We start from the raw sequence: 144,179 nt of genomic DNA, 5'->3' as shown, positions 1-144,179 counted from the left end.
TCCAAATACTGAAGCACCTTCGTCCTTCACCTTCTTCTTTCTTAGAATCTCCGTGATCTCTGTATAAGGCCCATGTGACAAGTCCCAGATGCTACAGGCCAGTTCTTAGTGTTCTGATTATTAAATTCACTTGAAATTTATCTCACTCATATAATATCCTGAAAAATGTGGAACTTGCTGATACCTAAAGGACTTCACTACTGGTGCACACAAATTACATGTCTCTTTTCCTCCTGATTAGTCTTAAATCCATTTTAATTTGGAAAGGTTCTGTATTATCATCCTGCAATGTTAGTTCGTATCATCCATCATAATGGTCAAATTATGCAGGTAATAATCCTTGACTTGTTGGCATCTCTATTTAACAAGTTACATTTTTGTATGTACAATTTGTTTTTACCAGGGGAAAAAAGTGGCTCTGTCTGTGGTAGACTATCAGGTGCTATTAAAATATTAAAACAACAGTACAGAACTGGAAGTCTGGCAGCTGACTCAGAGGGCTAAGGCTGTGAGCTAAAGTTCCTGTGGGACGGGGTTTGATCCCATCAGCCCTCATTTGTCAACTGTATGACCTGGAGCAAATTATTTATCCAGATTGTGCTTGCGGGCACCTGAGAATTTGGCCTAGGCTCTTCAGTGGGCCCCTAGACTGCAAGCCTAGTAACTACTTTTGAATCTAAGTGCATCAGTAGGCTAAAAGATGGAATCCTGTACTGAATGTTGTTCCATTTGGCATAAATTAATTATGAAAAAGCACTGAATGACTAGAAGAAACTTGGATTAAAGTATCAAAACTTCCTACTGGTACCATATTTATTAACTTTTAACATTCCAGCTTATCCTTTAGAAATGGCATTTCAGGCAATAGATTAGCTACACTAGAGCCACTACAGAAAGGCAGAGTGAGGCACTCACTGGGAAGCAACAGATCAGTTGGCCTCATATCAGAAATGTATGGTACAATGGAGAGAATCTTGAAAAGTATACTTACCAAATTCCTGGAAGATTATATCCATAAGGGCAAATGTCAGTGTAGATTCATGCCCATGAGATTGTGCCATGCCAACCTTATCCAGTGCTATTATGTAGGTAATTGAGAAAATAGAGTGAAGTATGATATTTCAGTAATTCTAATTTTCTTGTAATTTAGTAAGGACCTTCATTTACTCGATCCCACATGGGGAGGGGGCTATTAAAATATGTCAATATTGGGAATATAGTTGTGGTTGCTAAAATTTTCAGACAGGTGGAAGACTGCTTCAGAAGGAGACTCCAGATGATGGAAGGTAGGGGGAGAGAAGCCAAAAGAAGGAAGTTTTATTTTTTATTTTTTTTATTGTAATTATTTATTTATATTACATTTTTCATTCCCCCATAACTGCCAGTCATCTGAACCCCCATTGCAGCTATGCCCCTTCATTGCCACTAAAGGTCAAGAGCTCTTCCTTACCATGACTGTTATCCAAATAGCCATAAAGCAGGCTTTGCCTTAATCCTCTGCCTTAATCATGTGTCTCCTTCCACACCTCCCAGTGTTCAAAGGGGTGGGCATGTACTGAGAATAGCATGGAGAATTCAGTTACTTTCATGGAAGACAAGGTGTATATAAAGTGAAGACAGCCTAGGGAAATCACATCTGTGGATGGCATAGTAAACATGCAGTGAAGATAGCATAGGCAGGTTACTCATTCCCATGGATGACAGAGTGGGCATGCATAGAGGAAAGCATAGGAAAGTTGCTCACTTTCATGGGTGACAAGGTGAAGTCACTTGTTTCCATAGGTAACAATGTGGGCATGTGGTTGCACAACATGGAGAAGTCACTCACTTCCAAAGGTGGCATAGCCTCCCAAGCAGCCCTCCCCTCCATTCACATTCACATTCCATTGTCATGAAGTAATATGATTCGTAATGTCTGGAATTTCCACAACATACTTCTATTCCTCCTGTTACATCTGCTTTGGAGGATATTTTTTTGTCACAGCCTGTAATTTCCCTGACAGTCAGTCTGTTGCCCCTCCAAAAAATGAATAGATTGTTAAAGTGCCTCAGTCTTTTATACACAAATCCCACATCTGGCCCAGCAACTATTGCTTTAGTAAATTCAGCTGAAGCTAGACATTTGCTTAATGCTAATCCATCTCCTTCTGACAAGGGTGGGAAACCTTTTAAGTTTGTGAAGAAAATGTTTCTACTGCAACACTTGAACTTATATATACTAACTCCGAGATCACCATACCTCAGAGAAAAGGGAATATTGTGAGAAATGGTCATCTTGGATTTAATATATGTAAATCTGTTTTTCAGCCATTCAGTGTCTGTGTTTCAGGACTCAGTCTAGTGGGTTCTGACATTTCAGATGGTTACCCACAAGATGAGATGTGCTTGATACATCCTGACCTCCAAAAATTAGAAGTGACTGCCTAAATTATAGAATTTTAGTACCTTTAGGGACTTTTTTTTTGCTAAGAATGTGCAGCAGGTATAAATTTAGGCTAGAAAGCCTTCTACAAGAAAATCATATAAAAGCAAATGTTTAAGGTTTTGTACTCGGTGCCAAAAAGAGAACAAGTACCCATTTAGCGCTATTGTTTCTCTGGTCCTACAGTATTTGTGTGAGTTACTATTCTATGATCTGTCTTACTCCTCAGTCAAGATTCATTTGTCAGCCATTTTAGCTTGTCTGTCTACGGATCCCCCTCTTTCAATACAGTCTCGTGTGAAAATGTTTTTGTAAGGGGTGTTACATAAGAAGTCTCCTGTGAAGCAGATGTGTCCTCCTTAGGAGTTTAACTTTCTGCTAGAAAAGCTAACAGTTGCTTCATTTAAACCAGCTGATCATGCTGATTTGTGGTTCTTAACATGGAAAACAGTATTACTAATTAATCTGACATCTGCAAGAAGAGTATCCGAGTTCCAAGCTCTCATGGTGGGTCAACCTTATCTTATTTTCCACAAAGACAGGGTTTCTTTAAGAACTAATGCTTCACTTATGACTTAAGTGGTATCAGAGTTTACTTTAGGCCAAGCTATTTATCTCCTTGTCTTCTTTCCAGTACCTAACAATGATGAAGTAATGATACTCTGTACCTTGGATGTCCACAGACAACTCAGGTACTATCTTGACAGAACAAAATATTTCAGAACTGCTGATCAGTTGTTCATTTCTTGTGAATGTAAGAAAAATGATGACCTGTGTTTAAACAAACTATTTCAAAATGGTTGTCTCGTGCTATTAATTTTGTTTTACTCACCATGGCAAAATTAACATTTTTGTATTTATTGCTTTTTCAAAGTTACATGCTTCTATACCATGGTTTACTATCATCTCTAGTTTAATGAACAGCATATAGTTAGTCAGTTTTTGCCTAGTCTATGTGGAATTATAATCTCTGGTAAATTAGCATTGCACTTATATTATAGTATGTTGTTACAGGCTTACTCCTATTACTTTAACATTCATGTGTATCACATTTCTTTCATTCTTTCATGAAGAATTATTTGTGTTTTGTAACTTTGTGTGTTTTGTACTTACATGTATTTGTTTTGTACTGATGCAGTTTTTATTGCCTTGTGGCTTGGGTCATGGTAGAAAAGGGCCAAGTACTAGCCCACTTACCTGGTTAATAAAAGCTAGATAGATAGATAGATAGATAGATAGATAGATAGATAGATAGATAGATAGATAGAAGGATAGAGTTTATCTCTAACAAGGCATCCTATGCAGGAGAGTTGAATGATCAGCAGTGTCAAAGGTCAAAAGTCTGAATAAGTCTTGCAAGATGGTCTCTGTTTTTCCATTGTTCAGTTCATGCTACATGTGTTTGGTCTGTAAGAATGATGTCAACACCATAAGTGCTTAAACAATGTTGAGAAGAATTCATTATCAGGCGACTGGTGCTAGAACAATTCTGTAGTGGTACTTTCACAGTACCTTTCAGTATTTATCTTAACCATTGATGTTAGCAAACCTATGGCGTGAAACTGGTCAGCATCATCAATTTAGAGCTACCGTTCTGGTTATTTCCAAACATTAGGATGTATTCCTCATAGTTACTTCAGATGATGATTAACGGTGTCATCAATTTAGCAGCAATCACAGACAACTTTGGTAGGATGCCATCAGCAAAAGGTAAACCAGACTTTTTTTTGAGATATTGTACCTTCCAGTAAAACATCTCTTGCAGTTTGAATTTAGTATTTATTAATGCATCATAAGTGTAAACGATCCCTGAGTTTATACAAATGAGGAACATATTGGTGCAACTCTTAAGTTTATGAAAGATTCCGTATCTACTTTTTATAGGGTAATGAAAAAATAATCAAGTCTGTGGCATGTGTAGCTAACTTATGAATAGACACCAGAAAACACTGGAGTCACTTCAACCTGAAGATTGTAGAAAAATTGTTTTTGCTTACCCTTATAGATGTTTTATACTTATTTCTGAGGTTTCATTATTAAAACAGATATTATTTCTAGGGATATCTCAATGAGATATAATTTGTAACGGGTATCTACTTCCATCGCATAAAATTGTATATGTTAATTTATCCATGACTGGAAGGCTTGTTTTATTCTGTGCCTTCTTAGTGAAGCTGACTACGTGCATATTGTTAAACAGTTTCATCAGGATAGGGAATGGTTGCCAAATTCTGCCTGTAAATGCACATAATCATTTGTTCATTATACATCCAGGATTAATGTGTTCATGTTTCTTACCTCTAAGAAGTCATGTGCTTTAGACACCCCAATGGTCACTGTAAGGTAAAAACAAAATTCCTTTTCCTGCAACGTTTGTATTACTAAGTGGGTGAAGAAACTCCAGTCTAATATTTTGGCTACAAGAGACATAAGCAGTCCTGTGGAATGTGTAATAATCTGAGCCATGCCGTGCTGAAAGGAAGGTACTGGAAAAAGTCTTCAAAGAATATCAGTTTATATTATGTTTGTTGAAATTATATTACAGGAAAATTACTTTAATACTTTAATATTTCATCTTTTCATATTAGACACAAACAATGGGGAAATATGGATGTATAAAACATTTAGCACTTCAGTATTCCCGATAGTGATATTAAAAGTAATTGTCTCTCTTACTTTAAAAATATTAATGTATTCTGTACAACAATAGACTAGGATATTTGTATCATTGCAAATTAAATTACTTATCAAATGTATTATTTGGGGAAAAAATCCTGAAATGTGTATGCACTTACCTTCTTAAATACACTTCTGCATGCTATTAATTAGATTTTTATAACTGGTAGTGCTCTGATAACAATCTATTTATTCTGATAACTTGTGAATGCACAAGACACAACTAATCATTTTCAGCTGCACTACAGTTCAGGCAAATGGCATAAAAATAAATAAGTGAGGATGTAAACATATGTGCTTCAAGATATTAAATTACACAAATGCCTGCAGGTTCAATGATAGAAAAACAGCTGTACATCTGATAGAATAGAAATTACAGTTCTGTCACATCTAGGTAGAACCCATAATCATTGTGTCATGGATGATATTGCTCAATCAATCAGTAGAAGTGTCACTGTGGAAATATTTCTTATAACCCTACAATAATGAGACTCAGCCAGTTGTCATAAAGCCATGTAGGTATTTTTGCTTTTGGGGTGAACTTAACAGGATGAATAATCTTGTAGTATTGACCTCCTGCAAGCACCAGACACTGGGCAAATGCAAGAAATATCAAACTCTTTGAAGTTCATGATGTAAAGTTCCCAAAAATTATCTTCAAATTTCTAACACAAGAAATAATGGAATATTAACTTAAAGGGTTTTGTGTTCTTTTTCCCCCTAGTATGCTTGTCTCTCAACCATCTAGCAGCTACCATGATCCTATGAGCCTATACCATGATCACCTATTCATTCCCCATCACCTGGGTGAGGAACATTCAGGGCATGATCAATATACAGGCTGCCTTGAATTTCCATTGTCCCCCCACATGGAAGCTAACATGAAGGACTGGTATGCCTTCCCCATGACTATGTATGTCTATATTCATGACCTATAAAGAATGCCACATAAAGAAAAGTATGCCCCTGCCCCTAGTCCATGTCAAAAATCACTTTGTCCAGTAGGTGTGATATTAAAGTGGACAAGACTGCCTCCTTTCCCTCAGAATGGGTGAGCTGATGTTCATAGATTCATAGGTGTGTACTAGGCTAATGGCCCTGGGGCCTTTACAAGCCTAGCCATAGGATTTCCCTGACATAGTGTAACCCAACCTTAGTTCCCAGTGCCTCTGTCGAGTAGAGCCACTGGAGTTATCCCCGGGGTGAACTTTCTGTTTCCCATCCACTCATCAAGATTTCTCTTGAAGAGGGTCAGCGAGGTGCTCTGCTTGACATGTATGGGAAGTCTATTCCATAGCATGGGCAGTCTCTGGGTTATGAAGCTGTCCCTCCAGCATGTTCTGTTAATTGTGGTAATGAGGTTGAGGCCTCTGGAGCATGTGGTGTGGAGGGATTGGGATTTCTTTAGATGTAGCATTTCTAACGGAGCTGGGTCAGACATGGCTTTGTAAGTCAAGCAGAGATCACCTCTAAGTAGGCGATATGAGACAGAGAATAGTTGGAGTTTTTTTAGTCTGTCCATATAGGACAAGTGTTTAAGGCCTAGGATCCTCTTTGTGAGGTACTTTTGTGACCTCTCCAGTTGTTGCAGGTGTCTAGTGAGGTACATGCCAAATGGGGCATTGTACTTGATGATTGGCCTAATAAGGGAAGAGTAGAAGGAGGCAATGACCTCTTTCTTCCTGGATACAAAACACTTAGTAATGAGATGTGCCACATAGAAGGACTTTCTGACCACAGTGACAATGTAGCGATCAAAAGAGAGGTCGCTGTCAACCTGTGTTCCCAGATCACTTACAATGCCTTCTGTGTTCAGTGGACTACCATCAATGTGGTAATTCATGGGAACCGGGTTTTTCCCAAAGGGGATGAAGACACATTTTTGGGCATTGAGCTTACGGCCATGGTTCTGATACCAGTCATTGGTCTCAGTGAGGCCATTCTGTAGGATGTCAACATCACTTGGAGAGTTAATAATAGCTCCCAACCTATAATCGTTTGCAAACTTTGTCAGCCAGAGTCCCTTCATGTTGGCCTGGACTTCAGAGAAGTAGATACCAAACAGGAGAGGACCCAGGACCAAACCCTGTGGAACTCCACTCGTGACTAGTCAGCAGTCTGACTTGGAGTCAGCTACTTTCACACTGTCGGTTCTATCTGTGAGCCAGTTTGCAACCTACCTAGTGATATAGGGGTTGATGCCTAGCTTATTGAGTTTTTCTATGATTCCTGAGTGTGGAATGGTATCAGAAGCCTTGGCCAGATCAAGATAGACTGTAAGAACCACCTTGCCTTCATCCACAGCTCTGATGACTGACCCAGAGAAGTCGACCAAGTTGAGCAGGCAAGATCTACCCTTCACAAAACCAAACTGTGTAGGATCCAGAGTTTGGAGATTCCCTATATCCTTGTTTATTAGGTCCATGATGATGCATTCCACAGCTTTGCATATCAGGCTCATCAGGCTAATGGAGTGATAGTTCCCAGGGTCTGTAATCACTCCTCCTTTGTGGAAAGGGATGACTGTAGCAGTGCGCCATTCAGTAGGGACAAAGCCTGAGGTGAGGTTGTGATTCAACAGGGCACACAGGTGACGTGCCAGTTCACTCTGTAGTTCATGTAGAACACAGCCAGGGATATTGTTAGGTCCCATAGAAGCTGTATTCTTGGCCTTGGACAGTGCTGTTTCAACCTGTGCAGCAGTAATACTGGGTGCCTGGCAATCTACTGGTATTGTGATTGGTCCTTTGGGAGGGGTAAAGTTGGCAACGAATCTGTCGGCCAGTTTACAATATCTGTTGGCTCGGTATAGGAAGTACCATTTTGCAGTAGCACAGAGCAAATCTGGGTATTGCCATGGAGATTCTTTACATAACTATAGAAGGTTGTGTGGTTGTGTTTAGTATCTGCTGCAATTCTGTTTTCATAGCTAGCTTTAGAGGATTTTATGGGGGATCTCAACTTTTTGTTTAGGCTGTTAAGGGAGTTTTTCCAGTCTTGGAACTTCACCTTATTCTGCATCAGTTTCTCCTTCTGTTGTAGAGTTTGTTTATGGCAGGGGACAACCAGATTGCCTTCCTTTTTTGGAGGAGATCGTCTTGGTTCTATTGGGTATGGCGAGATCCATGCATTTGTGTACATGTTCATACAATGCATTAGTGTATGATTCGGCAGTTATACAACTATTCTCCTTTTGCATGGGTGCCATGAAGTTAGCCACCTCTGTTTTTAGGAGCCCAAAGTTAGCTTTGGAGAAGTTTTTCATGGTGGCTACCTTTGCGGGGGGAGGGGGTGGGTGGGAGGGATGTGCATTTCCAAGGTGATTAGTTTGTGGTCGGATCTAACCAGGGAGGAGCTGACAATCGTCGTGGAGCAATGGTCACCCATTTTAGTAATGACCAGGTCAAGGATGTTGATACCTCTAGTGGGGGTAAGAACGAGCTGGTCCAGGGCATTGGAATTAATGAATTCCAGGAAACATTGGGCAAGTGTATTGGTACATGAGTAGTTTTCCCAGTTAATGGAGGGGTAGTTGAAGTTGCCTAGTAAGAGAGTGTTAGGTTGGACCCTAATATTCTCCAGGGTGCTTAGGAACATGGAGTGTGAATCTTGGGACATGGTTCGGGACCTATAGCAGGCTACAACCTGAATCGCTGTCTTACCCAATGTTAGCTGCACCTGAAATATTTCTGATGCGTTATGTTGAGCTACCAGTCTGGAGGTGTGTGCATCCTTTATGAATATAGAAACACCACCACCTTTGGACCTTCGGTCCACGTTCTTGGGCCGAAAGGTGTGGAATGAGTTACAGCCTGGTAGTGCAGGGGTGCTTTCTGCTGCCTTGAACCAGGTCTCTGTTACAGCACAAATGTCAATGTTCTCCACTTTAAGGAGTGCTTTGAGCGAGTGCATTTTGAGATTTAGACTTCTAGCATTGAACAGCATGACCCTCAGATTGCATTTGTTTGTAGCTGTTACAGTGCTAATTTGGTCCTTGGAACACTGCCTAAAAAAGTCACTATAGGGGTGGCAAGTGCCTTGGCCAGTATCCAGAAGCCCAGGGGTGACAGATGCAGGCCATCTCTGGCAAAGCATTGAGGTCTGTCAATCATGTCATCCCAGGCAGACAGATACTGGATCCCCTTAGAATGACACCAGAAACTTAGCCAATTATTGAAATCAATCATTTTCTGCTTGTACTGTGGTATCATTCTGGGTGGTGGTAGGATGCTGCTCAGGACTAGGGTCATACCTGCCTGGGCTACATAATCCAAGAGCTCCTCCATGTCTCTTTGCATGCAGTCCAGGGAGGTACGGCTCAGATCATTCACACCCACATGTACAATGACAGAGTCATATTTGTACCTGTTGTTGAGGGACCTGAATGTGTGCGTTATGTGATGGATCCTGGCACCTGACAGGCAGCTGACTGTTACTTTCTCCTTATTCATCATAGTGAGCGGGACATCAGTGTGCCTCACTATAGAGTCACCTATGACTAGTGTGTTGGGCATGCTGTTTTGCCTTAGGGGCTTTGGTTGAGTGGCACACTGTTTAGGAGAGTTATGTGTCTTGTGATTAGTGTTGTGTTGTGGTGGTTGAGTGCATTTCTGCCTTGGAGGTCTCTGCTGCTTGGGTAGATTTTTACTGAGATCCTCAGCGAAGGTGGGTGTGTGGTTTGTGTTTTTATGTGAAGGCGGTGCTGGTGTGTGTTCTGGAGGGCTATGTGTGCCATGTGGTGTGGTGCAAGTGTTGACCTTCTCCTCCTGACCAGTTATTCCAGTCTTGGCTGAAGAGTGCATAGCTTCCAATTTGGATAGATATCGTAATGGCATCTCTTGCAAGTCTGAGTATTGGGAGGTAAGAGGAGAGGGCTGTCGGTGTACATGAGGCAGTTGCTACATTGCCTCAGGATGCCCAAGTTCACCAAGTTAATAGGAGAAAGCACAGGGAACTGACCTTTAGACATGCCTGGAGGGATGGGCATTGATAATAAGTACTGGATCTGTTTCCCTGTAGAACATTTAGTGCTGGTAGCACTTTTGTGTGCTACAATAATTGCTACAAGAAGTTTTGTAAAGTGCTAGACTAATAAGCTAGTATAAGTGCAGGAGAGGAGAGAACTAGTAGATCTAAAGGACAAATTGAAGAGCAGACTTTAGCACTGCTCAGGAGCTTACAAACAGTCATGGATACAGCAAGTCTGTATCTGGACTAGACTAGTTACAGGAAAGGTGGGAAACAAGTGCAAACATGGGCTTTTAAACCAGAAAGTTGAAAGAGATGGAAAAAAATGCCCAAACGGCCAATAAACCACAATTTCTGGGCCAGACACCACTCCTCTTGTGGTAGATAGGCTACCTAGTGCTTACCACTTCCACTGATAAACTAGAAGGCTTCCCTCCAACACAGAAAGGCTTGGGGGGCTCAGAAGCTTACAAACAGTCCTGGATACAGCGAAGCTGTATCTGGACTAGACTAGTTACAGGAAAGGGAGGAAACAAGAGCAAACGCGGGCTTTTAAAACCAGAAAGTTGAAACAGATGGAACAAAAACTGCCCAAACGGCCAATAAACTGCAATTTCTGGGCCAGAAACCACTCCTCTAGTGGTAGATAGGCTACCTAGTGTTTACTACTCCCATTGATAAGCTAAAAGGCTTCCCTCTAACACAGAAAGGCTTGTGGGGCTCAGAAGATTACAAACAGTCCTGGATACATCAAATCTGTATCAGGACTAGACTAGTTACAGGAAAAGGGGGAAACAAGTGCAAATGTGGGCTTTTAAATCAGAAAGTTGAGAGAGATGGAAAAACTGCCCAAACGTCCAACAACTATAATTTCTGGGCCAAAAACCACTCCTTATGTGGCAGATAGGCTACCTAGTGCTTACCTCTCCCATTGATAAGCTAGAAGGCTTCCCTCCAATACAAAAAGGCTTGGGGGGCTTAGGACCCTACAAACAGTCCTAGATACAGCAAAACTGTATTTGGACTAGACTAGTTACAGGAAAAGCAGGAAACAAGCTTAGAATTTTTTTTTTTTTTTTTTTCAGTAAAGTGGAAATGGAGAAAGCAGAAACAAAAGATAATTCAAGGTTAAGAATCTAAGTGGGTTGGCCTTCTCAAATGTTCTCTCTGTATTAGGTCTTGGCTTCTTATTTTAACCATCCTCTGTGAGGCTCTCCCTACACCTATCTGTATTGCAGTCAAGTCTTTACCTCTGTACACCATGGAGCCAAGCAAAAACTTTGCTTCTTGGCACTTAACTTGGTATGTACAATACTAGTCAAACTGTGTTTTGATTCACACTTGCAGTACTGGTTTTGTGAGCTGCTTTATCTTATGAAATTCTACTCTACTTTAAAGTCAGACCATATACACTGCTATTGCCGCAATATAGCTTAATCATGGTATTGAATCTGCAGCATTCAATGCCATGATTAAACACTTAAATGTGATAAAATTATTTAACGTAAACAAGTAAGACAAAAGCTGCATTATTTGTTTAATTTAAAGTATTTTCTCACATTTGAATGTTACCACAATTTACACTTCAAGGCTACAGGCCTGACAGCCTTCAGGAAAGCAACATCTCATTAACTGAGAGCTGTCAGGTATTAACAAGTTAAACATGATACAAACATACTGCTATCCTGCATTGTGGTGTCAGTCATAAAACCAGCCTCCACACACACACAAACTCACTCACCAAAAATGAGCAGATAGTACATAAACCCCAATGTTTTAAATAGTAACACAAAACACCACTGCCATTAAACATAAGGAAAGAAAAGATAATATACACATTAATATAAATGTAGTTGCCAATAACACTCAAAAGGAAGAAATACAATTATGCAGACTAAGACCACCTTTCCCCCATTTAGCAGGTATACACATAGCTAAGACTAGACCAAGCATCATAGTGGGAAGTCATTAAAATAACACAATGACTATGTTAACTTGCATACAGCAAAACAACTTTTCAGAATCACAGAGGCATCCACTTTTATAACTTGCAGCTGTGCTGAAGTGGGATTTGAAGGTGAGCTCCTGTAAGTCCACAGACCAATTCACTAAAAGTGTGCATGTAAAGAATCAATTTACAATTGATTCAATCAACCACCATTAATTTTATTAATTAAGAAAGAGATAGAGATTGAGCACTGCAGCAGTAGTAGTAGCAGTTAAATTTTTTTTTCAATACAATCTGTTGACTGCATTGACTGACTACTAAGTATTGCAACAAATAATACAAACGTAATAACTGTGTCTTTAGTATAGTGTTTAAGTATAGTGTTAATAACATAATATACTTACATGCATTGCTGTTATACAATAAATAAAAAAAACACAATAAAGATATAATATTTTTTAAATGTAATTACATAAAAAATAAAATACAAATACTACAATACTTACTGTACTGTGTTTTTTTTTTGAGGGGGAAACAGGGTTTTGTTAAGAACGCTAAGAATTTTTAATTAATAAGCATAATAATGACTGATTGGATGGAACTTAATTTATACTACTGCCATACCTACTTTCATGGTTGTTTTATTGCTGTAATATCTCTTTTGGTGATTTTGCCATAATCGTTTCATGGTTTGTACCCCCTTTCCTTTTTATTTATTTTTATTTTATGTTGATGCCCACCTTCATATAATTCTGTGTGGAATGTTCTTTGACCTTTAAATTCATGTAGGGGATTCTACTAAGGTAGTTGGTTCAGTGCATGAAACTGATTCTGAGAAATGTGGTGTTTGTTTCTAGTGATAGCAGTGTTGTTCAAATTGTTGGTTTAACTTGTGGTATTGAAGTTCTAAAGTCTTACAAGGATGACCCTTATTTGAGTTCAGCAGGAGGTTCATATGACAGCGATGTTGATAAGGCTGTGTGGCCTCCTCCATGCCTTAGTGAAAGGCATTTGGCAAATCATGAATAAAATGAGCTCTGCTAGGATACAATGAATTTCTTTTGCTACTGATGACTAAATGAGATATGTATATATTTTTTAATCCGGAGACTGCATTACTTTCATTTTGTGGTTGCACTTACTGTTATCATTGTTGGTTCACAGTGGTGACTGTTGTTTTTGTTAATGGTTTGAGTAGCAGTGGTTTTTCTTTGCACATAAGGGAGGAAGTTCGGAAACTGTATGGAACTGCTTGAAAATTAGCATTAAATTTGATATTAGGAATGAGCCCTGTTTAGATTCTCACAGAAGCTCTGTCTTACACATTGTTACACACAGAAGCAGACATGTGCATGCATGCATAGACACACACACACACACACACACACACACACACACACACACACACACATATACCCACACACAGACACACACACACACACACACACACACACACACACACACACACACACACACACACACACACACACACACCGTTGCTCTTGGGCAAGGGAGTGAAATTTTGCCCATTATTTAATTCTTCTGTATGTAATGTGAACTTTTTTTTATTTATGAAGAAAATGTAATGCAGATAACCACTGAACAAAGGCTTATTCCTGAAACTATCTGAAAGGTGATGAAGAAAGGGTAGAATGATAATAGTGTTGGGAGTAGTTCACAGAGATAGATTGTGATACGCACCGAGGAGTCCTATATGAAGTGCGCAGTGGTACTGCTTGTGTGTATGGAAACCCATTCAGTTACATTCTGCAATATTTTGGAGAGTTGAGAGGTATGCAAACAGAACTAAAATAATATCTTGGCTTAGATGCCTGAAGATAATATATAAATGATTAAAAGACCAAAAAATCCAAGTAAGGGTATCAAACAAAAACTTAAAAATTATAAAAATACAAACCCCCCCCCAGCATGTACCATCAGCTGCATTTATTAAATAACAAAACTATTACAACTAAGTGCTTTTGTCCATAAAATCAACAGGATTTCACCATAACAGTATAATTAAAAACTACTTGGCTTTTCGGTAGTTGGTGTATTTAAGTGGTGGTTATTTTTAATTGAACTGATCTGATGAAGTCCTGTTGATTTTATGGATGAAAGTGCTTAACAGTTTTAATAGATTTCTTATTTAATAAATGCGGCTGGTGGTACGTGCCAGGGGTTTACATAAATTAATAACTATTTCCATGGAAACAAAACATACCATTCATGCCATTTTTAAAAACAAACTGCAACAAGCATGAGGCTGTTGGCAGGACAACACACAGATATAACATGTTTCACCATTGCACAACTTACCTGTAGTATCTCCTTGAAAAGTAGTGCCATCTAAATTGTAAAACACCCAGTACAGTACTGGTTAGATTGCAAAACTGAATGTAAGTGCATTTACATTGTTTTTATCTTGTTACAGTTGAAGCCCAGGAAAAATAAGAGCAAGTCTCTGAAAAAAGCCTGCCACACGTCAATATTTCCAGCTTTACTTTAGTACTCTTTATTTAACATGACATCATGCTGGGGGGACGCATACCCCCTGAATTGAGTATTGTTTAAATATATTATGCCCCCTGTTCACAGCAGGTATCCCTTTATAAGCATGATGCATAATCCTTAACTGCTGGCTTCAACTTTAAGTTTTAAAGTTTTAAGTGCAGCAAGGCTTGTGACATGAAAAAAAACAATGTAAGCAGACACCCCGAGAAGTAATAACAATATGCTATGAGGAATATAGTCTTAAAGAAAGTGACCATTGTTATAAAATCTGAATAACAGTGAGACATGGATGACTTGCACGTTAAGTCAAATAAACAAACCCATAAAGGTAGGTTTCCCTACATAAATCATAAAATAGTATAAAATCTTGAATCGTCTTGCATAATCATGGACATATATATTAGTGTGTTCATGCACAGATAAATAGCATCAGACATGCTGTTACTTGCAAGAAGGTTAGACTGTATTTAAGTTTCTTAGAATTAATTTATGAGACCGTTCATGTTTCAGATTACACTAAAAGCCATTGTGTATTACATACATGGTTTTCTGTTCTTAGCACAGTTCATTCACAAAGACAAACAGCAAGTGAAAGAAAATGTGGTTACTCAGGATTCTCATGTAGAGGAATTTCTTAAAATGACATTCAGGATAAGAAGTATTTTGGTATGGTAAAGGGTATACTACCACAAATTGCAGGAAAAATGGTAATCTTTTCACATGATGTTCCAGGGAACAGATAATATCTAAGTTATGTTCACTTATGCTTTCTTCCCTTAGTTAAAATTTATTTTCTGTAAGAAATGGTTGTGCCATCTATAAAAAAAAATAGATCCACTTTCTTACAGCAAGTGCTGATACTATGACTGGAAGGCCGCTTTTAAAGTCAACCTGCATTGTATGCCAATTTTACTACAGTATTTAGCCTTTCTTATTTTGATGACAGAGACACAAAATACATACAGCTAAACAATTCCAAAGGCTAAATGCTAAGACGCAAGGTAGCTCAGCAGACATGCACTGTTGAAGGTGAACGGCTACACTGAGATAGCAAACACTGTATACTAACAGAAACAGTAGAAATAAAATTAAACACATCACAGTGGAACTACATAAAAATGAGCAACCCTAAGTCATAATGAGACAGAAGTGCCATGCCAAAGATATACTCCTCTAAAACTGTAATGATCATAGCATTTTCTAAAATAATATTGTTATTAAAACTGTGACAGAAAAGGCAAGAAAAGAAGTAACAAATGTTTGAGGTAGTATTGTACATGCTGGTATGATTCAAAAAATCTGAAAAAAAATACATTAACACAAACAACGGTGACAGACCAGGAAATAAGGACAGCAACTCAGGCTACAGTCAGTATAAGAAACCTAGCCAAACATACAGCATGTCAGGTTATCAGCAGAGAATACCGGTAAATAGATTACTTACAACAGGTATCCACAAACTGTACATTACAGAACTCTGAAACATGGAAAATGTGCAATTAATATATGAGAAATAAACCAAAATGTAAAATAGGTAGACCAGCATACCGAATTTGTGCTTGAAGCAGCAGAGGTGGACGACATGTCAGAAGAATACATGAAATTGGAGGGCACCCTAAAACATATATATTAACAATATCCAAGCATAAGTACATTATGTTGTCCGGTACAATCACATGCATGTAGGACAAAGAGCCAACATCACAGAAAAATATGCAAGATGCAATGTGCACCAGAAGTCAGCAATGTGCCGCTCTTCTCACACAAAATGTTTACTAAGGCAGCAGAAAAGCTGTGCAAACAATGGCATACCTACAACTACAGTCCATGATCAAATGCACAGTACAACATAACAGTGACTAAAACAGATATGTGACAGACAACATACCTGGAAAAAACAGTCAACATTCCAGAAGTGAAAATGATCAACACTGAGGGTGTGCAAAACCCCAGCCTGATCTGCTGATCATTTAAAAAAATAGAATCATTTGTTGCAAATGTGACAGTATATAAATGACATGCAATGATGTAATGATATTATACAAAATAGTTTGAAGGTGGAAAAAGAAAATGTTGCGTACTCATTGTCATTTGTAGTTGTCTAAAATAATGTGCTTCTCCCCACCAGCCTGGACAGTGTAATCCCATCAAAGCTCACACAAAAAAAAAGAAACAAAAACTTTTTACAACTATATTATGCCCACATTGTCTCTTGATATTTCCAGGGATAAGAGTATAAGCCCCTCCAGATATTACTCAAAGCCTTCACCACCATTACACATGGTGTTGGACATGCAGTCTTGGCGTAATGTCCACAAGCTTGTAATGCCAGTATGCTACACACAATACCCATGCGTTTCCCTACCAGTGCCCAGTACATTAAGAATATGTGGAAAGCGAGTGGCGGGAGACTCTATACTCTCAGATTTGCTGCTTCCCTAGGCCTCGTACAGAGCTCTTAGCAGTTCTTAGAATGAGTGATGCACAATCCCATGATGTAAACATATCTGGAGCTGTAGCTTTCTGTGCACCCCCCCAGAGGATTACGAACATTACGGTTCTTGTGGATAAACTCCAGGAATTCTAGTCACCTGTCTGCAGTGAACATAAAATGATGTGTTTCATGCCAACTGGGAAGCTTTCACAACTCTTTCCATGACTTCCATTCATTCTTCCTTACTACACCTACTGAGCTCGTATCACCCCAAACTGCCTTGATCCTTTTCTCCATCTCCTCACTTGTTCTCCACCCCTTCACGTGTAACTGAAAGGAACACATCAGAGGGAACATGACTGGGGACTGAAGGCTGTAATATACATACACTCTCATACTCCTAATTCCTGACAATGAAAGGCCCCACAAACCGTCTGCCCTTCAAACATGATCCAGTTCAAGGCATCAGTCCTAATAATCTCCAACCCCACTGTAATTAGCACAGCAACTGCCTGCACTGCATCAGGCAAAAGTGCTACCTAATTCTACACAGACCACATGAGCAGGTACACTGATGCCATGCTATCTGCAGCCCATAAGTGAAAATGAATAATGCTTGATTGAAGTATAACCCTGCGCATAACCTATGCCACATGTAGTTTGTCACCCCTTAGGCAAGTAAGCAGACACTTATACGTAATTATATATATGACAATCCATGGCAAAGCTATTATGTGAATAAGTGTGTAGTTTTCTAGAATGTTCATGCACACTGCCTTGTACATTGACTTTAATCATGCTACGATCCAATCCCTGCTATATATGATGTGGCCAGTGCACATGCCAGACAGGTACATCTCTCTCTCTCTCTCTCTCAAGGTAATGTCTTTATTACTGTCCCACAAACAATTCTGTGCATTCTTTAGTCTATGTATAATTTTCTGCTTGTTTCTGTATTGTGCTGCCCAGGTAATAGCTAAATAGGGATTGTTGACAAGTCTGCCTACCCAGTTATCACACAAAATAAATAAATAAATACAAATAAATAACTAAACCATGTCCAGATAATTATGCCCCCTGGAATCCAGCTTTTCATCCTACTTCTTCTGCACTACACCTTTATCTGCCATTTTCTCTACTCAGGTTACTGCTCACTCTGCCAGTCCTTCCTTCTTTGCATGCCATCATGCCCTTGTCTACACTTATGGATGCTGATAAAAAGGATACATACACAAGCTCTGCACATGCCTTGACTTCCATAATCCCACTGCCATAACTACTTAGTCTGTGTGTGCCTTCCTATCTGCATTAGACAATATGCATACAAATATGTACCCCATTCTAACTACTTCTGCAGTTTCCCTTATGACCAGCTCCATTGCTGCTCTCCCTGCCACTACTGAGCTCCTTCTTGCTTCTTGTACTGTGACTCCTCCATATCTTACCACCTTTCCTTCTACCTTGTGTATGCTGTCATATATGTCCTAATCACCAGCCTGCATGTGTAACTAGCCAGAGTGCACCTCTGTTCCAAAAAATATATATAAAATATCCAGAGTACTTCATCCATTTGACATTCACATGATGAGCACATCACCAGGAATAGCCTAAAGTCAATTAAGCAATCTTTTACAAACTCATCAAGACCAAAATAATCCAAACCACAGAACCAATATATTATAGTAGTTGATTATGTCGTCTTTCTTCAGTTACACTCGAAATAGTACAATTTTTGATGACCACTACCTAATTATATCTTTAGCTGGACATCTCTGAACCTCTCACATTTGCACAGGACCATTTTATTTGCACGTGTGCACATGCTTACAGAAGTCCTAAATGTCCATCACTTAAAACAATAATCCCACTCTGTCATCAGACATGAGCAGATGCTCTCCCATTCTGCAACTCTCAGATTCCTATTGCAAATCACTGTAACCTCTTTCCCATTCTACCCATCCTTTTTCCTCATATACAAAATTGTCTCAAGACTCCTCTCTGCATGTATATAGTGGCAAATATAATGGGCTGATACACTGTCTCCCACCTGCCCACATGTAAGTTGCTTAAAGGTGAACAACCATTAGGTTCTGACACTGTGACAGTGCAGTATCCCACCCGCTATCACAAGTCATATCTGATGGTTTCTTTTACATACATTGACTGTTTTGCATACCTCTCAACTGTACAGATTTTCGCAGAATGTCCGGATTTTTGTTTGATATTTTAGGTCCGTTTTTCATAAAATTGTGGTTTTCTGGTAAATTAGTGGTAAATCAATAAAGATTGAACTTAGAAAATAATTACAGACATTTGAATTTCTGACTTCATAGCCTTCAGAAAATTCATGCTGATGCAAAACCTGTTATTTTATCAACTTTCTAAGTTTGTAAGAACAATATTTAAAAATTTTCCCTATTTTTGGGCCTTGCTGAAAGAGGTTGAGAGGTATGGTTTTGCCACATCCTTAGCCTGTATGCCACATATAAATAACATATATCCTTACAGCACCATGACATACAAATTTCACTTCTATTCCTTTTTGACAACATGAATTTGCATATTATCATACTGTTTGCCACCTCAGCTGGCATAAGGAGAAAAAGCCCTTACTATGGTTTAGTTTCAGTTAGCAGTACAGGCACTGGTTGAACCAGAACAGGAGGGAGTGGGAACTGATGAGGCAATGTCTCTTTGCCTCTGTCTCAGTGGGAAGGGTGTGGTGTGCATGTCTTGTGTACACATCCATGACCTGGTGGAGTGCAGAGACCCCAGGAGAGTGGTTACTTCAAGGTCAGTAGTGCCTTCTGAGGGGTAAAGTCACTTGTCAAAACAAGTGACCTACCCTTGCTAAAGCCCATTGCATGCTCAACCCTGTTACGTGCTACCATGCAAGTGCACTTAGGTTAAGGCATAGGCAGCAATCCCTTCCCCAAGAATTCCACAAGGTCATACCTCTCAACTTCTTAGTACAAGAAATCTGGACAAAGCCTAAAAATTGTGGGGAGACAAAGGCCCCAAAATAGGAACACAATTTAATTATTGCTCTTACAAACTTATAAAAGTTTCTAGACTAAAAGGTTTTGCATTAGCATCTATTTTTGGAATAATGTGATGCCTGAAATTCAAATGCCTGTCATAATTTAATGGCTTCAATTCTCACTGATTTTCCAGAAAATCACAAATTGTATGAGGAACAGAACAAAAATATGAGGCAAAAATCTGGACATTTTATGAAAATCTGGGCAGTTGAGAGATATGCCCAAGGTACAATAACTGGGTTAGACTGAATACAAATTATATTACACAGGAGCATGTGCATTTAACTGTAAGCTTTGACACACATCCCATAACCATTTCAGATAATGCACCAAGAAAAATGAAGATAAAAATTCAGGGTAATGAAGTAAAAATGAGATATTGTCAATTTCTTGTCTACCTGTTGAGGATTTTAAAGGAATGGGTATTGGAAATTAATCAAGAGTTACTAGGAAAGAGAAATTTCTTCTGAAGAAATAGCTAGTGAGATAAAATGAAAATGGAGTTTAAAACAGGAAGAAATAAAAGAGAAAGCGATATGGTTAAGAAGTAATAAGAATTATTTAGAGGGGCTGACAAAGGTTAAAGTTTTGCAGAATAAGAGGAATCTCATGGCACAAGAAGAGAAACGACTGGAGAATGTTAAACAGAAAATAAGGGAATATTTAGATAATATATATAAGTTTAGAATGATTTGCTGTTAAGCAACTATTTTTTGATAACTTCAGAGCACTAGAACATTTACTGCAGTGACCTAGACAACAGAAAGTAGAAAGGGTTGTCACTAAACTTATGGAGCCTATGAAAAGACAAATAACCGGAGATCCTATACAGGTATTAGAGATTTCAGAAATGTTATAAAATTTGTATAAAGCAGAGAAATGTGAAAATCAAGAAATAGAACAAATGGAAATATTTATGGAAGACTTAATCATGTTACAATTAGAGGAAGATGAGGCTCAAAAAGTAATAGTTAAGTCAGGAGGAAATTATATAAAATGGTGATGTATATTCAATCTGCAGGGATGTCTCCAGTAACAGATGGTTTTCTTGTGGAAGGGAAGGTAGTGACAGCGATCTGGAAGCTTTTGTTTAATAGTATTTAAAAGAAGGAGGGTGCACCAGCATCTTGGAAGAAAGCAGTGGTGGCTGTATTACCCAAAGAGGGTAAAGATCCATCAGACCAGCCTCATATAGACCAATTTCAAATTTAAGCCATGATTATAAAGTGTTTATGTCTATACTAGGTAAAAGAATGGCAGAGGTTTTGTCAAAATTGATAGACATGGATCAATGTGGTTTTATCGAGGGGAGACAAACATTTGACAGCATTAATAGAACAATGATGATCCAGAGAGAAGAGGAATGTAAGAAAATACCAATGTTGTTTGGTGGGTCTTGATTAAGAGAAATTGTTCAACAGGGTAAGCTGAGATTTTATGATTAGGGCAATTGAAGCATTTGGATTCCCTGATACAATAATAACGGTTATTAGGAGGATATATGAAGGACTGGAGGCAAGAATTAAAGTTGGAGGCTGCCCCTACAATGAGTTGTGTTTGAACACAGGAACCAGACAGGGGTGTCCTATTTCCTCTTTGTTATCTGTTTTGTATTTAGAGCCATTGGCAAAAAAAAGGGATTCAGAAATTCAAGGATTGGTATTGTAATCAGGAAAAGGAGGCTTTATCTGCAGTTGATATTGTTTTGCACTTGATAAATTCAGAAAAGGACATATCAGTATTGTGGAGCATTTTTGGAAATTAATCAAGAGTTACTAGGAAAGAGAAATTTAATCTGAAGAAATAGCTAGTGAGATAAAATGAAAATGGAGTTTAAAACAGGGAAGAAATAAAAGAGACAGTGATATGGTTATGAAGTAATAAGAATTATTTAGAGGGGCTGACAAAGGTTAAAGTTTTGCAGAATAAGAGGAATCTCATGGCACAAGAAGAGGAACAACTGGAGAATGCTAAACAGAAAATAAGGGAATATTTAGATAATATATATAAGTTTAGAATGATTGCTGTTAAGTAACTATTTTTTGATAACTTCAGAGCACCAAAACTTTTACCGCAATGACCTAGACAACAGAAAGTAGAAATGGTTGTCACCAAACATATGGACCCTATGAAAAGACAAATAACCGGAGATCCTTTACAAAAGATTTCAGAAATGTTATGAAATTTGTATAAAGCAGAGAAATGTGTAAATCAAGAAATAGAACAAATGGAAATATTTATGGAAGACTTAATTATGCTACAATTAGAGGAAGATGAGGCTCAAAAAGTAATAGTTAAGCCAGGAGGAAATTATATAAAATGGTGATGTATAATCAATCTGCAGGGATGTCTCCAGTAACAGATAGTTTTCTTGTGGAAGGGAAGGTAGTGACAGCGATCTGGAAGCTTTTGTTTAATAGTATTTAAAAGAAGGAGGGGGCATCAGCATCTTGGAAGAAAGCTGTGCTGGCTGTATTACCCAAAGAGGGTAAAAATCCATCAGACCAGCCTCATATAGACCAATTTCAAATTTAAGCCATGATTATAAAGTGTTTATGTCTATACTAGGTAAAAGAATGGCAAAGGTTTTGTCAAAATTGATAGACATGGATCAATGTGGTTTTATGGAGGGGAGACAAACATTTGACAGCATTAATAGAACAATGATGATCCAGAGAGAAGAGGAATGTAAGAAAATACCAATGTTGTTTGGTGGGTCTTGATTAAGAGAAATTGTTCAACAGAGTAAGCTGAGATTTTATGATTAGGGCAATTGAATCATTTGGATTCCCTGATACAATAATAAAGGTTATTAGGAGGATATATGAAGGACTGGAGGCAAGAATTGAAGTGGGAGGGTGCCCCTACAATGAGTTGTGTTTGAACACTGGAACCAGACAGGGGTGTCCAATTTCCTCTTTGTTATCTGTTTTGTATTTAGAGCCATTGGCAAAAAAAAAAAAAAGGGATTCAGAAATTCAAGGATTGGTATGGTAATCAGGAAAAGGAGGCTTCATCTGCAGTTGATATTGTTTTGCACTTGATAAATCCAGAAAAGGACATATCAGTATTGTGGAGCATTTTAAACAGTTTCAAGTATTTTCAGGATTTAAAATTAATGAAGATAAAACAAAAGCTATAGCCATAAATTATATACCCAACTCATGACTTGCTTCAGCAATACCCATATTTATGGGGACATGATAAGTTGAAGTATTTTGGAGTAGTGGATTAAAACAGCTTCTCGTATTGCAGCTAAAGATATGTGGGGAGAGACTAAATGAAGATAATATAAAAACTGAGAAACTGGAAGCTCTAATTTATGGATATGGATAGTAAGATACAAGCAGTGAAAATATTTTTAGTCCCTTTAGTTTTATGGTCAGGCGTACGTTTAGCAACCAAAGGAAACATTGTGGTCAACAATTCATAAAGAGTTAAAATAATTTATCTGAATAAGAAAGATGGCAATAGTTAAGTGGGATACGTTGATCTTCACAATAGAACAAGGTGGCTTAGGATTACCTGATCTGAAGGTATATTTTAGAGCTACACAGTTAAGGCTCATACGCATAACACAAGCAGAAGGTTATAATTCAAAGTGGAAAGGGATGACAGTTATGATAGAGCAGACTTGGAGTTCAAGAAATAAGGAGAGAGTGGGGTTTGGGTGCAGACCATTAAGGAGAACAATAGCCATACAGAATATTATATTCATAAAGCAGCAGAAAGTATTATAAGAACTAAGCCAACATGTGAATAGAGAAAAGAGATTTTGCCAGTAGGGATGACTACAAGTAGGAGTACAGAAGATATGCAAGGGGGGCTGGAATTTATTGGAGAAAACTGGCAAAGGAACCAAGGTACTGGGAGCAAATAACTAGAGAGGGAGGTAATAGAGTGGGATGAGGCCAGGAAGAAGTTTGAATGGCAGGTTGGAGACTGCCTTCCTCCCCTATCCAGGAATGATATCAGAGTGCAGGTAAAGAGAGAGAGAGACAGGGGAGTCCTACAGAGTGCAGGTAAAGAGAGAGAGACAGGGGAGTCCTACAGAGTGCAGGTAAAGAGAGAGAGACGGGGAGTCCTACAGAGTGCAGGTAAAGAGAGAGAGACATGGGAGTCCTACAGAGTGCAGGTAAAGAGAGAGAGAGACGGGAGTCCTACAGAGTGCAGGTAAAGAGAGAGACGGGAGTCCTACAGAGTGCAGGTAAAGAGAGAGAGCATGGGAGTCCTACAGAGTGCAGGTAAAGAGAGAGAGACAGGGAGTCCTACAGAGTGCAGGTAAAGAGAGAGAGACAGGGAGTCCTACAGAGTGCAGGTAAAGAGAGAGACAGGGGAGTCCTACAGAGTGCAGGTAAAGAGAGAGAGACAGGGGAGTCCTACAGAGTGCAGGTAAAGAGAGAGAGACAGGGGAGTCCTACAGAGTGCAGGTAAAGAGAGAGACGGGAGTCCTACAGAGTGCAGGTAAAGAGAGAGAGACGGGGAGTCCTACAGAGTGCAGGTAAAGAGAGAGAGACGGGGAGTCCTACAGAGTGCAGGTAAAGAGAGAGACAGGGAGTCCTACAGAGTGCAGGTAAAGAGAGAGACAGGGGAGTCCTACAGAGTGCAGGTAAAGAGAGAGAGACGGGGAGTCCTACAGAGTGCAGGTAAAGAGAGAGAGACAGGGGAGTCCTACAGAGTGCAGGTAAAGAGAGAGAGAGACGGGGAGTCCTACAGAGTGCAGGTAAAGAGAGAGAGACGGGGAGTCCTACAGAGTGCAGGTAAAGAGAGAGAGACAGGGGAGTCCTACAGAGTGCAGGTAAAGAGAGAGAGACAGGGAGTCCTACAGAGTGCAGGTAAAGAGAGAGAGACAGGGGAGTCCTACAGAGTGCAGGTAAAGAGAGAGAGACAGGGGAGTCCTACAGAGTGCAGGTAAAGAGAGAGAGACAGGGGAGTCCTACAGAGTGCAGGTAAAGAGAGAGACAGGTGAGTCCTACAGAGTGCAGGTAAAGAGAGAGAGACAGGGGAGTCCTACAGAGTGCAGGTAAAGAGAGAGAGAGACAGGGAGTCCTACAGAGTGCAGGTAAAGAGAGAGAGACGGGGAGTCCTACAGAGTGCAGGTAAAGAGAGAGAGACAGGGGAGTCCTACAGAGTGCAGGTAAAGAGAGAGAAAGAGACAGGGGAGTCCTACAGAGTGCAGGTAAAGAGAGAGAGACAGAGTCCTACAGAGTGCAGGTAAAGAGAGAGACAGGGAGTCCTACAGAGTGCAGGTAAAGAGAGAGACAGGGAGTCCTACAGAGTGCAGGTAAAGAGAGAGACAGGGAGTCCTACAGAGTGTAGATACAGAGAGAGAGTGAGACGGGGCGTCCTACAGGGTGCAGGTAAAGAGAGAGACACAGGGGAGTCCTACAGAGTGCAGGTAAAGAGAGAGAGACGGGAGTCCTACAGAGTGCAGGTAAAGAGAGAGAGACAGGGAGTCCTACAGAGTGCAGGTAAAGAGAGAGAGAGAGGGAGTCCTACAGAGTGCAGGTAAAGAGAGAGAGACAGGGAGTCCTACAGAGTGCAGGTAAAGAGAGAGAGACGGGAGTCCTACAGAGTGCAGGTAAAGAGAGAGACAGGGAGTCCTACAGAGTGCAGGTAAAGAGAGAGAGACAGGGGAGTCCTACAGAGTGCAGGTAAAGAGAGAGAGACAGGAGTCCTACAGAGTGCAGGTAAAGAGAGAGAGAGGGGAGTCCTACAGAGTGCAGGTAAAGAGAGAGACAGGGAGTCCTACAGAGTGCAGGTAAAGAGAGAGAGACAGGGAGTCCTACAGAGTGCAGGTAAAGAGAGAGACAGGGAGTCCTACAGAGTGCAGGTAAAGAGAGAGAGACAGGAGTCCTACAGAGTGCAGGTAAAGAGAGAGAGACAGGGAGTCCTACAGAGTGCAGGTAAAGAGAGAGACAGGGAGTCCTACAGAGTGCAGGTAAAGAGAGAGAGACAGGGAGTCCTACAGAGTGCAGGTAAAGAGAGAGAGACAGGGGAGTCCTACAGAGTGCAGGTAAAGAGAGAGAGACAGGGGAGTCCTACAGAGTGCAGGTAAAGAGAGAGAGACGGGGAGTCCTACAGAGTGCAGGTAAAGAGAGAGAGACGGGGAGTCCTACAGAGTGCAGGTAAAGAGAGAGAGTCCTACAGAGTGCAGGTAAAGAGAGAGACAGGGAGTCCTACAGAGTGCAGGTAAAGAGAGAGAGAGGAGTCCTACAGAGTGCGGGTAAAGAGAGAGACAGGGGAGTCCTACAGAGTGCAGGTAAAGAGAGAGAGACGGGAGTCCTACAGAGTGCAGGTAAAGAGAGAGAGAGGGGAGTCCTACAGAGTGCAGGTAAAGAGAGAGAGAGGGGAGTCCTACAGAGTGCAGGTAAAGAGAGAGACAGGGAGTCCTACAGAGTGCAGGTAAAGAGAGAGAGAGGGGAGTCCTACAGAGTGCAGGTAAAGAGAGAGACAGGGGAGTCCTACAGAGTGCAGGTAAAGAGAGAGAGACAGGGGAGTCCTACAGAGTGCAGGTAAAGAGAGAGAGACGGGGAGTCCTACAGAGTGCAAGTAAAGAGAGAGAGACAGGGGAGTCCTACAGAGTGCAGGTAAAGAGAGAGAGACGGGAGTCCCACAGAGTGCAGCTAAAGAGAGAGAGATGGGAGTCCTACAGAGTGCAGGTAAAGAGAGAGAGACAGGGGAGTCCTACAGAGTGCAGGTACAGAGAGAGAGACAGGGAGTCCTACAGAGTGCAGGTAAAGAGAGAGAGACAGGGGAGTCCTACAGAGTGCAGGTAAAGAGAGAGAGACGAGGAGTCCTACAGAGTGCAGGTAAAGAGAGAGAGACGGGGAGTCCTACAGAGTGCAGGTAAAGAAAGAGACGGGGAGTCCTACAGAGTGCAGGTAAAGAGAGAGAGACGGGGAGTCCTACAGAGTGCAGGTAAAGAGAGAGAGACGGGGAGTCCTACAGAGTGCAGGTAAAGAGAGAGAGACGGGGAGTCCTACAGAGTGCAGGTAAAGAGAGAGAGACAGGGGAGTCCTACAGAGTGCAGGTAAAGAGAGAGAGACGGGGAGTCCTACAGAGTGCAGGTAAAGAGAGAGAGACAGGGGAGTCCTACAGAGTGCAGGTAAAGAGAGAGAGACAGGGGAGTCCTACAGAGTGCAGGTAAAGAGAGAGAGACAGGGGAGTCCTACAGAGTGCAGGTAAAGAGAGAGAGACGGGGAGTCCTACAGAGTGCAGGTAAAGAGAGAGACAGGGGAGTCCTACAGAGTGCAGGTAAAGAGAGAGAGACGGGGAGTCCTACAGAGTGCAGGTAAAGAGAGAGAGACGGGGAGTCCTACAGAGTGCAGGTAAAGAGAGAGAGACAGGGAGTCCTACAGAGTGCAGGTAAAGAGAGAGAGAGAATGGGAAGTCGTACAGAGTGCAGGTAAAGAGAGAGAGACAGGGAGTCCTACAGAGTGCAGGTAAAGAGAGAGAGACAGGGAGTCCTACAGAGTGCAGGTAAAGAGAGAGACAGGGAGTCCTACAGAGTGCAGGTAAAGAGAGAGAGAGGGAGACAGGGGAGTCCTACAGAGTGCAGGTAAAGAGAGAGAGACAGGGGAGTCCTACAGAGTGCAGGTAAAGAGAGAGAGACGGGGAGTCCTACAGAGTGCAGGTAAAGAGAGAGAGACGGGGAGTCCTACAGAGTGCAGGTAAAGAGAGAGAGAGACAGGGGAGTCCTACAGAGTGCAGGTAAAGAGAGAGAGACAGGGGAGTCCTACAGAGTGCAGGTAAAGAGAGAGAGACATGGGAGTCCTACAGAATGCAGGTAAAGAGAGAGACAGGGGAGTCCTACAGAGTGCAGGTAAAGAGAGAGAGACAGGGGAGTCCTACAGAGTGCAGGTAAAGAGAGAGAGAGACAGGGGAGTCCTACAGAGTGCAGATAAAGAGAGAGAGACGGGGAGTCCTACAGAGTGCAGGTAAAGAGAGAGAGACAGGGGAGTCCTACAGAGTGCAGGTAAAGAGAGAGAGACAGGGGAGTCCTACAGAGTGCAGGTAAAGAGAGAGAGACGGGGAGTCCTACAGAGTGCAGGTAAAGAGAGAGAGACAGGGGAGTCCTACAGAGTGCAGGTAAAGAGAGAGAGACAGGGGAGTCCTACAGAGTGCAGGTAAAGAGAGAGAGAGATGAGGAGTCCTACAGAGTGCAGGTAAAGAGAGAGAGAGACAGGAGAGTCCTACAGAGTGCAGGTAAAGAGAGAGAGACAGGGGAGTCCTACAGAGTGCAGGTAAAGAGAGAGACAGGGAGTCCTACAGAGTGCAGGTAAAGAGAGAGAGACAGGGAGTCCTACAGAGTGCAGGTAAAGAGAGAGACAGGGAGTCCTACAGAGTGCAGGTAAAGAGAGAGAGACAGGGAGTCCTACAGAGTGCAGGTAAAGAGAGAGAGACGGGGAGTCCTACAGAGTGCAGGTAAAGAGAGAGAGACAGGGGAGTCCTACAGAGTGCAGGTAAAGAGAGAGAGAAACAGGGGAGTCCTACAGAGTGCAGGTAAAGAGAGAGAGACAGGGGAGTCCTACAGAGTGCAGATACAGAGAGAGAGACGGGGAGTCCTACAGAGTGCAGGTAAAGAGAGAGAGACAGGGGAGTCCTACAGAGTGCAGGTAAAGAGAGAGAGACAGGGGAGTCCTACAGAGTGCAGGTAAAGAGAGAGAGACAGGGGAGTCCTACAAAGTGCAGGTAAAGAGAGAGAGACGGGGAGTCCTACAGAGTGCAGGTAAAGAGAGAGCGACGGGGAGTCCTACAGAGTGCAGGTAAAGAGAGAGAGACGGGGAGTCCTACAGAGTGTAGGTAAAGAGAGAAACAGGGGAGTCCTACAGAGTGCAGGTAAAGAGAGAGAGACAGGGGAGTCCTACAGAGTGCAGGTAAAAAGAGAGAAACAGGGAGTCCTACAGAGTGCAGGTAAAGAGACAGAGACAGGAGAGTCCTAAGTAAAAGACCTGCTCTAGTAGATTTTTAACTGAATCAAAAACAGAAGTAGCTGTTAGGGGGATAATTAATAAGGCATATAAAATATTGCATGCCAACTATACAAAGGGGATAATTAATAAGGCATATAAAATATTGCATGCCAACTATACAAAGGGGATAATTAATAAGGCATATAAAATATTGCATGACAACTTTAAAAATCAATCAGGGAAGGTTAGAAAAGATTAGGAAGAGAGACTGGAAAAGCAATTTACAAGGAAGCAATGGGAAGACGTGTGTGCGGCTCCCAAGTATGCAACAAAATTGAAAAAGTTAAAAGAATTTTTCTTGGAAGTGTTTGCAAAGGTATTTTTATACAACAAGCAGACTTCAAAGAAATGTTCATCAGGTAGATAGCAAATGTCAGAAGTGTGATGGGGAAGAAAGAGGTAACTGAGAACATGTATTTTGGGAATGTGATGAGTTGGCTGATTTAAAAAAAAATCCCTACAGAGTACTCTTTCAAAACTATTGTGAGAGCAAATGGCTGTAACTAAGGAAATTATTCTTTTGAGCTAGGACACAGGATCTGAATTGCCTAGACCTACTAAGGCCTTATTAAGTTTAATTCTGTTGGCTGCAGAAAAAAAATAATTACTAGAAAATGGAAAGCAGAACCTAAACCAATATTATTAGAAGTACTGAATACTGCAAATGAGATAAAATAATAGGTTCATAGGTTCATAGTTTCATAGGTTCATACTAGGCTATCTGCCCGAAGGCATTTATAAGCCTAGCCCATAGTTTTGTGGCTTAAGCCACCCCTTTTGTATGGGGAACTATACCCATTATTTTGCTGTGCCTCTGTCTAGCAGTGACACTGAGGTAATCCCTGGAGTATATCTGCGATCTCCCATCCATTGGTCAAGATTTCTCTTGAACAAGGTCAGCGAGGTGCTCTGCCTCACATATACCGGGATTTTGTTCCACAGCATAGGGAGTCTCTGGGTGATGAATCTATCCCTCCAGCACGTCCTATTAATAGCCGTGTCGAGGTTTAAGTCTCCCGCCCTTGTGGCTCTGGCGGATCTAGATTTTTGAGGTGAAGCATATTCATCAACTCTGGGTTTGACATGGCCTTGTATGTCAGGCAAAGGTCACCTCTGAGCAAGCGGCGACTGAATAGAGCTGGAGTTCTTTCAGTCGGGCAGCATAGGACAGATTTTGAGACCCTTTATCCTTTTGGTGAGGAACTTTTGTGGCCTCTCTAGCTGCTGCAAGTGTCGGGTCAGATACATTCCGAATGGGGCATTGTACTCAATCATTGGTGTGATGAGTATAGGGAGACTATGACCTCCCTTGATCTAGATGTGAATCCCTTCATGATGAGGTGGGCAATGTAGAAGGTCTTCCTAACTACTTTAGCTACATGGGTGTCGAATGACAGGCTACTGTCAACCTGGGTCCCCAGGTCCCTGATAACTTCTTCTGTGCTCAGAGGATTACCACCTATATGGTAGCTAGGGGTAACCTTGTTTTTCCCGAAGGGTATGACTATGCATTTTTTGGCATTTAACTTTAGGCCATGGCTCTGGCACCAGTCATCCGTTTCTGTGAGACCCTTCTGAAGGATATCTGTGTCAGATGTGTTTTCGACTACAGCGCCCAGTTTGCAGTCATCTGCAAACTTTGTCAGCCATAACCCTCCTGTGTTTGCTTGTACTTCGGAAAAGTAGACACCATCAGGTCCCATGGATGTTGTGTTTTTTGCTTTGGAGAGAGCAGTTCTCACTTGGGCGTTTGAGATGTTTGGGGGGCTGCAACCATTTGGTATAGATATCTCTCCTTTTGGGGGGGAGGGGGGGGAGAAGTTTGCACTGAACCTGTCAGCCAGTATGTTGGCAATGTCTGTAGGATCAGTAATCTTCACATCATTTTGAACTAGTTCTGAGCATATCTGGGAGTTTCTTCCCAGGTTTCTAACATAGCTAAAGAAGGCCTTATGATTGTCCTTTGAGTCTTTAGCTATTTTTCTCTCAAAATTTGCTTTGGATGATTTTATGAGAGCTCTTAGTTTTTTACTTATAGTGATCAGGGGTGCCTTACCTTTTAAGGATTTTGCTCTACCTTGTAGTAGCTTCCTCCTTTTGTTGTAGAGTTTGTTTATGGCTGGGGTCCACCAGACTGGACGCTTGCCCTTGGTACAAAGAGTCTTTGTTTTGCTTGGGATTGCCTTATCCATGCAGTGCTGCAGGTGCTGGTAGAAGGCATTTGATTCAGTGGCTTGAGTACTGTTTTCCGCCGGCTCGGGGGCCTTAAAGGAGACCACACTAGTCTTTAGAAGTGTGAAGTCGGCTTTCGAGAAGTTTTTTACTGTGGTCTTTTTTATTTCAGGTGGGGGTGGGATGAAGACCTCCAGCAAGATTAGTTTGTGATCTGATCTCACCAGTGAGGGTATACTTCGGTGTTGAACATTGTGCTCCCATGTTCGTGATGATGAGATCAAGTATTTTTCTCCTCTTGTGGGGATGGTGACTAGTTGTTCCATGGCATTTGAGTTTATGAATTCCAGGAACTTTTGGGCTAGGGTGTTTGGGCTTGAGTAGTGTTCCCAGTCTATATTAGGGTAATTGAAGTCACCTAGTATGATGGTGTTTGGAGATACAATTATCCCTCCAGTGTTTTCAGGAAAGCCATGTGAGGTTCCTGAGTTTGTGAGGGTGGCCTGTAACATGCTACAATTTGCAGAGCAGTCTTGCCTATGGTTAATTGCACCTGGATGGTCTCCGATGCATCGTGCGTTGCCACCAGTCTTGAGGTGTGGGTGTCCTTGATGAATATGGATACCTTTCTTGGTATTGTCCGGATTTTGGGGCGGGCATGGTATGAGGTAAAACCTGTTAGTGCTGGGGTGCTCTCAGGAGCCTTGAACCAGGTTTCTGTCACAGCACAGACATCGATGTTCTCCATACTGAGAAGGGCCTCGAGTGCGTGCATTTTGAGATTTAGACTTCTGGCATTGAGCAGCCTCACCCTTAGTTTTTTCCTTTTGTGTTCTAGGGTGGTAGGTTTAGAATTTGAGCCTTGCCTAAAAAGCCACTATGGGGGTGGCAAGAGCCTTTGCCAATATCCGGAATCCCAGGGTGACAGGTGCAAGCCGTCCCTTGCGAAGCAGCGTGGCTTGTGCAGCATGTCATCCCAGGCAGACAGACATTGGATCCCCTTTGAATGACACCAGAGTTTAAGCCAATTGTTAAAGCTGATCATCTTATCTCTGTATTGTGGCATCATTCTTGGTGAAGGTAGGATACTGCTCAAGGTCAGGGTCATACCTGCCTGGGCTACATAATCAGAGGTCCTCAATGTCTCTTTTCATGTAGTCCAAGGAGGTACGTCTCAGGTCGTTTACACCAGCGTGGACAATGACTGAGTCATATTTGTACCTGTTGTTGAGAGACCTGAGTGCTTGCATTATGTGGCGGATTCTAGCGCCCGACAGGCAGCTTACTGTAACTCTCTCCTTACTCAGTCTGGTGAGCGGGACGTAAGTATGTCTGACTATGGAGCCACCAATGACTAGTGTGTCTGGCATTGTGTTTGGCCTTAAGGGCTGTGACTGTTTGACACTCTGACTGTGAGGTCTATGTGTTGCAGGTGTTGTGTTCTGAGGTGGTGGTTCTTTGGGTGTCTGCTTTGGTGGCCTCTGCTGTTTTGTTAGATTTCTGATCAGAGCCTCCGAGTATGTCTTTGTGTGTTTATGTGTATGATTTGAGGTTGTGATGGTACTATGTGAGACTGGGTCTATAGTGTGTGTGGTAACCTTCTCCTCCTGTCTGGTCTTGCCAGCCCTAAGTTGAGAGAGCTCAGCCTCCAGTTTGGCCGTATAGTTGCATCTCTCGCATGTATTTGTGTTTTGTGGGAGGAGGAGAGGGTTGTCTGTGGAAGAGAGATCCTTAGAAAAGGGAAGGAGCAAATTACATAGAAATGAATTTATGGAAGCAATACCTCCAGAGTAATGTTCAGGGGGAGGAGCGAGGTGTAAAGGAAGGCAGGAATGGAGTGATGTATATAATGTTGGACTGAAAGACAGTTACTATAAAGAAAGAGAATATGTAATGTATAATATATGTAAATAGAAAAAATGTTAATATGGTTTGTTTTCTTTTCTATTAATGTATGTGAGCCTATGTCTTAAGTGATATTTTAGTATGTTTAAAAAAAGCAAAACATCCCCAAGAATGGATAATAGCACCATCTCCACTGTTCACTCACAACTGGGAGTAATTAGTGGATAGACAGCTGTCACATTCAAGGGGATTGAAAAGGCCAGTTAGGCAGGTTGAAGAAAAAAATGCTCAGTGGTCCCTAAGGTCAAAAGCAAAAATGGAAGCATGAAAAATACATTGTTTGCTTGCCATCTTTGCTGCTCATTGGCCCATTACATTGCATAATAATGTTACACATTCACATACATAGCCCCCACTGAAATGGGTCCTAGTGTCATCTGATGTTTTGTGCTGCTGCCTATTACCTAAACACTTACCCCTCCATTCAGGTAATATTCAACAACATATGTCCATCTGTTGAAGTTCAAAATGAATAATTATGGAGGTAAATCTGTAAAACAAAGCAAATAAACAAAACATCACTGTCAAAATTGTTTTAAGACTAAGATTTTCCTGGACAGACTAAATGTTCCTCAAAGGAAACCCCCCATCTCATATCAGGTCAAAGATATTCCTCATCCAGTGCTTCAAAACATCATTATGGTTCCTGTGATGTATCTTCATCATTGTACTGTCTGACAGCATGGGTATCTCAGAATGCTAGCTGCAATGCCCTAGCCTGACATTTCCATCATCTCTGTGACACTTCTTATGACCACATTAATTGTCTTCTGTGACATGCAGCACCACATGCTTCCACACACAATGCTGACCCCTTATGATCGCATTAATTGTCTTATATGACGTGCAGCACTATGTGCTTCCACACCCAAATGCTGACTGCTTATGACCATGTTAATTGCTTTCTATGACATGCAGCACTACATGCTTCCATACCCAATGCTGACCCCTTATGGCCAAGTTAATAGTCTTCTATGACATGCAGCACTACATGCTTCCACACCCAATGCTGACCCCTTATGACCACGTTAATAGTCTTCTATGACATGCAGCATCACATACTTCTGCACCTAATGCTGACCCCTTATGACCACATTAATTGTCTTCTATGACATGCAGCACTACATGCTTCCACACCCAATGCTGACACCTTATGACCACATTAGTTGTCTTCTATGACATGCAGCACCACATGCTTTCACACCCAATGCTGACACCTTATGACCACATTAATTGTCTTCTATGACATGCAGCACCACATGCTTCCACACCCAATGCTGACTCCTTATGACCACATTAATTGTCTTCTATGGCATTCAGCACCACATGCTTCCACACCCAATGCTGACCCCTTATGATCGCATTAATTGTCTTATATGACGTGCAGCACTATGTGCTTCCACACCCAAATGCTGACTGCTTATGACCATGTTAATTGCTTTCTATGACATGCAGCACTACATGCTTCCATACCCAATGCTGACCCCTTATGGCCAAGTTAATAGTCTTCTATGACATGCAGCACTACATGCTTCCACACCCAATGCTGACTCCTTAGACCAAGTTAATAGTCTTCTATGACATGCAGCACTACATGCTTCCACACCCAATGCTGACCCCTTATGACCACATTAATAGTCTTCTATGACATGCAGCATCACATACTTCTGCACCTAATGCTGACCCCTTATGACCACATTAATTGTCTTCTATGACATGCAGCACTACATGCTTCCACACCCAATGCTGACACCTTATGACCACATTAGTTGTCTTCTATGACATGCAGCACCACATGCTTTCACACCCAATGCTGACTCCTTATGACCACATTAATTGTCTTCTATGGCATTCAGCACCACATGCTTCCACACCCAATGCTGACTCCTTAAGACCATGTTAATTGTCTTCTATGACATGCAGCACCACATGCTTCCACACCCAATGCTGACTACTTATGACCACGTTAATTGCTTTCTATGACATGCAGCACCATATGCCTCTGCACCCAATGCTGAACCCAGTTGTCATCTCCAAGAATGCCACAGTAAGGATAAAACCAAATATCATTGCCACTTTTTTGTAAATAATTTTTGATGAGTTTTTTAGTCAGTTTTGTCAAATTTATTCACAACTGCAGTCTGTAATTTGTGTAGTAGTGTTTTCCAACATGTAACCACAGTTAAAATGTTCATATTCCTGTAGGTAATAAAGAAGTGTTTTAAAGTAAAATAACAGTGTCTTAGCTGCATACAAACTCCAAGACCTCTGTAATGCACCTACACGTTTCTGTTTCTGTTATCTATCTTCCAAGTCATTACCTCCCACTTCACCACCCTCCCCAGTTATAGGATTTCAAATCTATCCTTTATTATTTCTTTACCACCCACAGCTTTATGATTTTTGTTCCACCCCCACCCCTAATTATTTTGTGTTCTGTTACTATTCTACCTTTCTTCTGTACCCTACCCCAGCTCTACTAACTCCATGGTCTTCCAGATATCTGTTATATGGCCATTGACCCACTCTGCTAAGCGATCTCCCGGAGCTCCTTCTTTCCCCATTATGCCTGTCCTGCACTATGAAAGGATCTGTTTCCATCTTGTCTGAATGGACCTGTTTCTAATTCTTTTTCATTCTCTTAATGTTAGTTTTTAAATCATTCATACCCTGTCACATTCCCAAACATATGTATCATTGCACATTTTCTTTGTTGCCACAGCTCCAGCATATATAATTTTCCCTAGTTTTTCCCTTAAACTGCCTGATGTGTATAAATCTCTGTGTATTATTTATGTGTGCTGGTCCCACATTCAGCCCTCTGTCATTAGTCATGTTCACCGAATATGGCTTCCTGACATATGTTTTCTTTTCTGCCTCTTCTTCTACTTCCCATCTCTTTTTAAGGATTAAGGATTCCATTGGATTCCCATCTACCATTTCCAAATTATCCTTACAGATTAGTGCTGACACCACCTATTCTCCTGTGGTATTTTCTTTTCATTTAACCTGTTTTAGTACCATTTGATGTGTCTGTTGTTTCAACAGCTTGTAGAATAGTGGTTTATTTTTCTGCTTCTGAATTACTCTTGCTGCTTTTCCTTCTTTCCAGTTTCACTTTCCTTAATACTTTGGAGTAGTTAGGCTTGAATAAGGAATGTAATAGGAGGTATATGATTAACTAATTTAGTATGCTAATTATTTTAGTGTTTAATTTTCTTGGATATATAAGGGAGGAATGTTGTGGAATGTTTTACTCTTTGAAGGCATTATTGCCGAGGTGCTAAGTCTGTGAATAAATCTTATTGTGTTTGTGGCGGCCATTTTGTTGTTATTTGATTTATTTTGTTCTATGTATAGTTGTGCATATATATCGCTTTCCTTTACTCCCTGGTTCACATATGTTTTGTACTCTTCCTGTGCACTGTGTGCTTTCTTACATTTTTTGTTTTGCATTCTCTTCCCATCTGCAGTTTGCTCTCTTATTCTTTTAGTTCAAAGTTCCATGCTAGCTTACCTGTAATCTTACCACCTACATTTCTTTTACCCCTCATCTTTACCCTTGCTTTCCTTATTGCCCTGCTGTACAAAATGATAACATACAGCTTGGATCTGTTTCACTTCAAAACACAAAGCCAGCAAACACTAGTGTCCAAAGTATAACCCTTGTTCTTCCTATGTCCACATCCAAAAAGTAATGTAAGTAAGATTATGTTGTAGAGTAAACTCTATGCCCCGTTTATTTTCATTGAGATACTGAATAAACTCAGTCAAATATGTTAAATCTGACCTCCACACCATCCAACAATTGTCCAAGTATCTGGATTATTTTCACCTAGACTTAATGAGCATTTGTAATTAACCAATTCGATTTGGATGCCTATGACTGTGAAGTATTTAAGTTTTTTTTTTTGCTATAACACACTAGATAGAATGATGAAGGCAGTTGCTGCCAAAACTGGATTAATTTTGATCCTGTTACTACAGGATAAATAGTGATGTTTTATGCCCAATAAATTTACATTTTTCATCAAGGACTATGGAGAGTGCTGGCTTTGTTTTTTGAATTGTGGATGCTTTTTGGCTGTTGGACCTTGCCGTACATGTGGAGTTCAGTTTGGGATATCTGTTTATCTTCCCTATCATTCCAGCTTTCCAGCATATGTTTCAGTATGTGGTCTGTCCTTGTCTTCATTCTCGTCTATATTATGTTACTACCACACAAGTGCAGACCCATTATTTTGTTGCTTATATTCCCACATTACTTCCTCCTTTTTTATAATTACTCCTTAACATGTCCTTCAAAATAGTGCACAACCCCACATCCAACTCTTTTAACCCTGAATTCTCTTTTATCTCATCAATTCCTTCCTTTCTAGCACCTCTCTTCAACCCTAAATTTATGAATCTCACCAACAGTCCCCAAAATGAGGGTACATTTTACATGTAAGTACTGATCAATTTCAGTCACAAAACTGAAATATAAAGGGGATTTGCATGAACTTGCACTTTCAAAAATATTAAGTGTATAAGTGAAATTTTGATAACCTTTAGCGAATGCAGTGCACAGACTTTTGCCTGAAATCACAAATTTTCTCAGACAGAGAAAAATTTTTAGACTAAATTAGAGACATGAGGGAATGACTGATATTTAGCCTTCCCATGGAGAAAATCACTTTGCAATTAAGTACGTTTTCCTGATAGTAGTGGTAAATGCGGTTGTCCCTGTTGTCAGGATTGTATGCCATTATGCAAAAAGCCATGTATGCTTCTGTTACATAATAAGTAGAATTACATTTCCTGCCTATTTCTGTAGCAATGCAAGCAGAATTAAGTGGCTTATACAATATCATGTTACTGTTATTTATCCAGACAGATCTCAAGTCATATGAGGAGATCACTAGTCTGAGATAATGGATGTTGTGTATTAATGCCTACAATATCTTTTTGAAATTGTATTAATCCCATGTGTCTATATCACAACCATTTAATTTAGTAATAATGCACATTTAGGTGTGGGTACTGCTGAATTTATTCACAGCTAGCGTAATTTGATCACAAAAGCAAAGGCCAAGTGATCAGACAAAGCCAGCTATGGGTAAATCTTGCATTACCTTCAACTGCAAAACACTATCAAGTCCACTTAAGAAGCATATGAACTTAGGCTGGTCTCTGATGTGTTAGAAAACTAAGAAACAATATTCTAAATTGCCCTGAACTTATACAAAATGACACCTCCTATTCTGACCAGAAGTCATTGCCAACATTCACCCTGAAACTTCTTCCAAAAGCCCTGAAATATCTGAACCTCATTATTTCCCTAATTATATATAAAAATCATTTATTGAAAGTAATAACTGAGACCAGAAATATTTCCTACATGTGACCTGATGATGTACGGGTCTATATTAGATCACCGAGCGCTTAAAAAAGCGAATGGTGATTAATCGACCCTATGTAAGCTAAAGCTTACAATTTCAAACTGTCAGAACAGCGATTTTTTTCCTAGGGGAAAAAATCGCTATTCCAACAACAACCAAAAAAAAAAAAAAACATACTTTAAACATTACATTAAGTGGGGGGCTTCACCCCCTACACACCCCTACTTAAATATACCATCTCCGAGACTGCACTACAGTGCCGAAAATGGCAAAGTAACGAAGCGGCCAAGCAAATTCTTTCCCAGGGAAAGAATTCGCTTAAAAGCTGCTTCCATATTTTGCCGTTTCAGGCTTTTGAGTTCGACTAAGATGCATTCAAAAGAATGCGTCTTCGGTCTTCTAACAGGGAACCTGATGTAGTTGGTTGTTTTATTAATAGTGTTTAACATGTTCTTGCAGGCCCACTACTTCAGCTGTTTAACCTAAGTTTAGCTACTGGTTTCATCTGTGATGAATGGTGTATTGCAGTTGTGATGTCACCTTACAACCATCCCAGGTAATTACAAATTTATCAGTCTTACAAGCCTCATCTGCAAAGCTATGGAACATAGTATGACTGACCTCATAAATTATGATAGCAGGAGTCTTATGCAACTTGACTGCAAGCAGTATGGCTTTGTGAAGGCTAGATCCTGTTTACTGACTCTGACAAATTTCTTTAAAAGAGTTATGGCATCTGTAGACAGTGGCCATGTGGTACACATGGTGTACCTTGACCTGGCCAAGACCATCAACATCATCCCCATGCTGGCAACACAGCAAAGTTAAATGCATTAAAACAGATCCACATATGGTAAGATGGACAGCAAACCAGCTAAAAGACAGAACCCGCACAGTGCAAGTTGCAGTTACCTCATCAGAATGTGAAAGTAACCAATGATGTCCATCAGGACTTGGTGATGGAACCTCTTCTTTTGGCATATATTTATCAGATATCCCAGAAGAGAGCCAAGACCTCTGGCTAACAAAGTTTGCAGGTGATTGCAGATTTGGAAGTTGTTATTATGTCATCCTCTGGCACCCAAACCTCCAGCATAAATTCTCCCTAATAAACTCTTGCTGTACTCAAAATAAATATTAAAAAGTGCACTATTGTAATTTTTGGTAGATAACCAATTCCCTCATCACACTATACAGACAACACACAACTACAAAATGAAAATGCAATATAGGCTGGTAATTCTCTTTCTTTTTTGACCATCATGTGACAGCAGATATCAGAAAATCATTTTATTTAATACAGTTAATTTCAAAATGAATATCTTCAAGGTCTAAAGAAATAATTATTCCCTTATACTCAGAGTTGATCAGAACAGATATTGAGTGCAATGTTCCATTCAGGATGTATTTTACTAAACATATCAAAAATTAGAAAGATCCCAAAGGTTGCTAACCAAATTTATTACATGCCTTAAGTCCCTGAGCTATCAAAGAGGCTAGAAGCTTTACCTCTTTATTCAGCATCTTACAGACTTTTAAGAAGAGATTTCTGTCTCTCTTATTTTGCCATTGAGACTCAGTTGTTCTGGACATCCTGTAGCTCCACAAGTCCAATGGATCCATTAGTACTAGAAACAATGACCTAGATCTTCATGAACAGATAAATAAAACATCATAGAGGGACATGTTTATAACCTAGTGACCTCCAAACTTCTGAAATAAATGTGTCCTGCATGTTAAGTAGTGTGACTCACTATCGTCCTTTAAATGTAACCTAGGTGACTGGGTGGGTATTCACAAATTTATTATAAAGGATTGACTAGTATGGCCCTCATGGAGAAAGGACGTGCAGCCTGAGGGAGGGTACTGATAAGGTGTAAATGGTCATAAGATTCAATTGCTTAGAATAGCAATGAAATCCTTGGATCTATGAAACCAATTTGCTCCCCATTTTTTTCTTTTAAGGGAGCCAGGAGCATCCATGCATTCAGTTCCTTGCTTGCAAACACCTGATATCACATGATCCTTTTCTGTTTTCTTTTTAATCACTTTATGGTATTCTGTTTTGTGGAGAAATATTGTAAAATATTGGAAAGAGATATGTTGCATTTTACATTGTTTCTGTTTGACTTTTGGTTCTACACTTGGCAGAACTGAGAATATAGCAACTATAGCATTTATTCTTAGTAACTTCAGCTGCAGGTATTTTCTCATCTTTTTGATCAGACTTTTTTCCAGGTGGAATCCTCTATTTACAATGGGCACATGTATTGCTGTGTCCAATCAGTGTGCTTAATTTTAATGTTAATTATTAGAGTTCATTGCATCATTTTTCTGTTTTGCCATCAAGACCAGCCAATAACATTCCTTTGAAGAGTAGGACTCAGATTATTTGTTTATTTAATTTTGTTAACTGTGAAAATCCCATTAAGCGAAAGTCTACTAGTAGTACCAGAGAGGGTAGAAGAGCTCCATAATTCAAATGTAAAGATATATTTTGCCTTTTTTAGGTTTTCCGTCAAGCTAAGTAGCATACATTTGGAAGGAAGTTGGTTTATCTTGATATAATGTTTGCAAAGACAGAACAGAGACAGCATCTGAAAATTGAAGTAGAATTCCAGAACTTAGAGATGAGAAACAGTAACCAGTCTGTCCTCATGCCATCCATACAGTTGGTTTAGAGCAAAAGTCAAGCATGGGTATGCAATAAACATAGTAGACATGTGGATAAAAATGGAGGTTAGAACAGTTATAATCAGAAAGAATAGGGCTTACAGTAAGTTGAAAACTGGAGAGGGCAATATAAGGAAGCTGTTAAGAATACAGTAGGTAGCTAGATGAAGAGGAGTGAAATATGTGCAAAATAAATGTTTATAGATATATTGCAGGGACATAGGAGAAAGTTGCCAGGCACTAAATATGAAAGAAAATGAAAAAAAAAAGAATTCTAAGGCAGCTTTAGGACAGGCAAATATTCTGACTTCACTTTGTCCATCATTATTTGAAGTAAAAATGAAAAGGCTAGATGGATGAGAGTCATAAATGGAAAGGTGAATAGGGGACCTAAAATAAGTACAGTAAATTCAAACCACTTTGGAGAGACAAGCACAATGACCAGATGTGCTGCATCCCCAAGAACCTAAAGGCTTGTCTACTATGTTCATCAAGCCACTTGCTAATCTACATTGTCTCATCTTAAATACTACCAAGGTATCACAGAGTGATATGATACTACAGTTGGTGCCCTTACACATTTGTGATTCCAGAGATATGCTAGACAACTGCAGGCCAATTCTCCTCACTTCCATCCCATGAAAGTTATGGAGAAAGATTCTGTGGAACAAGCTGATAGGGTTCTCTGTGATAATGACTGTGTGGATAGGTAACAACACAGATTCATATAGTAGAATTCAAAATTTTTCAAATCCAACCTGATCTAGTTTTATGTCTGAACTACTATAGATGTGAAGTTCAGTGGATACAGTGTATCCATATTTCTGTGTGGTCTTTGACCCCACACCAGTCAATAGAAACATTGGAATGTTAAAATATAAGTATATTGGGAAGGGCTTGCAAACTGGATAGGAAATTGCCTGAATTCCCAAAAGCAAAGAGTGCCTGTTTCAAGTCTGCTGCTTTGGGAAAAACATGGTCACTTGTGGAGTGGCAGTGTGTTTTTGCTGTGCCTGTCCTATTTAACATAACTATATTAGATATTATACATGGTGATGGCACAGACATTCTTCAGCAAGAATTGCAGAGACTTGCAGGTTGGGCAAAAAGGTTGCAGTCTTTGCTTAACACAACAAAGTACAAGGTAATGTATTTTGGTGACAGACACCCAAGGAAACCTTGTATTAGAAGGGAAAAGTCTAATGACACAGGTAAACAGTGTGCATGGATTATAACCACTCTTAGTATAAATGATACAAGTCAATGGTAAAGGGAAGTGGTTAATGTTAACAAAACACTGTGCTGTATAACTACGGTAACCAAAGAAGTTGGTTTAGCAGATCTGCTGAGGTCTTCCACTGAAGAAGATATCAGTAGAATCACACCTAGAAGAGTTTATCCAGTAATGGCTGCTATTCATAAAATGGGAATTAATTAATGTATTAATAATTTATTTGTGCATATGTATATAGGTATGTCTGTCTATCTATCTGTCTAGTTATCTACATACTTACTTACCTTGTTAACCAGGTTTGTGGTCTGATACACAGACTATTTTCAGGCAGGACTGAGAGCAGTGTGGTAGTTATAAATTCTAACCTTGAATTACATTTGTTAGAAAGAAAGAAATTACAGAAAAACAAGCAATTACATTAACAGATTATCATCAATAGAATTTTAAAATGGTAATGAGAATGACATTCATACAATTTAAAATTAGGTGAAGAGTCAAATGTGATATATCATAAGATTTTCATTTTGATAAGGTCCTGTTTTACTTTTACTGTTGGACAAAAGCAATCAGTTTTACATAGGTAAATTTCTTCAGAGCACATAACTGGGATTTTTTTATAAGGTTTGCAATATGTGATTGCTGCTTGATGTCTGTTTTTTTTGTTTTATCCTTCCTGACCTCAAGGACTTTAGCCCTCCAAGCCTGTTTGTCAAAACTGCTTATTTTAGTTTTTGCAAATTCATACTCATTGCTTCAGTAATGCTCAGTAGTGTAGCTAGGGCATGGCAAGAGGGGCAACAGCCCAAGTGCAAAGTGTTGCAGGGCTTGATCAGCCTATCCCGATCACTGTTTAATGTATTACTGGCTTTTAAAAGCCGGTATTGCATTTGTGATCAACCCTGAGCACTGTAGCACTCTGTACGTGGTCTAAACTGTAGCAACTGTTTACTACATTGTAGCAAACAGTTTCTTATAGTTTAAAAGTAAAAAAAATGTTTCTTTTTACTAAAGCCTGAGTACTGTAGTGCTCTATGCAGGGCAAGCAGAATATAAACTGTAGTTACTGCTGCTACATTTGTAGCAAGCAGTTTGATATAGTTTGAAAGTAATTTGTTAACTAAAATATGAGCACTGTAGTGCTCTGTGAAGGCAGAGTATAAACTGTACCAACTGTTTGCTATGTTGGTAGCAAGCAGTTTGCTATAGTTTAAAAATAAATGTTTTCTTTTTTTTAACTAAAACATGAGTGCTAAATCACTCTGTGCAGGAAGGAATAAACTGTACATTTGTAGCATACAGTTGCTACAGTTTATTTATTTTGTTTTTATTTACACATTGTTTACCAGGTAGTCCATTGGGCCGAGAAGAGCCCATTTTCAATGGAGTCCCAGGGAGAAAAGCTCCATAAAAACAGTATACAAATAAAATAATGCATTCACATGTTGTAATACAGGTAAAGAACAAGGTATTACATAGTATAAAAATTACAGTTTGCAGTGGAAGTCAGATAAAAATATGAAAATCATTAGTGAATATTCACAAATAGATTTGCTAACACATTGGAATATAACAGTGGTGGCAAAGAGCCTCACATGGTATCTTAACAAAATTATAGTTGGATAGGGGGATAAAAGGTATTAAGTGTTGATGTAAGCAAAGAGGGACAGTAAGAAAAAGTAGTAAGTAAATAATGAAGACAAAGATGGATAAGAAGCAGTGTAGCTCAGCATGATGAATGAGAAGAGAGAGTGAGCGAATATGAGAAACAGGGAGTAATGTAGAGGGGAATCATGTGGGGATGAGGTGAGAGCAGGAACATTCTCAGAGGGTTGTGAGATGGAAATGAATCAAGGTCTTAAAGGTAGAGTGGTTTTGGGTGGTATGAATAAGTGGTGGCAGGGAGTTCCAAAGTTGTGCCAGAGAAAAGGATAGTAGATGTTTGCCTGGTGGGCAAGCGGGTTTGTGCAGTTCAAGCAGATTCTGGTTATTGGATCTTAGAAGTCTATCAGGCAGATGCATTTTGAGAGAGGAGGCTAGGGAGGGGCAGAGAGAGGGATTGAAGATGAGTTTGTGAGCATAAGTTAGTTGAATATAGGATAGATTCTTGGGCAGTTCTAGCCAATTTAGTTTGTGAAGGGCATTGCAATGGTGGCAGGAGGTTTGGTAGCTGGTAGCGAACTTAGAGATTTTATTGTAAAAGGAAGATAGTTTTGTCTTTCGAGAAGACTGAAGGGTAGTAAGAAGTGAGACACCATATAAGAAGGAATAAGGTAGGTGGTAGGGAGAACAACCTTAATAGAGGGAGTAAGATAGCAGTTATGGCGGCAAAGCACACCAAGGTTCTGGTGGGTTTTCATTATATTATCTTGTAGGTGAGTATCAAATTTTAACTGTTCGTCAATAAGGACTCCTAGAAGCTTTGTATGGGAGACTACCTCAAGAGAGATGTTGTTTTGGCTGGTAATGGAGAATGAGTTCTTGTCTATAATGGTATTTTTTGAAGGAGTAAATATCATGATTTTAGTTTTTGACACTGAGTACTATGTGATTATCTAGCATCCAGTGCTCGGTAGAAGAGAAGAGAAGATGTCTTGAGTTAATTTTAAGATAGTAGACGTGGAAGTGGCAGAGCAGATGATTGTAGAGTCATCTGCATATTGAATACGTTTAGCAATGGGTATGCCCCATTGGAAGTAATTTATGAAAATGTTGAACAGTAAGGGACCTAATATGGAACCCTGGGGTATGCCTGTAGGAGTCTTAAGGAAGGAGGAGGTGCATTTTTTTTCCATTTGACGGCTTGCTGCCTGTTGGACAGGTAACTAGAGAACCAGTTGATAGAAGAGATGGATAGACTGAGATTAGAGAGTTTGGACAGGAGAAGATTATGTGAGATAGTATCAAAGGCCTTGGATAAATCCAGAAGGAGGGTAGACACTAAACAACCAGAGTCACAAGCTTTATTGATGGTTTTGAGGAAGGAGAGGACAGCAGTGATGATACTGTGCCCAGGTCTAAATCCATCTTGTGTGGGGGTAAACAGGTGGTTGTCTATGAGGTAGTGTAATAGTTGTAGGTGAATACATGTTTCTAGAACTTTCAAGATGGGGATAAGATGGCGATTGGTCAGAAATTAGGAATGGCGTTGTTGTTGCCCCCTTTGTGAAGGGGAATGATAAAGGCCTTTTTCCAGAGTATGGGTACATAGGCTTCTTGGATTGACCGATTTATTTGAATGGAGATGGGAAGGTGATGGCATCAGCAGCTATTTTTAGGAAGTAGGAAGGAAAGAAGAAATGCTTTATTTTTTATTTTATTTTTTTTACTAAAGTATGTTAAAGGAGGGTTGGGGGTAGGGAACGGAAATGGGACCTGATTGGCTGGGGGGGGGTTAGTGTCATGCATCTGATGTAGTAGTAGAAGGAACTAAAGTATGTTAAAGGAGGGTTGGGGGTAGGGCACAGAAATTGGATCTGAATGCTGGGGCTGGGAGGAGGGGGGCACATATCATGCATCTGGTGTGTTAGTAGAAGGAACATCCATGCATTTTTTTTTGCACTTCAGTTGAAGAGCTAAGGGGATGAGGTGTTGGTTCATAGCACTGGCCCAGGGTAGCAACGGATCCAGCTATGCTTCTGGTAATGCTAACAGTCCATCTCAGCCTCTATCTTCCATTTCTTCTTCTTCTGCCTTTGATCATTCCCAGCATCACTGCTTTCTCTAGTGAACCATGTCTTTGCATTATGTGGCCCAAATATGAGAGTTTTAGTTTTACTATGAAGCTTTCCAGTGAACAATTTGGGTTTATTTTCTTAAGTAATGACTGACTTGATCCACAGTCCATGGATTTCTCAAGTTTTTTACTAGCACTGCAGTTCAAACATCAATTTTCTGGTGCACATCCTCACTTAAAGTCCATCTCTGACAGCCATATGTCATTACTGGAAAAAGCATAACTTTGACTAAATGGACCTTCATTGCCAAAGTGATGTCATTGCTCTTTAAAATGTCATCCAGATTTTCTATAGCCTTCCTTCCAAAAAAGTAAGCACCTTTTAATTTATTTTATGACTGTAATCACCAGCTGCAGAGAAGTCTGGGCCCATGAAAACAAAATCTGCCACAGCCTCCGCTTCTTCCCATATATTTCCAAAGAACTAATAGGACTACATGGCATACTTTCATTTTATTATGTTGAGCAGCAAGCCAGCTTTTGCACTTTCTATTTTCAACTACATCAAGAGACCATTCAACGTTTCCTCTTGTTTAGTCATTATAGTGGCATCATCCAGATTCCCAAGATTGTTAATATAGTTTGATTCTAGCACCTGATTCATCCATACCTCTCATCTATACAGAATTTTGAAAAATATTTAGATTTTTATTTCATGTTTTTGGTCTGTTCCTCATAAAATTTGTGTTTTGCTGGCAAATCTTTGAGTATTGAGGTCGCTAAGTAGTGACTGACATTTAAGTTTCAGATTTCACATCTTTCTGAAAATGCTTGCTAATAGAAAATCTATTATTCTAGCAACTTTCTAAGTGGATTATTTAAAATCTGTCCCCAATTTTTCCCTTTGTCTCCCCATTACTTTTGGTTTTGTGCAGAATTTTTGAGTAAGGAAGTTGAGCGTTATGAACTGATCCAACCCAACACTTTGTATGGTATATTCAACTTATAAACTGAATTAATAAGGTGACCATATACAGCCTTGTCATATTCGTTTTACAGTCCTGAAACAGTTAGTTGTTCCATATGCTGTTCTAGCTTCTGCTCCTTGTTCTACATACAGAGTCCTCGGGAGGCAAATAATGTGACCTGATATCCCAGTTTCTCTAAGAACATGCCACAGATTGTTATGGTCCATACAGCCAAAGGCTTAAGAGTAGTCAATAAAGCAGAACAGACTTTTTTCTGAAACATTACTTTTAACATTGTCCAGCAGATGTTGCCTGTTAGATCTCTTATGCCTCTACCACTTCTGAAACCAGTTTGCTCATTTGACAATTCTAGATCCATACACTGATAGCTTGCAGAATATTGAGAATTACCTTGCTAGCCTGTGAAACAACTGCAATTATTTGATAATTTGACCATTCTTATCATTTTTGAGGAACTGGAATGCAAACTGACATTTTCCAATCATACGGTCATTGTTCTGTTTTCCAAATTTACTAGCAAATTCCATGCATCACTTTGCAGGGTTTTAAGCAATTAAGCTGGAATTCCATCACTTCTTGCAGCCTTGTTATTAGCAAGGCTTTTTAGGATACACTTAACTTCACTGTCCAGGATGATTGACTCTTGATTAGCAAAGACACCATTGCATGTATCACTGATGTTGTGGTCCTTCCTGTACAGTTTTTCTGTATATTCCTGCCACATTTTCCTGTTATTTTCTTGCTTCTGTTAGGTTCTTCCCATCTTTGTTTTCTATCATACACATTGTACCTGGAGGTTTCCTTTAATATCACCCATCTTCTTGAAGATATCCCTTGTCTTCCCAGTGTTATTGTGCAGTGTTCATTTAAATATGCCTCCTTATGTCTTCTTGCTTTTCTCCAAACCTCTGCATTCAGTTTGACTTTTTGCTCTCCTTCTCTCCTCAGCCACTTCTAAAACCTCCACAGATACACATTTTTTTCTTCTTAGTCTTCTCTTTATTTGGATTTTTTTATTCCCACCTACTATTCAAAATTCCAAAAAGGCAGCAATTGTTTTTATTACTAAGAAGTTTGGGTAGCTGCCTTTTAAATATGATTAGTTTCTGCAGTTTTCTAATATATTTAAGTAATGAGTTCCAAACTCTTGGTGTAAGCTTTCCGAAAGTGTAACTACCTATTGCTTTGGAAAAATTTGCTTTGACAGTAATATTGCATTTTCTGAATATGAGCAAAGGGAATATAACTGGTGAGTCTGTGATGAAGTTTGTGTGATAGTGGTAGACAGTAGAAGCAATTTAGAAATTTGTATGTGAGGCAGTGAAGTAGTGGAGTGGCCTTGGCAGGCAATCTGTTTTTTGTAGTGATTGCCAGAGATGATCTCTTGGACATCCTAAGGATATAAATCTGCATATGCTGTTTACTGTGTCTTGGAGGTTATAGGTGTTTTGGGATGAGAATAGACCAAATAAAGGTAAATAATATTCTAATTTTGGCAATATAATTTGTAAAGCCAGGGTTTTCCTGGATTCTAGGGAAAGTAGGTTTAAATATTTATACTCTCGCATTAGCTATTTGATGTCTGCTATTTTGATATTTTGTAACATGAGGTGAATGTTAATTGCTGATCAGGTGTTATTTCAAGGTATCTTTGATCTGTTAGTGTACATAAAGGTGAATCATTGGGTGGGGTAAGTAATGGTTTGTGAGAGGTTTGATTCCATTCTGTGATGTGTATCAAAAGCATAGTACTAGCCGAGTGCCCAAAATTGGAGAGTGCCTCAGTGGAGGCATTGAGCAGAACAAGGACACGTGAGAGGGTTATAGATTATATCTCTCAGTAGGTGCACTTCTAAACTGCAAAGTACACAAACCTCATAGGTTCATAGGCATTTACTAGGCTAATGATCACAAGGGCCTTTTTAAGCCTAAGCATGCATCCCAAATCTATGATAAGGTCTGGTACCTTGATAAGTGTAAGCAGGCTCTTGGGAGGTGATACATTTACAGTGCTGCCTCTGTCCATTAGAGACAAAGGTGCCAAACCATGGATGAGTTTCTTCTGCCCCATCTAATTGTTCATGTTACACTTGAATTGTGTTAGGGAGGAACTCTGCTTCACATGGATGGGGAGCCTGTCCTATAGAAGGGGTAGTCTCTGGGATACATACCTATCTCTCCAGCATGTCCAATTTATATCCAAGGCAAGGTTTAAGTCTTTAGAATAGGTAATTCTGGTGCTGTTTGTTTTCCAGATATGCAGGAGGTCCATCAGAGTGGGTCTGACAATGCCTTGTATGCCAGGTATAACTCTCCCCTCAACACCCTGTAGAGGACATAATATAGGGATAGGGCCTTCAGGCAGTCTTTGTAGGACATGTTACTTACACCCTGTGTTATTTTAGTGAGTAACCTCTGTGGATGTTCCAGTTCTTGCATATGCCTGGTTAAGTACATACCAAAGGGGGCACTGTACTCAATGATAGGTATGATGAATGCCAAATACAGTGGAACAATGACTTCCTTTGACCTAAATGCTATACCTTTGTTTTTAAGTTGCACATCATAGAATGATTTCTTCACTACTGTAGACACATGATGGGCAAAGGCTAGATTACTGTCTATGCGTGTCCCAAAGTTCCTGACTACTGGGTCAACTCTTAGGTGTATGTTGTCAATATGATAGTTACCAGGGGTGGTAATGGTTAACAATCAAGCCCAAAAGAATGAAAGCCAAAACACTGAAAAAAATACACTTTTTGCAGGGGAGCAAGCCCCCCTGTACCGCCACTCCTAACTATATATATATATATATATATATATATATATATATATATATATATATATATATATACACATATATATATATATATATATATATATATATATACACACACACACCAACTCTGAAATTGCTCTATAGTGGTGAAATGGCAAATTCCCAGATTCCCACTGTGCACAATCTTGCACGGACGTAACACCTGCAGAACAGATGAAATTAGTTTTGATCACTTCTGCTGGAGTTTTGCTCGTTTGAGATTATGAACCTTTGATTATATGGAGTACTCTCCCCTCAGTTTACCTAGGAATCCTTGAGGATCCCTCATGAGGGGCTGAAGAATGTTGCTGAATTATTCAATCCTAGTACACCATGCTCAGATTCCAACCACTGTGATGCTCACTACAGTAAATGTTTTAATAAATTCTGTTGAGAGTGGTGATGATGAAAGGGTGCAGAAGTGATATAATAATATTTTAATGGGATGGAAGGGCTGAACTATGAGGATAGGTTCAGGGAGTTTGGCATGTACATAAGAGATGAAAGAGGCAGGAGAGGAAACTGCCTCTTGCTCTTGGTCACCAAGTAAATCACAGGAAAGAGGAGGGACAGATGGAAGAGGGGCAGATGGAAAAGAAAGAAGACAGCACATAGCAGATGAAGCAGTACAGCCCAAACGGGCTTAAGAAAGTATTATTTCAGGGTAAATGACCAGAGATAGAGTGAGTTGTGATGTGTAGGACAGCAAATATATTTATGTCTGCTGGGTCCACTGAAAGGAGTGGAGGAGAAGTGAAAAGTTAGCTACGGATGGACTTATCTGAAACCCCTGTGTGGGCCCAAGTATTCTTCCATTAGCATTTTTATATAAAACTAACAGAAACGCCATTTACTTAGTGACATAACTTTCTGTCTTTCTCTTTAATTATCCTGCACAGATAATGCATTATATTTCACCTTACAGCTGCTTTGCAATCTTTGTAATGTAACAGACTGAAAAAAATGAATTTGTGTGACCTCAGGAGTATTGCTTTTTAATCCCTGTTATAGCCCCTTATGAATCTGTTATGGAACAGTGGAAAACTAGTAATCTAGACCTAATAGCCTACATTCTAGAGAACCCTTTTTTATGTAGTAGCATGTTTTTAAGAGAAAAGTTGCTTTAAAGTGAGTCAAAGTATAACAACATCTTAAACTAAACACAGAAGCACCTTTAAGCTCTCCTGTCTTGTGCTCTTCGGTGCTCCGTAAATAGTATGATTGTGTGGCACATGATGTCGAAGTCACTCATTCCTATGTTATGTGCCACAGCTGCCAAACATAACAAACATTTACATGAAATCCTTCATTCTCTACTAAACAGCTAAATTCTCATTTTGCCCATACTTACCAGACAAAACAGCATTTGAAAAGTCAGACAGAGCCCTAGGCAAAGGATAGAACCTCAGAGAGGGAAGTGTGTTATTTGGCACCGTGCACTCTCACATGCGTCTGAGTGCCTTTCAACGTATTCTTATAGCTCAAGTAGTGCCATTGTTTTTCCTGTCTTAATTGATGTACTAGGCAAAGCAATTATAAACAAATTGTGCAGAAAGTAACATTAATCTACAAACTGATAATGATTAAGGACCCCACAACCTGTTTTATAACATAATACACTATGTGTTCAATCTGTTTGTTATAAAATATACTGGTTAATTTGTCTTCTTTTCTGACTTGGCAAACTTTAGCTTTTGTGTGAAAAAAAAACAGAGACATTTCTAGCTGACTGTCTCCTTCTCTATTTCTCTCATATTGTAAGTTTTGTGTTGATACCATCAGCATCACCAAAGGTATAACATCAGAGTAAAACTGGTAGTTAGTATTAGTCTGGAACTGTGTTTTATCACATAGGTTCATAGGATCATAGCTGTATAAAAGGCTAATGACAAAAGTGACCTTTTAAAGCTTAGCCATGTGTCCCAAATGTATCCTACAACTTTTGGTGCCCTAGACATTATTTTAAGGGGAGTGTGTAAGCTAGGGTATGAGTGGTCAGCAACTTACAGGCTGACTCTGTCCATCAGAGACATAGCTGAGAGCCTAGGGGTGAATTTCTGATTTCCCATCCAGTGGGTGGGAGGGTGGCCTAATGGTTAAGGTGTTTGCCTTACAAACACAAGGTGCAGGGTTTGAGTCTCACTAGGGATAATTGGCTAGGCTTAAAATGGCTCACAAGGGCAGTTGGCTTAGTACCAATCTATGAACCCTCTATGGTCCAGGATTTGTTTGAATAGGGTCAGGGAAGAGCACATGGGTGGGAAGCCTGCTCAAGAGAAGGAGTATTCTCTGAGATGCATACTTGGCTCTCTGCCATGTCCTGTTTTATGTTACATGCAAGGTGTAAGTGACTATATATGATAGCTCAATGCTATTTGTTTTGTGGATATGTAAGAGGTCCATCAGGGCGGGATCCAGGAATGCCTTGTATGCCAGACTTAGATTGCCCCACAACAGTCTGTAGAAGACAGAGTATAGTGATAGGGTTTTGAGGCAATTGCAGTGGACATGTTGTTAATGCCCTGTTTTCTTTTTGTGAGGATTCTGTGTGGACATTCCAGTTGTTGCACGTGCCTGGTCAGCTACATATCAAAGGGCACATTGTACTCAATGATGGGCCTGATGGGAGCTGTATAAAGTAGAATAATGACTTCCATGGACCTAGATGCCATACCGTTGCTCACAAACTGAGCAATATAGAATGATTTCTTGATTACCTAAGACCCATGTTAGTCAAAAGCCAGGCTGCTCTCAAGCATATGTACTCAAATCCCTGACTGCCAGTTTTACTCTTATGGGCGTGTTAGCAATAAGGTTGCTACCTGAGGTAGCCGACTTCCCCAAGCGAACTATTTTGCATTTCTTGGCACTGAGTTTTAAGCTGTGGCATTGGCACCAATTATTTGTCTGTGTCAGCCCTTCTGGGAGGATATTAGTGTCATGGAGGGATTCTATGACTAATCCCGGTGTGCAATCATCTGTAAAACTGGTAAGCCAGAGGGGCTTGACATTAGCCTTGACTTCCAAGCAGTAGATGCCCAAAAGGAGTGGACGCACCTCAGAGTCCTGAGGGACTGCTCTACTGACCACCCTCACTGTGGAGGTTGACTCCCCTATCCTAACTTCCTGAGTCCTATCTGGGAGCTAGCTGGCTATCCGATGTGTAACATAAGGATGTATTCCTAATTCCATACGTCTGCTTACAATGCCTGCATGGGTGTTGTATCAAATGCCTTGGCCAGGTCAAGGTAAGTAGTATGCATTGTTTTTCCCTTGTCTATTGCCTTGGTGACCTTCTTGAAGAAGTCCACCAGGGTGTGTAGACATGATCTGAACTTGACTAGGTGAACTGGGTTAGATCCAGTGTCTGAAGTTTTCCTATGTCAATATTAATCTTTTTCATGATAATTCTTTCAAATGAGACAAATTAGACTTATGGATCTGTAGTTTCCTGTGTCTTTAGAAGCCCCCCCCCCCCTTGTGCAGAGGGATGATTGTTCGAGTTCTCTATTCACTTGGCATGAAGCCTGACCAGAGGCTCTGGTTAAATAGTAGCTCCATTGGCTCCCATAAGTCATGTTTCATGCTATTTATGAGTCATCCTAACATATTATCAAGGACCACCAATGTGTGTTATCGGCCTTGGAGAGTGCATTTAGGACTTGTTCCATAATGATAGAGGGGGGGGTTATGTTTAATGGTACTTCCTGGGGGTGATAACCAGGGGGAGGGGAGAGGAGAGTAAAATTGTAGCTGAATTTGTCAGCCAGTAGGTTCATTATATCTTCCAGCTACATGTAAGTGGCTTCACTTACAATTAGCTCTGCACATTGTTGTATACAGCCCTTGAGGATATGGACATAGCTAAAGAAAAACTTATGGTTGTACTTGGCATGGTAGGCTTTTTTACCTCAAAGTTGGCTTTATAGACTTGATTTGCCCTCTGAGTTGTTTGTTTAGATTGATGAGATAGTTTTTTTAATCCTGCTGGGCATTATATTTCTTAACTTTTGCTATGACTTTTTTCTTTTGTTGTACAACCTATTAATGTTTGGATTCCACCAGTGCAGCTTGTTTTATGAGTTTGTTTTGAGCTTATTCATGGTAGACACAGCTGTTTCTGCATCTATTAATGTTTGTATGGGTATTTGTGGACAATTCAGCATAGACAGCTGTGTTCTCAAGGTTTGTAGGTGGCTTGTAATCTTGCCAGGTTGTCACATAATAATAGGAAGTTTGCCTTAGAATAGTTCCTTAATGCTGTTGCCTTAGAATAGTTCCTATATGCTATCGGATAAGCTGGAGTCATGTTTTTTATTTTTATTTCAAAGGTGACAGCTTTATGATCCAACCTTATCAGAAAGGACATTCCACTGGTAGGGGGCATAGTGTCCTTCCATGTTTGTGAGGACCAGGTCCAGTATGTTTGCTCCCCTTGTGGGCTTGTGGATTATCTGGTAAAGAGTATTTGTCATTACAATGTCTAGGAATCTCTGGGCCTGCAAGTCTGGGGTCATGTAGGATTCCCAGTTTATAGTGGGGTAGTTAAAGTCACCAATGAATATGATATTGGGTTGAATGGTGTCTCCGGTAGGTTTAAGCATGCGTTATGGGTTTCATGGGTCATAAAGGGGGACCTATATCTTGTGAGGATATGGTATGGGGCTTAGCAATATGACAAAAGACAGGTGAATTTCTAAGATACATTCAGGGTGTCCCACAAGGTTCTGTCCTAGACCCATACTTCTTTAGGTTGCATCTTACAGATCTATCTTTTTCAGCTGAGGTGTTCTACAGACTGTATGCAAATAACATAAAAAAATGGGTATATTGGTTTCATCTGTTACAAATAGGGCATGTCTGCAAAGGAACTTGATTAAATTGACCATTTTGGTGCAGGAGAAAAATATGCTGATAATAAATTCATCAAAAACAAAGCAGTGATTTACACTGTAGATTCATTTCAGGACCTAGGTATATGAGTAGATCCAACTTTGAGTTTGTCTAATCATATCCATCAATTGGTTAATGACAGTTACAAAACTACAGGCTGTATAATATATTTATAAAGTATAAGAAATCATATATGATGACACCATTGTTTGTAAGTCACATTAGACTCAAACTACAGTATGGAATAATACTATGGAAACCTTATAAGAAAACAAGTATGAGTCAACTGGAAAGAATACAGCGGAACTATACCAAGGACATCCAGGGATGTAAAAATGTAAGTTATTATGAAAGATTAAAAAATCTGAATTTGTACAATGCCTCATATACAGTAGATATTTAAGAGGAGATTGTATTCAGTTACATAAGGCATTTAGAGACAACTACCTGTGGGAATGCTTGGGGTTAGCAAAGAGTAGTGGAGAATCATCAGAGCGGTGCAGCAGTTAACATTGTCACCTCACAGAAAAAGGGTTCTCCAGTTTGATTCTCAGCTGGGGTGCTTTCTGTGCGGAGGCTGTATGTCCTCACTGCGTTCACATGGGTTTCCTCCTGGTACTTCGGTTTCTTCCCACATTCCAAAGACATGTGTCTGGAGCATTTCTCCCCAGGCCTCTGCTAAAAATTGGCTCTGTCCTAGATGGATCGGACTTTCCCGGTCAACAAATTTTAAATGAAATAAATAAATAAATAAATAAATAAATAAATTAGACAACCTATGTAGGAGATTATATAGGAATGAGAGATATACTAATTGGTTCCCTGAGAGAGTCGCTCACACATGGAATAGACTACTATGTTATATTAAAGCAAGCACAAGTTTAAATATTGTTTCATCATGGCCACTTGTTATGGCAATGACTATTTTGGTGTATCAGTAGGCTAAAAGGACATTATTGTCCATGCCTGAAATATTTGTATGTTAAAGTACAATAGTTGGTTTAGAGATAATATGCAGTCTCCCTTTTGTTTCACATTTCACAACCACAGATTAAGAACAATACAGTACAGAACTGAGGAGAAGCAAAGTCTCACATAAAGGTGCAAGCAATAATAGCTAGGAAAAAAATAAATGTTTAATATACAAGTAACCATTGCATGAAGCAAGAAGTTGGCCCAGCAGTGCCAGCACAGAAAGAACTATAATAAATCAATTATAGTAAGTTCTTATAAATATGTGCTCAGGGAGTATCTAAAACCAGTAATTGCACTTTCAAAAGCATCTTTACTGTTGCTGCTTATAGTACAGTAAGTATTACACATGTGGCACTAAGGGCTGTGAAATCATTTAAACATTGTTTTATGCTTTACTCTGTAAAATCATAATGGCATACTTTCCTACAGTACAGACAGACAATACAAAGAAACATAATGATTGCTAAGGAACTATGGACCATTTGTTTTTCCTGACTGATTCTTGGAAGGTCTCTTTCTCTCGCCCTCTCTCTCTCTCTCTTTTTTTTTTTTTTTTTTAATTCTAACTTTCATGCTAATTGCAGAAGGGTGGCTACAAGAAAGGAGAGACACCAACCACAGGAAAAAAGAAAAATTAAAACAGTAAAAGAAATAAAATGATCTGATCAGCTTTAATAAACACTAAACTAGTAGAAAAAGTGAAAAAGCAAACTGTTATGAAACGGAACAAAATATTGTCTTGAGCCTAATATTGTATTAGCTTATGGTTTATCTTTCTCGTGAAAAAGAGTCAATAAAGCCTTCACTAAGCGTACACTAACTGTACACTGTTCTGAGTTAACATACAGCACAGACATAACTCACACCTTCTTTCTCCTAATTTTAGTTTTCCTACTGATATTCTTACAGCTTTAAATATTGACAGGGATTCATAAAGGTTACCACAAAGTGTAGACTACATGTACACTTAGTGTAACCTTTCTGAGTGACTAGAATGTACAAAAAAATGTGATAAGAATTGTATTGACTATATGTCCTGTACACTTTGTGTACACTTAGTTTAGGCTTTATTGAATCCGTCCCTTAAGTCTTTTCTGCTGATACCAGTGATAAATACCTCCTGATCCGCAGTGATTACTTTCACTTTTACAATGCATCCCTCAGCCCACAGCAAGGCACTCAGTTATTTTTGTATGATCTAGCTCTGTTCCACTTTTACTTATACATGTTTGGTATATATAATTAGGTATTTTTTCTTCCATGGCAGATGCTAGCATTTGTTTGCCCTTGCAACGCCTTGTCTTTTGAAAAAAAGTGTCTACTATATCTTAATCCCCTGCAAAGATTGGCCAGGAAAATGAGTGCATTTATTTTTCAAGGACAGTAAGATGCCCTTTCTTTTCGTTAAGGTTTCACTTGGCATTCTTTTAAATATGGCTCAGTAAGGTGAAAACGCTGCTATATCGTTATGTATGACATTGAGTGCATCTTTTTTATTGAGCAATTTGCTTTAACTCTCCCTTTAAATTGCAGCTTAAAATAAACTCTTTCAAATACATGTTTACCTACAAATATTGACATATGATTCATTGAATGATTCTCTTGAGTTGGATTGCCTCAGAACTTCTGGCAAACCATGGATTACTGGACTTGAGCCAAGGCACTCAATCTGCAGCCTCCAGCTCCGTCTCCTAACGTGTTTTTTTCTGATTGCAGAAGGTCACCTTTCCCTTTACTTTTACTTGTCACTTGCTGTACCCAGCTAATCTATGAAGTCAGATTTGTTTCATTTCTGCTGAGTCTTTCTGAAAGTATACATTCTCTCTGGGGTGAACTGAAGTATTTGCATTTTTTAAGTTAGATTTACTTTTTATTAGATAATCACATTTTTGGATGTTTTGCAGTTATAACAAGAAATATCTTAATGAGTTATTTCTAGTTTTAGCAATAAAGTGAAAATCTATAGCAGTGGTTTTTGCTACAAGTTAAGATACCGGTATTTAAATATACATATATTTCATGTGTAAGTATAACTACATGTAAATATTCACTTATTTAATTTGCAGAAATGTTACTGGCGGGTTTAGTAATACATTCATCCATACAACTTGCAGCCATGAAGAAATGCTTCTTAGAATTTGGAGCTGTGCAGTACCGTGTGTTATGATGCCATTACAAGAGAAGCCGTATTGATTTTTCCTGTATGTGACTAATTTAAAAACTATTAATAGCCTGTGATTACGATTAAAGAGTATGTTTGAATCCCTACAGCTTTGCAGGATTCTTTAAAGCCTTTACAACTGTGATCTGTTCTGAATTACAGTTTTCTTTGGTAAAAGTAATTTAAAATGTTTTAATCTTAAAAAAATCTACTGATGATGCCTCTATAGACAGGACAAAAAGACCCAAGACCAGTCCTCTGAACAACTTGCTTAAAAAAGAAAAACTTGACTTTGATCTGCATCTTTAATAAGTAACAAGCAATCATTGAATCAAAGTACTCTGATTTGGAGAAGGCTGCAAAGAATATTCATTTCAGTAAATGCTGACTGAGGTAATTCTATTTAACAGGTTTAAAATCACAACTTTGGATAAAGTGGGGTAAGCCCTCTACACCCTCATGGACACGACATTGGCCTTACACCCCTTAACCTAGTTCAAGATCACATAAACTTTGAGTAAGATAAAATCTATTTAATGGAACAGGTTTGATTAGTCAGTTTTCACTTAAAAGTAAATTCAGGACACAAGTACTGATTGTAAAGCCATAACAGATTTTACTATATTTCTAAAACTTCTTGCCCTCAGGGCACCAGAAAGAAGGAAGTCTGTCAGACTCTATTAAAAAATATATACCAGAATATCTAAATCTTTTTTTACGTATAAAGAAGAGATTTGCATTATTCAAAATGTTTTGTTTAAATGCTTGTAGTGACAGAATTACCATTCTATAATATTTATATTTTTTATGTTCTCCAGCTCTGACCTATGGCTACCATAAAGCTTTTATTCCTTCCTTGACATTTTGAATATTCAGTATCTGGAGGAATGGGTGAAGAAATCTTAGCCTATACCTGTGATGTTATGCAGAACTCTGAGTGGCATGAAGAACACCAGTGGCTCAAACTGCTGATTGGATGATTGATAGTGACATGGCCAAAATTTATGTCACATAGCTGTTTGTGTGCCTTAAGGCTCATATGGTATTGAGACTTAACACAAGATCTGAGGGCTGAGGCTAGCATTTGCAAAGTCAGTCCTCTGGCAGAAGGAATGTATGATTTATAGAAACTAGATGGCTTAGAGGAAAAAAGCAGGCAGGGTGACAGCAAAGGAAGATGGAATGGGAAGGAATGATAAAACTAAACAAAGAGTAGAGAGACCAGGATCGTCAATGAGATGGTGTGCAAGGACTAAAGGAGCTACATCCCCAACTATGGAAAGAGTTGATAGATGCAGCATTTGGTGAACCACTGATTGCACTATGCCATCTTTCACTGGAAACTGCATTGCTGCCACAGAACTGAAGAATGGAAAATGGCACCCTTATAAAATGATGCTTAGGCTGATGGATACAGAATAAGTAATTGCCCCGCATTAGAAAATGGCAAGTAAGGGATGGTTATGTTGAGAAAGAAACTCAAACGCTGGGTCACACTGGATTCAGTGCTGGGACCAGTGCTGTGCAGAACATTCATATCAGTTATCTTGGTATAGCAGGAGTTCAAAATCAACTTTCAGTTAAAGATGTTTGATTCACTCTCTTGGACAACCTCCAGAGGCATATATTGCAGGCAAACAAGAGATAGCTGGAGTTTGCTGTATAGTGTACTCTGGAGAGAAATTCAAGGACAATTTGGGTTAAGGAGGTGAAAGATCTGGTGTATATAATCATAAGAATATCTATCTTTTCATCAGATGAAAACTAATTAAGCTCCCCGATCTGCCAGTTTCTGTAGCTACTGAGTGAAATTCAAATCCGACTTACAAGCTATTTATTTTCATAGCTCTCATATGCTTGCTGCTACATTTCTTGAAATGTGTCTGAATTTTTGATCACACAACCTTTAAGGAGGTTGTTTGCATCCCCTACCACCTTTTCTGTTAGAAAATAAATCTCACTTGTACCTCTCCTAAGTCATGTCTTCTGTTTCAACAGTGTTCTTGTCCTCTGGAAAAAGCTCTTTTGAAACATGATGTGCACTCTATAGAGTGTTTCAGGTATGTGACTGTTTCTAGCATATCCCCCTGTGCTTCCTTTCTTAATTACTTTGTATAATAATATGTATGTATGTTAAGCTATTTTAATCTGTTTTTATACTGCTTATTGCGAAGTTCATGCACCATTTGTGTTGCTATTTCCTCATTCTATCAATAACCCACACATGCTGAGGTTTCCATGAGTGAATGCAGTGCTCTGCATATCTTCTACCTGTCTCTAGAAAGGCACAACAGCATCCTGCGCTAGGAGTTATTAACCTTTCCTACACCAGCATCCTGTGCTAGGAGTTATTAACCTCTCCTACACACACTAAGGTCTGTCTGCAAGCATGCCTTTAGATCATCTGGTCTGACTAGCTCAGGTCACTTTCCATTTTTTTATTGTTCCAGTTTCCTCTTTCGCTCTTTGATTGTGTTCTGCTCTTTTTGGTTTGTTGTCCCAGGTGCATTATGTGGTATATATCTGTGTGTGTGTGTGTGTGTGTGTGTGTGTGTGTGTGTGTGTGTGTGTGTGTGTGTGTGTGTGTGTGTGTGTGTGTGTGTGTGTGTGTGTGTGTGTGTGTGTGTGTGTGTGTGATATTTTTAAACTGTCATGGTACACCATACTTCTATTTTATTAAGTTCACTTTCACAATACTCCCCTTCTTAAGTATCAGTCTGGTTGTATGTCTTTGTTTTATTAATAAAACTGTATTCTTTTCCATTAAGAACTTTTTTAGTCTTAGTTATACAGACAGTTAGGAAAAATAATCTAAGTAGTGATAGCTGTAAGGGTGCCTGGGGAAATTCTGAGGTCCGTAACTGGGATATTCAGAGCAGAGCACCTGCTAGTGTGATTGAGTAGGAATATATATTAAATCTGAGACTGTGGTGCCATTGAGTTTTTTCCCCTATTCTGAGGTACAACAATCTCAGATATAGTGAGTACAATTTGTAGGTATTGTATGAGTGACAGTGATCTCACATATAGTGTGTACAAGTTGTAGTAGTTGTAGAAGTAACAGCGATCTCAGATATAGTGCATACAAGTTGCAAGAGTTGTAGGAGTGACAGCGATCTCAGATATAGTGCATACAATTGCAGGAGCTGCAGGAGTGACAGCAATCTCAGTTATACAGTGTCACATACAAGTTGTAGGAGTTGGAGTGACAGCGATCTCAGATATAGCACGTACAAGTTGTAGGAGTTGTAGGAGTGACAGCGATCTCAGATATAGTGCATACAAGTTGCAGGAGTTGTAGGAGTGACAGCGATCTCAGATATAGTGCATACAAGTTGCAGGAGTTGTAGGAGTGACAGTGATCTCATATATACAGTGGCACGCCCAAGTTGTAGGAGCTGGAGTGACAGCGATCTCAGATATAGCACGTACAAGTTGCAGGAGTTGTAGGAGTGACAGCTATCTCAGATACAGCATGTACAAGTTGTAGGAGTTGTAAGAGTGACAGCGATCTCATATATAGGGCGCACAAGTGTAGGTGTTGTAGGTATGTGTGGGACACAGCATTAGTAATTCACACTCAGTGGAAGAATGACTAAGTTTTGGATTGACAGTGAAACAGCAACTTGTTGTTTCACTGTTAGCTCATTTTTTCCAAGGAGAAGTGAAAGTCTGTTGCACCACTTACACCTTTGCTACTTAAATATACTAATTCCAAGATTACTGTTTCTAAGATAAAAGCAAATTCTATGAGAGACTGCATTCCCAATTTTTAATCAGACATCAGAGTGCTCATAATAAATGTTTTGCTATTAAAGCCTGCAGCCCCGGGGCATAGCATCTACATCAGTGGATACAGAGGATTGAAGCCCTTCTTCCACCTGCTAATGTGTGCTGCATTTAATCTAGTATTCCACCAGCTTCCAAACCATTCCAAGCCATTTCAAACCACTCCAAAAGTCTTTTGTTCTTTCTTTCTTTCTTTCTTCGTGACTCAAAGATTCTCCTTACGACTTGAGATCAACCTCATTGGGTGATAGGTCTCAGCTGGAAGTTCTGCATTTTGTTGGCTATTGTTTTGACAAAATATGAATTACTAACTCATTTTTTTCTTGATTCCCATATTTCGCCAAAAACTACCCAGTCATCAAAGTGAAACCATGTAATGGCATGGTTACAGGCATATATCTTTATCTCCAGTGGTTTACAATCTCATTGGTTTTGTAGTTGGAGGTGCAGGGTTGTGGGCATACCTCTCAACTGCAAAAATCTAGATTGTTGCCTCACATTTTTGGCCTGTTCCTCATAAAATTTGTGGTTTTCTGGCAAATCATTGAAGACTGAAGTCACTAAATAATACCAAATATTGAAATACATTTGAGTTTCAGACTTTATAGCCATCAGAAAATACATAATGTAAAACCTGTTATTCTAGCAACTTTCTAAGCTTATAGGAACAATAGTTAAATTCTGTCCCTATTTTTGGGCCTTTGTTCTCCCATTCTTTCTGTCTTTGTCCAGATTTCTTGCAGTGAGAGGTTGAAAGGCATGGTTATGGGGGTAGGTGTAGGGAGCTTGACCCTCTGCAAAGATGCTGTTTTTGAACTTTTCTGCTGTGGATGACAATGTGCAGTGCTGACTGTGCTGCTTATATCTAGTTCTGATGAAAACCACCTCACTGTTTAGCAGGAGGTCCCTTCAGCCTACCTCCTACTCACATTCTATTACAAAGACCACATTTGGTCTCATCCAGTACTCAGGATCATTATCCCAGTCTCATGACTTCTTAAAAAGCAAGTTACTGGTATTTCCAGTTCTGACCTAATTTCTTTATAAATTCTAAATCTCATTACTTTGTCTGCCTTTAGAATTCTGGACTTCTGTCATAGGTCTGCCTTGTATAAAAAGACTAGAATGAAAATCCATGATGACCTTTTATTTGTTTACTGGCTGGATCTGATAACCCAGCCACTGGGGATGCACAAGCCAGTGCATTTCTTTGTGCCGGTCCCAAGCCCGGATAAATGGGGAGGGTTGCGTCAGGAAGGGTATCCGGTGTAAAACCTCTGCCAAATTACTTATGCGGAGAACATTTAATATTTCCATACCGGATTGGTTGAGGCCCGGGTTAACAATGACCGCCACCAGTACTGTTAGCAAACAGGGTGCTGGCGGAAATTGGGCTACTGTTGGCCGAAGGAGAAGAGGAGGGGGAAGGCATGCCCGAAGGCAGGAAGAGAGGAGGAAGGTTAGGAGTGTACTAGTGAGGGTAGGAACTTTGAATGTTGGCAGTATGACTAGTATAGGGAGAGAGCTAGCTGATATGATGGAGAGAAGGAAGGTTGATATATTGTGCGTGCAAGACACCAGATGGAAGGGAAGTAAGGCCAGGTGTATAGGAGGTTCAAATTGTTCTATCATGGTGTGGATGGCAGGAGAAATGGGGTAGGGGTTATCCTAAAGGAAAAGTATGCAAAGAGTGTTTTGAAGGTGAAGAGAGTGTCTGATAGAGTGATGTTTATGAAGCTTGAAATTGATGGTGTAATGATGAATGTTGTTAGTGCATATGCTCCACAAGTTGTGTGTGCGATGGATGAGAAAGAAAAATTTTGGAGTGAGTTGGATGAAGTGGTGGTGAGTGTTCCCAAGGATGAGAGACTAGTGATTGGAGTGGACTTCAATGGGCATGTTGGTGAAGTGAACAGAGGGGATGAGGAAGTGATGGGTAGGTATGGTCTTAAGGAGAGGAATGCAGAAGGTCAGATGATTGTGGATTTTTCAAAAAGGATGGACATGGCTGTGGTGAATATGTATTTTAAGAAGAGGGGGGAGCATAGGGTGATGTACAACAGTGGAGGAAGATGCACACAGGTGGAGCATATCCTATATAGGAGGGCCAGTCTGAAGGAGATTGGAGACTGTAAAGTGGTGACAGGGGAAAGTGTAGTTAAGCAGCATAGAATGGTGGTCTGTAAGATGATGTTGGTGATCAAGAAGAGGAGGAGGAGTGTGAAAGCAGTGCCAAGGATTAAATGGTGGAAGTTAAAAAGGGTGATTGTGAGGTGGAGTTCAGGGAAGAGTTAAGACAGGCACTGGGAGGCAGTGAAGAGTTACCGAATAGCTGGGTAACTACAGCAGAGCTAGTAAGGGAGACTGCTAGAAGGTGCTTGGTGTGACATCTGGACAGAGGAAGGAGGACAAGGAGACCTGGTGGTGGAATGAGGAAGTACAGGAGAGTATACAGAGGAAGAGGCTGGAGAAGAAGAAGTGGGAAGAGATGAAGAAAGTAGACATGAGTATAAGGAGATGAGGCGCATTGCAAAGAGAGAGGTGGCGAAAGCTAAGGATAAGGCATATGGAGAGTTGTATGAGAGATTGGACACTAAAGAGGGAGAAAAGGACCTGTACCGATTGACAAGACAGAGGGACAAACCTGGGAAAGATGTGCAGCAGGTAAGAGTGATAAAAGGACAGTGAGGGAAATGTACTCACAAGTGAGGAGAGTGTGTTGAGTAGATGGAAAGAGTACTTTGAAGGGCTGATGAATGAAGAGAATGAGAGAGAGAGTGAAGGTTGGATGATGTGAGGATAGTAAATCAGGAAGTGAAACAGATTAGCAAGGAGGAAGTAAGGGCAGCTATGAAGAGGATGAAGAATGGAAAGGCTGTTGGCCTAGATGACATACCAGTGGAAGCATGGAGGTGCTTAGGAGAAATGGCATTGGAATTCTTAGCCAAATTGCTTAATGAAATTTTGGAAAGTCAGAGGATGCCTGAGGGGTGGAGAAAATGTGTTTTGGTACCTATCTTTAAGAATAAGGGTGATGTGCAGAGCTGCAGTAACTACAGAGGGATACAATTGATCAGTCACAGCTTTTAGTTATGGGAAAGAGTAGTGGAAGCTAGGTTAAGAAGGGAGGTGATGATTAATGATTATCAGTATGGTTTCATGCCAGGAAAGAGCACTACAGATGCAATATTTGCTCTGAGAGTGTTATTGGAGAAATACAGAGAAGGTCAGAAGGAGTTGCATTGTGTCTTTGTGGACTTAGAGAAAGCATATGACAGGGTGCCTAGAGAGGAGTTGTGGTACTGTATGAGGATTTCGGGAGTGGCAGAGAAGTATGTAAGAGTGGTACAGGATATGTACGAGGGTAGTGTGACATTGGTGAGGATTGCGGTGAGAGTGACAGATACATTTAAGGTGGAGGTGGGATTACATCAAGGATCAGCTCTGAGCCCTTTCTTATTTGCAGTGGTGATGGACAGGTTGACAGATGAGATCAGACAGGAGGCCCCGTGGACTATGATGTTTGCAGATGACATTATGATATGTAGTGAGAGTAGGGACCAGGTTGAGGAGACCCTGGAGAGGTGGAGATATGCTTTAGAGAGGAGAGGAATGAAGGTCAGCAGGGCTAAAACAGAATATATGTGTGTAAATGAGAGGGAGGGTAGAGGAATGGTGAGGATGCAGGGAGTAGAGTTGGTAAAGGTGGATGAGTTTAAGTACTTGGGGTCAACAGTTCAGAGTAATGGTGAGTGTGGAAGAGAGGTGAAGAAGAGAGTACAGGCAGGGTGGAGAAGAGTGTCAGGAGTGATTTGTGACAGACGGATACCAGTAAGAGTGAAAGGGAAGGTCTACAAGAGGGTAGTGAGACCAGCTATGTTATATGGGTTGGAGACGGTGGCATTGACGAAAAGGCAGGAGTCAGAGCTGGATGTGGCAGAGTTAGAGATGTTAAGATTTGCACTGGGTGTGACTAGGATGGACAGGATTAGGAATCAGTATATTAGAGGGTCAGCTCAGGTTGGACAGTTTGGAGACAAAGCAAGAGAGGTGAGATTGCGTTGGTTTGGACATGTGCTGAGGAGGGATGCTGGGTATATTGGGAAATGGATGCTAAGGAGGGAGCTGCCAGGTAAGAGGAAAAGAGGAAGGCCTAAGATAATTTTAATGAATGTGGTGAGAGAGGACATTCAGGCGGTTGGTGTGAAAGAGCATGATGCAGAGGACAGGAAGAAATGGAAACAGATGATCCGCTGTGGCGACCCCTAATGGGAACAGCCAAAAGAAGATGATGACTGGCTGGATATGATAATCTCCCCTCTCTTACTTTGTATATTCTGAGAAGTACTCATTTAGCAGACATTCTTTTTTACCCCCATTTATTTCTTTGCAACCTCTATTTTATTACGCTTCATTATCAGTCATTTTATTTATTTGTTTGTTTGTTTGGTCCCCTATGTATTAATAAAACATTTTTTCTCCATTCATGTTTAAATCGGTTATATTTTTTCCTTTGTTTTTCTGACTGCCTTTCTTCTGCCTTCCTGCTTTTACTAAAACTGCTTTTTTTCTCTTTCTCTTTCTTTGTTTCCCTGTATTTCTCAAATGCTTTTATTTTAGAAGCATCGGCCACTACTGGGGAGGTGCATAGATGTGTTTGGGTAGAGGCTGTTCTGAAATGATGTCGAGAGAGAGAAGGCAATAAAGTTGACTAGTGATCTACATAAAGGAAGGCATCAAATATAAAACCAGAGAGGAGGATGAGTACTGCCCCATGCAGGGGGCAAAGGAGCAGATGGAAGAGGATTATAGTCATAGGTAATCTGAATTTGCCCAGAGCAATCTATGCAATTCCAAACTGTAGGTTGGAGATTAAGTGGAAGGTAATTAAAGTTTGAGTTTATGGTGGCTTCAGCCACTCGGTGCATGCAGTACTGTACCAGAAATTATAGTGTTCTGGAAATGGTCTTAAATGCGAGGGAGATCAGAGATATTAATTTCACCTTCTGTAATTTAGAGTGTGTGTGTGTGTGTGTGTGTGTGTGTGTGTGTGTGTGTGTGTGTGTGTGTGTGTGTGTGTGTGTGAGTGTGTGTGAGGGGCTTAAGCTTAAGACAAAGATGATGGTGTGGAATTCTAGGAGATCAGATTATAATGTGCTAGGAAAAATTAAATGTTAATTTGGAATCTTGAAGCAAACTGAAGGAATTAAGTTATGAGAATGCTTCAGAGCTATAGAGAAGAATTTAAGGAAGAAGCAAAATGGGCAAAGAGCAGAAGGAAATGTGGGCACATAGGAAGCTTGGAATTTGAGTAAACAGTAATGTATACAAGATGTGGAAGTGTGGGGGAAGATGATGAAGGCCCAGTAATATCTGAGCTTTGGCCGGCTAACATCTACCTGAAATCAACTGGACTTATAAGTGAATTAAGTACACTTTTATCTGTTCTTTTTCATATAGTACTGTATTTAATTTATTTATTTGTGTTTTTCACTGAATATTAACTCAACTGAAGTTGTGGCTGTCTCTCTACAGAGTACTTGTTAGAATTTCTGTGTAGCCATTGATAGCAGTGGGGGTAGTTTCACATCATCACTGATATTCTGTCCTGCCTTATATAAGTGGTATATTTTGAGTTATGTCTGCTTAATATCTGAGCTTTGGCCGGCTAACATCTACCTGAAATCAACTGGACGTATAAGTGAATTTAAGTACACTATTATCTGCTCTTTTTCATATAGTACTGTATTTAATTTATTTATTTGTGTTTTTCACTGACTATTAACTCAACTGAAGTTGTGGCTGTCTCTCTACAGTTAGTTACCCACCCTCCCTCCCTATTCTTCTTTTGGTGTTAATGTTGGTGGCTTTGAAATTTCCCGCCCCTCTTGTAGATTTGTATTTGGATACCCCTTCTGGGCCCATCTTCATTTGCTCACTTAACTGAGTGCAGTGAGATCATACTCTGATTTCAGGCACTCCTACTGTGTACAAAGAGAGCATTTGGGAAGGACAACCCCTGTAGCCTCTTAATCCTGCTCTGTTCCCTCCCTCAAAAAAAAATAAAATAAAATAAAATAAAATATACATGTATTTTATTCAGCTGCTCTTACTGTAACTGTCTTAGTTGCTCTTCTGCGTGCTGTTATCTGTTCAGTCGCTCTTACTCTGCACTTATTACTGCTTGTTAGAAGCCTTCTAATTTACTGCCTCCTGCACTTGTTTTTTAGTCATTTGTTAATTTAATTGCATTTATTTGAACTGTATATACCATAGTGTTGCTACACACTCGGGTGTGCTGGCCTGCACTGCAATTTGAATTCTATTTACTGCTATTTTAGCTGTTTTTCTGTAACAAAAAAAAATTCTAAGCTTGTTTCCTGCCTTTCCTGTAACTAGTCAAGTCCAGATTCAGACTTGCTGTATCCAGGACTGTTGGTAAGCTTCTGAGCCCCCCAAGTCTTTCTGTGTTGGAGGGAAGCCTTCTAGCTTATCAGTGGGAGTGGTAAGCACTAGGCAGCCTATCTACCATGGGAGGAGAGGGTTTTGGCCCTGAAATTGTAGTTCATTGGCCATTTGGGCTGTTTTTCCATCTCTTCCTACTTTCTGGTTAAAAGCCCATTTTGTGTTTTGTCCCCGCCTTTCCTATAACTAGTGTAGTCCAGGTACAGATGTGCTGTCTCCAGGACTGTTGGTAAGCTTCTGAGCCCCCCAAGCCCTTCTGTGTTGAAGAGAAGCCTTCTAGCTTATCAGTGGGAATGGTAAGCACTAGGTAACCTATCTACCACAGGAGGAGTGGTTTCTGGCCCAGAAATTATAGTTTATTGGCCATTTGGGAAGCTTCTCCATCTCTTTCAACCTTCTGATTTAAAGCCTGTGTTTGCACTTGTTTCCTGCCTTTCCTGGTGCTAGTCTAGTCCAGATACAGATTTGCTGTATCCAGAACTCTTTGTTAGCTTCTGAACCCCTCACGCCTTTCAGTGTTGAAGGGAAGCCTTCTAGCTTATCAGTGGGAGTGGTAAGCATCAGGTAGCCTATCTACCACAACAGGAGTGGTCTCTGGCCCAGAAATTGTAGCTACTGGCCATTTGGGCAGTTTTTTCCATTTCTTTCAACGTTCTGGTTTAAAAGCCGCACTTGTGCTTGTTTCCCACCTTTCCTGTAACTAGCCTAGTCCAGATACAGAGTTGCTGTATCCAGGACTGTTGGTAAGCTTCTGAGCCCCGCAAGCCTTTCTGTATTGGAGGAAACCTTCTAGCTTATCAGTGGGAGTGGTAAGCACTAGTTAGCTTGTCTACCATGAGAGGAAAGGTTCTTGGCCCAGAAATTGTAGTTTATTGACCATTTGGACAGTTTGTCCATCTCTTTCAACTTCCTGGTTTAAAAAACCACATCTGCGCTTGTTTCACATCTTTCCTGTAACTAACCTACTGGGTAGCACTAGAAAGGTTTAAACTGATACAAGCCTTCTAGCTTAGAAGAGAGACTTTGGAGTGATTAAGTATCAGTTTTCTGAACTTTCTTGCTGTACTTAACTGTTTTCCACCTAAACATAGATTTTCCAGCATTTATTGTGATTTAAAAGCTTGTTTTTTCACATATTGTACTTATTTGACTGCCTGCATTTTTAAAAGGTTGTTTTTTGTTTAAATAATTTGTTTAACTATTGTAGGCTACACACTAAAGTGTGATAGCCTTTTCTGATTGTTTGTAGTCGTTTAAAGCTGTTTTAAGTGTATTTTTACTGTTTCTGCGTTATCTTTTCAAAAAACAAAAAGAAATTACTTGTTTCCCACCTTTCTAAGCTAGTATAGTCCAATTTTCAGGCTAGTGCTGAATTCAGAGCTGTGCTACTAGTTTCTGAGTTGCCCATACCTTACTTGGATAGAAGGAAATTTCACTGTTCACCTGTGAGAGATGGGAGCTTTGAGCAACCTATCTTTCCCTGGAGGAGTGGTTCCAGGCCAGAAGTTAGTAGTATTGGCCATCTTGGGCTAATTTCTATCTCTTTCATTTCTCTTTTATAAAAACTGCATTTCCACGGTTTTGCGCAATGGGCAGCACCGGTTAGCTACGGTTAAATTATTCCCTGCTCCACTAAGTCCCCTCTTCAGTGTTTCCCTTGAAACTAGTCTAACTCTCAACCTAAGCACTCAAAAAGCATCCTACAGCTCAGCACTTGCTCAGACCTAATAGCAAGCACTAATATACCCTGACACTGATTGCCCAGCAGGGCTAGGCTCTTTATTCACCCCTCACCAACCAAGTGACTAAGCAGCTCACCCTACTATTCAGGCATGACCAAAGGGCAATTTCAGGTGTACTCTTCAGTCCAGCTGGTGAATCTGGGTATCCTGAGGCAATGTTACAACTGCCTCATGTACACAGACAACCCTCTCCTCCTACAACAAAACACTAACATATGCAAGAGATGCAATTATACAGCCAAAATGGAGGCTAAGCTGTCTCCACCCAAGACTGGAACAGACAGTCAAGAGGAGAAGGGTAACACTTCCACCACACCTCCAACCGCACACAGACCTACTAAAACAGCACTGGTAAAAAAATACACATAAAAACACAAAATCATACTCAGAGGCTCTAAATAAAAACCTGCAAAAGCATCAGAGACCTCCAAAGCAGACAGCCAAACAATCTGCACCTCCCATCACAAACCAGACAACACATAAAACACAAAATCAGTGTGCCGCACAATCACAGCCCTTAAGGCAAAATAACATACCTAACACACTAGTAATAGGTGACTCTATAGTCAGGCACACTGACGTCCCACTCACTAGGCTGGACAAGCAGAAGGTTACTGTTAACTGCCTGTAGGGACCCAGATTCCACCACATAACACAAGCATTCAGGTCACTCCAGAACAAGTACAAATAAGACTGTCATTGTTCATGTTGGTGTGAATGACCTGAGACGTACCTCCCTGGACTATATGGAAAGAGACATGGAAGAGCTATCTGATCATGTAGCCCAGGCTGGTATGACCCTGACCCTGAGTAGCATCCTGCCCTCACCAAGAATGATACCTCAGTATAAAGAAAAAATTATCAATTTCTACAATTGGCTAGGCTTCTGGTGTCATTCAAAGAGGATCCAGTGTCTGTCAGCCTGGGACGACATGCTCGTCAAGCCTCATTGCTTTGCAAGAGACGGCTTGCACCTGTCAGCCCTAGGCTTTTGAATACTGGCCAAGGCTCTTGCTGCCCCCATAGTGCCTTTTTTAGGCAAGACTCAAAAGTCAAACCCACCTCCGTAAACAGCACAATTAACAAAAAAATGAGGGTTATGCTACTCAATGCCAGGAGTTTAAATCTCAAAATGCACGCACTCAAAGCACTCCTCAGTATGGAGAATGTCGATATCTGTGCAGTAACTGAAACCTGGTTCAAGGCACCAGAGAGCACCCCAGCACTACTGGGCTACAACTCATACCACACGTTTTGGCCACAGAACACGGACTGAAACACAAAAGGAGGGCTGTATCCATATTCATCAAGGATACCTACACCTCCAGGTTAGTGGTGCAGCATGATACCTCTGAGATCATCCATGTGCAACTAACATCGGACAAATCTGCAATGCAAATTGTGGCCTGCTACAGATCACCCTCCATGACCCAGGACCACCACTCCACCTTTCTGGAGACACTGGAAAACATGAAGGTCCTACCAAACACCCTGATATTGGGCGATTTCAATTACCCTACCATCCACTGGGAAAACTACTCGAGTACAAACTCCCATGCCCAGCGCTTCCTGGAATTCATCAACTCAAATGCCCTGGATCAGCTGGTAAACTCCCCTACCAGAGGTGAAAACATATTGGACCTGGTGATCACCAACATGGGTGACAGGTGTTCCACACCAGAGGTCAACTTGTCACTGGTTAGATCAGACCATAAACTAATCACTCTGGATGTCCACACCCCACCACCACCCCCAACTAAGGAAACCACAGTAAAAAACTTTTTAAAGCAAACTCCACCTTACTTAAGACAGTGGTGGTACATTTCACAGCACCCACACTAAAGGATAACGCTGCCCAAGATGTAGAAACCTTTGCAAATGCACTCTGTGAGCACCTACAAGGATGCATGAATCATGCCATCCCTAGCAAAACCAAGACTCACTCCTCTAAGAGAAGGAAACCAGTTTGGTGGACCCCTGCCACAAACAGGCTCTACAATAGAAGGAGGAAACTAGTTCAGAAAAAAAGCAAATCCCAAGAAGGAAAGACATCCCTGATTAGTATCAGTAAGAAACTAAGGTCCCTCATGAAATCATCTAAGAAGGCTAACTTCAAAAGAAAAAATAGCCAAGAATTCAAAAGATAACCACAAAGCCTTCTTTAGCTTTGTTAAGAACCTAAGTGGCAACTCGCAGATATGCACTGAACTAGTGCAAAATAGCACAAAATATACTGAACCTACTGATATTGCCAACATCCTGGCAGTTAAATTCAGTGCAAACTTCACCCCCCTCTCACCTCCAAAATGGACCACAACAATACCGGAAAAGTGTAGTGTCCCAAAAATCACAGACACACAGATAAAAACAGCCCTTTCAAAAGGCAAAACACAGCATCAATGGGACCAGATGGTGTCCCAGGCTGCGTCTTGCATGAACTACAGAATGAACTAACCCCCCACATAAACACGCTATTCAACCTCAGCCTCTCCACAGGCTACGTGCCCATAGAATGGCACACAGCAATGGTTATTCCTCTCCACAAAGGAGGAGCCACAACTGACCCTAGAAACTATCGCCCCATAAGCTTGACTAGCCTGGTCTGCAAGGCTATGGAGCGTATCATCATGGAACTAATTAACAAAGACATTGGGAACCTCCAAACACTTGACCCGACCCAGTTCGTCTTTAAGAAGTGCAGATCATGCCTACTAAACCTGGTTGACTTCTTCAAGACAATCACCAAAGCCATAGATGAGGGAAAGATGATTCACAAAGCCTACCTTGACCTCACCAAGGCTTTCAACACCATTCCCTACTCAGGTATTACAGAAAAACTCACCAGCCTGAACATAAACCCCTACGTCATGAGATGGGTTGCCAATTGGCTGACAGACAGAACTCACACGGTAAGAATAGCAGCCTCCAGGTCCGACTCTAAACCAGTCACAAGTGGTGTCCCACAAGGCTCGGTCCTGGGACCCCTACTGTTCAGCATATGCTTCTCAGAAGTACAGGCAAACACAGGAGGACTATGGCTAACCAAGCTCTCTGATGACTGCTAACTGGGAGCCATAATTGACTCTTCAGCTGACACGGACATCCTCCAAAAGGGCCTTACTGAGACAGACACCTGGTGTCAAAGTCGTGGCCTCAAGCTAAATGCCAAAAAATGCATAGTCGTCCCATTTGGGGAAAAACAAAACACACACGAATTACCACATAGGTGGCAGCCCCCTTAATACAGAAAAGGTAATAAGAGATCTGGAGACCCAGGTAGATAGTAATCTCTCCTTTAACAATCATATTGCCAAAGTAGTTAGGAAATCCTGATATGTGGCCCATCTAATTACTAAAGGGTTCGCATCTAGAAATAAAGAGGTTATAATGCCCCTCTACTCGTCACTCATTAGACCCATCATAGAGTACAATGTCCCATTTGGGATGTACCTCACAAGACACTTCCAACAGCTGGAAAGACCACAAAAGTACCTCACCAAGAGGATTACTGGCCTCAAACATATGTCCTATGCAGCCCGACTGAAAAAACTCCGGCTGTACGCAGTGGCATATCGCTTACTCAGAAGTGATCTCTGCCTGACTTACAAAGCCATGTCCAACTCAGAATTGATGGACATGCTCCACCTAAAGAAATCCAAGTCATTGCGAGCCACACGCTCTAGTGAGCTAAACCTCGCCACAACAATAAATAGAACATGCTGGAGAGATAGATTCCTGTCACAGAGACTCCCCCATGCTTTGGAACAAAATTCCAAACTCCATCAGGCAGAGCCCCTCACTGACACTCTTCAAGAGAAACCTTGACGAGTGGATGGGTAACAGAAAAACACCCCTGGGATCACTTCACTGGTTCTGCTTGAGAGAGGATCAGTTAATTAATCAATGGGGTGGTGAAAGCCGACACACTCTGGCTAGGTTTATAAATGCCCTCAGGCATTTAGCCTAGTACCTACCTATGAACCAGTACAAGGAAGCAAGCAGAAGAACAATAAGGGAAGAGAGGCCAGCAAAAGCAAAGAACCATATATGTGCTGAAGACAGGTACTGTAGGCCTCTGCAGTGATGCAAAAGCTCACATCACATCAAAAGCTGTAATCTAACTGCGTTTCACCCTAGTTTTAGCATTCTCCTTATCTCATGTACTTTTAACAGTTAAGAGATTGAGCTTTTAACCTTTTTCCTCTGGATAAAGCACAACCTGGCATATATCCTGGTTAGCTGTTGTCCGTTGCATACCATCTGCGTTGCACACGTGGAGAGGCTATGACCGTCCTCCTTTCACATTCAAGAGAGCTCTGATTATTTTACCTCCTATAGCTAAAACCTACCTACATTAACTTTTTATCTATTTTTAGTGTGGTGAACTTCTGAGCGCTGATTATTTTACCTCCTATAGCTAAAACCTACCTACATTAACTTTCTTTATCAATTTTCAGTGTGGAACTTAATGACTACCGCGGATTACTTGTACCTAGTACGTTTTTTACCGCAATCAGTCCCTATCCTTCTCATGTACGCTAGCTTTTGTTTTTGCTGTGTGGTACTTAATGACTAGCGTGAATTGCTCGTACCTAGTACGTATTTTACCGCAATTGTCCCTACCCGTCTCTTGAACGCTCTCTTTTGATTTTTGCTCCCAATATCTGGGTGCTTTTACTTTGTGCAGTTTTAGCACGTGTTCATTGAACTCTAGGTAACTGTACTAGTTTTAGAAGATAGTTGCCCTCCCTCCTCACCATCGCTAGCTTCTGCTTATGTTACCTATAATTGTGAGTGCCTATCTGAGCTGTCTTACCCCTTTTTACTTATTTCTCTAGCTAATATTAACTGCTAATAGTACTGTATCTTTGTCTCTCTCCTAAAATAGCTGGTGCTATCCATTATACCAACGCTTAAAGTGTAAAATTCTATTTGAAAGCTGTGCCTGCAATCTGAACAACTTATTATGCTTTGTAATAGATAGGATATGCTATGCTAGTATTTGTTCTAATATACTGTTAGTACTGTTTTGTTTAAGTCTAAATAACATCTAACAATCCATGCCATTAGTGTATAATCTCTTAGCATAAAGCGGCAGTAATGAGATAGATTTACAGAACCATCCATATCGGAAACAAAGCTTGTTAGCTAGAAGACTTGCCACTTGGTTAAGCTAGAAGGAGATTTTCCTTGTTGGTTTTGTATTGAAATATGTATTCCTTATCGACTCTTACATGATACTAGATTGTTTGTTCACTATAGTAGTGCTCTTACTGCTCTCATTTAACAGTTGGGCAGTCGTGGAACAAGTAGTGTTCTCTTTCCTCTTACTGCATAATATAGGATATATTGTTATATAGCCTTCCCCTCTAAAGCTAGATGAAATTGAGTATGTTTGGGAATGTACTGTTTGAAATTTTTTTTTTTTACTTTCTGTTTTAATACCTTTTACCAGACTCAGTAATTCTCAAGTCAGCACCCTCAGTTTAATTAGTCATCTCTGTAGCTAACTTGGACGTGAATCACACTACATGGTGACTACTTGTTCCCCTGTGGCTATCCACTTCTGTATCTGTGATATTCCTTCCTTCTCCATTGCCACATAACTTTTTCTGGAGTAAGTTTTAGTGCTATCTGTCTGAGGTTGACTCCCTGAAGCATTAAGAATGATAGTACTTGTAGCTGCAGCATAGGTGTTTCATTTCACATCTAGTATATTAAAGGCCTCCATGAATAGAATTCCTCATCATTTTATCAGTTATCCAAAATGTGCTAAATATAATCTTTCAAACTACTTCCTTATTGATAAGAGGGCTAATTTGTACAACCCACATATATAATATGCTGTCATTTCCAGTTTGCAGTGTGACTCACATTGCTTTCTGTTTTCCACATTTGCTCATTTATTCTTCTGTTTTGATTATTTTGCTTCTATAGAGGTTATGCCGCCTCCTTTTTCTTTATCTTCTCTGTTCTTCCTTTAAATAGTTTATCTCCATATGGCTGCACACCAGTTATGTTTGCGTCTGTACATATTTCTGTTGCTACCACAATATCAAAACAATTTTTGTATTAGGCAGTATTCAAACAAAGCCAACCCCAGCATTAATCATAGAGAGCAGTGTCAAAGGGCAGTGATACATTAAGGAGATATTTTACAATTGCAGATTTGCTTTGTTTGTCGTGTTCAGCATATGTTCTGAAACATCAATTATCCGATCGCAGCCTTCCAAAGTTTTTGGTTAGGAAAAATCATAAAGTCTGAATATGTAAACATTACACATATTCACTTGTGTGCATGTTTTTGAGCTTGTAGCCCGCTCATGTGTGAAAATTATTCTTTATTGTCCACTGGATGTATTCCCTGGGTGCAGAAAAAAACAAGATTTTAGAAGTTTTTTTATCCCAGTTTAATGTATGTTTGATTATCTGAACAGTTTGATTATCTGAACTACCCTAGGTCCCAATTAGCTCGGATAATTGACTCTCTACTGTATAGTAGTTTGCGCTGATATTATACTTTTAAATTACCTATCTTATCAGAAATCTGCATTTTTATATTGCTTTTGGTATTATGTATTTATATGCCTAAAATGGTAGGATGAAACTGAAAAGTGTGTGGAACTCCCCACCTACCTAGATAGCATGTAATCAAACTGAGAAATAGGAGACAGGAGTTGCAGAGATTTTGCCACAGAGAGTTATCAAACTGGTGCTAGGATTGGAAGGGTTGAAATATGTGGAAAGGCTCAGCCAATGCATATATACACAATGAACAGACTAAGAGAGAGAAGTGGGGGGGTATGAAGTGGATATATCAAATTGTTCAAAGATAACTCATAAGGGTACAATTCAGGAGGACATACAGTGGGGTCAAAGTGGCAGTTACATGCAGTGGCCAGTGAGGTTCAAGAATAGATGCTATTTTATAGGATAATAGAAGTTACAAAGCAGCTGAGAAGTGAGGCCATTTCCATCTGGACAGTGCCTATCTTTACACTATGCTTCTCTGTTCAAGGAGGGCCAACCAGCCATACCGGGGGGGGGGGGATCTATGAATACGCATCCAGTGGAATGGCATCACAATGGTTGTGCACCACTCCCATGGGACAAAGCCAGCTGCTAGGCTCAGGATGAAGAGTTTGTGGACTGGGTCCACTGATGCTTGCTTAGTGCTATTAATTAGGCAGCTGGGTTTGTTGTCATGCCTCATGGATGAGGTATTCTTCATTTTGGAGAGTACCTTCCATGGTGGTTTGATTAAATCAGGGATATCTAGGTTTAAAATGGATGTCTGGGGTGAAGTTGGCACTAAATGTATTCACTAGCATATTGGCAATATCCACTGGATAGAAGTACTTAGTACCATTGTGAATAAGGGGAATGGGTGTTCTTATTTTTCTGACATAACTAATAAAGGATGTATCGTTGTCTTTGGCTTCAGTAGCTAGCCTGAGTTCATGGGATGGCTTCATTTTTCTTATGCCATTTTTTAGTTTCTTCTTCAGCTGTTTGATTCTCTTTAATGTGGGGATCATTTATTCTGCTGTATAGGTTTAGGTGTTTTTAGGAGATGTTTTTTACCTTTTCTTACAGGTTTATTAATGCTTGAGGACCATCACCCGATTTGCTTTTAAACTTCCCCATTTGTTTGGATCTATTTGGGATTGTTAATTTAAAATGTGTCCAAGTGCGAGCAAAGCTTTCCAGCAAAACTCCTTGCAGTACCAATATTATGGGTAACATTGTTATACTCAAATTTAGGGAATTAATTATAGAATTACAGAAGATTTGTACATTTGAAGTCCTTGAATGTTGTGATATTTGTTTCTAATAGCTAGGAGTCTTTGATGGAGGAGGTTACTAGTTTGTGGTCTGAACTGACCAGTGAGAATGATACCTTGGGGATGGTACAAACATTTGTTACATTTACTATGACCAGGTCAAGCATATTCTATTGTCTAGTAGGTTCATTAACAATCTGGTACCAACACTTTTTATAGGTTCATAGGTTCATAGGTAAGTACTAGGCTATCTGCCTGAGGGCATCTGTAAGCCTAGACAGAATGTGTTGGCTTTCGCCTCCCCTTTAGATTAGTTCCCTGTGCCTCTGTCCAGCAGAGCCATTAGTTCCCTGTGCCTCTGTCCAGCAGAGCCACTGCAGTGATCCCCAGGGTAAATTTTCTGTTTCCCATCCACTCGTCAAGGTTTCTCTTGAAGACTGTTAGTGAGGGGCTCTGACTAATGTAGATTGGAATCCTGTTCCAAAGCATGGGGAGTCTCTGAGACATGAATCTATCCCTCCAGCAAGTCCTATTTATCATTGTGGTGAGATTTAGATCCCTAGACCATGTGGCTCTCGGGGATTTGTTCTTTTTTAGGTGGAGCATGTCCATCAATTCTGGGTTGGACATGGACTTGTATGTCAGGCAGGGATCACCTCTGAGTAAGCGGTATGCAACCGAGTATAGCTGAATGTTCTTCAGTTGGGCTGCATAGGGCATCTGTTTGAGGCCAGTAATCCTCTTGGTGAAGTACTTCTGTGGTCTTTCCAGCTGTTGCAGGTGTCGTGTAAGGTACATCCCAAATGGGGCGTTGTACTCTATGATGGGTCTGATGAGTGATGAGTAAAAGGGCACAATAACCTATTTTGTTCTAGATGTAAACCCTTTTGTGATTAAGTGGGCCACATAGAAGGATTTTATAACCACCTTGGCAATATGATTATCAAAGGAGAGATTACTATCTACTTGTGTCCCCAGATCCCTTATTACATTTTCTGTATTTAGGGGACTACCACGTATGTGGTAGTTCATGGGTACTTCGTTTTTTCCAAAGGGGATGACTATGCACTTTTTGACATTTAGTTTGAGGCCATGATTTTGACACCAGGTATCCGTCTCAGTGAGACCCTTCTGGAGGATGTCTGTATCAGACGGGGAGTCAATTGTAGCCTCCAGTTTGCAGTAGTCTGTGAACTTGGTCAGCCATAGTCCTCCTGTGCTTGCCTGTACCTCTGAGAAGTATATACCAAACAGGAGGGGTCCCAGGACTGAGCCCTGGGGAATGCTACTTGTAACCAGTTTAGAGTTAGACCTAGAGCCTGCAACTCTCACTGTGTGGGTTCTATCCGTGAGCCAATTGGCAACCCATCTCGTGACATAGGGGTTTATGTTCAGGCTGGTGAGCTTGTCTATAATACCAGAATGGGGAATGGTGTCAAAAGCCTTTGTGAGGTCTAGGTAGGCTGTGTGGACCTCCATTTCTTCATCTAAAGCCTTGGTAACTGTCTCAAAGAAGTCCACCAGGTTTAGGAGGCATGATCTGCCCTTAACAAAGCCAAACTGGGTAGGGTCCAATGTTTGGAGGTTACAATGTCTCTGTTAATGAGTTCCATGATGATGCGCTCCATGGCCTTGCAGACCAGGCTAATCAGGCTTATAGGGCGATAGTTCCCAGGGTCCGTTGTGGCTCCACCTTTGTGGAGCGGGATAACTTTTACTGTGTGCCACTCTATGCGTATGTAGCCTGCAGAGAGGCTGAGTTTGAACAGTGTGTTTAGGTGAGGGGTTAGCTCATTTTTGGAGTTCATGTAAGACACAGCCTGGGACACCATCCAGTCCCATTTAAGCTGTGTTTTTGACTTTGCATAGGGCTGTTTTAACCTGTGTGTCAGTGACTGCCAGGGCTGTACATTCTTCTGGTATGGTTATGGGCCTTTTAGGGGGTGAAGTTTGCACTAAACCTGTCTGCCAGAATGTTGGTAATATCAGTCAGTTCAGTGTATTTTGTGCCATTCTGCACTAACTCAGAGCAGATCTGACAATTTTCACTTAGGTTCTTGACATAGCTAAAGAATGCTTTGTGGTTATCTTTGGAGTCCTTGGCAATTTTTCTTTCGAAGCTAGCCTTGGATGATTTTATGAGGAATCGTAGTTTCTTGCTGATACTGATCAGGAATGTCTTCCCTTCTTGGGATTTTACTCTTTTCTGCACTAGTTTCCTTCTTCTATTGTATAGCTTGTTTATGGCAAGGGTCCACCAGACTGGTTTCCTTTTCTTAGAGGAGTGAGTCTTGGTTTTACTTGGGATAGCATAATCCATGCCTTTGTAAGGGATTCAGCATATTGGAGAGTGTTGTCCTTTAGCATGAGGGCTGTGAACCTTTCCACCTTGGTCTTAAGTAATGTGAGGTTTGCTTTTGAAAAGTTTTTCATGATAGTTTCCTTGATTGGGAGTGGGGGCGGAATGTGAATATCCAGAGTGATTAGTCTATGGTCTGATCTAACCAGTGAGCGGTTGACCTCTGGTGTAGAACACCGGTTGACCATGTTGGTGATGACCAGGTCCAATATGTTGTCACCCCTGGTGGGGGTGTTGACCAGTTGATCCAGGACATTCGAGTTTATGAATTCTAGGAAGCGTTGGGCAAGGGAGTTAGTACTTGAGTAGTTCTCCCAGTTAATGTTTGGGTAATTGAAATCACCCAATATTAGGGCATTTGGTAGGACCTTCATATTTTCCAGTGTCTCCAGAAATGCGGAATGGGGGTCCTGGGTCATGGTGGGTGATCTGTAGCAATCTACAATTTAAATTGCAGTTTTGCCTGTTGTTAGTTGCACATGGATAATCTCTGAGGCATTGTGCTGTGCCACTAACCTGGAGGTGTGGGTATCCTTGATGAATATGGATACACCTCCGCCTTTTGTGTTTCGGTCCGGGTTCTGTGGCTGAACAGTATGGTATGAGTTATAGCCTGGTAGTGCTGGGGTGCTCTCTGGAGCCTTAAACCAGGTTTCTGTTGTTACTACACAGATATCGATGTACTCCATACTGAGGAGTGCCTCGAGTTCATGCATTTTGAGGTTTAGACTTCTGGCGATGAGTAGCATTACCCTTAGTTTTTGGTAACTTGTGCTATTTACGGTTGTGGGTTTGTCTTTTGAGCCTTGCCTAAAAAAGGCACTATGGGGGTGGCAAAAGCCTTGGCCGGTATTCAAAAGCCTAAGGGTGACAGGTGCAAGCCATCTCTTGTGAAGCAACGTGGCTTGTCGAGCATGTCATCCCAGGTGGACAGATACTGGATCCCCTTTGAATGACACCAGAAACTTAGCCAGTTGTTGAAATTGATCATTTTTTCTTTATACTGTGGCATCATTCTTGGTGAGGGCAGGATGATACTCAGGATCTGGGTCATACCAGCCTGGGCTATGTGATCAGAGAGCTCTTCCATGTCTCTTTTCATGTAGTCCAGGGAGGTATGTCTCAGGTCATTCACACCAACATGGACAATAACAGAGTCATATTTGTACTTGTTCTGGAGCGACCTGAGTTCTTGTGTTATGTGGCAGATCCTGGCACCTGACAGGCAGCTAACTGTAACCTTCTCCTTGTCCAGCCTAGTTAGTGGGACATCAGTCTGCCTGACTATAGAGTCGCCTATTACTAGTGTGTTGGGTATGTTAGTTTGCTTTAAGGGCTGTGATTGCATGACACACTGATTATGTGAAGTATGTGTTTCATGGTTTGTGATGGGATGAGGATGTTGCTTGAGTGTCTGCTTTAGAGGTCACTGTTGCTTTTGCAGATTTTTATTTAGAGGCTCAGAGTATGTTTTTGTGTATTTATGTGTGTTATTTGCCAGTGTTGGTTTAGTAGGTCTATGTGGGACTGGTGGTGTGTTGCAAGTATTTTCCTTCTCCTCTTGACTGTCAGTTCCAGTTTTGGGTTGAGAGAGCTTTGCCTCCAGTTTGGCTGTATAATTGTATCTCTCACATATATTAGTGTTTGGTGGTAGGAGGAGAGGGTTATCTGTGTACATGAGGCAGTTGTAACATTGCCTCAAAAAGCCCAGATTCACCAGTTGGACTAGAGAGTACACCTGAAACTGCCCTTTGGACATGCCTGAATAGGTAAAGTGAGCTGTTTTACTGATTGTCTGGTAGGGACGAACAGAGAGCCTTGTCCTTCTGGACAGTATAGGGGGGTCTAGTGCTAGGGTTAATTAGTGCTTGCTATGAGTTTTGAGCAAGTGCTGGGCTGTGAAATGAATGGTTTGAGTGCTCAAGTTGAAAGTGTGTCTAGTTCCAAGGAAAAAATTGAAGAGTAGACTTCGTGGAGCAGGGAATAGTTTAACCCTAGCTAACCGGCGCTGCCCAGCACGCAAAACCGCGCAAATGCAGTTTTTATAGCAGGGAAATAAAAGTGCTAAAAAGTAGCCCAAAATGGCCGCTAGACTACTAAATTCTGGGCTGAAACCTCTCCTTCAGGGACAGATAGGCTGCTCAAAGCTCCCCTCTCTCACAGGTGAAGAGAGAAACTTCCTTCTATCCAAGTAAGGTATGGGCAACACAGAAATTTGTAACACAGCTCTGAATTCAGCAATAACCTGAAAACTGGACTATACTAGTTCAGAAAGGTGGGAAACAAGCATATATATATTTTTTTCAGAAAATAAAGCAGATACAATCAAAAAAAAAAAAAACCCACTTTAAATGCACAGAAATGGCTATCGCACTTTAGTGTGCAGCATACAACAGTTAAACAGATTATTTAAGCACAAAAATTACTTAATTCAAGCGCAGGCAGCAAATAAGTACAATATGTACCAAAAACAAGCTTTTTAAATCACAGAAATGCTAAAAAATGGCATTTTAGATGGAATTAGTTAAAGACAGCAAGAAAATGCAGAAAAATGATACTTAATCACTCCAAATTCCCTCTTTTGTCTCTCTGCTACTGTAGAACTCTGCAGGACACCTGGCAGGCCCTTGCTGAGATGAATACAAGTGCAAAAAAAATGAGCAAATGCGTTTTTTATAGCAGGGAAATGAAAGAGATAGAAATTAGCCCAAAATGGCCAATAAACTACTAACTTCTGGGCTACAGCAAACAAGGCACACAAATTTCAGAAAGAAACAGTTCAAATAAGCAGGCACAATAAGCCTTTAACCAGAAATTCCCAGCTCAGAAGGGCAGAATCTAGCCTCTCCTCTCACAAGAGTACAGACCACAAACCTTCTTAAGGTAAAATAACTGGCCTGGAGCCAAGTGCTTAAACCAGAACTAATACACTTTTAGGTGGTGGTGCTGTGGTAGCGTTGTCCTGTTCGATTCTCAGCTAGAGCGTCTTCTGTGTAGAGACATGCGTGAATGGGCATACCTTCGTTGAAGGTTGTGCGTCAGGGCTGGCAACTCGACATGTAAAAATCTACTGCCAATCATTAGCGGACCGGAGTTCCGCTGTGGCAACCCCTAACCTGGAAAAGCCGAAAGACACAACAAGAATAACAGACACTGAGCCTTCAATCAGCAATTCCCAACTTAGAAGGATGTAAGCTACCTGTCCTGCCACAACAGTGCAGACCACAAACCTTCTTAATGTAAAACAACTGGTCTGAAGCCCAAGTGCTTAAACCAAAAGGCTTAGCATACCAGTTAGAATTTAATCAGGCTACTACCAAGCAGTAATAAATGCAGCAGCATAAACACAATTGAGTACTTTTAAGAAGAGGCAAAAGCAAAATAAGGTAATAAAGTAGGAAGAAACACAAATACAGTAAAAGCAGATAAAGTGCATTTTTTTTATATAACAATAGAAAAAAAGCAAACTGATTTAAACAAATTACCCAATTAACCATTAAAAAAACCTCAGAACTGAGCCATGTTCCAGCAGTCTTCAATCAGACAAGTTCAGGGCCTAAGTGGGTATGCCTACTCAGGTATTCTCTCTGTGTTAGGCAGGATGAGCTAATGAGACTAGACTAGGATAGAGCTGGGATAGGGCTGAACAGATGGGAATGGTAGGAGTGTCTGAAATCAAAATATGATCTCACTGTACTCGAGTGAGTGAGCAAATAAGATGGGTCCAGGAGGAGTGTTCAAACACACATTTACAGGAGGGGCGGTCAGTTCCAAAGCCACCAAGATTAATACCACAATAAGAACAGGGAGGGTGGATGGGTGCAGACACAGAGAGAGCTCACAATTTTCAGTGAACAAATAAATAAGCAGATAAATGCAGTACTATTTTTAACACAATATTCAATGAAACAATAAAACAGAAAAAATAAAAAGGACTACTATCTTATAACACTGCAAGTTTGTACTTATCTCAGCTTGTAATAAAGCTGATGTAGGTATGTAAAAGCTAACCAAACAGCTCAAGTATGCAACTATTCAGCAGAAATCTAAAATCTATGATTTTTTGTGTATAACCTATATTGGTGGTATAGGTACCCCAATTAATCAATGGGAGGTTGAAATCACCCAGGATAACAGCATTCCTATTTGTGGGGAGTTCTTCCAGAATATTTAGAATGTGCATTGTGAAGAGAATAATACAGACTTGTAATGCAGTGTCACTGAGATCAAGTTCAGGGATGTCTGGAACAGATAAAAAATGGAAAGAAACAGTGTACACATATTAGCAACTATGTAGGAGCAAGCTGCAACACTTGGATTGATTCAACAGGCCATGGCTCTTCTGATGTCAGCATCTTTGTCCGAATTTTCATGTGTTCATCTGACAAGCTGAATATACTAATGCAACAATGTCTCCATTACTGAACAGTGAGCTAAACAAATACAAGGTACACAAAATAACATAGAAATATCATCCCATAATAACATATTTAAAGCATGCTGAAGATCTATATATGTGTATATTTGTCTCATGAAAATTAGAATACATACTGCAACAATTTAGTCAACAAGTGTGGGGATGTGGGGGAAGTAAAGGAATGGGGATGTAAGAGATACACAAAATCATCCGGGGGTGAGCTTATCATATTAATTAAGATCTTTACCTCATAAATACAAGGCACAGAGTTTGATTCTGGCCTTTGATTATTGGTTAGACTTAAAATGGTCCTTCAGGGCAGTTAACCTTGTATTCACTTATGAATCCATTGTCCACAGTTCTGTCAGTACCTTTGAATTCCTGAAATGTTATATGTTTATCTGAGAGGATGAGGATGCCAGTACAACAACAGTGAACTAAACAGGAACAAGTTACAGAAAACAACATAGAAAGAGAAGTATTTCTTCTGCCCAAAGTAATGTTATCAAAGCATGTTGAAAGTAGGGCTATGAAAATTGGAAAAGGCATTGCAAGAGTTTACTCAGGGTTATGAAGAATGTAAGCCCTGGGCAAAGTCATGCATTATTTACAAATAATTAATTATTTTATTAAGCTGTTTAATTAGCTTTCTCCCTGCTTATAACCCTGCCTGCCCTTCATGTTCCTGGGGCACAGTGAAGCATAGATATAGACTTTTTGGCAGATATGGACTGCCTGACCTTTGTGATAATCAGTAATCTGCCTCTTACTGCATTACACCACAAGTGTGGTAATCATGAATCTACTGCTTACTACAGTACACCAGAAGTATGGTAATCAGTAATCTACCACTTACTACATTACACGAGAAGTCTGGTAATCAGTAATCTACCTCTAACTGCATTACACCAGAATTGTGGTAATCTGTAATCTATGACTTACTATATTACACCAGAAGTGTGGTTAATCAGTAATCTGCCACTTACTACATTATACCAGAAGTGTGGTAATTAGTAATCTTCTTCTTACTAAATTATACTTACTGCATTACACCAGAAATGTAGTAATCTGTAATCGACCACTTACTATACTACACCAGAAGTGTAGTAATTAGTAATCTACCACTTACTACATTACACCAGAAGTGTGGTATTCAGTAATGTATCGTTTACTACATTATATCACAAGTGTGGTAATCAGTAATCTACCGTTTACTATATTACATTACACCAGAAGTGTGGTAATCAGTAAACTACCATTTACTACATTACATCAGAAGTGTGGTAATCAGTAATCTACCGTTTACTACATTACACCAGATGTGTGGTAATCAGTAATCTACCATTTACTACATTACACTAGACGTGTGGTAATGAGTAATCTACCACTTACTACATTACACCAGAAGTGTGGTAATCAGTAATCTACCTCTTACTACATTATACTTACTGCATCACACCAGAAGTGTGGTAATCTGTAATCTACCACTTACTACATTACACCAGAAGTGTGGTAATCAGTAATGTACCTCTTATTACATTATACTTACTGCATTACACCAGAAGTGCAGAAATCTGTACTCTACCACTTACTACATTACACCAGAAGTGTGGTAATCAGTAATCTACCATTTACTACATTACACTAGACGTGTGGTAATGAGTAATCTACCACTTACTACATTACACCAGAAGTGTGGTAATCAGTAATCTACCTCTTACTACATTATACTTACTGCATCACACCAGAAGTGTGGTAATCTGTAATCTACCACTTACTACATTACACCAGAAGTGTGGTAATCAGTAATGTACCTCTTACTACATTATACTTACTGCATTACACCAGAAGTGCAGAAATCTGTACTCTACCACTTACTACATTACACCAGAAGTGTGGTAATCAGTAATCTGCCGATTACTGCATTACACCAGACGTGTGGTAATGAGTAATCTACCACTTACTACATTACACCAGAAGTGTGGTAATCAGTAATCTACCTCTTACTACATTATACTTACTGCATTACACCAGAAGTGTGGTAATCTGTAATCTACCACTTACTACATTACACCAGAAGTGTGGTAATCAGTAATCTACCTCTTACTACATTATACTTACTGCATTACACCAGAAGTGTGGTAATCTGTAATCTACCACTTACTACATTACACCAGAAGTGTGGTAATCAGTAATCTACCATTTACTACATTACACCATAAGTGTGGTAATCAATAATCTACTGCTTACTACATTATACTTACTGCATTACACCACAATTGTGGTAATCTGCAATCTACCATTTACTACATTACACCAGACGTGTGGTAATCAGTACTCTACCTCTTATTACATTATACTTACTGCATTACACCAGAATTGTGGTACTCTGTAATCTACCACTTACTATAGTCCACCAGAAGTATAGTAATCAGTAATCTACCACTTACTACATTACACCAGAAGTGTGGCAATCAGTAATCTACAGCTTATTACATTACACCAGAAGTGTGGTAATGAATAATCTACCACTTACTGCATTACACCAGAAGTATGGTAATGAGTAATCTACAGTTTACTACATTACACCGCAAGTGTAGTAATTAGTAATCTACCACTTACTACATTGCACCAGAAGTGTGGTACTCTGTAATCTACCACTTACTACATTACACCAGAAGTGTGGTAATGAGTAATCTACAAAAAAGTCACAAAGCACAAACTGAAGCAGATAAACACAAAAGCCATAAGAAGTAGTTGAACTGAACCCAATCAAAGTATTGCAGGCTGCAAATCACCACACAGTTGTAGAATGCAGAATCCACTTTATTAACTTTAGACAAAAAATCCAAGGATGAGCGCTTTCATCCAGAAAGATCTAGACTTCATCAGACAATTTACCCCACATAGCTACTTCCTTCTTATACAGTCCAAACAGGAAGTTCCACCCAGTTCTAAACTAATCAATTATGTCATTAAAAGCACAATATTTACAGTCACTGAATTTAAAAAACAGACAAACTATATAAACTGAAAAAGTTCATGGAACACACCACCCTAAAAACACTATATATAAACACTGCTTCATAAAAATGACAATTTACAATAAATATTTAAATATGTTGAATGTGTTAAAACAATAAATATGTGTGATTAAATACTAAAAACTAGATATAGTAGAAAATGTTAAGAGAAATAAATACACTTAACATAAATACTGAACATGTGAATTATTTAAAATGTTAAAATGTTAAAATGCATAATGGAGAAATATATATATATATATATATATATATATATATATATATATATATATATATATATATACATACATATATATATATGTGCACACACACACATTTTATCTTTCTAGTGCCTTTAGTTTTAAAATTGGGCTAATTGAAATATGTTCATTCAGGCCTGGCCAGTTCCCGGCATTCAAACGTAATTGCCAGTATAATTCTCTTTTCTCAAGTAATAGTGACCATGCACCACCCTTCATGTTGGTACTGATATGTCTATAATAAAAAAATTGAAACTTATGGTCATTATACTCCAAAACATGTTTGCTAAGAGAATGTGTTTCTTTTTCATTCTTTATGTCATATAGGTGTTCGTATATGCGATTTTTTTAACTTTCTATCAGTCTTGCCTATGTAAAAGCAAAAACAGGTGGTACACATGGCACAGTAAATCACTTTCTCTGAATTACAGTTGTATTTCTGATTAATTCTGATTTCAATATTATTAATGTCAAAAATATTGCCTTCTTTAATGTAACTGCAATAGTTACATCTGCCACATTTGTTCATAGAACCTGACCTGTGGTTTGGGTAAGAGTTACTACTCTCAAATATGTTTTTCATATTCTTGCCTTTCCTATATACCATAATAGGTTGCGGTCCTATTAGTGGTCTGATGTTCTTGTCATGTCTCAAAACAGACCAGTTTTTTGTTAAGATGTTTCTTACTATGTAACTATCTTGAATGAATACAGTGATGAAAGAAGTCTTATAATCATTCTTACTTGCAACATTGTCAGTTTCTTGATTACCGGTGGAAGGCCCACTGTCAGTCATACTACAAGAAAGTATAGGTACATAAAACCCACGCTCTCTCGTTAACCACCTCAATCATTATATCACTAACAAACTTACAAGGATAGCCTCTTTTTTGAAACATATTTTCAAGTTGTCACATTCATCTAAAAATCCATCAATACCAGATACCATACGAGCTGCACGCACGAACTGTCCCTTAACTATTGTTTTCTTTTGTTCGACTGGGTGTGTACTAGAAAAATGCAGTAGTGAGTTCGAATACGTGCTTTTCCTAAAGATTTTTGAAACAAACCTCTTATTTTCATAATCCTTTTCCAGTAAGACGTCTAAAAAGGAAATTTTGTCAAGGTCTCTGGTATAGGTGAACTCTAGAAATTCTGTGGTGGTTCCAATATAATTTATAAAATCATCAATAGCATCAACAGGTCCATCCCACAGAACAAACATATCATCCAAAAACCTGGTGTAAAATTTGATGTGCTCAAAATAACATGAAGAAAAAAGAAATGTCTTCCCCCATTGCCTAACTACATTATTTGCATATAGACCACCACATGCAGACCCCATAGCCACCCCTTCTTGTTGTAAGTAAATTTCTTTGTTAAACAAAATGAAGTTGTTTTTAAGGACAATTTCCATCACTTGTGAAAAGACCAAGACCTGGAAGTGTGAGATATCTTTTTCATATAAGAAATCTGTAAACCACTCCAAACCAATTGTATGAGGTATGACTGAATAAAGGTCCTTAATATTGATAGTAATAAAAGCAAGTGTCCTTGAAAGGTATGTCATCTATAGCTTGTAAGAAGCTCCATGAATCCTTGCAGATATGTGTCTCACTCAATATGTATTCTTTTAACTTATTGTCCAGATATCTTGCAAGGGGTGGGTAATGGACCCCTTGGAGTCTACTATGGGTCGCATGGGTGGTTGGCTAAGATTTTTATGCAATTTTGGCAGCCCAAACATGACTGATATTTTAGGGCAGGGAACAGAGAGAAAATTAAGCACATCAATAGAAATTGAACCCTCTATAAATAAATCTTGGAGTTCATTCCTTATATGCTGGTAAGAAGTGTTCAGTTCATTAATGGGTGACCTTAAATATGCTTTTCCTTCTAGAATACAAAACATTTTATTGTTATAATCCTTGTAGTCCATCAAGACAACACCTCCACCTTTATCAGGTTTCATAATTCTAACATTTTGTGAAAAGATTTTTATTTCATCAATTACCTTTCATGGAGTTTCTTACAAGCTATGGATGAGATACCTTTGAAGGACACTTTTGTTTTTATTACTATCGATATTAAGGACCTTTATTCAGTCATACCTCACACAATTGGTTTGGAGTGGTTTACAGATTTCTTATATGAAAAAGATATCTCACACTTCCACCAGGTTTTTGGATGATATGTTTGTTCTGTGGGTGGACCTGTTGATGCTATTGATGATTTTATAAATTATATTGGAACCACCACAGAATTTCTAGAGTTCACCTATACCAGAGACCTTGACAAAATTTCCTTTTTAGACGTCTTACTGGAAAAGGATTATGAAAATAAGAGGTTTGTTTCAAAACTCTTTAGGAAAAGCACGTATTCAAACTCACTATTGCATTTTTCTACCACACCCAGTCAAACAAAAGAGAGCAATAGTTAAGGGACAGTTCGTGCGTGCAGCCCGTATGGTATCTGGTACTGATGAATTTTTAGATGAATGTGACAACTTGAAAATATGTTTCAAAAAAGAGGCTATCCTTGTAAGTTTGTTAGTGATATAATGATTGAGGTGGTTAACGAGAGAGCGTGGGTTTTATGTACCTTTACTTTCTTGTAGTATGACTGACAGTGGGCCTTTCACCAGTAATCAAGAAACTGACAATGTTGCAAGTAAGAATGATTATAAGACTTCTTTCATCACTGTATTCACTCAAGATAGTTACATAGTAAGAAACATCTTAACAAAAAACTGGCCTATTTTGAGACATGACAAGAACATCAGACCACTAATAGGACCGCAACCTATTATGGTATATAGGAAAGGCAAGAATATGAAAAACATATTTGAGAGTAGTAACTCTTACCCAAACCACAGGTCAGGTTCTATGAACAAATGTGGCAGATGTAACTATTGCAGTTACATTAAAGAAGGCAATATTTTTGATATTAATAATATTGAAATCAGAATTAATCAGAAATACAACTGTAATTCAGAGAAAGTGATTTACTGTGATTTACTGTGCCATGTGTACCACCTGTTCTTGCTTTTACAAAGGCAAGACTGATAGAAAGTTAAAAAATCACATATATGAACACCTATATGACATAAGGAATAAAAAATAAACAAATTATCTTAGCAAACATGTTTTGGAGTATAATGACCATAAGTTCCAATTTTTTTATTATAGACATATCAGTACCAACATGAGGGGTGGTGCATGGTCACTATTACTTGAGAAAAGAGAATTATACTGGCAATTACGTTTGAATGCCAGGAACTGGCCAGGCCTGAATGAGCATATTTCAATTAGCCCAATTTTAAAACTAATGGCACTAGAAAGATAAAATGTGTGTGTGTGTGTGTGTGTGTGTGTGTGTGTGTGTGTGTGTGTGTGTGTGTGTGTGTGTGTGTGTGTGTATATATATATATATATATATATATATATATATATATATATATATATATTTGTGTACATATATATATATATATATATATATATATATATATATATATATATATATATTTCTCCGCTATGCATTTTAACATTTTAACATTTTTAATAATTCACATGTTCAGTATTTATGTTAAGTGTATTTATTTCTCTTAACATTTTCTACTATATCTAGTTTTTAGTATTTAATCACTCATAGTTATTGTTTTAACACATTCAACATATTTAAATATTTATTGTAAATTGTCATTTTTATGAAGCAGTGTTTATATATAGTGTTTTTAGGGTGGTGTGTTCCATGAATTTTTTCAGTTTGTATAGTTTGTCTGCTTTTTAAATTCAGTGACTAAATATTGTGCTTTTAATAACATAATTGATTAGTTTATAACTGGGTGGAACTTCTTGTTTAGACTGTATAAGAAGGAAGTAATTATGTGGGGTAAATTGTCTGATGAAGTCTAGATCTTTCTGGACAAAAGCGCTCATCCTTGGATTTTTTTTGCCTGAAGTTAATAAAGTGGATTCTGCATTCTACAACTATGTAATGAGTAATCTACCACTTACTGCATTACACCAGAAGTGCAATAATGAGTACTCTACCACTTACTACATTACACTAGAAGTGTGGTAATCAGTAATCTGCCACTTACTTCATTATACCAGAAGTGTGGTAATCAGTACTCTACCTCTTACTATATTATACTTACTGCATTACACCAGAACTGTGGTAATCTGCATTCTACCACTTACTACATTATACCAGAAGGGTGGTAATCAGTAATCTACCTCTTAATACATTATGCAGAAGTGCGTTATGTCTATCCTGTGCACTCTAAATTCTGCCATTTCTTCAGGAATGCTTTTATGAGTACCTAGACCCTTGAAATCCTTCTTAGTATTATCTGCGGGATGTTCTATTTCCTTCCTATGCTTCCTTATTCAAATGTACTAGCTACTTTGAGAGATATCTCCTTGGAATACTTTATTACTTTTCTTGAGATACTTCAATGTTTTTCTTAATTCTCACACTCCCGCCTTTCTTCCAGGATGTACACATTAAGTTACTAGCCTGGCAAGATGCTTTTCTAGCAAGTTTTGCAAATACTTGCTGTAATCTTTTTGGAGTTATTTACTGATCTGGTTATTTTCTTAGCTGAAGTTGTCCGAGGAAGAGTATGCACAGGGTTCTTCTGTACTATTGGCCTGTCCTACCTCATGGCTTTGTGGTTGTCTGCTTATTTTGCCATTACAGTGAATTTGGCCTTTTCTACTTTGTATTGCAGATGTCATTTAACATTCATGTGTCCTAAGTGTCAAAGCATCTGTACGATTACAGACCAATTGCATATATATGTTTTTTTTCATCTGACTTGCATTGTTATCTAGTGGGTGTGTGCTCAGGGCTTTTGTGTTATGAATCCTTCTACCTACACTTCATCAGCTGTATTCTTTACTACAGTCTGACAGAAAATTTTACATTAAGAGCTTGGCTGCTATCTTTTTAAGACTTTATTATATGCTTTGTCTGGATGAATGTATTGCAGACACCATTTTATCAATCAAAAGTGGTCCTTTTTGTTGTAAAGTTGCTTGACTTTTCTTTCTTATCAGTTAAAGCTCTTTTTGCCTTCCTCACATATCACTGATTGTTAAGCAACTTATCTATAAATCTCACCTTCAATTATCTTTTCTGAATGCTGCCTGGATACTTATTGCCTTTTGAGAATGCTAACATCTGCTATTATGCATTAATGTTGAATCTGTTGGCCTTATTCTTTCCTGGGACTTATTTTTGCTGCTGTATGATTTATGGGCAATGCCTCATTTGGTCTGCTGACATTTTACTTTCAGATTTGACATAATTTCATTTTCTGGAAACTCTTGGGAACCTCCTCATAACTATATAACCTACTGATGTTTCTGTCATCAAAATAAGGGGCCCTTGTTTTACTGCTGCCTGTGTGATGCCTTCACCAGATGGCTTTCCTCTCCATATGGTACTAGGTATGACCCTTGAATGGGTGAATAAATGGTCTAAACCTAATAGGGGAGAGCTTGATAATCAGCAGACATGGGAGCAAAAAGCACAAAGAAAAAAGGACTAGCTATATTTTTAGAAATGTAAATAACAAATTCATCATTCATTTATTCATTGTCCAGCACCTGCTTTGTCTTATTAAAGGTTCCAGGGAGCTAGACAATATTCTAACAAACATTAGGCATAAAGCAAAGAAACAGCCCTGAACAGGATGTATACACACACACACACACACACACACACACACACACACACACAGACACAATGCACTCCTGACTTTGAGAACAACAGGGAACTGTTATGGCTTGATTTAACTATGGACAAAACCAATGAGACTTTTAATATGCTTTGTAATTGTCCTGGACTATTGGTTTAAGTCCATTTTCGTTTTGTTTGATAAAAATACTCAACCCCATGGCACCCAAGTTAATATTCAATCTTTGGAGAGTAAATTCCAGGGAGTTAGAATATATTCTAACTAACACTATGCAAAAGCTGGCTCTGTTCTTGCTCAACATCAGGATAAACTATATCCCCTAAACGTGAACAAGTAACTCATCACACTTTACGCCTCCTTACTCGCCCTTCTTCACTCACTATCTTACTTCTGTCAATTTCCCTCCCCTGGCTTTCTCTCTAAATATACCATAAGCCTGCTTTTCTCTTACTTCATGTTGCAATTCCTGTTTGTAGTATACTAACTAACCTTTAATTCCTCTATAAGCTGCCTAAAATTTCTCTAAATATTAAATCATTATCATATAACTTGTATCTATGCTTTACCAATGTTTTCGTATTATGTCTAATTTAGTGTAATTATTTAAACTGTAGATATTTTTGTATTATTTTTGAAGATTGTAAAATTATTGTTCTTAATGTGTTATGCAATACTTTGGAGCTTTTCTCCCTGCCTGAGCATCTGCTGAAAATGGCCTCCTACCCAGTCAGACACCTCCGATAATCAAATGTCAATCATTAAATAAATACATTGCTGAAGTACCAAATCTGACAGTTGGATAATTTAATCTCTATTTTCAAGAATGTATTAGAACCAAAATGGCGCCAAAAGGATTAAGGTTATAGAAATTTCAAATAGCCTTGACCCTGATTCAGTATTACATAACGATTTGTTGGACTTATTTGATAGAGTAGGATGTGAAAAGATGTCCATTGTTATAAGCGCTAGTGAAAAAAACTATGGTTACATTAACACAGGAAATCAAAATACCTACTAGTATAATATTGTTTAATGTCTTCCTGCCCAATTGTGGTAATTTATTGTGTTGTTAATATTTTAATTATTACTATATGTATATTAGTCTTACTGTCATTCAAACTATGTGTTTATTGTTATGTCTTGCACGGGGACCAAAGCAATATAATTTTGTTTAGCTTGCACTGATATGTACATCTGATCATCAATAAAGTTTAATTTGACTGACAGAATGCTGACCAGTTCTATAAAGGAAGAGCTCCTGTTAATCATGGTGAAAGGTGGCTACATGAATAGTTTTACAAAAATAGGGAAACAGTAAAGAATATGCATAGTTTTTGGGTGACACATCATGTTTTTTATGGTTATTATTTAGTTATTCAACACCTGCTAATATGCATTCACTTCCGTTTTTGAAAAAGTAAGCCTTCCAGATGCAGTAGTAATAGCCTGGATAAAAGTAGGAGGTGTGAATGGTAGAATGCTGTATGGGGCAGGAAGGATAAAAGTAGGAGGTGTGAATGGTAGAATGCTGTATGGGGCAGGAAGGATAAAAGTAGGAGGTGTGAATGGTAGAATGCTGTATGGGGCAGAAAGGATAAAAGTAGGAGGTGTGAATGGTAGAATGCTGTATGGGGCAGGAAGGATAAAAGTAGGAGGTGTGAATGGTAGAATGCTGTATGGGGCAGGAAGGATAAAAGTAGGAGGTGTGAATGGTAGAATGCTGTATGGGGCAGGAAGGATAAAAGTAGGAGGTGTGAATGGTAGAATGCTGTATGGGGCAGGAAGGATAAAAGTAGGAGGCGTGAATGGTAGAATGCTGTATGGGGCAGGAAGGATAAAAGTAGGAGGCGTGAATGGTAGAATGCTGTATGGGGCAGGAAGGATAAAAGTAGGAGGTGTGAATGGTAGAATGCTGTATGGGGCAGGAAGGATAAAAGTAGGAGGTGTGAATGGTAGAATGCTGTATGGGGCAGGAAGGATAAAAGTAGGAGGTGTGAATGGTAGAATGCTGTATGGGGCAGGAAGGATAAAAGTAGGAGGTGTGAATGGTAGAATGCTGTATGGAGCAGGAAGGATAAAAGTAGGAGGTGTGAATGGTAGAATGCTGTATGGGGCAGGAAGGATAAAAGTAGGAGGTGTGAATGGTAGAATGCTGTATGGGGCAGGAAGGATAAAAGTAGGAGGTGTGAATGGTAGAATGCTGTATGGGGCAGGAAGGATAAAAGTAGGAGGTGTGAATGGTAGAATGCTGTATGGGGCAGGAAGGATAAAAGTAGGAGGTGTGAATGGTAGAATGCTGTATGGGGCAGGAAGGATAAAAGTAGGAGGTGTGAATGGTAGAATGCTGTATGGGGCAGGAAGGAAATAAATAGCTCTGGCTAGGCTTGCCTCTTCTGGAGGAGTAAAGGAATTCCTTACTCCACATGCTGCAGAAATCCTGTTTGACACTGGAAGATCTGAAGGTAAGAAATATTTCAATGATAAGAGAGAAGCAAGCACAACCTTTGTGCATCAACCACCAAGGAAACAGGATATATTCTGGTGCTCTCTTACAAGTCACAGCCAACTCCTAGAGTGACTCTATAGACAAACACTGCTATCACCTTAGTTTACAAGCAAAAGGGGAGAAACAGAAGTAGCTGCCAGGCCTTGCGTCCATATCCCACATGCATGCACTCGCACCTCTGGACAATTTGGAGTACCCAATTCACCTGCTGAATTTCTTTGGAATGTGGGAGAAAACTGGAGCACACAGAGAAAGCCTACATGAACATAGGGAGGACATGCGTATTCCACACAGAAGGCAACCAAGCCAAGAACCGAACCGGTAAATAGGTAGGCTAAAAAATCATTTCCGACCTACAGCATGTTGACTGTTTTTTTTTCTCTTTTCTTTCTTTCTTTCTTTAGTCTCAGCCCATCAAGCTGAATAAATAAGTGAAGAGCAGGTTGTCCTATATTTTATTAAATAACCAAAATATCATGTGAAATAAAAGTATGCATTTCACGCATCATCATAAAACATGTATCTGTAATTTGGTGGTCACCAAACATTTATTTCCACTTTTGCAACATCATCAGTTTCTAAAATCTCATTTAAGTATTTCATTTGTAACAGCAGCAGTAGTCATTATATTCAAATATAGACTAAAAACAAATATTATATAGAATGTGCACTGAACTGAGGAACTACTTCATAAGCTGAATTAATGAACTATAGCTAGCTAGCTAGATAAATAAATAAATAAATATGCATAGATGAAACCTGGGAGATCCAAAGACTAGCGGTATTACATATTTGGCCAAAAAAGGAAATTAGATAAGCCAGGAAGCCGCAGTATATTTAATCTCAGATATACAGCCGATATTAAAGGAGATAATAAAAAGATAAAATCAATAACCAATGTCTGGCAGCGTGAATAAAGGGGATTCTGTTTCATTCATTTATATACGGTAATGTTTCTAACTATTTATACTTTGCTCTGTGGGCTGTCTGTGGGAAGAGTTGAGTTTCACTGAAAGCCCAAGGACAGAAACTCAGCAGTTACAGATAATAGAACATAACACACATATACATTCAAAGAATTGTGTACAGCCATATCAAGTGTCTACATACGGAGTCGGTTAAGAAACAAGGAAGTATTTTAAGGGGTAACACAGAAAAAGAAGAGATAATAAAGTGACTATTAGAACTGCTTTTCTACCCTTTTTGTTTAAATTCAAAAAGCAGATAAAACATCAGGATGATAAAGAGTCCCTACAAAGTATATGCAGATAATGCTCAAATCTCATTGGCTAAATCTAAGAACATTCTATTCTCATGTTACTGTAGCATCTTAAGGTCAGGGAAAAGTTATGCCAATAGTCTTTTTAATGCTATTATACGAGTTCCAGTTTGCAGTGCTGCAGCGGTTAGCATTGTCACCTTATAGCAAGAGGCTCTCTGGTTCGATTTTTGGCTGGAGTGCCTTCTGTGTGGAGTCTGCATGTCCTCCCTTTGATCGACTAAACTTTAAAAGACATACAGGTAGGTGCGTGAGTGTGTGTGTGCCTTCTCTGACGGTTGGGTGCTGGACTGGCAACTCGACACTGTAAAATTTTCTGCCAATCATAAGCGGACCAGTGATCCGCTGTGACCACCCCTAACCGGGAATAGCCAAAAGACTTTATATGAGTTCCAGTTCCCAGTCACAACATATAAACACAGAATTCTGTGGAAATTACAAAAGGCCTTAACAGCCATATAAGGCATCTTACATTATTCTACTATTTTGTAAAAAAAGCATTATTTGAGGCAATGACTTGCAAAGTCATGCAAACTGACATAGCTCCAGTGCTCTAATCATGTGTTGCATGTTGAATACCTCATACAACAGTGCGACAGAACAAAAAGTGAGAAGCTGATTTCAAACAGCAGTGAAGATATGACTGGTTGAGCACACATTCTTTTCCCAAGACAGAAAATCTAAATCTTATCATATTCATTTTTTTCTTGATAAATAAAATATATTTTGAGATCCTTAAACTAAGAAGTGCATTTCATAAATGGGATTCTCATAGCATGAATACATTTTTATTAAATAAGAGAATTTAAAATTTAACTTCTCAGAAGAAATTAAAACATCCTATATATCTATAAAAATTTAAGATCAAGCTATACTATAGTATTCAAAGTTAGGAGAAATAGAGTTTAGAAATGAATATTAAATTCCATATGCATCAAATTAATAAAATCTTTAATTAATATATTCTGTTAAAAACATATGATCATATCATAATTTATATATAAGCATTTACATAATGCATAATGGACCTGAAAACATTACATAACAGAGGATTAAGTATATCAGCTAGCTGCAATGTATATAGTTCTAGAAATTAATGTAACCTACTTAATAAATTATTGCACCATGAAAAAGCAAAGATATTGTGGAATGAATTGACTGGTTGGTTTCACAAAATTTCTCCAAATTGACTTCTGTGATACACCGGAATACTGGCTATTAGAAATAATATGAATTCATATTGCAGTTAGTTAAAATTTTTTAAAAAAATGGATATTCTGCATGCATTCTGTGTAAACAAATAAGAAAATTAACCATCTGATTCAGAAACATAAGTAACTTCATTACACATAGTTAACTCGCAGGACTGAAGTTGTGAGACGTGGTCCAAAGATAATTATCGATGTTATAACAGGTAATAAGCATGATAACAGCTCATTTATGAAGGCATCTACTAGCTTTAACCATACACTGACTGTGTAAATAGAGAAGCTTACCATGATAATGGTCACATGACCTGTGACTCCCAATGACGTGCATGTAGTATAACTGCATGTATGGGTGTCCACACATGCATATAGTCATGCCACTATCAGAACAGTTGAGAGCAATAATAAGGTCCTCCCGGAAAAGTCCCTACCAATTTATTTCTTATAAATGCAGAGAAAATAGTTGTATAGGACAGTCAGAAATGAAGAGGAAGAAGCAAAGGATGCAGTAGGACATAGAGAAGGAAAGACTGGGATGTAGGTGGGGAAGAAAGGGGGGATCTGTGCCTGTTTTATTTTTAAAGAAGGGTAACGGGGGAAGGAAGTACAGGGAGAGTGTAAACATGAAAGAGGTTATAGAGATGGTAGTAGGACCAGAAAATAAACACAGATCACAGGCAAAGAACAAGCAGGAAAGGTACTGACACAAAAGGAAAGGTAACAACATAGAGAAGCACAGACAGAGGGAAGACATTTGGTGATGTGGAGGACTGACCCAGAAACAGGTGAAGGAACTGAAACACATGGAAAGAGAACAACATGATGGGAGCAGGTTGGGATGATGGCTTCCTTTCATGCTGCTCAGAGCAGAGTCCAGGCAGGGGACAGCCATCTCTGTAACTGCTCTCCCCACTGAGTCCTGTTTCTCATAACATGTTGGTTAGGACCAGGCAGCAGTGTGACTCCACAATTTGCACAAGGGCATTCTGCAGATGGCCAGTGCAGATATCATTCCTGTCCATTACCACCATCACCACCTCCTCCAACTGCTGAGTAAAACAGTGGGATCTACTGGCCACATCCACAGAGGGTGTAACAATACTCTCCATGGTGACTTACCAGCAGAGGCTACAATGGAACCCTCCAGACTGTCACTCCCCTACCAACTGGCTGGCCTAGAGGCACCTTGAGACTCCGCAGGAGATGGCATGGCAGGTCAACTGTATGGTGACCACTGCCACACCACATACAGAGCCATAGCCAACAAACAACAGACATCAAATAAATATAAAGGAAGTATAGTGAGAAAGAGAGAGAAAGAAAAACATTCCTATCAGGTCTGTATATGACTATCAGGTATAAAAGTACCTAGAGAAATACAAAACTGTTGTAAAATATGTTGGATAATTTAGAGGATATGTCCAATCAGGCAGACTACAGGGTAAAGGAAATGCAGGAAATGAGTCGCATGGGGCATTAAGACACCAGATCTCACCCATGTAGCTGTGCAATGGGGACAGCAGGTGCCATGGAAGGGTGGGGGGACACCCATGCTACTATGGATTATACCAATGGAACAAGGATGGCATGGTGCATGCAGCCAACTGTACAGAAGTCACAGGGCAACATACTGACCATGTCAGTGTGATGCAGCAATGAAAGCAAATCCAGTGACAAAAGCAAGGGCATCTGTTAGCATATGGCAGACAAGTATTATTGTTATCGTTGACCAGTAGTACAAGTCACAGTGGGCATAAAAGCTAGCATGCACTATAAAAATCATGTATAAGTAGTACCTCCATGTTCCTTGAGTGAGTCGGTGCATACAGAATGCAAGAGAATGTGATAGGTGTTCTGTGTAGGACTGGCAGGGCTGTGGCCATTGACACAGCATGGTAGGGGACCAGAAGAACAAGTGTGCAGTACAGCATGGCACTTGGCCAGACATACGATCCCCACCTTGATAGTCAGGGTACCTCATACAGGTCAGGGGGATGGAATAGCACATCCTCCTTCATGTGTAGTGAAGGAGTGTCCAGAGGCATGCATTCTGCAGACTGTAACTACAACATACTACTAATTAGAGAAATCTGTACCTGGAGTATAAAATTATGTATGTAACCCTGCATCTGGAGAGATGGTATGGTATTGTTTGTTTGGATTGGAGGAAATTCTTTTATTTTACACTTTGTTGATTGGATTAGTCCTGCTAGGCCAATGGCATCTTCCCTGGGGAGAACCAAGGTGGCATTCATGTTGGGTAGAGGAAATTTGCCCAGGGAACTGTGGACTTTCCCTTACTCTTAGGAGTTACTAGATGGTGCTGGGCAGCTCCTACAGAAGCAAGGAATACCTAAAGGAAGCAGCAGCATAAAAGAAGAGAGAGGAAATTTATGGAGAATTTGGACAAAAATATATTCAATATGGAGCTTCAGAATGTAAATAAAGATAAAGTACTCAATTGTATTTATTTCTGCTTGGTGTAACTCATTCTAAGCCTTTTGGTTTAAACACTTGGGCTTCGGACAAGTTGTTTTGCACTGAGAGGTTTTGTGGTCTGCACTGTAGTGGCAGAACAGGTAGCTTACATCCTTCTAGGTTGGGAACTGCTGATTGAGGGCTCAGTGTCTGTTATTCTAAAAGTGTATTAATTCTGGTTTAAGCACTTGGGCTTTCAGGCCAGTTATTTTACATTAAGATGGTTCGTGGTCTGCACTCTTGTGGGAGGAGAGGCTGGACTCTGCCCTTCTGAGCTGGGAATTTCTGGTTGAAGGCTTATAGTGCATGCATATCTGAACTGCTTCTTACTGAAGTTGGTGCGCCTTGTTTGCTGTGGCATAGACTGGATTCGGGCCTGCTGGATCTAGCTTTGTTTTTGTAACTTGAGCACTAATCCAGGCATTCTCTAAAGTATTCAGTTGTATTTATTACTGCTTGGTAGTAACTTGATTAAAGTGTAGCTATCATTCTAAGTCTTTTGGATTAAGCACTTGGGCTTCAAACCAGTTGTTTTACATTAGGAAGGTTTGTGGCATGCACTGTGGTGGCAGGACAAGTAGCTTTCATCCTTCTAAGTTGGGAGTTGCTGATTGAGAGCCCAGTGTCTGTTATTCTTAAAGTGTATTAGTTCTGGTTTAAGCACTTGGGCTTCAGGCCAGTTATTTTACATTAAGAAGGTTTGTGGTCTGCACTCTTGTGGGAGAAGAGGCTGGACTCTGCCCTTCTGAGCTGGGAATTTCTGGTTAAAGGTTTATAGTGCCTGAATATTTGAACTGTATCTTACTGAAATTGGTACACCTTGTTTGCCATAGCATAGACTAGATCCAGGCCTGCTGAATCTAGCTTTGTTTATATGCTTGTTGTTTGTTTGCTTGTTATTTCCCTGGAATGCTAATTCCACCTAATACGCGGCTTCTTAGCGCTTCTGTGGATCACTAGTGATATCTGCATTGCTTACTGTACTTATTTCCTTGTTTCACTTGAAAGAAAGTTACTGTTTGTCGTTTTTGCATTTAAGTTACCTGTAACACATTGCACTTAAGTTACCTGGCACTTGCTCACTAAAGCAATTATATAAGTCAGCACTAAAAATTAAAAGCACTACACCCTCACTCCCCACTGGCCCTGGTTTTCAATTATTAAGGAATTCCCAATATTATTCTAGCATGTCCAAAGGTCAGTTGTCAATCTCCTCTCTGGTCCAGCTGGTGAATCTGGGAATCTTGAGGCAATGTTACAACTGCCTCATGTACACAGACAACCCTCTCCTCCTCCCAACAAATTCCAACACATGTGAGAGATGCAACCATATAGCCAAACTGGAGGCTAAACTCTCTCAACTCAGTACTGGCATAACCAGTCAGGAGGAGAAGGAAACCACACTCACTACAATTCCAGTCTCACATAGACCTACCACGACAGCAAACCAAACACATAATCACACAAAAACATACTCGGAGGCTCTAAATAAAGATCTGCTGAAGCAGCAGAGACCTCCAAAGCAGACACCCAAGCAGCCGCTACCCCAAAACAAAACACGTGCAACACATATCTCACAAAGCCAGTGTGCCAAACAGTCACAGCCCTTAAGACTAAACAACACACCTGATACACTTGTAATAGGTGACTCTATCGTCAGGCACACTGATGTCCCGCTCAACAGGCTGAACAAGGAGAGGGTCACGGTGAGCAGCCTGTCGGGTGCTAGGATCCGCCACATAACACAAGCACTCAGGTCACTCCAAGGCAAGTACAAATATGACTCAGTCATTGTCCATGCTGGTGTGAATGACCTGAGACGTACCTCCCTGGACTACATGAAAAGAGACATAAAGGAGCTCTCTGAGCATGTAGCCCAGGCCGGTATGACCCTGACCTTGAGTAGCATCTTACCCTCACCAAGAATGATGCCACAATATGAAGACAAGATGATCAATTTCAACAATTGGCTTAAGTACTGGTGTCATTCAAAGGGGATCCAATGCATGTCAGCTTGGGATGATATGCTCGACAAGCCACGATGCTTCGCTAGGGACGGCTTGCACCTGTCACCCATGGGCTTTCGGATATTGGCAAAGGCTCTTGCTACCCCCATAGTGCCTTTTTTAGGCAAGGCTCAAAAGACAAACCCACCTCCATAGGTATCACAACGGATAAGAAACTAAGAGTAATGCTACTCAACGCCAGAAGTCTAAACCTCAAGATGCACGCACTTGAAACTCTCCTTAGCATGGAGAACATCGATATCTGTGCAGTAACAGAAACCTGGTTCAGGGCTCCTGAGAGCACCCCAGCACTACCAGGTTATACCTCATACCATGCTTTTCGGCCCCAAAACTTGGACCGAACCACAAACGGAGGGGGGGTATCGATATTCATCAAAGATACCCACACCTCCAGGTTGGTGGCAAAGCACGAAGCATCAGAGACTATCCATGTGCAACTAACAGTGGGTAAAACTGCCTTCCAGTTTATAGCCTGCTACAGACCACCCTCCCAAACCCAGGAACCCCACTCGGCCTTCCTGAGAACACTGGAAATTATGAAGGTCTCTCCAAACACCATTATATTGGGCGACTTCAACTACCCAAACATAGACTGGGAGCATTACTCTAGCTCCAACACCCTAGCCCAAAGGATCCTAGAATTTATAAAGTCAAATGCTATGGAACAACTTGTTACCATTCCTACAAGAGGGGAAAACATACTGGACCTGATCATCACCAACATGGGGACTCTATGCTCCAGACCAGAAGTGTATCCCTCACTGGTAAGATCAGACCATAAACTAATCTCACTGGATATTCACATCCCGACCCCACCCCCTGCCCAGAAAACCACAGTGAAAAACTTCTCTAAAGCAAATTTCACACTACTCAAAACTGAGGTGGAATCCTTCAAAGCCCCTGGGCCTGTGGAAAATACGGCCCAGACCGCAGAATCCTTGATAAACGCATTCTATGAAAACCTTCAGGAATGCATGGATCATGCGATCCCAAATAAAACCAAGACCCAATCCTCCAAAGGCAGACGTCCTGTCTGGTGGACCCCAGCCATAAACAAACTATACAATAGAAGGAGGAAGCTACTAAATGATAGAGCAAAATCCCAAAAGGAAGGCATCACTGATCAGTATTAGCAAAAACTACGGGCACACATAAAATTGTCTAAGGCAAGCTTCGAGAGAAAAATTACACAGGACACTAAGGATAATCATAAGGCTTTCTTTAGTTATGTTAGGAACCTGGGTGGTAATTCCCAGATATGCTCAGAATTAGTCCAAAATGACAAAAATACACGAACCCACAGACATTGCCAACATCCTAGCTGACAAGTTCAGCGCAAACTTCTCCCACCAAAGGGCAAATATCTATCCCAGCAGAGTGCTGCCCCTGACATCTCAGATGCTCAGGTAAGAGCCGCCCTCTCCAAAGCAAAAACACAGCATCAATGGGACCAGATGGTGTCCCGGACTGTCCTACATGAACTCCCAGAAGAGCTAAACCCAAACATAAAACTACTGTTCAATCTCAGCCTTACTACATGATATGTGCCCAAAGAGTGGCGTACAGCAACAGTGGTCCCTCTCCATAAAGGTGGTGCCTCAACGGATCCTGGAAACTATCGCCCCATAAGCCTGACTAGCTTGGTCTGCAAAGCTATGGAAAGGATCATCATGGACCTCATAAATAAAGATATTGGGGACCTACAAACACTGGATCCTACCCAGTTCGGCTTTGTTAAGGGCAGATCCTGCCTCTTAAACCTGGTTGATTTCTTTGAAACAGTCACCAAGGCCATTGGCGAGGGGAAGGTGGTCCACACAGCCTACCTGGACCTCGCAAAAGCCTTCGATATAATACCCCACTCGGGCATTATAGATAAGCTCACCAGCTTAAATATAAACCCCTATGTCACTAGATGGATTGCAAACTGGCTCAAGGACAGAACCCACATGGTTAGAATTGCTGGAGCCATGTCAGACTCCAAACCAGTTACAAGTGGTGTCCCACAAGGCTCAGTCCTGGGACCTCTCTTGTTCGGTATATATTTCTCGGAGGTACAGGCCAACACGGAAGGACTGTGGCTGACCAAGTTAGCAGATGACTGCAAACTGGGCACCATAATCGACTCTCCAGTCGACACAAGCATCCTCCAAAAGGGCCTCATAGAAACAGACAACTGGTGCCAGAGCCATGGCCTCAAGCTAAATGCCGAAAAGTGTATAGTCATCCCCTTTGGCAAAAACAAAGTGCCCACAAATTACCACATAGGTGGTAATCCATTAAGTACAGAAGAAGTAATTAGGGACCTGGGGACCCAAGTTGATAGCAATCTCTCATTTGACAACCACGTGGCCAAAGTGGTTAGAAAAACGTTTTATATAGCCCACCTAATCATGAAGGGATTCACATGTAGATCAGGGGACGTCATCGTGCCTCTTTACTCATCCCTCATCAGGCCCATAATTGAGTACAATGCCCCTTTTGGGATGTACCTTACCAGACACCTGCAGCAACTGGAAAGACCCCAAAAGTACCTCACCAAGAGGATCAAAGGGCTCAAACAGATGCCATATGCTGCCCGGTTAAAGAAACTCCAGCTCTACTCAGTGGCATACCGCCTGTTCAGAGGCGATCTGTGCCTGATGTATAAAGCCATGTCCAACCCGGAATTAATGGACATGCTGCACCTCAGAAAATCCAAATCCCATCGAGCTACGCACTCGAGAGACTTGAACCTCTGCACTGAAATAAATAGGACATGCTGGAGGGACAGATTCATAACCCAGAGGCTCCCTTCACTCTGGAATAAAATCCCAGTCCAGGTTAGGCAGAGTCCCTCATTGACTCTCTTCAAGAGGAATCTTGATGAGTGGATGGGAGATCATAGGTTTACCCCGGGTATCACTTCTGTGTCACTGTTAGACAGAGGCACAGTATACTAACCTCGAAAAAGGGCATAGCAAAATTAATTTAAAATGGGTGGCGAAAGCCAAACACATTCTGGCTAGGCTTATAAATGCCCTAGGGCAGATAGCCTAGTATGAACCTATGAACCTATGTACCTATGAACCTATTCCTGTATGGTGGATGTTACAAATGAGCAGCGTTTAGCTGTCTCCATGGAGAAAGAAGTAAGAGAGGCTGTTGAAGTGATGCAGATAATAGAAATGGCACCAGGAGGGTTGCAGATACTGTTCTGTTAAAAACAATCAGGATGATCCAAGTGACAGTTCTGCTATTTCATGGGGTGAGATGGCAGGTAACTATTTCAGAAGTGCTGAAAATGGAAATTGGAAAAGGAACAAGATGATGTGGTAGCAGAGAATGCAGCAGTTAAAATGTATGCAGCAGTGACAGGCAAAAAGGAGAACAGAAATAAATTATAAACATACTGTTTTTAAAAGAAGAGAACACCAATTGTGAGAATAAGAACAATGTCAGATATTATGTATGGAGCAATCCATTATCTGTTCTGGTATTAAAGCTCAGGAAATTCAGTCTTTTATACATGTTGGGACAGAGACTTTGTGACTCAGCATTTGAAACTGATGGACTAATGATAAGATTTCTGGAACTGTGCAACAGAAAGGGAGCATTTGTCTGTGGAACAATTATTTATTTTCTAGTAGCAAATTAAAATGTTAAAAAATGTTACTTTGCAGTTTAGAACTGATGACGTGGATAAAAATGGATGCAGGGTATGTGTCAAACTATTAATAATATTGTGAAAGAGATGAGAGAAATTTACGGCATGAAGGGTGGAAGTTGGAAGCTGTTATGAAATGTGAAAAAAAACATGGTGGAACACTTGCCAAGTGTTATTTTTGTGGCTGGTCATATAGGGGCAATAAGCTATCCAGGCCAGCCTAAATCATTTCAATCATGTTTCTTTTGTGGGGATTTTTCTCATGTAATTAATGATTGTGACAAAGTACAATGCAACCAGTATGGGGAGAAAGAAGGACATACAGCAAGAAGGTGTGTACCTCAATGCAGGCTGTGTAAAACAGGGACACTTTTGGATGGATTGTGAAGAGCAAGCAGTAAGTACTGAACAAGAAAAGGAAAGGAAAGGAAAAAACATACACAAAGAAGGAGAACACAAGGCTATAGGGCAGGGTGAACTAGGTGAAGAAGAAACTGTAGAAGAAGTAAAAATATGGTTGGGAAAATGAGGACAGAGAGTGCATGTAGGAAGAGAGGTCAGGAGAAGGGATTGATACTAATATTTTTTGAAGATCTAGCCAGTGAAAAATCTGATTCTGGGGGTCACGTATTTTTTGTAGATAAACCCAGAAAACTATTCAGTTGGGGAAAGAGTAAAAATACGATAATGAAAATGTAAAAATATTTCCTATAAACTTAAAAAGAAGGAAGAGCAACAACTGCAGAGTGCTTTCAGTAACTGTCAACAGTATTTGTATCTCTGTACGAATAGGGATAGTGGAATGGTGCGCTAAATGTGACATGGACGTTATTCTGCTAGAGAATGCAAGATTCCTAACAAGTAAAGAAAGACTGCAAACAGAAAAATTGTAGGGAGGGAATATAATATGGAACTTAGGAAGAGGATGCTGTTCTTGAGTGGCCATGTTGTATAAAAACCTGTGAAAATATGGGTCTATATCAGTTTACCACAATGTAGTTGCAGTGAACACCAGATCGTCAACCCTCAGTGCAAATTATTTCAGCAATCCGCTGAATTTACTGAGGGCAAGTGAATACTTGCCCTACAGCACGACTTTACCCTTTTCTCCACTGTATTGTGATATTGGAGTTGGTATATATGGTTAGGGGAGTTGTGGAGGGCATAGCCCCTCGCATTGGAGGTGTGGGGGGGTGAAGCCCCCCATTTGGGTGAGTTTGATTTGGACAGCTATCAGTCCATTGTGCTGTGGGACAAGTATATATTGCCCTCGGTAAATTCAGTGAATCTCTGAAATGATTTTCACTGAATATGGGTCGACAATCCAGTGTTCGCTGCAATTGCATTGTGACAAACTAATACAGACTCGAAAATATTAGATGTAATGTTGGAAAAGATGGGAAGGTTAATTGTTGTGGATGTGAGGTGGAGAAAACATGTTTATAGAATTATAGCATTATATGTGTATATAACTAGCAGTGAAAGCGAGAAAATTTGTTTCATCAAATATTAGACTACGTGGTGGTTAACATGACAATTATAATTGTAGGGACTTTAATCATGATTTAAGGGGAAAATATAAAAATAAAGAGAAAGGTAAAAAAATATAGGAAGTGATAAAAAGTGGTAAATTAAATGTGTGGAATCAGTCAATGGACTTATTGAAGATGGGCATATGTATCTGAAATTGATTATTATGTATTACTGGAAGGTTTGGGGGTAGCAGGCAGTGATACAGTTGTGATGACTTTTCAGACCATTTATCAGTATGGATAAGGGTGATGGAAGAAAGAGATCATACTAAAATAGGAAAGGAAATAAAAAGAATAAATGAGAGATTATTGGGATGAAATTGGAGAGTAGGAAGTATTGCAGCCATGGAAGGATCATACAACTATGAAGGATTTCTATAAAAAAAAACTGGTCTGAATGGTGGATTGAATTTAAAAAAAAAGCATAAAAAGTGTTTTTTCCAAAGCAGGATGATGTAAGAAAGGAACAGAAAGTGAAGTATGGAAAAATGTATAGAACCGTATTAGAGATTTTAGAGAATAATATAAGAGAGTATTATGATAAGGAAAAAGAAATATATAAAATAAATAGAGAAAAAAATGAAGACATTACTGTTTAGGCAGAGATGTTATTTGCAAGGGAGAAGGGAGGAATTAACTGCAATGTGAGTAAAATAGTAAAGGAAAATTATTAGTATAATGAGGAGAATAAAAAATGTAAAAAGAGAGGTTAAAAGAACACACGAGCAAATTATGAGTACTATTGTAGTACAGCATATATGTAAGAGTAAAAAGATGGAAAATAAGACATAATGGAAAGTAAACCAAAACTCCAGAATGAGTTAATGAAAATTTTGAAAAATAAATTACTATTAATAAATTTGGATGAAATATTTAGGAAAGTAAATGTTGACTTATCAGGCCCAGATGGTATAGGGTATGGAATGTACAAGAACTTAATGGACTGGTAAAGAGGGAGTATTTTGTAAATATACTAAATGAATAGTTGAAGGAAAAGTTTGTTTATGAAGAGTTATGTAGTGAACTATTAAAATTTACATGGAAGAAAGATGAGAAGAATGAAATAAAAAATGGAGTCCCATGAAACTAAATGATACAGATTATATTTTATGAGAATGATACAGAGGAAAATGGAAGGAAAGATGAGGAATATTTATGGAAGAAAGTATACATGGTATAAAAGGGAAGGGATGTCAAAAATTGTTATTGTTTGTAAAAAAATATGGATGATATAATCATAAGTAGAAGGGGAGATGCAAAACTTATGGTAGGTGTTATTAGTAAAATAAAATGTTTGATACGGTAGGACATGATGCTTTGTGGGATGCTATGAAGAAGTATGGGATGTGTAATAGAATTAGGAGAGTGTGTATGTCAGCATATCACAGTAATAGAGTGAGAGTGTTAGTGACTGGGTGGCTGAGTAAAGAAATATGCATGAAGTGTGGGATAAGACAAGGATGTCCCATGAGTGGAATTTTGTTTGCACTAGTAATAAAAGTCATACTGAGTGAAGTAGCTTATAAAATGAAAGATATTAGATATAAGATGCAAATGGATGTAGTGATTCCAGTAATTTTGACATATGTAGACAATGTAGTTGTAGATGATAAGAATAAAATATGGATGAAGGAAGTGTTAGTTTGTCTGAATGGGTGTTTAAATGAAATGGGAATGACCATCAATAAAAATAAAAGTAAGGGTTTGGGTGATGTGGTAAAAATTAGGGGGGTGTATTTTTCAATGAATGGGGTGTCTTTGCTATGAATAACATTTGGGAAAATTATGAAGTTATGATGTGATAGGAGGGTTTGATAAAATAAATTATTGGAATGTGTCTACTGTGGAGGATATATAAATTAGCATTCAGGAAAAAGGTTAATCTGGTGAAATTGTATCAATGGGGAAAGCTAGCTTTTATGTCAAATGTTTATATGATCAAACACAAATATGAAAATAAATTGCGTAACTGGTGTTTTCTTTCATATGGGGTTCAATATTAAACCCAGTAAATCATGTTTGTTGTATCTGAGTGAAGATTAAAAGGGATTGGGTATACTAAATCTAGTTGTTTGTCTTCTTTAAAGTTATATAGAAAATTAAAGTCGGTAAAGGAAGAAATAAGAAATTGATATTGAGAATGTTTAAATATAAGTACAAAAGGTTCTGCGAGATGATGAGAATAAGAAAAAGATAAAATGAATATGTAAATGAGGACATTAAACATCATCATAAAGAAATACTAACATCAAAATAAAAATTGATAATAGAGAAAAATAGAAGAATGTGTTATAATAATGTGACAAAACAATATCATTATGTAAATCCATGGGAAAATTTACCAAAGTGATTAAAACCATTAAAGACAGGAAAACGTGATGCCCTGAGATAGCAGAGTATAAGGATTTTCTATGGAGACTGGTAATACATAGGTTAAGTAAGGGGGAGTATGCCATTTAAAAAGAAAGTTGAAAGAGTGTTTTTATTTTATCAGGAGTAAGAGACAACAGAGCATTTTTTTCTTTGGAAATGTAAAAGAGTGGTGAAACTATGGAACAAATGTGAAGAAAAATGTTTTGAGAATATTAATGGCAAAACATATTAGATATTAATGAGATTATGTATGGATATCATAAGAACAAGAAGAAAGAATATATGAGAAGGGTAGATGAGAATTGTTTTATGTAATGTTGGTTATTTGAAATGAAAGATTGAATGAAATTTTGTTTAAGGGAAAATGGATTTTGGCAAATATATTGTGAAAAACTAGAGTATGGTTGTGAAAGGAGTGGGGATCATGTGAAAAGAACAATGAGGAAGTTATAAGAAAAATTATACATAGTAAAAAAAATAGAAAATGAGTATATATTTGCCTGTAAATATGTAGATTTTGTAAATATGTAAATATACATGTAAAAAAGTATAAAAACACCAAATGGGACCCTGGAGGGTTGGGATGCACAAGCTAAAGCAACCTCCTTTTCCAAAATCGGACCATGGAGGTCAAAGGCAACCTTTAAAATTACCAGTGAAAAGACCAGCACAGAATGTCCTGGCTTAGCTTGGGCTCTGTGAGCTTCAGAACCACTTTAAGCTTTATAACTTTAGGGATTTAATCCAACATTAAGACCACACAGCAATGCAATTTAAATGAATGCATTTTAACAGCACTCATCAGCCTAATAAGTTTATGCCGCCTATCAAACTTCAATGTAGCTTTTTTGATTTTTAAAAAAAGCTTTCATTTAAATTGCATTGCTGTATGGTTTTAATGTTGGATAATCCCTTAAGTTATAAAGCTTAAAGTGGTTCTGAAGCTCACAGAGCCCAAGCTAAGTCAAGACATTCTGCGCTGGTCTTTTCGTTGGTAAATATGTAAAAAATAAAGGACCCCCTCCTTTTTTCAGAAGGTGCAGTAGAATCTTTTACATCCCCCTGAAACACCACCATCTCTGGCAGATGGGGTCTTAGTTTAACATCTCATCCAAAGGACATCACACTCAGGGGTACAGCACCCCCTCATGCTGAACTGCAGTGTCAACACTGGAAAATTAACTCGATTACCTGATGTGGGAATAGAACCCAGACCCTTCTGCATCAGGAGCAAGTGTGACACCTATTAAGCTACATTGCATTTTTGCTTGGTTGGATTAAAAAACCCTGTGATGATTATATGGAATATAATATAGTACATCAGCAACACGTTGATCTTGGATGGGGCCTTACTGACATGTACATGTATAACTCTACCTGGGGGTCATAATAGTAAGTGTTACTGATATTATAATGGATGGCATGCTTTATACTTTAAGTTAATGATGTGAGCCACACCTGCACAAGGCCAGGGAGCTAAGATCAGTGAACTATGACCATGCAGGTAGCATACCTGTGTTGCACTTGACAGCACGATTCTTGTGCAGGATATGTATGACTTAAAAAGGCACACAGGTACATCAGTACGGCATATAGCAATCCACTGCTAATGAAGATGGATAGAATACAAGGGAACACAGCTCTAACCAGAGGCCATAGGAGTAAAATAATGCAGCCATGAACACTTGTCATGTTACAGAGATCAGATCAGCTTACAATGGTATGTTTCACTAGTATACATGCAGACACACACACACACACATGCAGACTTGCCAACTATGCCTGTTACAGACACCTGTCAATGTGGCCCACCACCTGTGCATATAATGACACTGTGACCTGCACTCAATACTTTGCTATCATAGTAGCCTGTGTCTAATGCATGGTACAGCTTTGTTTGATATTAGTATTGCATACATCATTGCTAATCTTTGTTATTTCTAATCTGGGCCATAGTTGTAAACCAGATGCTGCCTCTTAGTTAGGTCACAGTGAATATGGCCCACCCCTGCCTAACATAGTATACCATTACAATTTAGCAAGATAAGTGAACAAAGATGTGATATATTATGTCAAGTGAAAAGGGGTGTCTGAAGGTACATGAATGTGAGATATCTATAACATGTTGCTTATGTATGAAGATAGCATATGTATGAAAACCCAATAGCAAAACTTGCTGGGGTAGTGTTAGGAGAGTTGCAAAGACAGAGCGCAGTATGTGTCCTATCCTAGACAACTGTGTTGTGCAGACTGCGTAGAACTGTCTGATTATATTAGGCAAGAGCTTAAAGATAACACTGGTATTTCATTTTATGCAACAATTAGCAAAGAATGTAATTAATTGATGTGCTTGCTCGACTGGATTGTCTGGGTTAGCCAGTTAACCTGGTCATGGTGGTAATGGTGGGCTGGCATCCACAGAACCAGCCGAACCTGAGCAGCAGGATGTTCAAGTCACATTGGAGCAGCAAAGATTATACTTGTATATAACAATGACTACAACTAGTAACACAATTATGTTGAGAGCATACAGTTCATGGTGTAAAGTCATGTTTCATCAAACAGTGCTGTCATTTTGGAAAGATAAAAGCAAGGAAATTAAAGAAAAAAGTGATACCTACAGTGGAGTCTTGGCTGTGAATGCAGATGTAAAACGTTTCAAGTTTTTTGCTTCTTTATGTTCTTATCCTCCTTCCCTCCTCTTCCCAGAGTAACATGCCAAATCTAACCATCTCTGTTGCCTTTTCTTGTCCACTCGATATTCTGTTTACTGGCCAGAGTACCCATCTCTTATCATACCAGCTGAGACAAATATTTTGACTCCTTTCTCAGATAAATCTAATGTCCATTACAGTCATGTTATATTTTTTTCTTCATAATCTTTTATTTATTTTTGGTGAGTGACTGAATGTGGGAGGGGGTGACTCAGTGTCAAAAACACAGCAGCAACCTAAAATGAGGACTGTCACACCTGCATCACCAGTCCTTACCATTCAAGTAATAATTCCCAAAACAGGAGGAAAGCAACAAAAATAAAACTATTCCAAAGGCTCCTTCTACACACAGGATGGACCACAGAATGTGGTAAATTTCAACCAATACTTTACCTGACTGTTTCATCAATCTTCCTTGCTGGTTTCTAACCTGTGGACACCTGCCAACCACTTCAGGCCTTGCTCTAGTTTAACCATTCACATCCCTAATGGTTTAGGAAGGTGGTATGAGTGGGATACAATTACTTATGTAAATGATGGTCTGGAGATTATTTTTTTAAGGTCCCTTCCTACAGGTACCTACATGCAATGCTCTAAGCGTAGCTGACAGTATTCACATGTTCAGGGAAAATTCATTCACACAGACATGTGCAGACACACACACACAAACACACACACACACACACACACACACACACACACACACACACACATAAATGCATTCAAATACTCCCTCACCACCCACACACACAGACACACAGGCACGAACAGACAACCATATATTCAAATATCGCCTGAACAAACACATGCACACACACAAACTATGCATCTGCTTGTTTCCAGAAGATACAGCTGCTCTGTCACTTACACCTCTTCCCCAACACATACCTCATGACTGTACCCCATTATGAGAAATATTCCACATTTTGAGTCTTATAAATTCTATGTTCTGTGCTATTCCACACTGAAAGGGTTGGCAAATACTCATTATTTTTTAAATGCATATCCATAGAAAATAACACTGAATAATACTGAATCGTACTAAGTCATCAAAAGAACTATTTTTTTATGACTGAAGAAATGGTTAATAACTATATTATGAACTTCTTAGTTGGAACCACTTATAAATGCTCCACACTTTGCCCATTTCTCCACAGCGTGAGAGGTACTGATCCACATTTTGGAGACAGAAGATTGAGAGCTGTGCCCTAACATAACAGCACTGGTCTTCGTCATCTCAATTTTACATTTCCACCAACCAACCCTGCAGTGCTCAGGACTGTCTTGTTGACCTTAGGATACAAATAGCTTAGCTGGTAGAGCTGCTTGAATGTGCTACATAATTTGGTGATTAGTCTAGCACAAAATAAAATGCACAAAACAAAATGGTTGTGGTAAGTGGTATTCAGGAAACTTGTGTTTCCATGAGGGATATAGGTAAAATATGCTTCCACGTACATTGCTTATAACAGGTAAGAAAACACCAATAATTTATTTGGAGGACTTACAGTTAGGGACCACTCAATTGGGCATTGAAGCCAAAATACAAGCAGGGCAACTCTGAGTTGATGGCTGTCATTTATATGATTTATGAAAGATGGATGGTGTAACACCCACAGGTCTCAATTAGCAATACACAGAAAAGGCTAGGTGCTACAATATCTGTATCGCTGGTCTACAGTGGGGAAGTAAAGGGGATAATCTAATGGCACTTTAGGAAACTGTTCTAAAGCATTGGATCATTATGCCACAGATTACAACCAGCAGATCTCATCCCATCTGCAACAGGCTAACCATCTAGCCCTGAGCAACCATAGGATTTCTCAATAAGTACTTAATCTGGCACAATAAAGAATGAGAGAAGGCAGGCTGTTTTAAGGTCACTCAGGTTTGTACAAAAATATTCAGCATTCATATACTGTAAACAGAAAGCTGCAGTATTTGTGGTATCCATACCTTTATACATATACCTTAAGATTTAATAAATGATAAAACAAGAGAACATCTGAAGCAGCAATTTACTGCAAGCTTCTAAATTACCATGTCATAGTTAGAGGGCATACAATTTCTACTAGCTCATGTCCAGGAGAACTGGCTATGTTACCCCCTCCTCTCTTACTTGCAGTATCTAACTAACAAGGTCATTTGCACAGGAATGTTTTTGTTTACAAGCTCATACCCATTTAATAATGTCCAAATGTATGTTATTCTGGCATGACTACCTATCATAATTGTAAGACTGTTGGTCATGAATGTCCACAAGATAAGCTTTGACTGAGGAAAATGCAAATGTTGAACTTTCTATTATACAACTAAAGCATTTTTGAAATGTTGAACTTTCTATTGTACAACTAAAGCATTATTGAAATGTTGAACTTTCTATTGTACAACTAAAGCATTTTTGAAATGTTGAACTTTCTATTGTACAACTAAAGCATTTTTGAAATGTTGAACTTTCTATTGTACAACTAAAGCATTTTTGAAATGTTGAACTTTCTATTGTACAACTAAAGCATTTTTGAAATGTTGAACTTTCTATTGTACAACTAAATCATTTTTGCAGGGAATGGGTCCTACCATCTCCTGACATGGAAGACTGTGCTCCCTAGACCTCTGTTATTTAAATATACTAACTCTCTGACTGCTGTTTTACCTTTCAGTATGAAGACTACTCCATGGTACCATAACCACAGATATCGCAGGTGTCTCCTCACATTCACACTTGTAATGTTGTTACACACAGGGTGACAATTACAGTCTTTAAAATGTCATCAGGTACTTTGTTAGTACTTAATATGATTACTAAATGATGTATGCATAATGCAAAGTGGTACAAACTGGCATTTGACTTGAATATTCACTTTACTAATAATTTCTTCTTCTTCTTTACAGATCAAAGTATTCTTTCTGAAAAGGATCATTCTCTGAGGTGTTTTCTCAGGTGCATTGGGTAGTAGTTTTCTAAATTCGGAAGGTTTGTGGCAGTAATGTGTTAAGCCCAACAGGTGACACCACCTCTTTGACAGGCTGAGACTGCTGATTAATGCATTCCATCTTTGGGCCTCAGAGAACTGGTGTTCTTATCCATTCAGCATTACAAGTGGCACTGATCACTTATCCTTGTACTTGCAGTAGAGCACTTCCTTTGTGGGGGTATCAACTTCCTGCTCTCTTTCTGATGGCATAGCAATGTACATCTTTACTTTCAGGGATATTACTGTGTTCATCTATCCTTCTTGTGGTGTTTCTTTGGTTATCCATTCTCTTAATATCTCCCTTATACTTATCACATTGATATTACCAAATCTGACAATAACTTATAGTCCCTCTCCACTACAGGATGACTCCATGGTACCATGGAACTGGCTTATGTTAAATAAATTTCTAATTAGTACTGCAAAACCTAATATAATGCTATACAGTATCCCTTAACCTTTTAAGAATGGAATCAGTTTCACAATACATGATCTCAGTGGATCTTCCTTCTATCCCAGAAATATTTAGGAATCACAGCCAACCCTATTTTTTTTCCTTTATTCCTTGGTCATTATTAATAGTTGACAAGGTACTGACTCAGATAAAGGTTTCTTATGAAATAATCAATTTAATGGCTTTAGAAGCCCAGTGAGCTATAGCAGTCAGTGTATTTCTACCTAGGTTAAAGTATGCACTGCCCATCATTTCTGTGCTCTTACCCAAATCTGTCTACTCCAAGCCACAAAAAGTAAAATCCTCAGATTTATTCATCTGTCCAAAGAATAAGGAACAAAGCTGTACTGTACTCTACAAATGTCACTGATTACCAATGTCAGCTAGAACCACATTACCCTTCTCATAAAATATTCTTACTCACAAATTAATACATAACAACTACTGCCCCCCTCTTGAATTAAACTATTTGAAAATGAACAGACTAGTTTTCTAAGAGGACCTGAAGTTACATCTCCACAGAGAACAATATATAAACAGGTTACTACTGAAAAACAAATCAGTTATGTGATAAAATTTAAGAAAAAAATCAAATCGCATTTAGATAGCAAATCTACAACCATTTGCTTCATAGACACCAGGCAGACACCATATTAACAAATCTTCAGCATATATTTATGCATGATATAATCACGATAGGAGGAGGGACATTAAGACTTTGACTGAAAATCTTGAAACTACATGGATTTTATTAGTTCATGCATCAGGGGCAAAGGTTTAAATGATTGTATTCCTTTAAGACCTGCTCTGAAATCACAAGCTGTTAAGTGGTAGATTTATAGTTATTTAAGTTTGAACAGATGATTTGCTTTTAGATCTGAGGAAGTACCTTGTTTTGGTGCAAAAGCACTCATCATTTTTTATAGCACATGTTTTAATATTATTTATTTTATTAAAGTTAAAGTTGTTGTTTACTCTCTGTTTGGCTGGCTCTTTTTTGAATTTCCATTCACTTGGTTTTATTACTGAGCCGGCTTTTTGCTTCTGTGTTTGCTTTGTTTAATTTTACATACTGAAAAGGTTCAACAATAAATAATATATCAGCTATTTTCAATGCCTCACCTATAAGATTAATTACTCAACCACAAACAGTATGCACAGCTACAAGCTATGGGAATTCCCATTGCTATATCCTGTTCTTCATTAAACTTTGCATACGTTAATGTCCTTACAGGGCTACTCCATTAGTGCTAATGTTAATATATAGTATGTTCATACAGTATAAACATGTTACATTTTATATTGTTACCGTGCATTACTGGTGTTTATATTTTGCTGTTTGCTCCTTTCTTTGTACATGTAACAGTGTTCATATTCTGATGTCTGTTAGTGATTATTTTATTCTGATGATTGCAGTATTATTTTACTTGTAACAATATCCATATTCTGATGTCTGCTTTTCCCTCTAAATCTAAATAAATAAATAAATTCATAATTTATTTCATGCTCATCCTACAGTGACTGTAATAACTCTCAACAGCTTCCCATCTTTGTCACAACCACCTATTCATACTTTCTCCCCAACACATTGTACCAAACCTATTTAATGACACCCATGAACTTTTCTCCAAATATAGACAGATTAACGATTAACTCCATTTCAAGTCTACCAAAACAAAATTAAGTGGGAAAAATTCTCTCTAAAAACAAGTGTCAATAATTCCCCACATGCTAAAATCCTTCTGGGGAGACATTCACCCTAATCCTGGCCCCAGTTATTGCAACAAACATGAAGACAATTCTCCTCCCCATACAACTGTAATCTCCCAACAGTCAATGTCAAAACCCAGTAATCTAACTTTTGCTGCCATAAATGTTAGAAGCATAAGAAATAAAATTGCTGAAGTGTATAACCGAATTATCCAAAATAAGATTGACATTTTTGCTCTAACTGAAATTTGACTTAATCCCAGCAGAAAGAACTCTGAAATTACATCTCATTCCTATAATATCATCTGTAATGACCATATAAAGGGGAAAGGTGATGGCATTGTTTTAATATTTCCAAACAGCTACCACTTTTTCTCTCACAACAAACTAATACCAAAATTCAGTTTAACAGAGTTTCTTATTACTTTCCTGAAAATAAACAATCATAAACAATTATGTATTACTGTCCTTTACATCCCTCCTGGTGAGAATACAGCTATACTGGAAGATATCCTGCATTGGATTTCCATAACAATTCTAAAAGAAATAATACTACTAGGTGATGTGAATGTCAGTTGGTTAGACAATAACTCCAACCCCTGTACTTCTTGCATGATCTTATAGGGTTTCTCACAACTAATTAAAAGTTCCGCACATTATAGCAAGACATCAAATTCCCTATTAGACTGGATCCTTGTATCAGACCATAGCAAATACACCACCACAAGTACAATGTCAGACTGTCTCAATGATCATTTTCCCAAGCTATATAACCAGACATCTCACACATCCACTTAATCAGCACGTTTATAAAACAACATGCAACGTTTCCAAGTTTAACCCAGAAATGTTAATTACTACGCTATAATCTATTTAAAATATTAATTACTACAACTTTCCTGAATATCCTAAATAGCCTTGCACCTCCTAGAAGGAATGCACTATAAACAATTAGAGAATGGGTAACCTAGAGATCGCCGCTCTGATTGGAGAATAAACATCCTATTGCAGGGTGTTAATGTACAGGTAATGCCTGCTGAAAAAAGTCAGCCACTTCATGGCAGCATATTAAGCTGCCGTGGAGCTTGGACTGTAACGAAGATAACAGCCACCTTTATATTGCACTCACTAAGCATCACTTTTGTGGTTTAGCAAGTGTAAAATTAAAAAAAAAAGAAAATTAGAAAACAAAAATAGAAAAGTGTGTGTGTGTGTGTGTGTGTGTGTGTGTGTGTGTGTGTGTGTGTGTGTGTGTGTGTGTGTGTGTGTGTGTGTGTGTGTGTGTGTGTGTTTATGCCTGGGTGTGTGTACTTGTGCATAAAAGTAAATGTGAGAGCGATCAGACCATTATTTTATGCCTGCTAAGCAGCAGTTTTGTACTTTAATGAGAGTAAAATTAAAACAAATGGATAACAAAAAAATAGAAAAGTGTGTGTATGTGTAGAGTGCGTTTATGTTTCTGTCTATGTGTGTGAGTGTATGGGTGGTTGTGTGCATCAAATTGGAAATGTGTGTGTGAGAGAGCGAGAGAGAGAGAGATCGAGCAGTGGATGCACCTTTCAAATGTTATGCATATGGGACCTCTCAGTCTATAAGGTCAAGAAATCTGGATAAAGCCTAAAATAATGGGGGAACAAAGGCTTAAAATAGAAATTAGAAAGTTGCTATAGTAATATGATTTTATGTTAACATGCATTCTCTGATAGAGATGAAGTTCATAACTCTCACTTGTCCCTGATTTTGACTCAAATTTTTATCTCTCCTCATTTAATCCCTCCTAAAACTCCAGACTTTTGGATAAAAGGTGATGAATTGCATTTAGTAAACAATGACAATAAACACAGTTATAGACTTTTTACTTCAGAAAATATATATGAATTCACTTTCCATTATTCTGCCAGTGTCTCAGATTAATAGTATTAATATTTTAAATGTGTCCCTGGTTACTTCTGGATTTGTCCCTGATTCTATTGAGATTTTTCCTGATTAGCTGAGATCTATGATAAAGTCTGAAACTCAAATGTAACTCATTATTCAGTGACTTCAAACTCAAACAATTTGCTAGCATGTACTACAGCAAGTTTGAAACAGTACAGAGAAACTATTTTACATCAAAGTTATTAAAAATGTATATAATAATAAAAAAACAAATACAAAAGAATTTAACAGATTGCCCATTCTCTAAGTGAATAATGCCCTCCAAGGTGTGTGTTATTGTGTGAATAACACCCTTCCAGGGTTGTAGAGGCCCTTTCCTTCTCCTGCGGTGTCAGGAATCAGAACACCCCTGGACTTGCGTTATGTACACAGTAACACTCAAGTCTGTCAGGCATCATCATTTGCATAATGCAATTTGGCTATCCAAAATGAGTAGAATGTCAATGCAGGATAGAGAAAAAGCGTGGAAAGAATGGCAAAAATATAAAACACCCCAACATCTTGAAAATTCAGAATGCTCTGCAATCTTACTAAAAAGCATATACATGAAGACAAAAAACTATACTATAATAACTTTCAGAATAACAGTAAATTTAACCCTATAAAATTCGGGACAACCATTAAAGAAATCTTGTATCACAGCCAAAAATTAAACCCTAACTCCTCTTCCAATTACTCACCACTCAAAACTGCAAAACAATTCAACTCTTGTTTCATACATAGTACAGCATTTCTAACCAAGGATTCCCCGACATCTAATCCTAAACCTGTCCAACAGCCACTTATCACCACATCCACTTTCACCTTCAAACCGTGCCCACACCCTATATAAAACTACTCATAAACAAACTCAAACCATGATCGACTTCAGCAGATGAACTTCTTAGCAAATACTTTAAAATAGTAGCCAGTAGCATTGCCTATCCTTTCTCAGTCCTTATAAATAGGTTATTCTACGAATCCCACATTCCCTCTCTCTCTCTCTCTCTCTCTCTCTCCCTGGAAAAATTCACACATTATTCCTCTATACAAAACAGTAAATTCAACAGACATTGCTAACTTTAAACCTATAGCAATCCTACCCCCCTCTCCAAAATACTTGAAAAATACATAAAAAAAAAAATTGCTAAACTATCTCCTATAGGAATAACTCCTACTCCCATACAACATGGTTTCCATCCTTCCCATAGTACTAACGCTGCACATCTAACTTATGTCAATACTGTTACTAAAGCTAGAGATAATGGCAAACTAGTCTCCTTCTTATTTCTAAACTTATCTAAAGCCTGCAGCACAGTTTGTCACAGTAAACTTCTACTTCAAATGTCCTCATTATGTCTCTCTCAGCCCACCCTTCTATGGTTCACAAACTACCTGTCCAATAATTGTCAGTCATTAAAATGGCACTCCACCCTCTCTCCATATTTCCCAGTCACCACCTGTGCACCACAAGGCTCTATCCATGATTTCCTCTTCTTTAACATTCTCACCAACACCATCCACAGATCCAAACAGGCTTCCCAAATACATTACTCTGATGACTTGACACTAATTTGCACATCTCACAATATTGATCACTGTCAAAAAAATACTCGGGAAGGTTTAACAGCCACTGAAACATGGCTTTGTAACTAACAACTCATGCTCAACCCTAAAAACGAAACTACTACTTTGTACCCAAAGTCCCTCTCTCATGAAAAAAACAAAGTTTAAAGTCCCCTTTCCTGATAATACAACCAGTGAAGCCACTTCTCTTAGCAAATTATTAAGGATGATAGTGGATGATCAACTTACACTCAACCTGCATATACAAAATTGCATAAGAAAAAACTCATCAAAAAGTAAGAATGCTTTATAGAGCCAAAAGTTCATCAGTGCAACTAAAACTACACTTGTCACTATTTATCACCTCCCCACACTTCTTTATGGTGCTCCCATCCTTACTATCCAACAGGCATCACAAAAATCAAAACTTAAATAATGCCCCTTTAAGAACTGACCACTGTATAGCACTAAAATGCTTAAATTAGGTAAAACTACCCCATCAGCTAACACATACACAGCTTCTTACCATCTATAAATGTATCCAGCATCCAGCTGCTTGTCCCACACTAAATAATATTCTACACCACTATGTTCCCATTCAGTCATTGGGATCCAATGACCAAAAACTCCTCTCTATCCACAAACCTATCCAATCTGCTGGGCCTCATTGCTAAAGCGTGGAACTTCTTGTGATGATGTGAGGTAATGCCAGCTATGCCAAAGAAAGTAGGGCAATGCATGTGTAACATATGCCAACATAGTTAGCTGGAGTTTTGTAAAGAATTTTATGTTATTTCCATATCAAACTGATTTGTACAGATGCTTGTGTTAAAATGCATTTGTATAGCTGCTTGTGTTAAAGATGTATCAACAGTGGGTCCTGCTGGACAGAAAAAATATATACATTTATATCAGTCTGTACTGTTGTAACTGAGGAAATGCATATATGTTAACAGAGGATGCTGGAAGGGAAGGGGTTAAGCTTAGCTCAGCTTACCTTAAGAAAATAGTCAGAAATTAAATTGCTTGTTTTAGGCCATAAAGATTTTATCTCACTAGCATGAATTCAGCCAGGATGCAATGTCTGGTCTGGGATCCCGGTCTTATTGTCCTTACTGGTGAACTAATTGTTACCCTGTGGTGCCAGAGAATGGCTGGTTAGTCTCTGCAGAAAGGAAGAAAGTATTGGAATTGTTTTATAGTCTCCAGGTGCTGGATGAAGCTTAGCAAAGCTCTAGATGTGTATTGTGCCATATCTATGCTAAAGCCTGGTTCAACTTCTAGTCAGGGGGGGGCAGTGTGGGAACCACAGAATCAGGTGACTAGATGTGATGTCATTCTATAGCCAGCACTGAAATTATTTTAGATATTAGTGAGAGATGTGATAATGACACTCAGCAGTCTGTTTTGGGAACCTGACAACAAAGACCACTCACCCACTTCATATTGCCTTGCTTTGGTAAGTAACCAGGGAATTGTAATTTTTCAGTCAGTTAGGAAAATGGTGAGATTATCTAAAAGTATTGTTTTTCTGTATCTGTCTGAGTATTTCCATCGGTGAATTGAAACTCTGGTGTTTATTGTGAATAGATATTCAGTATTTTCATGTTTACCATTTTATTATTTATTATTAAATGTATCTAAACATTTCATTGTGGCTGGTGTTTTAGAAAATAGTTTAACCTTGGAGAGTAACTGCATTTATTTGAAGGCACTGTGGGCTTCCTGCTCCTGAAAGTCTTTTGCTTGGTTAACATTACCATTTGTATAGTACTAATTTTACTAAGAGTAATTGGGTACCTTGGTAAGAGTCTTAAAGTAGCTGGCAGGTGACAGTGAATCTACCTTGTAATCTGGGCAGAGGGGACATAGCTGGTAAATCTGTTCCAGGATTTCCCAGGTGTGTGTGTGTGTGTGTGTGTGTGTGTGTGTGTGTGTGTGTGTGTGTGTGTGTAATGAAATTTTGAAGAGTGTGTGTGTGTGTGTGTGTGTGTGTGTGTGTGTGTGTGTGTGTGTGTGTGTGTGTGTGTGTGTGTGTGTGCGTGTGTGTGTCAGCTACTTGGAACAAGGACATAGAGCACTGCTTTCTACAGAGAGAAAGGTGACATCTTATTTGGGGCCTGAAGAAGAAAATCCATCTCTAGGACTGAGTGTGCTCCCTGAGTGCTCTTAAGGGAAATTGTGCTTGGTGCAGAGATTTGTATCTAAAACTACTATGAGCATCTATTTTTGTTCTACGTGAACATTCCCCACCAGTGTCAGTGGTGAGGATTGAGGCTCCTTGATTACTGGCTCAGAGAGGGGACATCACACTCCTTACATGTGTCCAATAGGACAATACCCTCCCTCCCATCCTTCAAAACCACACTGAGACCTCCTAGCCAAAAGCTGTCTCTATTCCTGCTCAATACTGGTATAAACTATATCCCTAAATATGAACAAGTACCTATTCATACCTTACACCTCTTTACTCTTCTTCTTCACTCACTTCCTTACTTCTATCAATTTCTCTCACCTGGATTACTCTCTAAGTATACCATAAGCCTGATTTTCTCTCACTTCATATTACATTTCCAGTTTGTATTATACTAACTTTCCTTTATTTCTCTATATCTGGCTAAAAATTCTCTAAATATTAAATCATTGCCATATAATTTGTATCTAGTCTCGATGTTTTCTTATTTTGTCTAATTTTGTACAATTATTTAAACTGTAGGTATTTTTGTATTATTTTTGAAGAATGTAAATGTTCTTAAGCCATTTTGTAATACTTTGGAACTTTTCTCCCCAGACCTCCACTGAAAACGGGCTCCAAGCCATTTAGACTTCTCCAGTAATCAAATATCAACAAAATAATAAATAAATAAAATTAATAAATTCACAAACAACTGCTCCACTTTCTCTATGAGAACAGCTCTTAACATCTACCTAGCATGGCTTCTACCCAGCACACTATACAACTCATTCTCTGACACTATAAAGAAATATAGGAACTCAGGCAAACTTGTTTCTATTCCTTTATCTGTCTAAAGCCTGCTATACAGTTTCTCTCCCTAAACCCATGAAAAAAATGCAACTATGACTACACCCTTCTTCATTACAGTGATTTAATATCTATTTAATTGACAGACTCTGATCTGTAAAATGGCAGAATAGCCCGTCCATACCTGCATGTCTCTACTGGTGTACCACAAGGCTCTATTCTTTTTTTTTTTAAACAAGTAACATATTTAATAAATTATCACGTATGACATAGGCAATCATGCATTTATATAAATGAAAAACCATATTGCCATAATTTTAATTGCAGACATTACATATCACTTATAATCTATCCAATCATTGTCAGTCAGACATTACATGGCTCATTCAAATCCTGCCTTCTTTTAAACCTCATTCCTCCTTTGCATGTATTGTTCCCATAATTCCCATTTTTTCTATGTAGCTTGCTCCTAAACTTTCCTGAAGAACCCAACTCCAGCACCTTTATCTCTGTTAGTATAGTCACTACTTCTAGTACAGTTGGTTTAGACTTTGATTTCCATGTTCTAGTAATTTCTTTTTTTGGCAGCCACCATAATTAGACTTGGCAAAGGCCTTACTTTGTCTAGGCAACTCGGATTCTGTATCATTTCCTTAGTTACACCAATTTGCTCACTCAGTATCTCTGGCAGAGTAGTCTGCAGGGAATCTTTAATGTCTGAACCCATTACACTCCCAGAAGATATGTTTACAATTACGTCTTTCATCCCCATCACACCTCCAACACTTGCTGTCTACCTGAGGAAAAATCCTATGGAGTCTATTTTGGGTATAAAAATACCTATGTAAACATTACCAAGCAAAGATTCTAAATCTTCTAGACTTTGTTGCATATCTGGAAGACATACATTTATCCCCTCATTGTTTCTTTGTGAATTGCTTATCCAGTCTCTCTTCCCAATCCTTTCTAACCTCCTCTGTTTGATTCTTATAGTTATCATGCTGTACTAATTATTTCTTTTTTAACAGCAGCTTCTATTCTAGATTCTACTAAAAACTCTATCAGTGCTGGTATTTTGCTAAGGATCCCTCTATTTCTTTCTCGTTGCCTTTACTCTGATATCAATCCTTGACAGGGAAGGCAATCTCTAACCTGCAGTCCAAATAAATTCTTGTCCTCTTCCCATTTTTTCACATCACTAATTATTTGCTCCAAATACTTTGTTTATTTTACCAGTTTTCTTCAATACATTCCAGCCCCATTCTTGCCTATTGTCTGTATCCCTTATTGCAGTCATCCCTATCAGCAGAATCTCCTTTCTCCATTCTTGTGTTGGTTTAGTTCTTAGAATACTTTCTGCTACTTTATAAATATAATATTCTGTATGGTTATTGTTATTCTCCTTAGGGATCTGCATCCAAAATCCCAGTCTTTCTTTGTTTCTTGAGCTTCCCTTCTGTTTCATCATCATCCTTTTCCACTTTGAATTATAGGTTTCTGCTTGTACTATGTAGAGAAGCCTTCACTGTGCAGCTCTAAAATACCAATTCAAATCAGATAATCCCAAACTGCCTTGTTCTATTAGAATAATCAGCTTATCCGACTTGACTTTTGCTATCTTCCCCTACCAGAAGAAATCTTTCAGCTCTTTGAATTGTTATCCATAATTTCTCCTCTGGTTGATAAAAATACACCTGATCTGTGTAAAAAACTAAAGTGACTAAAACATTTTAACTGCTTATATATTGCCATCCATATCCTTATAACAGACCTTCCAGTTCTCAGTTTCTGTATCATTTTTTGTTTAGTCTCTTCCCACATACCCCTAGCTGCCACACCAGAATCCTTTTTAATCCGTACTCCTAAGTACTTCATTTTATCATGTCTCCATAAATATGGATATTGCTAAACCAATTCATGTGTGCATACATAATTTACAACTATTATCTTTGTTTTAGCTTCATCAATTTTGTATCCTGAAAAGATATGAAACTGCTTCAAAATGTTCCACAACACTGAAATGTCCTTTCTGGTTTCATCAGTATAAAATAATATCACCTGCAAACAGAGCCAGCTTTTCTTGACTACCATACCAATTATATCCTTGAATTTCTGAATCCCTTATTTTCTTTTCCAGTGGTTATAAATATAATGCAAATAAAGACGGGGAAAGAGGATACCCCTGTCTGATTCCCCTGCTAAAAGCAAAATTATCAGAGAGGAACCCCAAGGCTCTATTCTTGGTCTCTTCCTCTTTAATATCTTTATCAATGAACTCTATACCTGAACAGGTCCAGCCCCTCTTACTCAATATGCTGATGATTCCACACCTCAATGTACATTTAATAACCTACCTCAGCTGCTCTGTATTACGCAAAAAGTTTTTTCCTCGGTTAAGAAATGGATCCATGATGCTGAACTACTACTCAACCCCCCAAAAAAACAAAGTTATTGTTATTTTTCCTCAAATCTTACATCTGTCAAAGAAAATTTCAAAACCTTTTCATTAAATAACATTGAAATTGAAGTAGTCTCCCATACAGAACTTCTTGGACTAATTATTGATGATCATGTTAAATTCCACCTGCATGTTCAAAATAACACAAAAGACTCACCAAAAATTAGGAATGTTCTACAGGAATAAAAACTTCCTCAGCAACACCAAAGCCGCTCTTTCCACTATCTACTTTCTCCCATATCTCTTATATGGTGCACACATCCTAAAAAGTCTTCAGGTTACAGTGAAAAATAAGCTGGAGGTATGCTAAAACGGTTGTAAAATTTGCTACCAACAAACAAAACCAAATCCACTGCAGTACTGCCCTTAAGGTATTGAATTGTCTTAAAACTGCATCACCACTTAGATTACATATAGCTTATCTCCACATACAATATTATTCACAAAGCCAATAACTGCCCTGCTTTTAGTCTTGTTCTCTATTCCTACATGCCTAATAGATCGGTTTGATCTAATGAACATTTTCTCACCAAATATAAACCTAACAAATCCTCTAACCAAGCCTTCTACTCATACTCAGTTGCTAAAAACTGGAATTCTATCGCTTTGCAAATTAGATCTACCTCTAACCTCTCCAACTTCAAACACTTATTAAAAGACCACCTAAATAAGATTTGGCTCTGTTTTCGCACTTCCCCAGGTTGAACCAGATCTCCCCTTAGATAAAGGACAAATGTAATTCTTCCTAGGCTATGTTATCTAGTCATCTCTATTCCAAAGGTATTTTTTTGTGCATAATGTCATCTCCATGAACTGTAGCTGTGAATTATTTAACTATGTGCAATATTCTTTTTGTCAGTTTATCTATGTCCAGATATTTTCAGTCTATGCATAACTATTAAGTTCAAATATTTGCAGTCTTTATATATAACTTCACACTGACAAACTGAAATTTTTAATTTTTACTTAGTATGTTATTCTTCTGTATTAGGTTTTGTAATAACTTTGCCGTTTAAATGTAACTATATTATCTCAATCTGGAGCTTTTCTTGTTGTCTTCCACTAAAATTAACATTATTGCAGTCAGACTTTCCTAACAAACAAATTTCAAATAAATAAATAACAGAGACGTGACTACAGTCACCCATCAGTGTTTGTGATCATCTCTGCCTGTCTCTCGCTTCCTCTCACTTGGGGTTTGGATCCAGTGAGCTATTTGCCTTCAGACTTACTCTGGTCATCTATCAATTTTTTAGGGAATGCCTTTGGTCATTTCACTTTCCATAAGTCATTTGTTATGAACAGACCATTACATATTTAGCAAATAAGCACTTTGAATCCAGTCTGCTCAGTGCCTCCATATATTAGCTCCAGTATCAATGTTATACATCAGGTGCCCACCGCCTGAGACCATATGACTTAATTTCTGTTTATGAGTTCTGCAATCACCTGCTAATACCAACTGTCCAGAACAAAAGCTTATGTCTAGCTTGTTATTCCTGTGCTAAAAAGGTTTGTTCAGTGATGCTCTACAATGGATCCTGACATGGCCTTAAGTTCATAAGCGACATTGTTAGCACTGAGTTAATGGTTGCATATGCTACATTTTTGTACACTAACAGAAACTGGCAAGTTTTGAATTTTAATGGCTTCCATTTAGGGCACATAGATTTGATTACTTTCTTAGATGTTTAAATAAATTAGCTGCTACCAATTTGTAGTTAAATTACAGCAGATGTGAAATGTTATATTTCATTCAGATTTACAATGTTATTAGACTCTTCTGAAGTAATCAGAAGGCTACTGCCACAGATAATCTGTTACTTGTGATCATTACCCAGAGCTCTACAGAACTTTTTTTCTGGAATATTTGAATGAATACATATAACCACTGGTTACTTAAACTGGGTATCTGTATCAGAAAAGAATACTGAGTCCATAAAAACAAAGTCTACAAGTGTATGCTACCATTTTATTGAAGGTCTTTCTCACAAGTGGATAGGTAATTTTGGTCCTGCTTTTTGAATCATTTGGCATGCAAAGCAAATTTTTGCTAAAGCCTCAATTTGTTTATCAATTCCATAAAACAAAACTGCAATTGGAGGATTCATTTTCACGTTACACAAGGGACACTAATGTAGTATGTACAGCACTCTGGCACTTAACTTTATAGGAATTACTACCTTAATTGAGCTTACAAAGTTTCTTGGCATGTGGCTAAGGGTAATTATTAGGTATAAGTACTGATACCATTAATTGAATTGCCATATTTAGGCCACCACTTTTTGACAATACCAAATATTTCTCACAAAAACATGTAATTCCTGCTTTTCTATTGGATTAGTCTGCTAGTCATAGGAAATGCTTCCACTCTCATTGTATAGAACATATTCAGCGAAGCAACAGTACTAAAATCTTGGGCTTCTTCATATGGTAGTCTATTTAGTACATCACCATTATAATGCTGCTTACTTCCTTTGAATCGACTGGGAATAGGTTTTTAAATGTGAATGTGAGAATGCTTTATGTTGCCTGATTGGCTAATTGAATAATTACTGTGAATGTCTGAATTATTTAAACTCTCTTAGTGAGTTATTAGTATTGTGGTTTGATGAAGCAATATTGTTATTGTGAAAGTGCTTACACTTTTTATTAAAGTTTGGTCTGGCTTCTAGCATCATTACTGATTTATTATTTCAGCTAAGTTTCTGTGCAGATTTTGCTTCTTTTCTGGGCCCTTTTAAATGTGATAAAACAACAGCTAGGTTTAGCCACTTCCTTCCACAGGCTACCTCAGTATCCACTCAGTATTTCCAATTTATTGACTGTGCACACTTTAGACATCTGACAGAGATCAAATAATAAATAATAATAATAATAATAGGTAACAGGAAAGTATTAATGCTTGTTTTACTCAAACATACACTAGCCCTGCTAAGCCAAATCAATGGCTTTCTAAAGAAGTTATGTTGTTAATGAACCAAAGCACTTATATGAATTTGTGAATTAAAGGTCATTTGGTATCCTTCCCTTAGTGCTTTTTCATACACAGATTGTTTCTTTGTTTACCAATTAAAGTCATTTAATTGACTGTACACATCGGATGTCTGATTTTGATCAAATTCTATGTAATGTTTGACTGAAAACAATCGGGTAGATTATAAGTGATGTATAATGTTTGCAACTGGGACTGTGTTACTATGGTTTGTGATGTAAAATGCTAGCAACTAGGATTGTGTTGGTGTGGTTTGTTTTCATTTATATAAACGTATGATTGCTTATGTCATAAGTGATGGTTTAATAAAGATGTTTCTTGTTTAAAGATAGGGTGGCAGGAATTAAATAATTTTTGTAGTGTTGCTTAGGTTATAGGATATATAGCAATATATGTGAAGCATAATGTTTGTTAATTTTAACTTGTTAATACAGTTTGATTACTTTTGTATAAATGTAAATGTGCCTATGTCACAAGTGATAATTCAATAAAGGTGTTTAAAAAATATGATGATGTCTACAATAATGCATTTCAACTTGTTGCTGTCTGACACATAGAATGCAACCTATTGCACCTTGCCCCACATGGGCTATGCAAACCAATTGCAGCCAATTGGTTGACTGTCTGCATCACTGTATGCATATACCTCAGATTTATGCTTGTGGTCAAATGAATGAATAAATGCATAACAGCCACAGTAATATATTTCACCTCTTTGCTGTCACAACTTTACGACAACCCACTCATACAAAATGTTAATTGTATAAAAGGAAATCATGCATACTTTCCTGAGGGCTTGGTAGTAATGATAATGCTGAAGAGAAGAATGCAACTCAGTTAATAGGGCACAGATTATATAGCAAGGGGCTTATTTTTAATAAAAAAAAATTATATAATTAGAAAATGTTTTTGTTACTGATGATTTCACTGAGTCCATCCAAAACTCTTGTTCTTTCACTCTCATTCAGGCTGCCTTAGGTACAAGTCATCTGATGCAGCCCAAACATATGGCAACTGATTGCCTACTACACTTCCTAACAACCCAATCAGCTCAAGCTCTCACTGAAGTGCTGTTTCTGCCCTTCAAAATAACAGGAAGATGTAATAAGACATTTGACTGTTATTCTCTCTGGGATGTATTTCTAAATGCTGGGCTGTTGATAAGTAAGCTGATTTTTTTTAGCAGAAATCAGAACTCAGCACATGTATAGTAGTGTATTTGCATGTACACAAAGTTTTGAGACATGGAATGGGAAAAGTGTACTGTTTTATAAGGTAAACAGTAAGTACTGTTTTAATATTGTCTTGCTGCCTTTGGAGCTGTAGCCCGGCAACCAGTGCCATGAACCAACCTTGAGTTTAGTTGTTTTAAATACAAGATCATGTGTGATATCTTGTGAAATTGTGATCCGTTTATCACAACTACTACCTTGCCTTGTGATTTATGCAGGTCTTCTTTACCAGATACTTGCCCATTATAAGCAATTTAAAGCATCACATCTGTCTTTGCCTGCTCAGATTCAGTACTCTTTTAACCTATTCAGGGCCACATGCAAACTATGAAGGCAAGATTTATTTCAACCTTTCATCATGATATCATCAATACAATGTTTCATATTTAGAATTATGAATATAACTTAATCCATTGCATATTGCCATGTGACTGGTGCAGATGTCTCTAAAAAAATGACTGTTATTTTAAAATAAGATTCTGTGCATGCTAATTGTGAAAACTGCTTGGAGTTTTTTTCTACTTGAATGGTTGGCTAAATCATTCCTCATAATGCATTGCCCATACTAAGGATGAAAATCTGTATTTGATTTGGTAAAGCAGAGAAAACTATACATGTAATAGCTTTAAAAATAACTTTCAAATCCCCACAGAGGTTAATGTCTCCTGTGTCATCTTCCTTGAGTAGAACTATGAGGCCCACTTACTCTACTCTGCTTTAGAGAATATCCTTGTACTTTCTAGTTGCTGTAAGTCAGGCTCTACTTTAGGCCTCAGTGAATGTGGCACTAGGTAAGCTTTCAGGAATTCAGATATAACAATTAGCCTTTATGCCTTTCAGTATCCCCATTTTGGCAAGCATATGCTTTGCTTCTGCTAAAAGTAGCAGCAGGTTTCTGCTGTGGAATTATTGCCTCAATCATGTGGTAAAATTTTAATGTATTTGCAAAAAATCAATTCAAACCACTTTCCTACATCCCTTCTCTACTAGTGGTACCCTACAATTATATAATGCACATGTACAATAGCTTTCCATAGTGGTACCCTACAATTATATAATGCACATGTACAATAGCTTCCCAATGTTCACTGTGGGAACAGGTTCCAAGCCAACTGAAAAATCTTGTCACATATTTAAAGTTTCAGACAAACTTCCACACCTATTTGATTAAAGAAACTCAATGTAAATACTTCAGATAATATAGTATTACCTGATAAAACAAAAAAAAATACCAACTCCAATGCCCTAGATCAACTTATCCACACCCCCACCAGGGGCAACAATATCCTAGACCTAGTCATTACCAACATGAGTGACCGGTGTTCCACACATGAAGTCAACTACTCGTTGGTCCGATCCAACCATAAGGTTATCACCCTTGATATCCACCCCCCCCCATTAAGGAAACCACAGTAAAACATTTCTCCAAAGCCAACTTCATGCTTCTTAAGACAGAAGTGGTGAACTTCATGACACCCATGGAGATGGACAATACAGTTACAACTGCTGAATCCTACACAAATGCACTTTATAAGCACTTACACGAGTGCATGGATTGTGCTATCCCAAACAGAACCAAGACGCTATCCTCCAAAAAAAGGAAGCCAATCTGGTGGTCCCCTACCATAAACAAACTGTACAACAGAAGGAAGAAACTGTTGCAAAAGAGAGTAAAATCCCATGAGTGGAGGAGTTCCCTGGTCAGCCTCAGTAAGAAGCTGAGATCCCTTATAAGATCCTCCAAAGCTAGCTACGAAAACAAAATCGCCACTAAATCCAAGGACAACCACAAAGCATTCTATAACTATGTCAAGAATCTAGATAGCAACACCCAGATCTGCACTGAGTTACAGCACAAAGGCACGAAAATTACAGAACCAACTGATATTGCCAACATCCTGGCAGATCGGTCCAGTGCTAACTTTACCCCCCTCTCACCCTCTAAAGGGCCCATATCTATACAGGAAAAATGCAGAGTCCCTGTAATCACAACTATGAGGTAAAAGCTGCGCTCTCTAAAGCCAAAAACACAGCATCCATGGGACCGGACAACATCCCAGGCTGCGTTTTACATGAACTTCAGAATGAACTGGCTCCCCACTTAAGCACCATGTTCAATAATAGCCTCACATCAGGCTTTGTGCCGCATAGCAACAGTTATCCCACTCCACAAAGGGAGAGCCACCACTGATCCCGGGAACTATCGACCTATTAGCCTGACGAGCCTGGTCTGCAAGGCCATGGAACGTATCATCATGGAACTCATAAACAAAGACATTGGTAACCTCCAGACTCTGGATCCCACCCAGTTCGGGTTTCTGAAAGGCAGATCATGCCTCCTAAACCTGATCGACTTCTTTGAGGCAGTCATCAAAGCCGTGGATGAGGGTAAGGTGGTTCACACAGCCTATCTTGACCTCGCCAAGGCTTTCGACACCATCCCCCATTCTGGAATTATAGCTAAACTCACTAAACTAGGTATAAATCCCTACGTCACAAGATGGGTTGCCAACTGGTTCACTGACAGAACCCACACTGTAAAAGTTGCAGACTCCAAATCTGACCTCAAAGCAGTGACAAGTGGAGTACCACAGGGTTCTGTCCCAGGACCTCTTCTGTTTGGTATCTACTTCTCTGAAGTACAGGCTAACACAGAAGGCCTCTGGCTAACGAAGTTCACAGATGACTGCAAACTAGGAACCATAGTCAAGTCCCCAAATGATGTGGTATCAGAGCCATGGCCTCAAGCTCAATGCCAAAAAGTGCAGTGTCATCCCCACTGGTAAAAAATCTGTACCCATGAACTACCACATAGGCAGCAATCTACTTAACATCGAATGCGTGATAAGAGACCTTGGGACCCAGGTGGACAGTAGTCTCTCCTTTGATAGGCACATCGCCACAGTAGTCAGGAAGTCCTTCTACGTGGCACACCTCATCATAAAAGGGTTCTCATCCAGGAAAAAAGAGGTCATTGTTCCCCTCAACTCATCACTCATTAGACCCATTATAGAGTACAATGCCCCTTTTGGAATGTACCTCACAAGACATCTGCAGCAGCTGGAAAGGCCACAGAAGTACCTCACAAAGAGGATTACTGGCCTCAAACAAATGCCCTACACTGACCGCCTCAAAAAACTCCAGCTTTACTCCATAGAATATCACTGACTCCGAGGTGATCTCTGCCTAACACATAAAGCTATGTCAAACCCAGAGTTGTTGGACATGCTACACCTAAAGAAAGCCCAATCCCTCCAAGCTACACGCTCTAGGGACCTAAACCTTGTCACCACAATAAACAGGACACACTGGGGGGATGCATTCCTGTCCTAGAGACTTCATATACTCTGGAACAAGCTACCGATCTATGTCAAGCAAAGTTCTTCATTAGCACTCTTCAAGAAAAATCTTGATGAGTGGATGGGAAATAGGAAATACACCCCGGGGACCACTTCTGTGTCTCTGCTGGACAGTGGCACAGGAAAATAACTTTCTTGGGTGGCATAAGCTATGGAACCTTGCTGGCTAGGCTCACGTAGGCCCTTGCACTGATAGCCTAGTACCTACCTATGAACCTATGAACCTATAGGTATTCAGCCTAACATAATGTACTCTTTTCTCCTTTATGTTTAAAACTTACAGACCAGACTGATGCAAATAATAACTCTATACCTACACTGTACAAATAGAAGTAACATGATAATGTAATTCTACTAGGTAATGCTTAGCTAATGTTCATAGGGATCCCAAGAAAATAGGACCAAGTTGTTTTTGTGTGTCTTTCAATATAAGTTTCCTGCATTGTCTGTTAGTCTACATATCTATTGCAAATGTTGAACTATTTTGCATATTCGCCAACATGCCTTTCTCAATTTTGACACTTACAAAACACATGCATTGCATGCTTTCTATTATATTTCTCTACTGTATTACGTTAACCAATATGTCTAGCCTGGAAACCCTTCTATTTGTTGGGTCTTAATACAGTGATGCTCAGAATGTCATAGCTGGAAGACCATTATTATCACTATCACTAGTATCATGTCTCACTCAATGATTATTATCACTATCACTAGTATTGTCTCACTTAATGATTATTATCACTATCACTAGTATCATGTCTCACTTAATGATTATTATCACTATCACTAGTATCATGTCTCACTTAATGATTATTATCACTATCACTAGTATGATGTCTCACTTAATGATTATCACTATCACTAGTACCATGTCTCACTTAATGATTATTATCACTATCACTAGTTTCATGTCTCACTTGATTATTATCACTATCACTAGTATCATGTCTCACTTAATGATTATTATCACTATCACTAGTATCATGTCTCACTTAATGATTATTATCACTATCACTAGTATCATGTCTCACTTAATGATTATCACTATCACTAGTACCATGTCTCAATGATTATTATCACTATCACTAGTTTCATGTCTCACTTGATTATTATCACTATCACTAGTATCATGTCTCACTTAATGATTATTATCACTATCACTAGTATCATGTCTCAATGATTATCCCTATCACTAGTATCATGTCTCACTTAATGATTATCACTGTCACTAGTATCATGTCTCACTTAATGATTATTATCACTATCACTAGTATCATGTCTCACTTAAGGATTATTATCACTATCACTAGTATCATGTCTCACTTAATGGAACATTGGTGCTGACTGGATTGTACACTGATCACTGTCTTATACTTGGAGAAGAAGGAGAAAGCTAGCTTCACATTCATTTTCAACTTGTTCCCTTTTCTCCTTGTTAATCTGACCTTGGAAGCACCAGGGGTCGCTCCAAATTGGGGGGAGGTGCTGAGGAGCAAGCCCGTCTGAAAAAAGAAGAGTCTTCTGTGTTTTGTGGTTGTTTGTGTATTGTTTATTTAAACTTGAGATTTTTAGTTTTATAAATTGTGGGAAAATGTTTCTATTTGCCAATGTTTTGGAAGGTGATCTTTCAGAGTAAACAAATCTGACTCACTGCAAAATGTTTAAAATGCACGTGTTGTTAAGCAATGCCAATTCACTATCTCTTAGTGACACAAATTACAAGCATATATGCGTTGTTCAAACAATTTAGAGTGTATCTCTTGGGCTGAACTTGAAATAGGTCAATTAAGATCAGTGCTTTACCCTTATGAACAAATTTAAATAAATGAAAAATAAATAATAACTAAAAGTTCTTATTAAAAGTTTGCTGCAGGAATATAATTCATCTGCTGTTTTACAGTAACATCACATGATTTCATGTCATTGAGCCCTGATCTTTTGTAAATGTTGCCTTATACCTGTACTTGCAACACATTATCTGATTACCTTTTGTAAAGCTAAAGTAACAGTGCATATACAATGTTTAACAAACATCATGTAATTGTTATACGAAGTCATTTTGCTTAAATCATATTTTTGGTTATCCCCAGACCTCAGTGTTATTGTCACTGCTCCCCAGTACCCAATGTTCACAAAAGGTCTACCAGCTACTCTCCAACCCCCTCAAACTTGCTCCATATTTGTTGGAGCTTGTCATGGATCCTTAGGGTGTCCAGGGTGCTTGGCTCATCTGTGCTTCCATCTTGGGGAGATTTTTGTTTATGACCTACTGACTCCATTTCCATACACCCCATTCTCATTGATTACAGCCGAGGGCAATTACCCTCTTTGGACCATGAATCCCTTTAGGAAGGATATTGAGTGCCCTCCCACCTGAGATGGGCATACCCATCCCTTCCTTGCCACTCCATCAGTCTCCTGAGATGCTAATCAATTGTTTAAATAATTTCATGCCAAAAATCAGTCTATATCTTCTTCTTATAGAGTTTGGTTAACTCATTTCAATATTGAAGATCACTCTTTTAAGTTCCTTTTGTACCACCAATCACTCCCATAATTTGTAACTTCTTTACTTTCTCATGTGCTTGTATCACTTTCACAATTATATCTTTTTATAATGTAGAATCAGTATCTAAATTACTTGTGAAAACAGTTAAATGCTACTAATGTGAATAATTTTCATATCAAAAAATAATTGGTTTTCTCTTTTTGTACACTTTGCATAAGACATTTCTTACCAAGAGTCACTCGTTATGTTATTTTTATATTACCATTTACTCTGTGTAATTGTATTGCATGTAAGTCACTATACAAAAATGCTGTTCTGGCACCCGAAATCACACTGCATGAATTAGTTTCTTATAAAACTAAAGCATAGTTTATTTTTATTAGGTAAGACTGCTGATACCATCTTTGATAAATTAATTTTATGCAGAAGTCATAATGTGTAGCCAACCTCACACTATAAATTGTTATAAATGCATCCTCATGCAGAATTGCTAGGCATTAGGCCGGATTTACGAAGGCTTGCATGGAGTCTAAGATTAGTGTAAGATGGCAGACAGCCAATATGTCTGCCGAGCGATCCAGCAACAGCCGGCAGGGGCGTGCATGAGAGCTTCTAAAGCAACTCTTGCACGGACAGTGTTATGGTATGCAAATTACCTCATTTGCTGATGAAAGCTATGCAAATGAGGTAAATTTGAAATACAGGAAACATTAACCTGTCCTAATAAGAGTAGTGTTATTTGCAGAAATGTACTCCATTGGTAACGGAGTACCGTTCTGCAAATAGCTAAACGGAGCTATGACAGCTCCAAATAAAGGATGCATCTAGTTAAGGAAGCATGCCAATGGCCAAATATAAGGCCACTGGCATTTGCAAATGTTGTAAATCCTTAAAATCCATTTTTCCCCGATCTCCGATGTTTAAGCATAGCGCAGCGCCACGCAAACATGTGGCGCTTTAAATAAAATGAAAAAAATTGAAAAATAGACAAAAATGGGCATTTTCACTAAAAAGCTTGTTCTGCCATGCAGGTGAACGGCAGGCTGAAAACAACATGGCCACTGAGTAGTGGTTGCTAAGGGGGGAAGCTCAGTGTGAGAGATGTAGCCAAGCATTAGTAGGCAATCCTATGCAAATGAGGATAAGGATAGTGAATCCCAATTTTCCCCGACATGTGAGCCATGTCCCTAGAGTGTAAGTGTAGGAGTAGGGGAGTAGTAGAGTAGAAGATAGGTGACATCATGAAGGGGTATGTCTGAAAGACTGTAAGCTTATTGGAGCACAGTGGCTTCTGTTTGCCCTGAGTTGCTCAAGATTGCAAGAGGCGTGTCTACAGATGTCCTAGCTGAAAACCAGAAACCAAAGGTGTATGCCGTGGATATATCTGAAATTTCTTGCCAATGTGCTTACACCGTATGCACGCTTGTGCACTTGTTTGCGTTGCACTGCCCCTTGTGGAAACAGAAAGGGAAAAGGAAGGAAAAGAAGTAGTAGGAAGTTAACCAAGGAGAACTAGCAGAAATGCCAAGTGAAATATATCAGAATCAGCCAATTACACAGGCAGTAGACTAGCCCAACCCAGCCCAGCACTTTAAACTCTGCAAACAGCAGTCTACCATGTTTTTTTCCCAAGAACTCTGCAACACTGCAGTATACAAAGAGTGAAAACTTAAAAAGCTTAAGTCAGACAAAATGTTAGGGGCTGCTATTGCTATCATAAACCAACATGTGCAAGATGCTGAGGGTGGTGATGTTGTGAATGCTGCTGAGCAACGCGCAGTGAGGAGATGGAGAAGAGTGTACAGACCCAGGGTAACCTACCAGGGGCTACATGAACTAGAGACAGTGGAGCGCTATAGAGTGGACAGAGACCTCCTGCAGCAAATTGTTGAGCTGTGCCGGCCACACCTCACACACTGAATCAACAGAGGGGAGCCCATCTCAGTGGATACCAAGGTATGTGTTGGCCTACGAATACTAGCTACAGGTACCTTCCAGAGACCAACTTGTGATATGATGGGGGTTTCACAGGCATCAGCATCCAGGGTACTGCATCAGTTCCTGGATGCCATGTCAGCACATGTCGGTGACCACGTATATTTCCCCAATTCCCGTGAGGCATTGGCCAGCAATATGCGTCTTTTCCACCAAATAGCAGAATACCCTGAGGTAGTGGGTGCAATAGACTGCATGCACATACACATCAAAGCACCACCCAGTGAGCGAGGTAGGGTCTACATCAACTGCAAGGGCTTCGCCTCCATCAACTGCCAGGTCATGTGCAATGTCCAGGGCATAATAATGAATGTGTGTGCTGGCTGCCCTGGAAGCTATCACAATTCCCACATCTGGCATCTGATGCAGCTGTACCAGAGATTTGCCAATGGGGACATCCCTGACAGTCACCTAGTGGGGGATGCTGGATACGCACTGGAGCCGTGGCTGATGACACCCATCAGAGATGCACACACACCCAAACAATAACTCCATAATGGGGCACACGCACAAACAAGAAACATTATTGAATGTGTGTTTGGGATGCTCAAATCATGGTTCCGGTGCCTGGACAGATCTGGTGGAGCCTTGGTGGACTCATCAACTACATGTACCCAAATTGTCAAGGTATGTGCCATGCTACACAATATGATCCTGCGAAAACAGCTGCACCCCACCATTGCCAAGGCCTGTACAGGCACAGCGTGATTCAGAGGAGGAACAACCTGAGCCTGCCCCAGTAGGCAGAAGGAGGCATGCTCAGTAAGCCTTGGCCTTGGCAAAGAGGCAACACATAGCACATACACTGACTCAGTAGGAACCCTGGAAATGACACCTCTCTCTGACTCGCACATACAATAAAAGGGATGCCTAACTTGACACTACCTGTTTTCAAACATGTATAGGGAGTATACTATGTGCATCCAACATAGGCAGCCCTACAGCTCCGCCTGAGGCATGATTGCCCTATTTTAAGCAATATAAAGCAGTGCTAAGCACATTTTACCACTATTTAGCATATTTAAACACAATTGTGCAGAGGTGCGCACTGTGCTAACTAGCGCAACCTCGGGCAACGTTGAGCAATGTTGGGCAATATTGGACAAAGTCGGGCAAGGTCGGGCAAAGTTGAGCAAAGTCAGGTAAACATGCTCACACCTGCTTTACTGTTCCTTAAGCAGTCTGGTCTGCCCAGCAGGAAAATAAAAAGCAGTGACAGGGCTCGAACTCAAGATACTGTGAACTATAGTCACAGTACTGAACCACTAAGCCATGACAGCATTTCACTGGCACAGACACAGCAGGACAATTGTAGACTAACGCAAACACAAACAAATGCTGTATCATGCCCTCTGAAGAGGCATATGAGTAACTTCCCCCCAGGCCTATGCAGACAGATAACAGCAGGCCAGGCAGTGTGATGTGGGTTGAATAGGCTATGAAGTCACAAACTAATATACGTGAAATTGGAAGCTAAGATCTGTAGTACAGTAGTATGCCTCAAGCCAGTACAATAGGCAACAGTACAGACTAAAATGGAGTACCTGAAATAGCAGTGCAGGCCTAGCAAATGTGTATAAGTATCAGGTGAACCCCTCATCCTATGTACACCCACAGTAACAATCAGGTGTGCCCCGCGGGTAGAAATGTACAAATAATAGCTGTCCCCCCTGTATGTAGAAATGTTGATAAGCCTATGCAAAGTGACTCATGGAAGCCCTGCAGGCACAGCATGCTTCCTGTCAATGTACAACACAAAGGTGAGCCCTGAAGTAAAAACCAACTTGATTTTTCACACACATATAGTATATATGTCCATACTGGGCATACTCACACACTTAAAACAAATTTAACAAATTTCAGTCAGCAACATACTGAAAGGTCATACTGGGCATGCTCACACACTTAAGTAAACGAAGCAAATGAAAGTCAACAACATACTGAAAGGTCATACTGGGCATGCTCACACACAGTGGGACACACATATCTGGCAGTTGCAGTTCTTACCCCAAAAACTTGTCACTATTCACCAATCCTGCCTTGCGCACACAGTTATATGAAAACAGACCCATATAATATATTGGACTCCTGTCATAATCAAACTATGTACTACAAGTACTTCAAAGAAAGTGAAAATTCAAAGAAGATCAATAAATCTATGATCAGTATCATCAATAAACAATGAGCACTCCTTACATTATCCAATCCATGTTCTGGCAAATATATTGTCAAAAAGTCCATAGAGAACCATGAAGTTTTCTTTCGCTATGTCATAAATATCAATGTAAACTCATATATGTTCTGAGTCAGTGCAAACTGTAAATGAATACATGTACATGACTAACATTGCCAACATCTTGTCAGACAGGTTCATACATATTTACCCCCCTCTCACTGACAAAAGGGCCCATTATCATACCTGGAGATTGTGAAAACCCAGAAATCACATATACAATGGTTAAACAGCTCTTTCCAAACCTAAAAACACAGCATCTATGGGATGACATGGTTTCCCTAGCTGTGTCATATGTGAACTCCAAAACAAACAGACCCTGCCCCTGAACAGTCTGTTGAGACTCACCCTCTGTACAGGATATGAAACTGTTGAATGGGTTACAGCAACATTTGGCACACTCCACAAGTGTTGGTGCATAACAGACCATGGGAACTATTGTCTTATGAGCCTATTAAGCCTGATCTGCAAGGCCATGTAGTCCATCATGATGGAACTCATAAACAGAGCTATTGGGAGCCTAAAAACACCCAACCCTACCCATTTTGGTTTTGTCAGGGGCAGATCATGTTCCCAAACCTGCTAGACTGTTTTCAATGCAGTCACCCAGGATATACATCAATGAAATGAGCTACACACGTCCCACATAGACCTTGAAAAGCCCTTTTCCAACATCCCAGACACATGTCGCATCCACAAAATCAACAACCTGTGCATAAATATGTATGTCATCTGATGGATTGCCAACTGGGGCACAGATAGATCCCACAAGGTAAGAATTGTGGTCTCCTGTTCAAGCTGGTAAAAACTGCTGTCCCCCATGGCTCAGTCCTGGGACTCCTCCTGTATGGTGTATACTTTTCAGAAATACAGTCAAACACATGAGGGCTATGTTTAGCAAAGTTTGTGGATGACTGCAAAAAAGTTGTCATAATCGATGTTTGGGACAACAGAGACATCCTTAAAAAGGGTCTCAGTCAGACAGAAGTGATGTCAAAATTATGGCCTCGAGCTACAGTCATACAAATACCACATAGGTGCCAACACCCTAAATATGGAGATGATAATAAGGGATCTATGGACACATGTGGATAGTCATCTCTACTTCCAGAAACACATTCACAAAGTTGTTAGAAAATCATGCTATGTGTTTCTACAAACTGCCAAGGTCTTTGCATGTAGGTCAAAGGAGGTTCCCTCTACTCATCAGTCATCAGACCCATCAGAGAGTACCACAACACACTTGCGATGAATATGACTAGGCACCTTCAGCAGCTGGAAAGACCACTGAAGTACCTCAACAAGAGGATTACTGGCCTCAAACAGTTGCCCCATGCAATAAGACTGAATTTAACTCAATCTGTACTCTGTTGCATACTGTCTACTCAGGAGATCTCTGCCCAACAGACAGGTCCATGTCCAATGCAGAACTGATGTACATGCGCTATCTGAAGTAAACCCAAGCTCACTGTACCACATGCTCTAGGGATATCATCATCACAACATTAAATAGAACATGTTGGAGGGATACATTACTAACTCACAGACTTCCCTTGCTTTGGAACAGGCTCCAAACTGACAATAAGCCGAGTACCTCACTGACACTCTTCCAGAAGAGCCTTGATGAGTGTATGTGAAACTGAACTGTCACACCATGGATCACTTCATCAGCTCTACTACACAGAGGCCTAGGGAACTAACTCCATGGGTGGTGATAGCTGCACACTCTGGCCATACTAATATATGCCTTCAGGCAGATAGCCTATTACCTACCTATGTACCTATATATATATATATATATATATATATATATATATATATATATAGGGGGAACACAGTATAATAAGCCAAAGATGGATGGGCAGAGATGTGTGTAAGAGGGTGACCATGACAGGGAGCCATCCAGGACTGTCCCACCCAGCACACATCCCAATGGCATGAAAGACATGAGGTGCACATCTCTCCCACTGTACATAACAGCCACCAGTATCTGTAAGCATTACAGTGTATGTGGTCCATGTGCCTGCTGTACAACATGACTGTACAATGAAGTACACATCTACTATCTGTAGACATGTACCTGTCACATAGGTTCATAGGTATGTAGTAGACTATCTCCACGAAGGCATATATCAGCCTACGCAAGTTGTGCAGCTTTCACCACACCATTGGGTAGTCTCCCAAGGCCTAGTTCTAATAGTTAGTACCCTAAGCCCCTTTCTAGTGGGACTGCTGATGAGATGCCTGCCATGAATTGTCTGTTTCCCATCCACTCATCGAGGTTCCAATTGAAGAGTGTCAGCGAGGGGATCTGTCTGATGTACATTGGGACTCTGTTCCACAGTAAGGCAAGTGTCTGGGATGGTATTCTATCCCACCAGCATGTTGTATTCATCGTTGTAATGAGGTTCATATCCCTGGAATGTGTAGGGCGACTCAGAGTTGTTATCTGTAGATGGAGCATGTTCAACAGTTATGTGTTTGACATGGCTCTGCATGTTAGGCCTCTGAGTAGGCAGTACGCAACGAAGAACAGATTTAGTTTTACCAGTTGTGTTGCATAACACAACTGTTTGAGGCCAGTAATACTCTTGGTGAGGTACCTATGTGGTCTCTACAGCTGCTGGAT

The sequence above is a fragment of the Protopterus annectens genome, chromosome 4.part1 (genome assembly GCF_019279795.1).
Source record: "Protopterus annectens isolate FY-2018-M chromosome 4.part1, PAN1.0, whole genome shotgun sequence".
Taxonomy (NCBI): Eukaryota; Metazoa; Chordata; order Ceratodontiformes; family Protopteridae; genus Protopterus; species Protopterus annectens.
Note: the sequence above shows the minus strand (reverse complement) of the source record.